Source organism: Rhineura floridana, chromosome 3 (genome assembly GCF_030035675.1).
Source record: "Rhineura floridana isolate rRhiFlo1 chromosome 3, rRhiFlo1.hap2, whole genome shotgun sequence".
Lineage (NCBI taxonomy): Eukaryota > Metazoa > Chordata > Lepidosauria > Squamata > Rhineuridae > Rhineura > Rhineura floridana.
In genome coordinates, this window is record NC_084482.1 from 5345134 (window position 1) to 5487899 (window position 142766).

A 142766-nucleotide genomic window follows, 5' to 3' on the forward strand; every position below is an offset into this window, starting at 1 on the left:
TTTTGTATTCAGTGCCTTCTTGCAATGGTCTTTGGACTAAGCAATAAACAAATAAACCATGATAGTTAACTGCTTTCCTTTTTTTTGCTTTGCTCCACCACACTGAGAAGAAATGAAGTCACACATAATCATCTATTTAAAGCCCTATGATGCCACTTTCAACAGTCATGGCTTCCCCCAAAGAATCCTGGGAATCGTAGTTTGTTAAGGTTGCTGAGAGTTATTTGGAAATGCATCACAGAGCTCCAATTCCCTGCACCCTTATCAAACTAGGATTCATCCCAGGATTATTTGGGAGGAGCTCTGACTAAGTTTTACTTGAATGTGCTTAGGGTTAGGAAGGAAAAGATCTGTCAATTTTGGTTCTCATTTTGCCAATCTTAGCTATTTGTTTAAAAAATCCTCATGAAAATTCTCCAGCATTTTAGTGCAAACTTCTCCTAATAAACACATTTTTGTAGGCAGATTTGACTAATGCACACATTTTTGCAAGCAATTTCGCCTCATATAATGCATTTTTAAATCTTATTTTCCCTCATATATTAATTTTTATGCACATTTTCCCCAAACATGTGCATTTTTGTAAATATATTGTTTGGTTGGCAAAGTGCATTGAAAAATCTGAATCAATGTGAATTCCGAAGGATGGCCCCGTTTTGGTTCTCATATTGTTTTGGAAAGTGTGGATTTGATACATTCTGCTTGGAATGTGGACTGAACTGAATTTCTCCCCCTTCCTTACTGTTCCACATTACCGTCTACTGAGCCTAGGAGGATGCTTTTTTTTATGCGTAGTTTATTGGTTTTTCAAATTTTTCTATAACAATATAAGTAACAAGCAAGAACAATAAAAAGGCAGCAAAACATAAATCCATTAAGAAAATCGGACATATGTTTTTTAAAAAGAGAGAAATTTTTTTTAAATGAATAAAAATAAATCAATTGGGAGAGAAGGGGTTGGATAGGGAAGGGAGGAAATAGGCTCTGGCAGAGCCCCATATCACAAACAGATCGTGCAAACAGCTCCACGGAGGTCCCAGATCTCAGAATATTTATATTCCTCTTGCCTCCAAGTAAAAGTAGCATATGCAGCAAGGGAAGAAAGGTTCTCAGGCCAACGAGCAACGTGCTGTAAGACTAGTTGCTTAGCTACCAACAAAGTGTGCAGGATCCAGTTACGGTGTCAAATTCCAGGACAGTGGGATACAATCAGAGCTTGGAAGATTACTTTTAAAAAGTAATAAATTACAGTTACAGTTACACGACCCAAAAAAGTAGTAATTACCGTTACAATTACAATTGCTCTGAAAGTAAGAACATAAGAAGACCCTGCTGGATCAGGCCAGTGGCCCATCTAGTCCAGCATCCTGTTCTCACAGTGGCCAACCAGGTGCCTGGGGGAAGCCCGCAAGCAGGACCCGAGTGCAAGAACACTCTCCCCTCCTGAGGCTTCCGGCAACTGGTTTTCAGAAGCATGCTGCCTCTGACTAGGGTGGCAGAGCACAGCCATCACGGCTAGTAGCCATTGATAGCCCTGTCCTCCATGAATTTGTCTAATCTTCTTTTAAAGCCATCCAAGCTGGTGGCCATTACTGCATCTTGTGGGAGCAAATTCCATAGTTTAACTATGCGCTGAGTAAAGAAGTACTTCCTTTTGTCTGTCCTGAATCTTCCAACATTCAACTTCTTTGAATGTCCACGAGTTCTAGTATGATGAGAGAGGGAGAAAAACTTTTCTCTATCCACTTTCTCAATGCCATACATAATTTTATACACTTCTATCATGTCTCCTCTGACCCGCCTTTTCTCTAAACTAAAAAGCCCCAAATGCTGCAACCTTTCCTTGTAAGGGAGTTGCTCCATCCCCTTGATCATTCTGGTTGCCCTCTTCTGAACCTTTTCCAACTCTATAATATCCTTTTTGAGATGAGGCGACCAGAACTGTACACAGTATTCCAAATGCGGCCGCACCATAGATTTATACAACGGCATTATGATATCGGCTGTTTTATTTTCAATACCTTTCCTAATTATCGCTAGCATGGAATTTGCCTTTTTCACAGCTGCCACACACTGGGTCGACATTTTCATCGTGCTGTCCACTACAACCCCGAGGTCTCTCTCCTGGCCAGTCACCGCCAGTTCAGACCCCATGAGCGTATATGTGAAATTCAGATTTTTTGCTCCAATATGCATAATTTTACACTTGTTTATATTGAATTGCATTTGCCATTTTTCCGCCCATTCACTCAGTTTGGAGAGGTCTTTTCGGAGCTCTTCGCAATCCCTTTTTGTTTTAACAACCCTGAACAATTTAGTGTCGTCAGCAAACCTGGCCACTTCACTGCTCACTCCTAATTCTAGGTCATTAATTAACAAGTTGAAAAGTACAGGTCCCAATACCGATCCTTGAGGGACTCCACTTTCTACAGCCCTCCATTGGGAGAACTGTCCGTTTATTCCTACTCTCTGCTTTCTGCTTCTCAACCAATTCCTTATCCACAAGAGGACCTCTCCTCTTATTCCATGACTGCTAAGCTTCCTCAGAAGTCTTTGGTGAGGTACCTTGTCAAACGCTTTTTGAAAGTCTAAGTACACTATGTCCACTGGATCACCTCTATCTATATGCTTGTTGACACTCTCAAAGAATTCTAATAGGTTACTGAGACAGGACTTTCCCTTGCAGAAGCCATGCTGGCTCTGCTTCAGCAAAGCTTGTTCTTCTATGTGCTTAGTTAATCTAGCTTTAATCATACTTTCTACCAGTTTTCCAGGGACAGAAGTTAAGCTAACTGGCCTGTAATTTCCGGGATCCCCTCTGGATCCCTTTTTGAATATTGGCGTTACATTTGCCACTTTCCAGTCCTCAGGCACGGAGGAGGACCCGAGGGACAAGTTACATATTTTAGTTAGCAGATCAGCAATTTCACATTTGAGTTATTTGAGAACTCTCGGGTGGATGCCATCCAGGCCCGGTGATTTGTCAGTTTTTATATTGTTCATTAAGCCTAGAACTTCCTCTCTCGTTACCACTATTTGTCTCAGTTCCTCAGAATTCCTTCCTGCAAATGTTAGTTCAGGTTCAGGGATCTGCCCTATATCTTCCACTGTGAAGACAGATGCAAAGAATTCATTTAGCTTCTCTGCAATCTCCTTATCGTTCTTTAGTACACCTTTGACTCCCTTATCATCCAAGGGTCCAATTGCCTCCCTAGATGGTCTCCTGCTTTGAATGTATTTATAGAATTTGTTGTTGTTGGTTTTTATGTTCTTAGCAATGCGCTCCTCAAATTCTTTTTTAGCATCCCTTATTGTCTTCTTGCATTTCTTTTGCCAGAGTTTGTGTTCCTTTTTATTTTCTTCATTCGGACAAGACTTCCATTTTCTGAAGGAAGACTTTTTGCCTCTAAGAGCTTCCTTGACTTTGCTCGTTAACCATGCTGGCATCTTCTTGGCCCTGGCGGTACCTTTTCTGATCTGCAGTATGCACTCCAGTTGAGCTTCTAATATAGTGTTTTTAAACAACTTCCAAGCATTTTCGAGTGATGTGACCCTCTGGACTTTGTTTTTCAGCTTTCTTTTTACCAATCCCCTCATTTTTGTGAAGTTTCCTCTTTTGAAGTCAAATGTGACCGCGTTGGATTTTCTTGGCAATTGGCCATTTACATGTATGTTTAATTTAATAGCACTGTGGTCACTGCTCCCAATCGGTTCAACAACACTTACATCTCACACCAGGTCCCGGTCCCCACTGAGGATTAAGTCCAGGGTTGCCGTCCCTCTGGTCGGTTCCATGACCAACTGGTCTAGGGAATAGTCATTTAGAATATCTAGAAACTTTGCTTCTTTGTCATGACTGGAACACATATGCGGCCCGTCTATGTCCGGGTAGTTGAAGTCACCCATTACTACCACATTTCCTAGTTTGGATGCTTCCTCAATTTCATATCTCATCTCAAGGTCTCCCTGAGCATTTTGATCAGGGGGACGATAGATCGTTCCCGGTATTAAGTCCCTCCTGGGGCATGGTATCACCACCCACAACGATTCTGTGGAGGAGTCTGCCTCTTTTGGGGTTTTGAGCTTGCTGGATTCAATGCCTTCTTTCACGTATAGAGCAACTCCGCCAGCAATACATCCTGCCCTGTCCTTCCGATATAGTTTATATCCAGGGATAACCGTATCCCACTGGTTTTCTCCATTCCACCAGGTCTCCGTTATGCTCACTATATCAATCCTCTCCTCTAAGACCAAGCACTCCAGTTCTCCCATCTTGGTTCGGAGGCTCCTAGCATTAGCGTACAGGCACTTGTAAGCAGTGTCTCTCTTCAAGTGTCTTTGGCACTTGTGGTTTGGCCTGTGGTAATTTTGCTCTTCTGAATTTATATCCTGTGCCCCTGCTCTCACAATGCCTACTGCTAGGCCTACCCCTTTTAAAATTTCATCATTTCTTTGGTTTTTATCCCAGGGGGGAGGTTTATTCCGAAACAGACCTTCCTCAGCTCCTGTCGGGTTTCCCCCCTCAGTCAGTTTAAAAGCTGCTCTGCTACCTTTTTAATTTTAAGTGCCAGCAGTCTGGTTCCATTCTGGTTCAAGTGGAGCCCGTCCCTTTTGTACAGGCCCGGCTGGTCCCAAAATGTTCCCCAGTGCCTAACAAATCCAAACCCTTCCACCCGACACCATCGTCTCATCCACGCATTGAGACTGCAAAGCTGGGCCTGTCTGGCTGGTCCTGCGCATGGAACCGGTAGCATTTCAGAGAAAGCCACCTTGGAGGTCCTGGCTTTCAGCATCCTACCTAGCAACCTAAATTTTGCTTCCAGGACCTCACGGCTGCATTTCCCCATGTCATTGATGCCAACATGCACCACGACCGCTGACTCCTCCCCAGCACTGTCTACCAAACTATCTAAACGACGGGCGATATCCGCAACCTTCGCACCAGGCAGGCAAAACACCTTGCAGTCTACACGCCCATCACACACCCCACTGTCTATGTTCCTAATGATCGAATCACCCACTACAAGGATCCCTCCACCCCCTGGAGATATATCCTTGGCACGAGAGGATAGCTGCTCATCCCCGAAGGAATGGGTCCCTTCTAAGGGATTGTTTCCCTCTTCCTCAGCTGGATGCTCTCCTTCCCCGAGACCATCGTTCTCCATGATAGCAGGAGAGCTATCATCGTTGGAGTGGGACACAGCTATAACGTCCCTGAAGGCCTCCTCCACACTTTACTTTTTCTCCAAAGTAATCAGTACAATTACATTTCAGTTGCTTTAAAAAAACGCCTACAAGGTGCTGACCTTGGCTGCTGCACATCTATGTAGCCTAAAACGACATTAAAAATAAATAAACACAGAGGAAGTAGAATAATTATTTTTATTCATAAGATAGCAATGGTGGTCTCTCCGCTGGTAAGGGTAGTGGGGAGGGAGGCTGAGGCCACTACTCAGATCTTTGCACGTCAAACCAAGTGCAACTCCCCCACTCAGCCAGCCAGCATAATCTCTCTCACTTAACCACCTTCCAGACCCTGCCCTGCCAGCAACTAAGGGACATTCACTCAAGCAAACATTTTTCCCTGAGATGCAAAAAAGTTAAAATACTGCAAATGCAGCACAGTAGCCAGAGAGGGTGGTGGCCACTTTGTGTGCCAAGTGCAAACACAGTATTCACACACACACACACATTGTCATCTTTCACCTCCACAGTTCTTTATCTGCATTCTGCTGATGCCTCCTTCTCCTCCTTTATCCATGTTCTTGGCCTCCGGATCCTTTTTCCCTCCACTCCATTCTTCACCACCACTATACATTTTTTTAAAATAATTGTTTTCTTCACTCCACCCCATCTCACTCTCCACCTCCTTCCTCGTCACTTTCTACCCATCCACAGAGCATGAGGAAAGAGCGACGCTGCACAAAAGCCCAGTTTGAGGTACATGATTTTCATCCACAGATCAGAGTAGCAGAAGACTTCCCCTGCTCCCCCCTCAAGTAATGCCCAAAAGTAATTCTGGAAACGTTACAATTACTTCACAAAAGTAGTAAAATTACTCCTAGTTCTATTACAATCAAAATGTAAAGGAATTACCCACTCGTTACTCAAAAAGTAATGAATTACAAGTAATTCGTTACTTGTAACTAGTTACTTCCAAGCTCTGGATACAATGCAGTATGACATAACAACGGAAACATTTAGAGATATTCCTAGGACCAAGTGAATGCACGTAAGGACTTCTGCCCCAAACGGGGCCACTCCAGGGCAACACCAGATCATATGTTTCCGTGCTGCCCTGGTCTCACCACAACATCAGCACACATCAGTAGATGTAATATGCTTCTGACAGAAGTGATGGGGGAAGGGGTCCATTAAGCCTGAAAAACAAGATTCTGCTGGATAAGACGTAGCCTGAGGTCCAGGGAGCAGAACCTTACAGTGGTCAATATTGAGTGCCATTGTCTCAGATGTATGGGGTGTTCCAGTTCTCTGTTCCACTCCTTCATAAGGCCACCCGAATCAAACTTCCCAGCACTCAGCAAAGTTTTATAAAAGCAAATTTGTGCGTTTTGGAAATTGCACTGAAGCTATCAAACAAATCTGGGGTTTCAGAAGCACTCAAGGCCTCTAGGCCATAAGTTGAGACCAAGAGGTGCTGCAACAGCAGATTACTGCCACTCTGCTGAAGACGGCAGCCTAAACTGATCTTTTTGGAGGGAAAAAGGCAAGAAATCCCCATCTTTGCTTATCAGCTGATGCAAGGTAGAGAGCCCTCCCAACTCTTCCACAACACCATCTTGCCCCCAATTCTAATAGAGGGGTTACATCATAAAGTAAGTTTCTCATGTGAGTAAGAGTCAAATGAGTACTTCACAGCCAACTGCCTCCAAACCTCTCTAATGCCACAATTGATGGTGGAGAGTGAACCCCCCAAATATGTTCTGAACCCAATGCACTCCAGCCAGACAATGGAGACACATAAAAGACTCCAAAAAAGCCCATGGCATAGAATGAATAGGCACATGATTCTGACAGCACAAAGTACTCACTAAAAGATAAGCAAGGCCTCCACATCAGGGAATGCAAAGCCCCCATGGTCAGTCAGCACTTGCATCTTCTTGAGGGAGAGACGCGGAGGAGAGGTGCCCCCCTAAGTTCACGGAATAAAGAATTAATTTGTGTAAAGTAGTGATGAGGAACAGAAAGTGGAATGCCTGTCAAGACATAGATATATCAGCCAACCCAATTCCAGTGAATATAATTGACAGAGAGAAAGCACACATGATTTGGTCTACCTTCATAGGCAGCAGCTTGGGAACAGCAATTGCAGCCACGCTGCCCAGTATGTGAATTCTCTTTTACCACTATTGGACAAGAAACAAACAAGGTGCATCATCAGTGGGTTTAAGAAGGTTGAACAGAGCACATGGAACCACTGTTGTTGCTTCTGTGGATGAAAGGGAGCAAGGATAAAGGTAAATGAAATGCAAATAGAAAAAGAAGAACAAAAGACAGTGATGATTTCTTAAATGTAATACTATACCAACCACAACAAGTTTTCTACAAGTAAGGCAGAAAACTAAGCATCTCCTCCAAAAATATGAAAAATGAAGAAATATTTGTATAATCATGACTATCAAATATATTTATTATTTACACAACCTGTAAAGATATTTATAGTGCAATCCTACATTTATTTACTCAGAAGCAAGTCCCAATGTATTCAGTGGGGCTTACTCAAACAGGGACAGAAATGCAACCTCAAGTGATGAGCAACTTCATTCACGCAACCCAAAATTCAGAATCATGCCACTTTAAGCTGTTTTGCAACTGTTTATACTTGTTTTTATGGTTATTGGATTTTAAAGGGATTTATTTTTTATTGTGCGCTGCCTTGGTTTCCAGACTGCAACCCTACCTCACAGGGTTATTGGAAAGATTCCCATATACACACATACACTGGAGATGTAAAAATACACACACCCCATATAATAGTTTATTGCCAAAACCAGTTGATAATTGCAGAACATTAAAAAAAATCAGTATTCGTTTCCTACATAATAAAAGCAGTGATACCCAAGTAAGCCCTGCCTAATTACTTTAAAAATAGGATTGGAGAGGGAGAGAAAGATATACAACACAAACACAATTCTTTCCTATGTTCACTCAAAAGTCCCATCAATTTACAGCACAATCCTAACCATGTCTACTCAAAAGGAAGTCCTATTGAATTCAGTGGGGTTTACTCTGGGTATGTTTACTCTGGAAAACCAAGTACTGGATTCAAGCTTCAATTTGGGAAGTTTGCAAAATACTGCCCTCTTCAAAATTTAAACATGTCTGACTCCTACACACAAGAGAGAAAAAGACTGAAAGCTTACTTATTCAATCTGTGAGATGTTCGGAAAAGCATGTTTTCTGAGCCTTGGGCCAGTCACTGCCTCTCTGCCTCAGAGGGAGGCAACGGGAAACCCCCTCTGAATACTGCTTACCCCATTGATGTTGGTCTATGACTGCAATAAACTTATTCATTCATTCATTCATTCATTCATATTGCTTACCCCTGTTCATAGGATCACTTGGAATCACTTAAAGGCAGATAATTCAATTTGACTCTACATTTTTGGCTTTATCATTCCTTGTCAATCACAACCCTGATTTCTTATTGGCTAAAAACCTGAAAGGGCAGGGATTAGAGCAGAACTTAGAGCAACTACAAAGCTGTGTAGGGGGGCGGCTGACATTTTGGTGTATATCTCTGGAACCGGAGCACCTAGAAACTTGGTTGATAGCAAGTGCATGAAGAGGGGTTCTTACCAGGTTTAGGGAGGACAGAAATATGTGCCTCACATAAAGAATGGGGCAAGGCCTCATCTTGCTGAGACACTTCATAAACAGAAAGTAAATTTGGGGCCAAAAACGCTAGACAGGTTTTGTATCATTCCACAGGAAAACCATTCAGACCTGGCGCCTTGCCATTAAGCATGTTTTTAATAGCTTTCTGCACCTCTCCTACCCTCAAAGGTTCTCAAGATAGGCAGCCTGATCAGTGATCAGCTATGGCAATCCTAGACCAGACCAAAGAAAGAGACATCTACATCTGGGGCAGTATCTTGCTGCTGGTATAGCTCCAAATAGAATTCATAAAATGGAGCATTGATGTCCCTTGAGGTATTATGTGCCTTGTTGGATCCATCCCTGATTAAAAGGGATATGATTCCGGGTCCTCATCTGGCACAAGCAGTAGGCCAGTAGCCTGCTTGGCCGTTCTCCGAGTTCCCAGTATCTCTGTTTCAGGCAGTACAGGGCAAAGTCCACTTTAGCTGCCACCAATAATTCAAGTCATACTTAGCTTTACACAATTGCCTATATAGATCTTGTGAAGGATGAGAGACTTACTGAGTAAACAAAGGTTTAACCTCTTCCTCCAGTACCACATCTTGACAGACCATTTCTTTCTATGAGCCGCATAGGCAATGATCCTGCCATAGATAAAGGGAGGGTGCTGCCTTTGAAAAGGATGCTCTCACACAACCCTATAAGGTTGGTCAGTATTACAGTATTATGCTGTACACCGTCCTGGGAGCTTATTGCTATAGGGCGGTCTAAAAATGTAATAAAATAAAATAAAATAAATAAATAAATAAATAAATACTACCCCCAGATTACCAGAGACAGACTTTCAATTTATTACAGCATAAACTTTCATGTTCTACAGTCTACCATCAGATTCTAAGTCTATGAAAGCTTATGCCATAATAAATAGGTTAGTCTTTAAAGTGCTGCAATCCTTAGTTGTTTTTGCTGCAACAGACTAACAGGGCTACCCTTTTAGCAGAACTTCAGTGGTGCTTAATTTGTAAAATGGCAGATGCTGGCGCTCAAATCAATTGGGAAGACATCACCTCTCATTCTACTTGCACAGGGACTACCTGCAGCTACCCAGTGGGGCAAACATTGCCCTTTGCAAATGTTCTTGGGCATTATCTGGGGGAAAATTGTTGAAGTATATGGGTGGAGAGTGTGAAGTGAGTGGTTCCCCTTCCTCTCATTATATTACTTTGGATCATTAAATGATTGGCAGTACATTCAGACTAACAAAAGGAGGTCAAACACCATGCAGGCTGGCAGCATTACACAAATAAAAGTGTAAAACATACTGTGCAGTACAATCCTTACATGTCTACCCAGAAGCAGAGCTTGGAAAAGTTACTTTTTTGAACTACAGCTCCCATCAGCCCCAGCCAGCATGGCCACTGGATTGGGCTGATGGGAGTTGTAGTTCAAAAAAGCAACTTTTCCAAGCTCTGCCCAGAAGTAAGTTACTCCCAGCCCACTCCCAGGTATGAATAGGGTTGCAGCCTATGGAGTTCTCCATCCCAAGTTGTGGCAATTGGCAATAGATAAGGGCTTTTAAACAGGATTCATAGAGTCCTATCTATAGGTATCAGCCATCACAGCTAAATAGAATCTTCATGTTGAAGATCAAAATCTCTCTGAATACCAGATATAACTGGGCAAAGCCATCACCTTCTTAACCTTCTTTGTGAATGTCCAAGACATGTAGCTGGACAAAGAGAAGAGAATGCTGGACTAGATGGACCTTAGCCTGATCCATTAAGGCAGTTTCTTGTTCTCCTCCCCCGCTACCCTGCAGATTTATAAACAGAATATAGAGCCAGAGTATATAAAGTGACTTAACTTTATTTCACTGGGTCTGCACTGAATATTACTTAATCAGTTATAACTCGCAGTCTCATATCATTTCAGTATGATCAGAGGCTGATTCTAATGCAAGGAAGGTGGACCCCAATTCCCATCATTGCCCTAGCCATTGATTATGTTGCCTGTGACTGATGGGACCTAAAATCCAATATCTGGAGGGCCACACATTCCCCATCCCTGAGTTTATACAGGGACAGACAGTCTTTCAAGTAACTTCATCTGAAATGATCCCCTATTCCGTGTTGAACTTGCCTGTGCTTTAAGATCACCCTGTAAGACCCTGTTCCAGATCCCCATCACCTGCTGAGATGGTAGTCTAGGTGCTGTTGCTGCAGCAGCAGCAGCATTATAAAATCGAGTCAATTTACCTACCCTAACCTCTGTTCCCACTGAGCACTTCCTTCGCGATTCCTCAAAGTTCCAGCCTGGTTAGTTTATGTAGGAGGCAGCTTTAGGCTTGACAAGGACAGAACTTGCCCCACAGAACTTCAGACAGAGAGTTCATGCACAGGGTTGTTTGCACTGCAAATGTTTCTGTGCGGGCACTGACAGCTGGGCTTAAAGAAGTGGGATGGTGGTGGTGTTGCCGATTTGGGCATGTTTCAGCAATTGAATTATAATTTATTATTCACCTTGAGTGGAGAAACAGCGAAAATGCCGCGGAATTAAACTAAACGGTCTACCCAGCTCCACCTCCTTGAATTATCCCCCCGCCTCCTCCCCTCCCCTCCCCTCCCCTCCCCTCCCCCCGCCCCCCTCCCCCCTCCCCCCTCGTGAGGTAAATGGTCTTGTCTATCCTCCACCTAACCGCTTTCTGTCTGTCTCCTTCATGGCCCCGCCCAATTTTTAGCGCCCGCTGGTTCCCCCCTCGAACAGAATGGTCTCGCCCAATTTCTTTCTTGTGCAGCGAATGATTTCTATCTCAGGGTAGGGCGGCGCCGGGTGACAGCATCAGGCGGCGCCCTGGGAGAAACCAAGTATCTGCAACCGGGAGGGGTGTGGTTAGGTTAGCAGGAGCTTCAGGTGAGAAGGAGACACACCCCCATGATGGTCTAGGAAGGGGAAGGCAGGGCAACCGGGGAAGAGGGGTTGTTGCTTCCCTTATTGATTATCGATAATTGCTGTCTCCTGTCTCCTTGCTGCTATCTGATTGCGTCCCATTTTCTTTTTGCAGATCGCCCCAGCTGTTATTAGGGAGGTGAGTAGGAATGTCCTGCAGCGTCCTCAGCCACTGTCTCTTTTTTTTTCTGGTCTGGGGTTCTGTGAAATTGACTTCTCGGGGTGGGAGCCGAAGCCTGTAACGGGATACTCAGATATGTCTGGGGGCTCTGGAGATGGGTGGGTAAGAATATTATTGTCCCTGGCACGGACGGAAGGATAGATAATGTCTTCCCCACCCCTTGTCTGGTAACGAAAGGTTGAGATATAAGACTTCTTGGGATCCCTGCTGTGTTCTTTGTTGTACCTTAATATCTCTGCAAGCCATTTCTTGCGAGATCTGGTGTTCAAATGGGTGGCTTTGGGAGAGGGGGGCGTTTATAAAGGGGCTATGAACTCCCAGCCAAGGTGGTCAGATCTTGACAGCCCAATCCTGTTCATGTCTCTGGAGTAAGTCTGCATAGGATCTGAGCCACCGTTTCTGATTAGAGAGAGGGTGAAATGAATGGATGACGAGAAGTGGGGGGCTGTAGCACACTAGCGATAGAGACGAAGGAGATAGAGACATGCTTTTGGCTTTGGGAGAAAAGATAGGTGTAAGCACTCAAGCGGAGCCTTTTGATAGTTGGAGAAAGCCTTGGCCCTACAGTCTAATTGTGTGTGTGTGTATATATATATATATATATATATATATATATATATATATATATATATATATATATATATATATATATATATATATTGACCTCTACTTGCTGCTCCTTTCCATAGAGTTGGATGCTTGGAAATTACACTCTTGTATTTTGATCAAAATGCCTAACTTTTCAAAGTGATCAGTGTTAGGTGTGGGGTACTTCTCAACCTAATTCAGTATTTTGTTTTTATTTCTCTTGTTCCAACCCCTGACTGATGTCACCTGCCTGAGCCATTAGGAAAGGACAAACTGAGCAAAATAACCTAATAGAAGATTACAGTCCTACGCATAATAAGATGTTAAATCTTGTAAGATGGCAAAATGTGTGCATAATCTAAAAGCAAAGTACACCTTTTTCTTCAAAATATCTTACAGAGCAATCCTAACTGTGTCTACTCCAAAGTAAGTCCTACTGGATTCAGTAGGGCTTACTCCCAGATAAGCAGGATTAGGAATACAGCCTTACTCTTATGCAGCTCTAGTAAAGTGATCAATAAATTCTCGTGTGATTAATTGACTAAGATTTATTTCTCGCTATAATAATAATATGTTAAATTTATTAGTCACTTGATATCTGAAGGTCTCCAAGCGACTGACAATAATCCTGAATGCTAGTTGCCTGGTCCCACATACACCTTCTCATGCCTTAAGATCTTCAGATGAGGGCCTGTATTGTGTGCCTTCATTGCCAAGAGGCTTATGTAACTTGCATTAAACAGCAGGAAGCAGGGCAAGCAACATAGTATTTGACAGAAAACTGAACAGCAGCAGAACGGAAACAGCACTGATTGTCACAAATACAGATTGAAATGGAAATTGTTCCCTTCTTACATCCCAACTCCTGACGTTGATTGTGCAGGGCATTATATGTTATGGCCTCACATCTCTGGAATTCCCTTCCAAGAGAGGTTTGCCTGGCTAACTTTCAGAAGGCTTATAATAATAATAATAAACTTTAATTTATAGGCCGCCTATCTAGCCAGTGGCCACTCTAGGCGGCGTACAATAAAACATGATAAAATACAATAAACAATATAGCCAGTACAGTACAATGTAAAAGGCCTTTAGAATGCTGGAGGTGGGATAAAGCAGGTTCTAATTTTCCGTGGCTTTCTTCAGCAGCTGGTTTTAGGTATGTGTGTATATTAGGTGGGTTTTTTAATGGTTTTTATTTGTGATCCTTGTTGTAACCTGCATTGAGAGCCCTGGTGGCATTGTGCTTTAAGCAGAGCATGCATTTTAAAATTATAATGAATTCTGAATTTAGTAACTGTGCCTCTCATGTCTTCATGACCCACTCAATTCCTGTTAATGTAATTTGTTTTAACTATTTTTAATACTGAATTTTAAATTGTTGTAACCCATCCTGGGACCTGATGGTGAAGGGCAGGTAATAAATTTAATAATAATAATAATTTAAAAATTGGTATGTGTGGGCTTTCCATCTTGCTAATTGCCTACCAACATTGTTCCTTGTTTCATTTTCTTCCCTTGAATCTCTCACTCTTAGTTAGCATCTAATTTTCTTTGTGTGTCTGTTCAATGAGTCCTATTACATTATTTCCTTTATTACTTTATGGGCGTTCTCTATTCTGACACTTATCTTAATAGGCCCTATTAAAGAGGCTCGTCTAGATAATAGGAATTGACAGGCTAATTCCTTGGCAGAAGGAGTTTTCCCTTTCCATGAGGCACTGGTTCCATGACAATCCTAAAATTAGTGGGTAGGTTATTTTGAGTAGCGTGGGAGCTCATTCAATAGGATCTGGGTACTTTCCTCAGAAGTGATGTCATTTATCAGTGAAAACAAGGAATTTTGGAGCAGTATTAAAAACTGAACACATTTATGATGGCGTACGCTTTTATGGATTACAGTCTACTTCATCAGATGCAGGAAGTGGCTAGCTGTTTTAGGGGAAATGGGTATTTGGATGTGGGGAGAAATGGGTATTTGGATGTGGCTGGAACGGTTGGGCATGTGAGGTCCAGAATCTCTTTGTAACATGTGCTTCTCTTACACAGGGCTGGAACAGGGGGCATCTTCTGCTCCCATGATGGCTTCTGATTTGAAAGATGCCAGAATATTGGAGCCTTCTTCTGTGGCCCCTTTGGAGACTCGGGCACCACCGGTAAAGTAACCTTTATTGGGGTGTGGGATATGGGAGGCAATGGGTAGTCCGTTTTGAAAGCCAGGGCTGGGTGAGAAAAGCACTGTCCTTTCTGCCCTGTCCAAGAGAGGAGAAGCTTGCTGCCTGTGTTGTGTTACTCAAGCTGACACCCTCTTTTCTTCTCCAGAGGAAGACAGACAAAAAGGGAGGGCTGCCAGAGGCCAAGCGGAAAGGGCGGGCCAAGCGGTTGAACAAGGACGTGGAGGATCTACTCTCCGGCCTGCAGCAACTGGTAGGTTAAACAAGTGGGCATCTGAGCTCTGGAGCTGGGAATGCAGCATTGGCTGTTGGAGTGGTGTGGGGGTGGGACGGGGAAGAAGGCTTGGTTTGCAAGTCAGGTTTAATAACGGTAGGAGAGGACCACTTTAAGTGGCACTTTGAAATTTTCAAAACAGTTTGGAGACTGTGTTGTCAAGAGAGGTGTATGTTTGTTTGTAAAGGGGTGCCAGAGCTCAGCTCTACACTGAATCCCTATTCTGTGTTCTGGAAAGAAGCCCTGTTTTGTTATCGTAAGACCTTGGGGGCAGAATGCTTTTGCTCCATGGTAATGAAAACGCTATCTGTACATGCACAGTGATATCTTCCTTTATTGTGTAACAAGTGGGACTTGTATCAAAACGTTACCATGTGGGGTGTTCAGGATGCTAGCCTGGCTCCTCTGCTCTTTTTCTAGGATACTCCATTCCATCCCCCCTTCCCTCCCTCCTGTTCTTCCATTTTCCCCTTCCCCTCCAATTGTTGGTCAGCATTTCATAGCCACTCAGCAAGCACAGCGCCCATTGGGCTGCTTCCTGCCCCACCCCCCATTCTTCCCCTAAATATTTTTTGTACTTCTGCAAACCTTTGAGTTTCTGCTGATATCACCACCTTGTTTGTGGATGGTACCATTTTCACTATTGAAGGACTGGCACTTGAAAGAATAAGTTGGCTATTAATATACACAATATTACTTCATTTCTGGCTTTTTAAGAGAAATGCAGGGTTCATATGGGAGGGAATGATGCTAAATGAGTGCAGTTTGAGGAAGAGGGTTGAGGGTTACAGAGCTTTCCCCCCTACTTACGTCACTGTTCTATGTCACTCCTTCTAACTAGGATCTTGCTGCAGAATGTGTAGTGCCAGTTGGAACCGGCCTGGTGTGGGATGAGCGGATGACAGAGTTTCACTGCCCATGGGATGAAAGGTACTTGGGGGGAAGGGGTGAGCGTTCAGGTGTTTGTTGTGATAGTCTGAATGTAAAACTCCCAAGTGGCTTAGCTTTCAGGACTTCCACCCTCTCTCATAACGCCAGAACCCAGGGCCATCCAATGAAGCTGAATGTTTGAAGATTCAGGATAGACCAAAGAAAAGGACTTCTTCACATAGCATATAGTTAAAATATAGAATTTGCTCCCAGCAGATGTAGTGTTGGCCACCAACGTGGATGGCTTTAAATGAAGGTTGAACAAATTCATGCAGGGTAAAGCTATCAATGGCTACGAGTATAACAACTTCATTCTACTTCCACTGTTAGAGGCAGTATGTCTCTAGCTATCAGTTGCTGGAAATTGCATGTGGGGAGAGTGCTCTTGCACTCAGGTCTGCTTGCGGGCTTCCCATGGGCATCTAGTTGGCCATGACAACAGGATGCTGGACTAGATGGGGCTTTGGTCAGATCCAACAATGCTCTTCTTAAGCATCTCTAGGGATTGCAAACAAGTGGGGATCTGGACATCTGTGAGACAACTTCAGTCCGCTTAGAGAATTATAATTCCCGTGATTCCTTGGGATCATGCCATGACTGAAAATGATTTAAAGTGTCAAGTGTAGATGTGCTCCTAGATTCCTCAGGGAGGGTGGGAGAAGAGAACATCCCTTGTCCACTCATTCTGATTGGAAGCCCTTCATCATAGTATTGTAGATTCCTAATTCAAGCCTTTGATAGTCTCCGTTTACCTCTCCTTGCTTCTTTTCTTTTTTACCATGGGTCTATTATTTTTCTTAGCAAGTCATTCATAAAATGATCTACGCCTTTTTAGTTCACACAGTGAGGGGTTTTTAAAGAGTGATGCTTACTTGAAACTGTAAGCCACTTTGAGAGGATAGGGTAAATAATCTAAGTAGCAAATGTTCCAGGGATTAAAGGTAAAGTGAACGTCTTGTATAGCAGGAGGCCAAATCAAGAATGTTTTCATGGTTTTTTGCTTGTTTTTTTGATGCTGTGACAGGTATGTTTTGGAGGCATAGGCTGCTTTTAAACAGGGATTAGACAAATTCGTGGAAAATTGGACACTGTCTGAAACTTGGTCTGATCCATCAGGGCACCATTCCATTGGGCTGAATAGAACTTATTGCTGTGTGAATCAGCATGTTTAGGATGGAGCTCATCCTGACAGTAATTTGGATATAATTTTCATAAACTTTTCTGTCTCCAGCTGCTCTTTATGGTTGTGTTGTACATATCCAAAGAGAATCATAGAATGGTAGAGTTGAAAGGGGCCTATAAGGCCATCGAGTTCTGGCTTCCTGTAACTTGAGCCCATTATTTCGTGGCCTACACTCTGGGATGATCAAGAAGAGATCTTGGAAGTTACAGCTTCTTACACCGAAGCTGTAACCTATTTCAGACATAGACCATAAGGTAATAAGTAATGAATTTGGGCACTTTTTGTGACAAAGGATTGTAAGCATTTTTTTTAAAGTAATAAAATGCACAATGGAATAAAAGGTGGGCATGAAGGGGCCAGGTGAACCGATTTAGGCAAGCTGTTCTACAGTGTAGATCAAGGTGGTGGAACCTGTGGCCCCCTAGATGTCACTGGACTCCGTCCCATCAGCCCAGCTAGCATGGCCAATGAGCAGGGGATTATGGGAGTTGTAGGCCAACAACATCTTGGGGTTCACAGGTTCCCCAGCTCTGGTCTACATGAACTGATACATCACTACTTATTATTATTATTTATTTTATTCGCAAATTTAACAAAGAAGGGAAAGAAAGAAAGAAATCACTTCCAAAATCTGATGTCACCAGCACTGAAGTATAAATTACAGGCCAAACAGTTGTCCTGGTTCTGACCACTTTCCTCAGGCCATGTCATCCTTCCTTGCATCTAACCTCAGTTTCTCTGTCCTGCTCACTAAACACTCCTAATATTATATATGGTTTATTATACAAGCATACCTAAAATAAGTTGGGATGTGTTTGTTTTTCTTCAAGGTGCATCTCGCTCCCCCTCCTCACTTCAAGTGACAGACATTCTTGCTTTCAAGTCAAACATTGACTTAGGCTGCAGTCCCATACAAGCTTACCTGGTTGTAAGCCCCACTGAAGCTGATGAGGCTTATGTCTGATTACTTATTTATTTATTATTACATTTATATCCCACCTTCCCTCCAAGGAGCTCAAGGTGGCATACATGGTTCTCCTACCTCTCCATTTTATCCTCACAACAACCCTGTGAGGTAGATTAGGCTGAGAGACTGCGCAAGGTCACCCAGTGAGCTTCATTGCTGAGTCAGGATTTGAACCTTGGTCTCCCAGGTCCTCGTCCAGCACTCTAACCACTATGCCACACTGGTGTAGACATATAGACATATCTAGGATTGTCAGTCTTCCCTTTTTTTTCCTCTCAATATAAATGGACTGTCTGCCTTTTCATTATTAAAAATGATCCTTGTGTGTTATGTGTTTGAAAGCTTATTTGGTATCTTACTTTGGGGGGGGGGGAAGAAACCAGTCTGTTTTTGTTAGTTGAGAAATTGCTCTAGAGATATGGGGGAAGGGGATTGATGATGTCCTGTGTACCAGCTAATGAGCACCTTGTACTGCTGGTTTCTGGTGCAAACTGGTGTAGCAGGTTTTTTTTCCCTTCTCTCTCCCCCCCCCCCCCCCGCCCCGGAAACTCGATCCTGGGAAGACAGTTGTATGCTGGACCAAAACAATGTGCATGAGTGCACTTCCAGAGGGTCCCCCTGGCAGTTTTTGGGTACCTTTGTATGTACTTGTAACTTAGTGTTGACCTTATTACAATTGCTTCTACTGACATTTGAATACCTTAAAAGAGAATGGGATGGGAAACTGGGAGGGGGGTGTTTCTTTGTTTGAAAGCTTATGGGTGTATGTGGATATTGTAATCCTTACATCCTGCTAGACTCCATTTCGCAATATGCACTCTGCTGTAAGCAGTTTGGGAGTCTCATGTAAGTTTCCTAATTGATTATTTTTTTCCTGGCCGGGGGAGGGGGGGAGGGAAGTATGGTATGCTTGTATAATAAAGTACCCAAAAGTATGTGGGTAAATATATCATCCTGACCTTTATGCTGCCTGTATCTCTACAGTGGTTTTCTTTATTTTATCCCACTTGGCTTGCTGTTCCAGTGTAATCTTGATACAGTCCCATCATACACTTTCCACATGTCCTTCCACTGTCCTTTCTCTCTCTTGATCCCTCTTCTTGACAGTCGTTCTCATTATCCCTGAACCTTGGCCCATGCTGGCTGGAGCTGATACAAGTTGGAGTCTAGCAATGACTGGAGAGCCACAGGTTCCTCACCTCGATGTAGAACCTGATCTTGAAGTTGAGGCTGCGTAGCTGCACCAGTCCCAGTAAGCGGCAGAGGGCGGTGGCACAGCACCATGCCACTCCTGACTTACACCCCGAGCACTTCTCCCCTGATTTCAACACATACCTTCTTCCCATGCCATTTTGGCTGTTCCATAAATTGCCACAATAGTGTGGGAGTCACTTCCATGTTCCATGTACAACAAAGCCATGTGAGGCGGGAGAGGTAATTCCGATGTGGCAAGGAACTGATTCCTTCCAATACATATTACTGGAGCAGTCTGAGATTCATCCATGCCTAAGTGGTTCCCATGCCTGTCTGGCAATGTAGGGGCCATTTTCTAGAATTAGGGAAACAAAGAGGTCATTTCCCCCTGCCCTCCCTCCCCCGAGATTGCACCACTTCAGGCTGCAGGCAAGGAGAATGCTTGTTTTTGTGTCGTGCATGTTTGAATGGTCCTCCAAGTGCACCTCCCCATGCAAGTAAACTAGCAAAGCAGGGGAAGGGGTTCAGCCACTCTCCCTGGTATGACTTTTATTTTGTACAGGAAGGTTGGGGTGTGTTTATTTTCCACGTGGGAGCATTCAAGCATGTTATCTCTGTATGTGCTCTTCTGTATTTCCTTTTAGAATTGACTCCTCCTCTCTGTCCTGAGGTAACTAATTGGGCAGGCAGCATTCGCGTGTTGCCCCTCTTTTGATGACCTCAGTGACTTTGTCATCCGTGCTTGGATGACAAGGCTAAGGGTTGTGGCCCTCCAGAGGTTGTTGAACTCCCATTGGCCCCAGCTGTCATGATCAAATGGTCAAGGATGATAAGAGATGTAGTCCAGCGACATCTGAGACGCCGCTGGTTCCTTCTCTCCAGCAAGCCTGCTTAGGGCCAGAGTGATAAACTGTACCTTTGAAATATAATAAACAAATAGAGAATTGTTTTGAGCAGCGCTGAGATTTTAGTTTCCCATATCTTCAGCAGGAACTTTTCTCAATTAGTATAAGGTCTGGAAGCGTGCCCTGTTCAGCTCAGATTTGTCTCGTGGCTTTGTGAGCTACCAGGTTCTCTGAAAATTGCCATGTTTTGTACATCTAAACTGATTTCAAAAGACCCACACCCCGGACTACTTGATTCCTGATTGTGGTCTCTTGTTCTCTTTCCCAATTCCATACATCATCTGCACCCATAACATCTCCTTTTCTTCCACTTTAATTCCAGCCACCACCACCCGCATCCCTTTCCTGTCTGCTTCTTTAATCTTGCTCCTACCTTTATGATGATGGCAGTTTTGTAAGTGTTAATAAATCAGTTTTGTGCCCTGTTAACAACATTCTCTCATGTCTTCTTACCCAACCTTGCTTGTTTTGCTGTAATTTTTAATCTGTCAGATTAAAGGGCTGGGATCTCAATAAAGAATACCATCTTGCCTCTAATCAGACATCATCAGGTTCTGCCTTGGCCCAAGAGGTATCAATTGTACCTGTGTGTATTTCATTCAGGATGGATGGTGCTGTTTTTCTCCCTTACTTCTCAGGATGGGATTTCCCTCCCTCTCCCCTCCTCAGTTTGTTTGTTTGATCCAAACCATCCTGATCTTGCAATCTTCCCCCAGGTTAATGTGTTTTTGATCTACCACATGCACTCCTTTGTTACCTCTTCTCCAGTTTCCCAGAGCATCCAGAACGTCTGGTAGCCACGCGAGACAAACTGCTGCAATGTGGACTGCTGGAGCGTTGCATCCCAGTGGCGGTGAGAGGGGTGGTGATGGGCAAGAGCAAACAAGAAATTTGGGGTGGGCAGAGGGTTCATAGCCAGGGATCTCTTTACTGGGAGTCAGTATGGTGTAGTGGTTGGGAGTGTCAGACTAGGGCTTGGGGGAGACCCAAGTTCAAATCTTCCCTCAGCCATGAAGTTCAACTGGGTGACCTTGGACCAGTCACTAATTCTTGGCCCAACCCACCTTGCAGGGTTGTTGTGAGGATAAAAGGAGGAAGGGAAAGACATATGTAAGCCACCCTGAGCTCATTGGGGGAAGGATGAGATAAAATGTAATAAATAATAGCTGGGCAATGAGAAATCCAGAATATTTTCCTCAGGTATTCAACTTTCCTCTCCCTTTACAGGCTCGAGAAACTTCTGAGGAAGAGATCCTCTTGGCTCACAGGTGAAAGCAGATGCTGGAGCTGGGGGATTGCCGGGTCATGGACTTGTAGGGGAGAGACAGAGGTTGAGTAGTGTTGGAATGCCTAACCCTGCTGACATGTTTTATATATTTAACAGTCAGGAGTACCTGGCCCTGATGAAATCAACTGAAACGATGAGCGAGGCTGAGCTGAGATCTCTATCGGACACATATGATTCTGTCTATCTGCACCCTGTGAGTATCCCCAGAGCTGTGTTTGTTCTCCATGGTATTTGGTATCTGGCCAACAATCTAGCATTCTGGGCTTCTTTAAAAACTTAAAAAACAAGATCAAATGTCTAGCCCTTGCAGTTAGACCCAGAGTAGTTGACACCTCTGCTGTGGCTCTGGAAGCTTCTGTGGGTTTTAATAATTCCCAAACAGCATCACTTTCCCCTCCCTCTTACTACAGCTATGCATTTGCCTGCTGTCCTTAGAGGCAAAACTTTGGCACAGGGGAGGAGGGTGGGTACAAATGGACTTGAGGAGCACCAGAACCAAAAGCTGTCAAAACAACAAATTTCAACCTTCTGATGAGGGACTGACCCTCTATTACATAGAATCCAGTGAGAATGTATGGGCAAATCTGGTGAAAACCTACAGAAGGCAAGAGGGCCTCTAAGCAGATCTTCCTGATGTTGCAGAAATGGCATTTGGATTCCTTTCATAGCTCATTTGTTCTCCTTTGATATATTGTTTTCGGTGCCTACTAAAAACTTTTTTGTTTAGGCAAGCCTACCCAGACGTGCAATTTGAACATGGGCGATACTCAACTACCACTTTTTGTCAGTGCAAGGATTTCCGCTTGCACAATAGGATGTTCTCCCTTCTCTCCTTTCACATGTCCCTCACTCTCACCAAATTTGGTCCGGAGGATTGGGGGGAAACCCCAGAACAGATCGGGGGGAGGGGAGGGAGAACATTCCATTGTGTGAGAAGAAAACACACATGGTAACTTTATTTTATTATGACTGTTTTTCATAACTGCTGATTTTACATAAGTTTTGGTAAATGTGTAGGTTAACTTGTTTTTAACATTCAATTGTATCAATATTTTTCATAAATATTTTATATTTATTTATTTATTTATTTTATTATTTGATTTATATCCTGCCCTTCCTCCGAGCAGGAGCCCAGGGCGACAAACAAAAGCACTAATAACACTTTAAAACATCATAAGAACAGACTTTAAAATACATTAAAACAAAACAACTTTTAAAAAATTTTTTAAAAAGCTTTGAAGACATCTTAAAAAAAGGCTAAAAAGCCTTTTAAAAAAAAAAGGTTTAAAAACATATTAAAAAGCAATTGTAACACAGACGCAGACTGGGATAAGGTCTCAACTTAAAAGGCTTGTTGAAAGAGGAAGGTCTTCAAAAGGCACCAAAAAGATAGCAGAGATGGCGCCTGCCTAATATTTAAGGGGAGGGAATTCCACAGGATAGGTGCCACCACACTAAAGGTCCGTTTCCTATGTTGTGCAGAATGGACCTCCTCGTAAGATGGTATCTGCAGGAGGCTCTCACCTGCAGAGCGTAGGGATCGACTGGGTATATAAGGGATAAGACAGTCTTTCCGGTATCCTGGTCCCAAGCTGTATAGGGCTTTGTACACCCAAACTAGAACCTTGAACTTGGCCCTGTAGCAAATGGGCAGTATTCTTTGTAAACTCTTTGGAGGTTATGGGTGATTAAGCAGTAAATCAATGCTGTTAAATAAATGAAATGTTTTCTGGGTCCCTCAAAATAAAGTCCACCTATCCCCAGTAACTGAATCTTCCCCCCTTTTTTTGTTGCTCTAGAGGACAGTCCCAAAAGCCGGATAGAGAGACCTTCAGGGCTGCATTTGGCCACAAGGCCTGAGGTTCCCCACCCCACTCTAGAAGTATTTGCAACAAAAGAGAGAGAAAATCTAAAACCCAATTGTTGGAATCATGATAAATCAGGGGAAGGGAAAAATCTTTATCTGTGATAGACTGTTGACCCATAGGAAAATCGGGGGCCAAAGCTGTCACTGAGCAGAGCCAGAACCAAACGTGGGTGGAGCAGCCACTCTCTATCTCACCAGTCCCTCTGCCAGTGGCATACTGAGAGTGGAGCACCTTGAAATGCAGCCACATGAACAGCTCATCTTCGAGGGACTAACAGTTAACTGAAAACCCTCTCTGCAACATGCCTTTTTCTTTTCTCCTTCTGCCACCCAGCTCCAGCCTCAATGGTGCACAGTTGCAGCCACCAAGAAATACAGTGAGGGCTGGAGAAGATTTAGCTGCAGACCACATGCAGCCTGCAGGCCAGAGCTTCCCCGCACCAAGTATAAATCATTCCAGATCAAGCACTCATGCCCATGTCTGATTCATATAATTTACTCTAGCAATATGATTTGTGTTGCTATGGTATAAGATTCAGGGTGTGTATTCTTGTCATTTGCAGAGTGTGCTTAGCGGTGTGGGCCTCCTTGTATTTATTTCTCTACCCCCCCCCAGCCTGCCCTGAAAAGGGGGCTAAGAACTAAGCAAGCCATCAGTCAGGCTATTAGCTGGATGTGATGGTTCCATTTCACCTTGCAGCAGAGGTGGGGAGCCTGCTTTTTGGATGGGAAGTATCACGTCTGTAACCTGATTCTCTTTCCCCACCCAAGAATTCCTACCGCTGTGCCTGCCTTGCTGCTGGTTCTGTCCTGCAACTTGTGGAGAAGGTGTTGGCTGGGGAGCTCTGTAACGGACTGGCTCTGGTCAGGTATGGCAGAAGCGAGGAATATTTGTTTGCTTTTGTGTAGGAGTTGCGCTTCGTGGTTCTAGAGTTCCTTACAGCTTCCTTCACAGGTGGCCTCACAAGTGTAGGCAGAAGCATAAATTCTCCCAATGTGTTATGCACTCACAAGGATGCATGTGCCTCCCTCGGATGATCAGCTCATCTTCTCTCCACACTCATCCCGCCCCACCAGCCAGGAGAAGGAAGGGTCTCTCTAAAAATGATTTAAACTGCAGGAAAACAGATTTAAGCTATAATCTCTCAAGCTCAGGCAAACACTAGTCCAGGGCATCCAAGGTGGTGCCCTCTATCTATATGTTGCTGGACTCCATTTCTCATGGCCATGCCGGCTGGGACTGATGGGAGTTGGAGTCCAACAACATCTGGAAGGCACCATGGTGGCTGATTTCCTAGATGTTGTGTTGCAAATGCAGGCCTCCAGTGTTTTGCTTGCTACCTAAGTGAATATGCAGGGCAAGAGAGTTGCAGAATGTGTGTGTGCTCAACCCTTACTTCAATTCCACCTCCACCGCTCCACAACCCTTTCTTCCAAGGCCATTATTTGGGGGAAAAAATTGAACCTGGCTGTGCTAAAAGCAGGGGAGACATGGTGAGGAAGGGTTAATACCACCCCCACCCCAACACACACATGTTTTTAAGTGTTGCTGTTTTTAGAATGTTTCTTTGTTATTAAATTATTTTGTTGTTTTGTTTGCCGCCCTGGGCTCCTTTGGGATGAAGGGTGAGATATATAAATTCAATAAATAATAATATCCATAATACAGCAAAAGTGAGGCCAGGTGTTTTGTGTTTGCTGTATGATATCTGTATCTGACTTTATATAGAGAATGCTTCATCAATGGAAGTTTTTTTATCATAGATTTAGGTATAATTTAGTTATTTCACTCACACACAGAACAGGGACATCCTGGATTTGGCCCACTCTGTTTCTCTAATGTCACTGCAGTGCCACCTGGTGGTGATTTGCTTCCAGCCCCTGTATGACTCTTAGCACTGTATTGAAACAGAGGGCATATTTAGCTCACAAACATAATCAGTTTTATTATGCCACTTTAATAATTTGCATGACTTTGGCAGTGATGCTGAGAATTCTCACAAAAGCTTATACTGGAATAAATGTGTTAGCCTTTAGAGTGCCACAGGACTCATAGAGATCCCTGGTCCCCTTCACATGACCAGGGATTCCCGGGGGGGGGTAACCTTTAAACCAGCACCTTCCCCAAGGGTGTCCATATACCCTTGGAATTACTTTTCCCTCAAGTTGTACCACAGTCTTTAACTGTTTGTTATGTAATGAGGTGTGCCTTTTGTGTCTCTGGCATTCTTTGAGTTGTGAGCCTTGTACCCAGCACATATGACCACCTCCTACTGTAATAACTGTTTTTTGCTCATAATTTCTGAGGTGTTATGTCACATTTTATTTCTAGGCCACTTTTCGGCCAAATAGGCCCCCAAGGCAGCTTACACATAAATAAAAATACAAAGTACAAATAAAAACAATACCATTTACACCAAAAAAAAATCAAACTAACAAAATGCTAACATTTCTAAAAAACAAGAACAGCAAACCAAAAGCATTCATCTTCCTGGTAAAAGGCAGTCCCCAGAAAATGTCACTAAGAGCAGGGGTGGTGGGCAAGGCAGGTGGAAAAGCTTGCCCCTTGATGGTCCCAGCACAGTCTCATCCCTGCAGCAGCCTCATCCCTACAGGTGGCCTTAGTTGATGTATGTGTCTGGGTTTTTTTATTTACCCCAGACTTGTGCACCACACAGCAGAGGCCCGTGGCAACGGCACTACTGCCACTGCTGCCGATGGCTTAAATAGACCTGGCCGCATCACGGATTAGCATGCTGTGCATGCATGCCTGCCATCACCTAAGAGGGCAGAGGGGCATGTTGACACCCTCACTGTCATTTTGGGTGATGGCAAGCACGCGCATGCAGTGTGCTGATGCAGCATGGCAAGAAGTTGCATAGCCAACCCATGGCGGGGGAGGGGATGTCTGGGAGGGGCCCCCTCAGTGTCAGTGCCCTTGGCCATTGCCCCACCTGGCTGCCCACCGGCACCGGGCCTGAGTGCGAGGAAAAGTTTAAAGAAGCTGCTATGAAGATGGAGGAGGAGTGGGGCAAGGCCCTATAGGAATTGTTTTACAAACTTTGCTAATTGCTAAGGAGTGTTGTGGCAGTGGAGGCTGGTCCATTAGGGCAAATGGGACCATGTACCACCAACCTCAGTCTGCCCTCAGCTCACCCTCACTTGCTTACCTTCTTACTTTTAGCCAGTTAGGGCAGGAATGGGGACCCTGTGGCCCTCCAAATGGCGCTGGACTACAACTCCCATGATCCCTGATTATTGGCCACGCTGGCTGGGGCTGATGGGATCTGGAATCCAACATCTGGAGGCCTGAGTTAGGTGGTGGCTATGCCTATCATTGGGTCTGACTCCACCTATTGCTGGTCTCCCTGTTTTCTGTCCTACCAATCCCAGTGGTCACCAGTCACCACCACTGTGTGGTGCCCACTATGTATTCCCCTGCCATCCCCAGCCCCACTGTTAGAACTCAAGCTACAGCAGGGCTGCATGTAAACTGCTAATGGTATCCTCTGTAAACACCTCTTGTGTATGTTGGGCACCACACTCCAGGGGCCCGCAGCGTGTGAATGCCCCCACTGTCATTTTGGGTGATGGTGACCATGCACAGGGAATTCCCAGTGCAGGAGTGGTGCAACCATGAATACTGGAAGCCCAATGTGAGCAAAAAACTGGGAAGAGACTGTTATCTGTGTGCAAATGGCACAGAAACTGTTACCTCTGTATAGACCACTTTTCCTTTTATGCCTGGTTCGCCACCCTGGAATCAGCCTGAGTGTGGAGGGATGGACTGGGCCATGCTGCACCAGGTAGAAGGCCACCCTTCTCTTCCTAGCAGACCTTTGCATCATCCTTTGTTTCTTCTTTGCATCATCCTTCTTGGGCTCCTGCTCTGCACGTGGGCACCTTGCAGGACCAGGCCCCAGGTGGCGTTATACGTGGGAAGAAGAACGGTCTTAGAGCTGGCGTTTGGGCGCACAGAATACGGGACTGTGTCTTCTGTGTGGGTTTGAAGTGGATGAATGGGTGTTATATGAGTGTATGTTGTGAGTGAATGTGTATTTTTATGTATATGAGTTTTTTGTATTTATAGTTTATCATGTGCCTCGGGAAGAGATTTTATCATCAAGAGGGGAGACCTGAGGGGGGCCCAATTGCCGTAGTGACGGGTAGAGGGAGGTATGGTGATATGAGAGGGACGTGCCAGGTAAGGAGAATGCGGCCCAGACATGTAGTGGCTGTGCCGCGTTCTGGTCCTTCTCATACCCGCAGGGTTGTTGGTTGTCCTATCAGCCAACTCTCAGATCTCCAGTTGCTGCTTTTTAATGCCAGATCGGTACATAATAAAACCTCCCTCGTCCATGATTTGATTGTGGACAAGGTGGCCAATCTGGCATGTATAACCGAGACCTGGGTGGGCGAACAGGGAGGAGTTAGTCTCTCCCAGCTCTGCCCACCGGGGTATCTGGTTCAGCATCATGGTGGATCTGAGGGTCGGGGAGGTGGGGTTGCTGTGGTCTATAAGAGTTCCATCTCACTCACCAAGCACCATGTCCATGCAATCACTGGTCTGGAGTGTTTGCACCTTGTGCTGGGCCAGAGGGACAGACTGGGAATCCTTTTGGTGTACCTTGCTGCCCAATGGCTTCCCTAACTGAGCTGACGGAAGTGGTCTCGGAGATACTGTTGAGATCCCCCAGACTATTAGTACTGGGAGATCTCAACATTCATGCTGAGGCTACTTTGTCTGGGGCAGCTCAGAACTTCATGGCCGCCATGACAACCATGGGGCTGTCTCAATATGTTAGTGGCCCAACACATACATCGGGGCATACTCTTGACCTGGTCTTTGCTACCGGACATGGGGATAGTGATCTGGATGTGGGGAGTTTTACATCTCTCCCGTTGTCATGGACAGATCATTGCTTGCTGAAGTTTAGACTTTCAGTAGCCTTTTCCCTCTGCAAGGGTGGGGGACCTATTAAATTGGTCCGCCCCCGGAGACTAATGAATTCTGAAGGTTTTCAAAAGGCTCTGGGGGTTTTTCCGGCTGATAAGACTGGCGCTCCTGTCGAAGCCCTGGCCGATCTGTGGAATACAGAGATGACCCGGGCTGTTGACACGATCGCTTCTGCGCGCCCTCTCCTATGTAGAGCTCATACAGCTCCTTGGTATACTCCGGAGCTGAGAGCGATGAAACAAGACAGGAGGCGGCTTGAGCGGAGATGGAGACGAACTCCCGACGAATGCAATTATGAGCTGGTTCGTGCTTCTACTAAGCTCTATGTAGGAGCGGTGAGGGCGGCAAAAAAAAACATTTCGCCGCCACTATTCAGTCATCTCTCTCACGCCCACGGGAGCTTTTTAAAGTGGTTCGTGGCCTACTTCATCCAGGCCTACAAGATACGGCAGATACATCGGTAGCTCAATGTAATAAATTTGCTGAACACTTCCAGCATAAGATCTCATGCATTCGCCGGGACTTAGACTCCTATTTAATAGCAGTTAATCCTACTGAGGTGTCCGGAGCACAGTCTTGTCATGTTTTGTTGGATGAGTTTCAGTTCGTTCAGCTCGAGGACGTGGACAAGGTGCTTGGACAGGTTCGTGCGACCACTTCGGTACTGGATCCTTGCCCCTCTTGGCTAATTAAAACTAGCAAGGAAGGAACAGTTGGCTGGGCCAAGGAAGTGATTAATGCCTCTTTACGAGAGGGAGTGGTCCCTGGCTGTCTGAAAGAGGCGGCAGTGAGACCACTCCTGAAAAAACCTTCCTTGGACCCAGAGGATTTCAGCAGCTACAGACCAGTAGCCAATGTTCCGTTCCTGGGCAAGATCCTGGAACGTGTGGCTGCTGACCAGCTCCAGGCGCTATTGGATGAAACCGATTATCTAGATCCATTTCAATCGGGGTTCAGGCCTGGTTTTGGCACTGAGACTGCCTTGGTCGCCCTGTTTGATGACCTATGTCGGGAGAGAGACAGAGGGAGTGTAACTCTGTTGATTCTCCTTGACCTCTCAGCGGCTTTTGATACCATCAACCATGGTATCCTTCTGGAGAGGCTTGCGGAATTGGGAGTTGGAGGCACTGCTTGGCAGTGGTTCCGCTCCTACTTAGCGGGTCGTCTCCAGAAGATAGTGCTTGGGGAACATTGCTCGACACTGTGGGTTCTCCAATGTGGGGTCCCGCAGGGTTCGGTTCTGTCTCCCATGCTTTTAACATTTATATGAAGCCGCTGGGGGCGGTCATCAGGTGTTTTGGAGTGCGTTGTCATCAGTATGCTGATGACACGCAGCTCTACTTCTCCTTTACATCTTCAGGTGAGGCAGTCGACGTGCTGAACCGTTGCCTGGCTGCGACAATGGACTGGATGAGAACTAACAAACTGAGACTCAATCCTGACAAGACCGAGATGCTGTTGGTGGATGGTTTCTCTGATCGGATGGTGGATATATACCCTGTCCTGGATGGGGTTACACTCCCCCTAAAGGAACAGGTGCGTAGTCTGGGAGTCATCTTAGACTCTTCCCTCACACTTGAGGCTCATGTAGCCTCGGTGGCCCGGAATGCGTTCTACCAACTTCGGTTGGTAGCCCAGCTACGTCCCTATCTGAGTAAGGAGGACCTCACATCAGTGGTACATGCTATGGTAACCTCGCGTCTGGACTACTGCAATGCGCTTTACGTAGGGCTTCCTTTGAAGACGATTCGGAAGCTACAGCTAGTGCAAAATGTGGCGGCCAGACTGCTAACAAGAACTAAGCGGTCTGAGCATATAACACCTGTGCTAGCCCGTTTGCACTGGCTTCCAATATGCTTCCGGGCCAGATTCAAAGTGTTGGTACTTACCTATAAAGCCTTATACGGCGCAGGACCACGATATCTGTCGGAACGCCTCTCCCGATATGAACCGGCCCGTACACTACGGTCTACTACGAAGGCCCTCCTCCGGGATCCGACTCATAGGGAAGCCCGGAGAGTGGTGACAAGATCTAGGGCCTTCTCAGTGGTGGCCCCCAAACTATGGAATGGTCTCCCCGAGGAGGTGCGCCTGGCGCCGACACTATCATCTTTTCGGCGCCAGGTTAAAACCTTTCTCTTCTCTGAGGCATTTTAATTCCTGTTAATTGTAAATTATTATATTTTGATTTTAGACTGTACAGTTTTGTGTACAGTTTTGTGTTATTTTTATTGTATTTTTAATGTTCACTGCCCAGAGAGCTGTTGCTAGTCGGGCGGTATATAAGCTTAAATAAATAAATAAATAAGTAAATAAATTTCTCCTCCTGTTACAATCTCTCAGATTTTCCAAGGGTGCCTTCTATGCACCAGGTTCAAACAGCAAGGTCTTAATGGAAGCTTGTCCTTATTTATTTATTTATTTACTCGATTTGTAATCTACTTGTTAAGTAGAGTCCTCAAAAGCAGTTCCCAGCATACATTAAATACAACCATGTCATTAAAAACCATACACTTGCATTTATTATTTTTTTTAAAAAACTTTTTTGTTTGTCCCAAATGAATAGAAACATAAACATAATACAAATCAAGAAAATGTATTATACAAGTGAGCCCCATGTATCAGTAGGTATTACTCATAGCTGTTTTACTTTTTCTACTTTCACAAGATCAAAAGGTCATTACACCAGTAGGTTAGCAAATCCCACACTTGAATATATCGGCAAAATCATTATTGAATAATAAGAACAGAACCATAAAATGGAAGACTTCCATCAGGTGAGATAAATATCAAGAGCTCCTCCAGGTTTGATTGTAACATGTAGAAGAGTGTTTTGTAAAAGTCTCCTGAGATGTATAGTCAATAAAACAGTGGCCCACGCTTAATTTTTAAAAAACTTTTAAAAAATTAAAACCATGTAAGAGATTTATCTATTTGGAGTAAGGTGGGGAAGATGAGAACAGGTTGACAAATAAAATTTTTAGAATACAGAGCTCAGAAACAAAACAAAATGAAAATAAAATTAAAGAGATTCCACACCTGGCAAACATTCCTCTGAACAAGGCGGGGGGGGACTACTGGGTTCTCTCTTACAGGCAGTTGGTCTTGTGTGACTGGTGTATGTGTTGTAGAGGGAGGGAATGACAGCCCAGATGATATGGGAGAAGCCATGTGATGCTGTCTCCAACAGTTTTGCAACATCTTGCCCTTGGAGACCCACCTGGAAGCTTTCCGGATTCATCAGACCTGCCTGTACTTGGCTTTTGGAGCAGAATGGAAAATTTAATTGATATCTTAATGTGACTGAATCTTTACTTGGTTTCGCTGGGGGCTTTATGTTTTGTAACCTGCCCCAAGCCTTCTGAATATGTCACACTATAAATCTAAACAGATGGATGAGAGCAGATGCTTGCACTAAGATGGCATTAATGTCTGGGTGCCCTGGCATTTTGGACTCACTTGGGCTTCCTGATGGCCTCCAAGTGATTTTCTAGTTCCTGGGTTAGCCAGTGTATCTTTTTGGTTTCAGGCCACCTGGCCACCATGCTCAGCGTGACAAGATGGATGGCTACTGCATGTTCAACAATGTGGGCATTGCAGCCCAATATGCCCGGCAGAAATTGGGAGTGGAGCGGTGAGTAGTGTGGACGTACACCAAAGATGCATAGACGGGTCTCCTAAATTAAATCTTTTGGGTTGTATTCACTGTTAGTCCTATTCAGAATGCAGATGGTACATTTATATAGGACTATGGATAGCACGACAGCTAAGAAGTCCCTGGTTCTAGTGTCATCTTGTCATCTTTGCTAGAAACTCACTAGCTGGCCTTAGACTAGCCAATATTCTTTCTACTTCAGATCTTCCATCTATACTGTGGGGATGATAATATTGGTCTGGCCTCCAGGATTGTTGATAGCATTATTAGAATAACTAGTATGTGTATGAACACTTGAAAGGTTAGATTAAACATACTCCCATCTGCTGTATTGTCTGGCAGATATAACAAAACCCCATATTCTGAGAGAATCTGCCCCTGTGCTGATGGAGAAATTGAATGAAATGAACATGTTGTTCTTCGTTGTATATTTTATCATGATATAAGATATGAATTAATTGCGCCTATTTTGTCGCCTTTTCCAGCTAAAACAGATTCTTTCTACCTAGATTATTTATTAGGTGATTATAAACCGGAGGTGACATTTGCTGTTGCCAGATTTAGTGCTGCTGCTATTAAACGTAGGAAAATAAAGGTGCAATAATTTAGTTTGAATGTTTTCTTTCTATATACTGTTTTTACTTGAGTATATATTTTTCTGCTGTTAAATCAAAATGATCCCATTTATACTTGTTTATACTGTAATATTATTTTGTATTGAAGGGTCAATTTGACTGTAAATAAACTCAACTCAACTCAACTTGAAAGGTGTTATATAAATGCTAAGAATTAGATATTTGGTCAGCCAGTCACAGTCAAGACATCTATCCACTTGTTCATCAGAGAATTCCTCTTACTATCATTTAGTATCCAGTTACAATGTGGTAAGGAAATGTGGTACTAATGGGTGACTTCAACTACCCAGACATAGACTGGCCGCATATGTGTTCCAGTCATGACAAAGAAGCAAAATTTCTAGATATTCTAAATGACTATTCCCTAGACCAGTTGATCATGGAACCGACCAGAGGGACGGCAACCCTGGACTTAATCCTCAGTGGGAACCGGGACCTGGTGCGAGATGTAAGTGTTGTCAAACCGATTGGGAGCAGTGACCATAGTGCTATTAAATTAAACATACATGTAAATGGCCAATTGCCAAGAAAATCCAACACGGTCACATTTGACTTCAAAAGAGGAAACTTCACAAAAATGAGGGGATTGGTAAAAAGAAAGCTGAAAAACAAAGTCCAGAGGGTCACATCACTCAAAAATGCTTGGAAGTTGTTTAAAAACACTATATTAGAAGCTCAACTGGAGTGCATACCGCAGATCAGAAAAGGTACCGCCAGGGCCAAGAAGATGCCAGCATGGTTAACGAGCAAAGTCAAGGAAGCTCTTAGAGGCAAAAAGTCTTCCTTCAGAAAATGGAAGTCTTGTCCGAATGAAGAAAATAAAAAGGAACACAAACTCTGGCAAAAGAAATGCAAGAAGACAATAAGGGATGCTAAAAATGAATTTGAGGAGCGCATTGCTAAGAACATAAAAACCAACAACAACAAATTCTATAAATACATTCAAAGCAGGAGACCATCTAGGGAGGCGATTGGACCCTTGGATGATAAGGGAGTCAAAGGTGTACTAAAGAACAATAAGGAGATTGCAGAGAAGCTAAATGAATTCTTTGCATCTGTCTTCACAGTGGAAGATATAGGGCAGATCCCTGAACCTGAACTAACATTTGCAGGAAGGGATTCTAAGGAACTGAGACAAATAGTGGTAACGAGAGAGGAAATTCTAGGCTTAATGGACAATATAAAAACTGACAAATCACCGGGCCTGGATGGCATCCACCCGAGAGTTCTCAAAGAACTCAAATGTGAAATTGCTGATCTGCTAACTAAAATATGTAACTTGTCCCTTGGGTCCTCCTCCGTGCCTGAGGACTGGAAAGTGGCAAATGTAACGCCAATCTTCAAAAAGGGATCCAGAGGGGATCCCGGAAATTACAGGCCACTTAGCTTAACTTCTGTCCCTGGAAAACTGGTAGAAAGTATGATTAAAGCTAGATTAACTAAGCACATAGAATAACAAGCTTTGCTGAAGCAGAGCCAGCATGGCTTCTGCAAGGGAAAGTCCTGTCTCAGTAACCTATTAGAATTCTTTGAGAGTGTCAACATGCATATAGATAGAGGTGATCCAGTGGACATAGTGTACTTAGACTTTCAAAAAGCGTTTGACAAGGTACCTCACCAAAGACTTCTGAGGAAGCTTAGCAGTCATGGAATAAGAGGAGAGGTCCTCTTGTGGATAAGGAGTTGGTTAAGAAGCAGAAAGCAGAGAGTAGGAATAAACGGACAGTTCTCCCAATGGAGGGCTGTAGAAAGTGGAGTCCCTCAAGGATCAGTATTGGGACCTGTACTTTTCAACTTGTTCATTAATGACCTAGAATTAGGAGTGAGCAGTGAAGTGGCCAAGTTTGCTGATGACACTAAATTGTTCAGGGTTGTTAAAACAAAAAGGGATTGCGAGAGCTCCGAAAAGACCTCTCCAAACTGAGAGAATGGGCGGAAAAATGGCAAATGCAATTCAATATAAACAAGTGTAAAATTATGCATATTGGAGCAAAAAATCTGAATTTCACATATACGCTCATGGGGTCTGAACTGGCGGTGACCGTCCAGGAGAGAGACCTCGGGGTTGTAGTGGACAGCACGATGAAAATGTCGACCCAGTGTGTGGCAGCTGTGAAAAAGGCAAATTCCATGCTAGCGATAATTAGGAAAGGTATTGAAAATAAAACAGCCGATATCATAATGCCGTTGTATAAATCTATGGTGCGGCCACATTTGGAATACTGTGTACAGTTCTGGTCGCCTCATCTCAAAAAGGATATTATAGAGTTGGAAAAGGTTCAGAAGAGGGCAACCAGAATGATCAAGGGGATGGAGCGACTCCCTTACAAGGAAAGGTTGCAGCATTTGGGGCTTTTTAGTTTAGAGAAAAGGCGGGTCAGAGGAGACATGATAGAAGTGTATAAAATTATGCATGGCATTGAGAAAGTGGATAGAGAAAAGTTCTTCTCCCTCTCTCATAATATTAGAACTCGTGGACATTCAAAGAAGCTGAATGTTGGAAGATTCAGGACAGACAAAAGGAAGTACTTCTTTACTCAGCGCATAGTTAAACTATGGAATTTGCTCCCACAAGATGCAGTAATGGCCACCAGCTTGGATGGCTTTAAAAGAAGATTAGACAAATTCATGGAGGACAGGGCTATCAATGGCTACTAGCCGTGATGGCTGTGCTCTGCCACCCTAGTCAGAGGCAGCATGCTTCTGAAAACCAGTTGCCGGAAGCCTCAGGAGGGGAGAGTGTTCTTGCACTCGGGTCCTGCTTGCGGGCTTCCTCCAGGCACCTGGTTGGCCACGGTGAGAACAGGATGCTGGACTAGATGGGCCACTGGCCTGATCCAGCAGGCTCTTCTTATGTTCTTATGTACAATGCATTTCAGTGTTGATTAAGGGATTGCTAATAAAGTTTTTAATTTACTGTAGCTAATGCTATGCCTAAGACAGGGGTGGGGAACTTGTGGCCCTCTGTGTGTTGTTGGACTCCATCTATTATCACCGCCAGCCAGCATACTCAGTGATCAGAGATGATGGGAGCTGTAGTCCAGCAACATCTGGAAGGCCACTGGTTTCTCATCCCTGGCCTAAGAGAACATCAACAATGCAAACTTCAACTGAAGGCCTTCTTCTACATTGTCACCAAGTGACAATATGTTGGTTAGGGGATGACCAGCAGGGTCTCCTTTGGAGATCTTAAAGATTGGCTTGGTTTGTATTGGGAGAGGTGGTCTGCTAGGTATCCTGCTGATGGGGAATTTTATATATACATACATGTATAGCTAATGGGGAATTCAATATACATAAACAATGAGCAAAATATATTCTTTTATAAAGCTATAAAGGTTCATAACATTTTAATAGTTTAGTAGGAAGCCAGGTCTTTTTCTCTTTGGAACTGACTTCCCTGACCATGCTGGTTTGTTTGGAACTATTTGTACTCAAAACAAGTGATAACATTGTGCTAAATATCTCGGTACCTCTAAGATGTAGAAAGAATTTCAGAATAGCTAAAATGCTTAGCTCAGTAGCTGGAGTGCTTAGCTCGCTGTGAAAATGTACTTTCATGTGAAGTACTGAACATTGCCAAATTCATTAGAACACCAAATTCACTAGAACAGGATGCAGAGAAGTACAGTACCTATGCAATGCCTATGCAAAATGCCTGTGTAATACTATCATGTCTATGTCATTCTGATGTGTTAAATCCTGATTGGTAGATGCTAAAGTCTTTGTCCTGAAATGTATAAAAACCCCAGGCAAACAGTGCCAAGTTGCAGTCCTCCACTCACTAGGAGGGAGACTGACCAAGTGTACACTTGTCATCCAATAAAGGCCTACCTTTTTGCTCCAAGCCCGTGTCTTCAAAATTTTTATTCAAGGACCCCCAGCAAAAGAACCCACAGGAGAAATACAAAATTCTCCAACACTGCTGCCAAGTTGTATAGGTCTTTAAATGTCAACAAATCACTGAACTTGGCTCAGTAGCTAATGGGCAGCCAGTGCAGATCGTTCAACACTACTATAATGTGCAAAGCTGGATGTCCCACTAAGCACCTTAGCAGATGCATTTTGCATTAGCTGCAACTTCCAAACCAGGTGCTAGGGTAGCGCCACATACAGAGCATTACAGTGGTCTAATAGTGAGCTTACCAATGCATTGACCACTGTGCAAGGCTATATCTGTCAAGGAACAGTCATAGTTGGCTGAAATTGGTACTGGGTACTTGTTTCAAGCCACTAAGGTCACCTGGCCCTTCTCGTGACAATGATGAATCTATGAGCACCCTTAAGCTAAGCACCTACTCCTTCAGAGGGAGTGCAACCCCATCGAGGGCAGGTACACAACCCAAATCCTGGAATTGGGAACTGCCTATCCATAGGATCTCCATTTTGTCAGGATCCAGATGCAATATATTAGCCCCCATACAGCCCATGGTTGCATCCAGGCACTGGTTTAGGATGTGCACGGCCCCTCCTGATTCATATGTTATGGAGAAATAGAGCTAGGTGTCACCAGCAAACTGGTGATGCCTCATGCCAAACTTTGCAGGACTACAATTTCCAGGGCTCCTTGAAGGGATGCCATTAGCATCAAGAGTTGATGGTAACTTGCTTTTTCAGAAAGCTGAGCTCTGTTTAGTGACCTTTTGTGTTTCCTTTCCCTTCTAGGGTGCTTATTGTTGACTGGGATGTGCATCATGGACAAGGCACCCAGTACCTCTTTGAGGACAATCCCAGGTACAGGAGAAAAGGGTAACGGGCAGGGCTGTTTTTTGGATGAATGGGAGTTGGCAAAAGAGTGGGAAGTCTACTTCTGGGTTAAATATGGGCTGAAGAATGGAAGGCTTATAGCCAACTGCGTTAGGACTATTGAAGATTGGCTGATGGACAATATTTCTCCTCACTGCTGTGTCTGTCATGATTTCTGTTCCTAGAATCCTTTATTTCTCCATCCATCGCTATGAAGGGGGCAGCTTCTGGCCCCACCTTCCAGAATCTGACAGTCATGCTGTGGGCAGAGGCCGGGGAGAGGGCTGCAACATCAATGTGCCCTGGAACCAGGTAGGAAAGCGTAATGGGTGGTGTACCCGTTCCTATTGTATTTATTGGATTGGTATACCATCTTTCCCCCTCCCCCAAGGTGTTTACAATTTTAAAACATGAAAACAAATTAGAGCGACTGAGTCCTCTGAAGCCAACTGGGAGCTGATGGCTCAAGCTCCCTGGCCTTCCTGGTCCTTGCTTCTCCCTTCCCTCAGTCCACACAGAGATCCAAGGAAGGTGAGCAAGGGGCTGCCCCAACAGCTCTCTCAGGCCATTGATGGTTCTGTCAGGAGCCCATTTAACCTAGAGAGTGATTTAGAACTCTGAGTGAAAAAAGCCAGTGTTGGATGTGGATCTGAGTTCAAATCCCAGCCCAGCCTTTTGGGAGAGGAGGGGGGATTCATTGGACAGATCCAGATCATGAGCAAGTTCCCTCCACCCCAGCCCACCACTTGCGTAGAGACTTTTCTTGTGCCATTGCCCATTCATCAAGATCCTCTTGACTGGAGCAGAATTCAAATATAGTAATACCTCAGTTAACAAAGTCTGTGCATTCTTGGACATTACTTCTCTAACAGAAACGGTGGTCCAGAGGTAAGAATAAAATGGAAAGAATAGGGATAGGTTCCTACACCACAAAAAAGAGCAGTTCAACATATTTCAGCAAACGTTTTATGCAAAACCAACAATACACATGCCTGATGTGAAACAACCAGGTCAGATAAGCCTCGCATACTTTAAATCTTCCAAAATGTATCCAGGGATGCCTGCCTTACCTTTTTTCTTTTATCTTTCATCTTGCTATTGTCAAAGAATTGTCCCCCGGGGTCCTTTGCCCTCAGCACCCCAAGGGGGTTCTTTGCTTCCGAGAACAGTCCCAACTCCTTTGGGTCTCTGCTTCCCAGGCAAAACCTTCTCCCTTTCAGACCTAAACTCCCGATAGTTTTGCCATCACCCCTCTTCCTGGTTGCTTTCTCTGAGAGAGGGGATCTCAGAGAGCTATGTGAGTTCTAAGGGTATTAACCCACATTAATCAACAGTAATCAGTAGCATCCAGAGGTCAAAGACTAGATTTAGAATCATTGGGAGAGGCGGAAGATGGCTACGGGCAAGGGAGCTATGGTCGACGGAGCTCTTCTACTGATGGCTTTTACGGAGTAATTCTCCCCCCCACTGGAAGCTGCAACGTTTGGGAGTGCATGGGAAAGATGGGGGAGTCCCCCTCCCTTCTTTCCATACTTTCTATGCTGCCTCCCTTGTTATTTGACCTGAAATGGACACTAGCTACCGGCATGTCCCAGAGACTTTACCTACATCAGGCCGCCGCTGCCTCCACCTCTCACAGTGGAGAGCGCCGAGCCGGGCTGGATGCAGAGGCAGGCGGGAGCCGGAGACTGGCGGGTCGGGTGTTGCAGCCTGACCTTGGAAGATGCCGTTGCTGTGATAATCTTTCGGCTCCTGAGGAGTGACAGGCGCCCCTGCGGTGGCTGTCGTTTTGCCATGCGGCCTCTGTTTGTTTTGCTTGTTATCAGTTGCGTTTACACCCTGGTTCCTCTGCCTTGGCTTCCTTGAGGACTGCCCTGTTGGTTTTGATTTCGAGGGGCCTGTTGCCCCGCCCCTCTCTTTCTTGGAGTTGCTGGATGTTAAGATCGGGGGGGGGGGAGGATGTTGCTTTACATCTTGCAAATGAACTATTACCACACTGGTTCTATGCTTACACCAGGAACCTCCACCTGTAGTTACACCTCTGGACTATACAGGAGAGAAGCCCTATTATTATCGGAATTTGTTGCTTTTACGTTTTTGTTAGTTTTTATTGTTAGTCTCTTAATGTTTTGATGTTTACATGTTCTGCTTTGTACATCACTTAGAGTGGCTGACAATTCAGCCAGATAAGCAACTAATAAGTCGAATAAATAAATGAATACATAAAAATTAGTTTCAAGCCAATACACACCATCTATAAAAGAGTAGTTTATTTAAAAGAAATAGAACGGTATATACAAAAGAGAGCAGCAATTGTTTCCTTAAAGCTAATCACCCTCAGCTGGGCTACACGAGGTACATTGGCATAACAAAGGTGAGAAGTTCAATACAGACAAAGAAAATAACCAAGAGCTTTCTAAGCTAAGATCCTATACTTACAGTAGAATAGCCTGGTTCCCCAACGGATTTTCTTTTCTGTAAAACTTCAAGTGAGTCAAGTAGATGGAAATAGGGAACAAAGACTGAAGGAGCATCCTTCATTTTTATGGAGTTTATCGGTCAACAAGGAGGAGGGAGGCAAATAGCCATATTCCACTCCTGCCGTGATCCACTCCTTTGAAGCCTTTGAAGATAAGGGGGCTAGACAGCCTCACCCAGGGATCCTGATCTACAACACCCCCTCTTGCTGACTTTTGATCTCAGGAAGCCGATAAGGGATACCAGCTAAGGTTCAGTTGCATCTTCTTGCAAGGTTGCAAATTGTCTGTCTGACACTGAGCCGTGGATCTCCCCCAGTAGGGTGTCCTAGGGAACCACAGGCTCCCAGAATGCTCTCTGGTTGACCCGTTTCAGCTTGACCAAAGTTAGCTATTCATGACAGCTATAGGAATCTAAAGCTGGGAGCACAGTTCTTTTCTTTGTACACTCCAGCAGGCTGGCAAGGGGCAGCCACCACCCCCTTGGCACCTCTCTCTCTCTCTCCCTCCCCCCCCAAAGGCAAGGAGTGCCATTCCCACCATGTGTGAGAGGGCTACCACAATCCAGTAGACGAGAAGCCACATTCTGACTATGTCAGAGTGTGTACACACCCCCACACACCCCACACCCAAAAAAGACTTTGTTAAAAGGAGCTTCTTTCCTGGAGGATTTGTTGTCTGATTTGTTGTAGGGCAGACTCCAGTGTGACCAAACATTTTGCAGCTCATAGAAAATGTGGTTCTCTCACCCGAGTCTGTTGCACTTGGGAGGCTTTCAGACTGACCAGTGTCCCTTGCAGTGACTGTAAGCATCAGTCAAAAATACACATATATTAAAAAAAACCTCCTGCTTTTTATGTAGAGCTCCCAGCGCTGTAACCTCAGATCCTCCCAGATCATTTCACTGACTAGTTACGGCACTTTGATATTGCCTCAAACCTGTTCTTTGGCTTGCCAGGCCTCTAACTGTGCTGTTTCTTGTCACTGCCAGCCCTACAGCTTCTCTGTTGCTTTTAGAGACGGTAGGTGGGGTAATCTTGGCCATCATGTTTCACTACGTTACTATGCAATATCTAGTATTGTAAGGAAAAGGTGATGGATCAGACTGCAATACCAGTAGGGACTAGGAGCAACAGTTGAATTGAGCAAGTAATGATTGCCAGATCAATAGATTGGATTTTGGGGAGGGGGTGTTGACATCCCTCAATAACTTAAGCAAGTGTGACAGGGTGGCCTCTTGTTATGAAGAGAGTGCTTTGCAGGTCATGTTATGGGAGCTGGTTGGGGCAGGCTGGAGGCTGGTCTGTTTGTGTGTCTGTCTGTGGTGGTGCTGATGATTACTTGCCACACTTTTATCCCGCCTTTCCTCCAGGTGTGTATGGGATGGGGCAACTTGTCCCGTCTTAGCCTCTCAACATTCCAGGGTGTTGAACCCAGATCCTTGGATCAAATTCTGTTTGGCATCCTTAAAGTCAAGCCCACGCGGGTTGAGGAATTCCTTTCTCTTTTCTGTGTTGCGTCTCTTTGCCACTCAGCCCAGATCAGCAGCAGGTCCTTTAAGCTGAGACTTCCATTTGTGTGTATGTGTATTTTAATGAGTTCTTTGTGGATTTAGGATCTCCTGCAAGAGTTTTAATGTGCTCTGTCTGTCCTTCCAGATAGGTATGCGGGATGCTGACTACCTCTCTGCCTTTTTGCATATCCTGCTGCCTGTGGCCTTGGAGGTAAAAACCAAAAAAGTTCAACAGAAATCCTTGTTGACAGGATGAGCAACCATTTTGTTGGTGTTTATTTGTTACTGGATGTCTGATTATCCAATCTAGTGGTATAAGACAAGTGCAGTCCTGTCGACTTGTCTGTGTGAGTGTAATTTGGGGTAGAGGGGGGGAGATAGTTGCCTTCCCCTATAAAGATTTGTGGGGTGGGGGGCTTGGGCAGACAACTGGCTTCATTTCCCCCATGTCCTTCTGTAGCTGAAACATAGGACTGCTGCTGATGGATAGCAGGTCTTCAGCCTTTAAAACAACCACTGGATGATATGCCAGTTAAAGCCTATTCAAGTGAACTCATTGCCTCCTGAGGTTACAGCTACGGAGCCTGTCTGGAGCTTACACGTCTCCTACTCCCACGTTGTGTCACCCTTGCTACACATAAAACAATGATGCCCAGATCAGGATACCATGTTTATTTGAATGCCTGGTCTCCCTGCTTTCAAGTGGGGTCTGCATCTGCAAGGGAAGTCCTGTGGTAACTCTGGTGGGAGTTACGTTCAGTCTGTGTGTTTCTGCAACCCTGTTAGTTATGTCCAGTCTTACAACATGCTTAGGTTTGGAGATGGTGGTGGCATTATCAGAACTTTAACCCTTTTTTAAAAAAGATGTTTTAAAAGGTTTTTTTTAATGTTAACGTTTTGTTTTATGTATTTTAAGGTCTTTTTATGATGTTTTAAAGTTTTTAGTGTTTCTGTTTGCTGCCCTGGGCTCCTGCTGGAAGGAAGGGCGGGGTATAAATAAAATAATAAATAAAATAGATAAACAAACAAGAGTGTTAAGGGCTGCCTAGAGCCTCTGCAGAGTCCCCTTCTTGTTTCATGGTGTGCGGTTTCTGTGGAACTAGCATCCCTCTCCTGACCCACTACAGACGCTTCGGACTGCTTCTTGTGTTGCAGTTTCACCTGTGCAGATACATGCTTATGCATAATATGTGTTGCAAAATTAATACACCTTCCAGTGTAAGTATGCATCTGTCTGTATGAAGCCACCAGTTACTTCCCAGATCTTCCTCTTGGACTTCTATGGAAATACACCTCAAAATGCTTTCAAATCAGTTTGCTTGGGATCTCTTTTATTTGTTCTGTTCAGTTCCTGGTTTTGCAGTAGTTCCAGTAATGTTTTTGCTGACTCAGCCAAGGCACTCCTTTTGCTGTGAGAAGCTGTTTCAGGAGATGTTAGATATTTTAATCCTTAAGGATTGGGAGGTAGAATTGGTTGGCAAATGGGATAGCAAATGAGATCTTTTGGCTAACACTTGTGCTATTGTGCGTGTCTGTTTTTTTGTAGTTCCAGCCTCAGCTGGTCCTGGTTGCTGCTGGTTTTGACTCTGTAATTGGTGACCCCAAGGTATGAAAATGTACTCTACAGAGCACCCCTCCTCAGCAGTTTTCAGACTTCTGTCTGAAAGGAACCTGTCTATGTAGATCTGTTGCAGAGGACCTACTACCCCTAACCCCAGCTCTCTGGATTTAGGGCTGTGTCCTAAATGCAGAATCTCTTAGACCTCATCTTTGCCCTGTGAGAAAGAACTCTTTGACCTAGACTGTGCCCAGCCCTGTTGCTGCATGTTGCAGAGAAAAATCAGCAATGTTGGACAAACTGTTTTCCCACTCTCCCCCTTCTCAACATAGCTGTACTATCTGGTCTGCTGCCTTGCCTTCACTAAACCTTCAAGCCTGCTGAGATTTGGCTTCTCATCTACTGTCTTGAAAACAGTGCCCTGAGGAATTTCTTGAAGGCAGCGGTGGAGGCTGCTAGCCCACCTGATACTCCTTTTTCTGTTTTGTTCTTAAATGTCTCCTGTAGAAGAATCACAAATCAGAGTAAGATATGAGAAAGTGACGCCTATTTTGCATCTTAGGGGCAGATGTCCGCCACCCCAGCATGCTTCGCTCACCTGACACATCTGTTAATGCCACTGTCTGGAGGCAAGCTGGTTCTGTCTCTGGAGGTGAGTGGTATGCATTGGGCGATGGATCACTTTTTTGGAACGGCACTTCCCCAGTGCAGATACAGCTGCTCTCTTAGTGAAAGGAACTTGCATGTCTGTCTTCTCCCTTTCTACCTCTTCCTCCTCAGGGTGGGTACAATCTCCAGTCCCTGGCGGAGGGAACCTGTGCAGTCCTCAAGGCTCTTTTAGGAGACCCCTGTCCTCTATTGGAATCGCCCCTCACCCCATCTACCAGGTGAGAGAGAATGCTTTTTGTCCCCTTCCCCCAACCGAGCATCATGCCTGAGCTTTTGCTGAGTGCCACCCTTCACCTTTTCCCTCCCAACAGTGCCCTCTGTTCTGTGTCCCAGACGCTTGCAGTTCACAGCAAGTACTGGAAGAATCTACGGCGGACCAGTGAGTGCCTGAGCAAAGCTCTGCTTCTCCCCTTTCTCAGGCCATAATAAGGAAACCTAGTATCTCTGATCCGGCCCCTTTCCTACCAGGGGTAGCCCTATCATTAGGCAGAGTGAGGTGACTGTCTCAGGCAGCTTGATTTAGGGATGTCATGAAAGGGCGGCAGATGATTAACTGTTTAATTGATTATTTTTATTGCCCGGAAGGGGGCATAACACTTGTGGGAATTTCTGCCGACGATGGCTTTCCGTACTATGTCTCTTGACTTGCAAGGGGTGGTGGGAGCTGGAATGCCATTTGCTGCTCTGCCTCAATCAACACAATCTCTTGGACTGGCCTTGCTTCTGAGCCCAACAGGTTGCAGGTCCTTCTAGGAAGCCGAGGAACCCTAAAACGTCTAATCTTTCCTCCTCACCCCCCATATGACTCAGGTGCTGATGTGCCTCAGGAGAATGGAGGAGGGATGAGCGTAGATTTGCCGCTAGGCAACCCTCTGCCAGCAGCTGAGATCTTAGCCAAGTCGGCGGCTGAATTGATGCAACCCCGACCCCCTTCCTGCACTGGTCTGGTCTACGATGAGAAGATGACAGAGCATTATAATATGTGGGATAGGTAAGGATTCACTTTAAATGCAAGGGTGGGGAACCACAGAGCCATGGGCCAAATGTGGCCCGCGGGGGCCTTCCACCCCACTCCCCTGTGCTATAATTAGGGTTGGGAAAAACCCTTCCATTGGAGCCAATAGGGAGCTTTTTCCAAGAAGAAATGCAGCTGGTGGCGGTGGCGGTAGGGGGTGTTGGAGCTGGGGAGGGTTAACCCTCCTTGTCCGAGATGCAGCCCATTTCCACTGCAATCAGGATTGAGAGAAAGAAATAATGAACAGTTGTGTGTTGCACAAACGAATGAAAGGGACTCTGGGGGGCTGTCGGGAAGCTTCCTTGCTTCGGCTTCACCCAGTTTTGGCAGGCGCCCTCAGAGGGTTTTCTATAATGGCATGCAGTCCCTGGGCTGAAAAAGGGTTCCCACCCATGGATTGTACACCGCCCAGGGAGCCTTAGGCTAAGGGCGGTTTATAAATAAAATAAAATAAAATAAATAAATAAATTATGGTGAGTATAATGGGATGTTTACATCCTTTGCACTTCTTTATATGTGTGTGCACTATTGTTGATTTTGACTTGGCTAGTGTAGCGTAATTGCGACAAGAAACAGCTGTGAGCCAGGATGTCTCCCATTTCTCCTTGGCCATGAACTTGTTGCGTGGCCTTAAGTAAGTCACTATCCCCCCCCCTTCTATGTCTGCAATGTAAGAGAATGACAATACATGGCTATCTTACAGGGAAGTTGTTCAGGGGCCGACTTCACCAGCTGTTTGTATATGAAAAATGCTCTTCATGGAGCGAATGGGAGTTTGTCTCCCACCATGCAGCTGGTGGGCATGGGAGTGGGTGCTGGTCCAGATCAGGAACCCAAGAAGGGGTGTGTGAATAGAGGCTCAATTTGTATTCCGCCCCCGCTAACGATATGGCATAGTTTGCCCCTAAAAAGTGGACTAGTGAAGTCCTGCCACTCCTGTGAAAGGGTGGGGACACTTACTACAGCCTTGTGAATTTCACTTTCATCTGGAGTCCCAGCTCCCTGCCTCTCTTAGGGTTCCCTCTCTTCTACAGTCAGCATCCGGAGCTGCCTCAGAGAGTATCCCGGATCTTCCAGCGCCACGGGGAGCTGCGCCTGACAGAACGGTGTTGCCGGCTCCCAGCCCGGCTTGCCTCTGAAGAGGAACTGCGAATGTGCCACAGGTTCCTAGTTTGTCAGGGCCTTTGCCATGCCTGGGAGGGGGGCAAAGTGGGGGTTCCAGAAGTGGCGAGTCAGTAACTTCTGAGGCTGTGTATCTTCTCCCCGTGGGAGGAGGGGCCAAACCCACATTGCCTCTCCTCTCTCCAGTCTGGCTTATGTAGAGACGGTGAAGTCGACAGCCACCATGAAGCCCCGTGACCTGCACCGCCAGGGCGACCAGTACAATTCCATCTATATCTGTGCCAGCTCCTACGAGTGTGCTCGGCTGGCAGCTGGCTCTGCATTCAGTGCGGTAGAGGCCGTGCTCTCTGGGCAGGTGAGCGCCAGGAGCTTTGGAGGGCAGGGAGGAACAAGTCACCTTGCTGACAGTGCAGACCATCCTGGGGACATGAAAGCAGGACTGGGGATATCTCTCTTTCCAATTTTAGAAGTTGTGTGATCCACGCATTTGACTGGTCTTTTAAAAAATTATGCTTTATTTAATTCAATTTTATGAATCGCTTCCTATGAAACATCTCTAAGCAATTAACTATCATAACATCAACAGCTAAAACAATTTCACATATAAAAAACATTTCAAATCCAATGCAGATACCAGCTGAGGTTAAAAAAACCACACGCTTAAAAAGGCCTGTTGAAAAATGAAGGTGGCATGTCCTGTCCTTAGGGTGGACCTGTAGGATGTTGAGGAGGGCCCACCCCGTTTGCTGCCTGAAAGCTGCAGTGAACTCTGAGATCTGAGATGGGCTCCTGCTGGGAGGAAGGGCGGGATATAAATCAATAATAAATAAATAAAATCACTTTGGGGACCAACTCTGTAGTGATGACACTGTTGCCAAGTTGTTGGGGCCATAAAGGCCTCTCTCTGGGCAGGCCTAGCAGCCTTTTTTCTGCAGATCCCTATGTGTTTGGATATGGATTCCCAGCTCAAGTTTCAGTGCTATACCAAACCTCTCTATCCCAGTGATCCAAGTATCTTTCCCCCCCCCCTTTTTGGGGGGCATCAGGTCCAAAATGCTGTGGCCATTGTCCGGCCACCTGGGCACCATGCTGAACCAGACACTGCCTGTGGCTTCTGCTTCTTCAACTCCGTGGCTTTGGCAGCACGATACGCACAGCGCCTGGCTGGACGACCTATGAGGTACAGTGACAGTAATACCCAAGATTCCACAGAACACCAGGAGTGGCTCGCCTGGTGCGGGGGAGTCACAAGAGTAACCTCCTGGCAGCAGTGTTGCTGCTATAGACGAGGAAGGGATGGGACGAGACAGCTGTGAGGTTGGGACTGCGTAGAGCACTAGCAAGAGTGCCGGATTGGCTCCACCAGTGGATCTGCAGAACCCAATCATGCCACCACCTCCTCCTCCCAGTTCTTGCCAGCAATGAAGGTATTGTTGCAGCTGTCCCCATCAGATGGGCCACTCCTGCAGAGTACGTCTTGTTCTACAAATGTGTGCAGGTTTAGCTGTTGTGATTTGTTTCCCAGCAGGTCGTGGGAATTGTACTATTGGTGGCTTGTCAAACAGCGACTCCTAAAAGGGATGCCATGACAGTTTAAGCTTAGTTACAACTGAATTTCTGGTTTAGGTATAGTTGCCAGTCCAATTTTGGTTTTATTGCTCAGGGTGATGATACTAGACTGGGACGTTCACCATGGCAATGGGACACAGCATATGTTTGAAGATGATCCCAGGTAACATACTTGGTCTTTTTTTTCTGTTTGAAGAAACGCTAGCACTAAATCTCTTCTGGAGTTAGGGGAGCGGGTGTGGTGATTTCCCCCCTGCTCAACCAGGGACTAGCTTGAGTCTTGAGTTGGGTAGGTTTAATTACTTTCCAGAAATCCTTAATATTCTGCATCCAGATTAACCCAGGGACCCTCCTCTTATGAAACTGGAACAGGCCATGTAGATCACAGAACCATTTATCTATTTATGAAAATGCTTTGAATTCTGTCCATTTAAAAAAAATGCTCAAGGCAGCTTACAAAATAGAGACATCAAATAATGTCAGAAATACAAATGTAAAACAAACAATAAAAGGTAAAAGCAGCAGACAAGCATGCCAGTTATGTCAGCATTAATTTTGCCATTTTTTCTCAGTACAGACTCTTTTTTTAAAAAAGCTAGGGACTTTGTCCCTGCGCACTTTGCTCGCCAACCCCAACCCCCAGGAAGCCCCACCAAGGCCCTCACAAGATCCCCAGGCATGCAGGCATTGGTGCACATTGACTGCCAAGGGCCCTCTCGCCTCACCTTGTCCTGCACTGCAGCAGGCCCGGCTGCTCCCCATGCAGTCCCCCGTCAAACTCTGCCTCTGTACAGCATGCCTAGACTGCCATTGCAGTGCCTGGGCTACTTACTGCCCTCCTCATCAAATGCTGTTGTCCACAGTCAAACCCCACCTTCATGCAGTGTGCCTAGGCTGCTGCTGCACTATCTGGGCCACTTATTGACCTCCCTCTCGCCAGCCGGGGTGCCTAGGCTGCTGCTGCTGTTGCCCCACTTAGGCCGCTCACCAGCCTCCTGCCTAGGAAGCCACCTTGGCTTCTTACCGGCTCTCCTGTCTACCACCTGCAGTACCTTCCTTTCTCTCCCCTGCCCGGCCTTGAGCCCAATGTTGCTCAGTCTAGCAGTTCACAGCATCACCTGTCTGTGGCCAAGTGTACTGCAGCATGATGAGTTAGGGGCTTACAAAAATATAATATATAGAGAAAAACTTTTTTAAAAATGTTAGTTAAAAGTCAAGAGACCAGAATGGCAAGGGAAAGGGGATCTGTACGAGGTGACAGAGGCCATGAGAAGAGAGACGGGAGGTGTGCAAGCCCCAGCTGCATAAGCCTTTAGAGAGAACCTGTGTAGTGGGATCAGGAGTAACTTGCAAATCATATTCTGCACTTGATAGTACAACTGTGGTCATGCAATTTCTAGACATGTTGATTGGAAATTGGAAGGTGAGCAGGGGCAGGCAAGGCAGTGACATCCCGCTTCTCTGCTTTTTTCCCCCTTCTTCTAATCTAGCGTCCTATATATCTCCCTCCATCGCTACGACAATGGAACTTTTTTCCCCACCTCTGAGGATGCAGACTATAATCGGGTGGGCTTGGGGCCTGGGAAGGGCTTCACCCTTAATGTGCCTTGGAACTGTCCCCGTATGGGGGACCCTGAGTACCTGGCTGCCTTTCACCAGATTGTCATGCCTGTCAGCTATGAGGTAGGCAATGCGGCTGAAAATGGGAAAATGTAGGGGGTGGGATAGTACCATGCCCCACTTTCCCCAGGCATGCTCTTGGACCCTATCTGGCTACCAACCAGATATGTTGCCCTCATACAGGTTTAACAGCCATGGCTTCTTCCAAAGAATCAGTACCTGCCACCATCCTTTTCATTGAATGGTAGTTCCTGGAAACAAAAAGTTATTGGTAAACTAGTGCGGGTGTGCCCTCAAACTTATAAGAAGTTCAATAAATGCCAGACAGCCGTATCGGAAAATGGGGTGGGCGCTTAAATCCAGCAGATAGTTGTGCTCTACTGGACATAGTGCTGACCATTGCCCATGCTGGCTGGGGCTGATGGGAATTGGAGTCCAGCAACATTTGGAGGGCCACAGGATTCCCCACCCCTGATCTAGATAGACAGACATGGCTAACAGATGGGAGGAATTTGAAAGGGATGGGCTGTGGGAGCAGCAGCTTTCTACACTGAATCTCCAGCCAGGAAGGAAAGGCAGCTGAGGTGCGTGCTCACTTCCATCTCTTCCACTTGTAGTTCAATCCAGAGCTGGTCCTGGTTTCGGCTGGCTTCGATGCTGCTCGGGGGGACCCACTGGGTGGATGCCTTGTGACTCCAGAATGCTATGCGCACATGACCCATCTGCTGCTGGGCCTGGCAGGAGGCAAGGTGGCAGTTGTGTTGGAGGTATGCCTGAATGTCTCCTCTGATATCTTGGGGAGCACTGCTTGTGAGGTAGCCCTGGGGCAGGGACACGTCTGGTTATTCAGAAAAGGTTGCAGCAGTGTGGGAAGGGGAATAGGGGGTTGGCTTCCACAGTAAATAGTGTGAATGGTGAAAATAAACTCTGGGGCTAAAAGAAGCTTTGCAGACCGGGGGGGGGGGGGCTGTTTCAGGAAGAGACATGCTGGTAGGGAAAGGGTTAAGTGTTTCTCCACTTCAAGGCTTGGACATTTTGCAAAGGTGAAAAGGCTGCTAGGACAGTTACTGCAGTGTAATGTCTGTAGCTTGCCATTTGTTCCTATTGGAGGAAAATAAAACTACACTTGGAGACCTGTACTGCGGAGTAAAACTTTGATCTCTATCCTGTTTGCTGTCTGGCCCTTGCTGATGGAGAGTCCATGGCAGGGAGGAGGGTGACAGCAGCGATGCAAACCTTAATGTCACCCTTCAGGGGTCCTGGTAAGACACTAGCACTGGGCATTTTAATAATAGTAATAATAATTCTCCCTCTACTAAAGACTGCTGGTGTAGCCTTGTGATAAAGAGGGTGAATTACAAATCAGGAAGTCTGTGATTTGAGATCTCACCCCTGCCATGAACTCTCTAGGTGGTTATGGGCAAGCTGGTCCCTCTCAGCCTTACCTCATTTACAACATGAATATAATAATTTTAGCCTGCCTTTAAATATTGTTGTAAGGATTACAAGAAGATAATGTAGGTGTGAAGTATTGGAACACTCAAGCATTACGTAAATTGTTAAGTATTTCTTCCATCTCTTAGCAAGGTCTTCTTCTTTTCATTTTTGCTTCTTTACACTTTCCCATCCATCTGGCACACAGCCGCCATTCATCCTTCATTACATCCCCTCCTCAGCAGGAGTTGGTTTTGATCTACAGCCCCAGTGACTGCGGATGATGCCCTGTGTTCCTTGGAGCAGCTGGGCTTGACTTGGTGCCCAGTAGCATGGGCCATGAGGACTAGAAGGTTCCTTTTTTGTTTTTGGAGTGACAGCGGAGGTTCTTCAGGGTAGCAAATTCCACACCTGCATAGTGAACAAGCAGAGCTTGCACAGCAGGCCTGTACATGGACTGGAACATACTTGGTGCATCTGGAGCACAATCTTTCTGATCGTTCCCTTCCCCTTTTTCAGGGTGGCTACAACCTAGAATCGATTTCAGAATCCATGGCCATGTGTACACGCAGCCTCCTGGGGGATCGTCTGCCCCCACTTGGACGCCTCAAGGCCCCCCACCCCAGCGCCCTGCAGTCTTTGGCCCATGTTGCTGCTGTGCATCGCAAGTATTGGGCAAGCCTCCGACTAGAAGGTGAACAATCTCCCCTGTCCAACAGCATCTCTGTCCCATGGTGGCTGATACCCTCTCTAAGAACTATTACAATGTAAAGGCCAAGGATGTGAGCTGTGGGCTTCTTACTTTACCCCCAATTTACCTCTTGCCTCTGTTATGAATTCATTGGTGGCCTTAGGCAAACCTCTGTTTCTCAGTCCCCCCTCCTCTCACATGGCAGGAGCAGTCATGCCTGCTGCAGGGGTGGTGAACCTGTGGCCCTCCACATGTTGCTGATGGGGAAGGGCCACAGGTCCCCCACCCCCAGATCACTGTGTATGTGAAATGAGCATTTGGGAGGGGGAAACCACCATGTAAACAACAATCTTCTTCCACAATGTCCAAAATGTGCCTCCCTTAATCCTTGGAACTCCTTCACCAGTAGCATGTTCAGAACAGTGTCGGGTGATTAGCGATGTCAGTCAAAAGGTCCCTGGTTCTCCAGGGGAAGAGTCAATGTGGTGTAGTGGTTAGAGTATTAGACTAGGGCCATTGAGACACACATTCAAATCTCCACAGAATCAGCCATAACGCTCACTGGGTTACTTTGGACCAGTCATTATCTCTCTCAGCCTAACCTACCTCACAGGGTGGCTGTGAAACTAAAACGCTGTTCTGGGCAACTTTGAACAATTTGCAACTTTGAACACATATGCAACTTTGAACAATTTAGAAAGGGGAATATAAATGGTGTAAAAAATGAAGAGCTCCCAAAGTGCCACTACCACCTAGGAACCCCAGTAGTAACAAACAAGCTCTCAAGGAAGAGGGAAAGACAATTGTGTTATTGCCAGCCAGTAGACTAATTCTTTGTCCTCTGTCTCCATTGTGTGTCAAAAGTTGCAAGTTCCAACCTGCAAAGTTGGGTGTCTGTCTGCTGACAGATGAAATGTAACAGAGTACATCTCAGCTTGTTAAACAACTTTAAAAGTCCTGGGGGTAAAGCCCAGGAAAGTGCCAAACCTAGAGAGAGACTGGGGGCAGGACAAAATGGCTCAGAAAAGAAGTTTGGGTGGTCACTCCCACCCCACAGGCACAGCCCATTCTCTGTATCAGTCATGTTTCAATGCCCATTTCAAATGAAAGCAGACAGAGAGGCTGCAGCTGAGTAAGACTAGAGGGAGTCTGGAAGAAGAGACCTGAAGTAAAGGGGCAAAGGTAAGGCAGTGATCAGGTGTGAGACTCTAAAAAGATGGCGGGTGAAGATGAATTTGCATCCTATGTGTGGTGGAAGTGGAACTCGCACCCAGTGAGTTCCATGGCTGTTCTAAAAATCAGTGCCTTGGGATGCTTGTTGAAACCATTTCCTCTATGCCTTGCCATCTCACACATTGAGGAGAAGCAAGCTCCACACTTCCTTTTCTCACCACCTACTAAGCCACAGATGGAAGGAAACTGAGGCTGGCACTCACCCACCTACTCAACTATAGTTTCTCTTAATAGCCATCTTTCCCTTTACATTTTCCCTACAATGGGCAGGAGAGGCATCATATTGAAGCTGGGTGTACATGTTAGGCAACCTACTGGTGAAGGCTGGTCCATGAGGGTGAATGGCACTGCTCCTCTAACCTTAGTCTGCCCTCAGCCAGCCTCCACCTGCTCCCCTTCTTACTTAACGGCCAGTCCAGGGAGTGTCTCTGCCTGTCATTGGCTCTGGCGCCACCTACTGTTGGTCTCCCTGCCTTCAGCCCTACCAGTCCCAACGGGCACCAGCCATCACTGCAAGCTACAACCTTTCATCTGGGGGGTAATATCTGGCGATATCTCCCTCCTTTGCAAAAGCTACATGGGGAAGTTGGCCAGCTTATTTCTCTGCTTTTGTGGTGGTGGTGGATATTTCAGGGTGATTGTGATGTCAGCAGCCATTGCACCAATCCCCCAACATTCAAGTTGGTTGTTCTTGCTCACCTAGCAACCAGCATATCTCAGGAGAAGGGCCAATGTCTCCTTCTGAGATGGCAGTAAGGATTGATAGAATTAGTGCTGATGTCACAAAAGCCCCTTCTCTACATAACAGTGTTGCGCGGGTGGGCTAAAGCAGAATAGGACAGGAGAGAGGTGGGGAAGGAGGCAGGGGCCTGAAGTCAGAGTGCAGAGGGGGGGAAGGGCAGGATAGAAAGAGGCACAAAAGAGGTGCCAAAGGGAAGAAAGATGAGGCACTATCCTGCCCTTTCTGACCCTATTTGCATACAGATTCCCACCATTTGGTGGGCATCTCTGTGGGGGCGGGAAGAGGAGTCATAACTATATCTTTTCTCCCCAGTGCCTGCTCTTCTGTGGGAGAAGCCCAGGACTCGGGCTGGGAAAGGAACTCCCATTCCAGATGAAACCACTTTAGAGGCCCCTCAGGAGCTGCTTCAGAGCCCCAGAGCTCAACCCGTGGAGGCTGTGGATGATGCTATAATGGCTTTGGGCTCCCTCCATCTTGAAGACAATCTCGTGGAGGAGGGGGAGACGGTTTCAAGTTCTCTGTCTCCTGATTCCAGTCCAGTGGGAGAGCAGGCTAGGCAAAAGGTTGGGGGCTCCCCTGAAGAAGCTGAGCCAGCGGAAGATACCCAGAGAGAAGGCACATCAACAGGGAGTTCGTCTGGAGGAGTGGAGTCCCCTAACGAAGAGGTGGAGGTCGGTGCCATACATCTGCTCATTGGCCAATCTAGCTCAGCAGATGGCAGTAGCTGTCCAGGGGTTCAGGCCAGGGGTTTCTCCCAGCTCCACCTGGAGATGCCAGGGCCCTTCTGCATGCAGAAGAAATGCTGGCCCATTTAGCTACTGCACTTCACTTCTCTCCCCCTCCCCCTTAGGCCCTTGATGCTCCATTGGGCTGACAAGATGCAGAAACGGGATTTGAGGAGAGGCTGGTGGGCTGGATGAGGAGGGCTGGCTGGCTGCCTTCAGCCCATGAACCAGAGGCTCCCCATCCCTACTCTAGATCAAACTTTGCTGCAAGTTTGCAATGTCAGGCCAGAGTTCCTGCCACAGTAAACCTACTCAAGAACCCCTTTCCCTTCACAGTCTTCTCAGTCTTACTGCCCAGTGTCTGCCACTTTTAACTGCCATTTCCCCAACATTCTACTCTCCTTCGCAACGGTTGTCTGACCTGATGTGTTCTATCTTGACCACACACACACATTTTTTCCTTCACTGTGTCCGCTTGAATCTTGGTCCATCTGCCACACACTCCTCTCTAGATCAGTGGCTTTTTCAGACTTCCTGCCTTTTTTTTTAAAAAGGGAATAATTTCCACATCAACTAGTTTTCACTGTGCGGGAGACTCACTGCAAAGAATTCTAGAGCATGTTTGGGCTGGTTACTCAGTCCATGCAAGGCACTGGCCAGGTCTGTTGGGCCTTGTCATCAGCCCTACACAAACAGAGAATGTACTTAGAAATTGCCCAGTACTTCCCTATGGCTTCACAATGTGGAGAGATCAGTGGCGGGCAAGCTGTCTATCCTGGGAACTAGTCCTTTGTGATCTTCTATTAAGATTACGAGGATCCCTGTTTTGAAAAAAATCACTGCTCTAAATCTTAATTATCTTTGGGACCCAGGACCCCAACATGTGGCATGGGGCCCACTTCCAACCTTTAACCATATCTGTCCATCTTCCTTCTATCTCTCCAACAGTGATTCTTTTCTTTAAAAAAAAAGGAAAGGAGGGGTGTCACTTAGGTTGGGATGCTCAACTGAAAGAAGATTGCCATCCAACCACTAAGCCTACTCGAGATTTTTTTCCCTTCCAAAAAGGGAGCAGGGAGCTAGTTGTGCTTTTATCTTTCCCCCTCCCTAGTCCACTGCTCATGTTGCTACATATGGAGGCCTGCTATATTTTGGGAACTGTAGAGTTGCCTGCAGTGTATCTGGTATCTAAAATGGCAGGAGTTCACATAGCTCTGATATCTCTAAATCTCTTCTCTCTTTCCTCCCTTGCACCATCTTCAACCAGGTGAGGCCACCTAACGCCACCTCCATGGCAGTGGAGATCATTCTGCTTGACGAAGCCAAAGGCTGTTCTTCCTCCGGTGAGCTGCTTGGAGAAGATCTGGCAGACGAAGTGAGTGTCTGAAGGGACTGTGTGTACCTCCAGGTTGTTTTGGATTACCAGAGATGAGATGCAGACAAAAGATTTGCTTACAAAGAGTTAAAATTTATTGAGTAACTTACAAGCATACAGCCAAGTAGCCCAATAAAAGTGGAACAGCCACACAGCTCTGCAGTAGCTGGTGTCAGACTGAACACCCCATTGGGGCACACGCAACACTTTTATAGTATTGAAACTAGCACGTGGTATTGGCATGATTACATACAATATTGGCAGAGTTACATACACAAATAATATTTTTCATGCATTAAACGTTACAGCATAACACCGATAATTGGGGTGTTGACCTTCTCACAAAACATCTTCAAAAGCCAACTAATTGCTAAAAACTATATGGAAACTCCCTGGCACTTCTTTGGCAAGCTATATGTTGGCCATATATCTCTGCTAACAAGGAACTCCCATCATTGACCGTCCTTTGACTCGTCCACTTGGCTGTACTAACAAGCACCTGCTCATTAACTGTCGTCTTTGGGAGTCCTTGGGAGTATAACCTAGACTTAAATCATCTATGCAACACCTTACTGATAACATATTCTTGGATATATGCCTAATTGGGCTTCTTTGATGCCTCTCTAACAAGGTACTGGGCAGGTCATCATGTCCTTGACTATCTTAGGCTTTCAGGTGCTTCTGAAATGCAGGGGCCTGAAAAGGGAAATACAAACCTTCAGGCTCACTAACAAATACATTCTGAATCTATGCTTAACATAAGGCTATAATATCTTGCTATAGGCCTCTACTTACTTTAGGCCTCTACTTGCTTGTTGGAAATAACAAATTGGTACAGGGTATACATTCCACCCCTGGATGATCAAAGGACATGTCAATTCTCTACGCGTCACAGAGGTCTTCTTACCCCCAGAAGGGGCCGGTTCTTCGTTGCCCTAGCCGTTTGATCACCCGGGGTCTTATACATATCTACCGATTGAAACTATGCCAGCAAGACAAACATATGCATATTAAAATAACACCACAAATAAGAGTGATCCCAATAGAAAACAATTGCTTCCACCAGCCTCCTATTCCCTGGAACCACTCAAAAATAGGATTTAAGAAAGAATCTTCTTCCAAATGCTTTATTTTGCTACTTTGTCTATATAAAGCAGCTACGCTATGATTTACTACACTTTGTTTATCTGGGATATACACACAACATTCCTGTTGTAACATGGCGCATGTTCCCCCCATGCTTGAAGTTAACATGTCCAGGGCTAGTCTGTTTTGGAGAACTGCTCCTCTCATGCTTGTCATTTCTATCCCTATTGCTTCTAGGGCCAGAGCTGTGGCATTTAAAGCTGTTTCCATTGCTCTTCCAAAGATGTTTACTTTATACATGATGTTAGCCACCCCTCCACTGGGAAACAGGGCCCAAGCATACTCAGCTGAGCTGAAAATGTCTCTTTGCCGTCTGACTTTCCAAGCTCTGTAATTTCCTACAAAAGGGCTTTCCAGGGTTTTTTTCAAATCTATGGGGTCCCCATAACAATCCCAGAGAACATCTTCCAATCCATCCTGGGGGCAACCACGGCCAAGCTTTCACCCCACAAATCCAATAACTACCATTGGGGGCTGCCCAATTAATGCCAGGTCGTAGGGTCCAACTAGTACATACCCAGCCCTGCTCACTATCACTAGGATTGGGACATTTGTGCACTGTCTGACATCCCCTATTGAAGCCCACTCGCCTCTGGAACCTAGCTTCTGTTCTGTTATGCTTTACTTGTTCCCAACAGACTTCAGGCTGTGGTGGGCCATTTACTCTCAAGGGGGTGACCCATCCTAACCCATCATGTAACTGCTCAAATCCCCCTTTAATCCGAACAGTGATGTTGGACTTTTGGGTATCTATCCTGAATGCTCTGGCATAGGTGGCCTTCTCATCAAACCATTTGGGTCCTCTTTCAGTATCTTGTGGGGTGACTACTGACTGTAGAGATTTCTGCACTTGCTTAGTTTCATTTAAAAAATCATAAAACGCACACAACAAGCTTTTATTAAAATCCACAACCATTAAAGGAAAACCAGCAGAATGATGAGGCATGAGTGAGCAGATCCAGCAGTCATATTGATTTTCCAGCTGGGCCAGGCTATAACTAAGTTGTACATAAGTATTCACTTCAGACATTGTCCAGACCAATGTAATGCAGCACAATATCCACAAGCATGCAGTGAACATTATCTTGACTGAAATAGGAAAACAACAAGCTTAGCAATGTGGGCAGATATACTGTGACAAAACCCCTTCTATCTGGCGAAACTCACGGGCCACATAATCCCATAACTCTAGAACCAGGGGATCGGTCAAATCAATGTGTTCCTCCTCCCCTTCTCCCGTGGTTGGGCAAGCTGGGCCTACCCATACTCCTTCAAACTGAGACCAAGTGCGCAGTTTGATATGCACTACACAGGGGGGTGAATAATTTTCGGCTGCATCTGAGGTGATCATTACTGTTCCCAATGAGCATCTATACCAAAGGTGCTTTACTACCATATGGCGACAATATCTCTGGTGCATTGGGGCTCGCTTTTGCCAATGTGTAAATATTTCCATGTGGGCTACCCATGCCCAAGTAGGGGCATGAAGGGGAAGCTGTTGCCCTTCCATATATTTTCTTTAAAAATGATGGAAAGGGAAACATTCAGGGCAGATTAGGTGCTCTGTTTCTCTGTACACATTCCTTCCTCCGAGTAAAGCTCCCCTTAGCACAGAACGGAACCCATACTCTGCACTTAGCACCCATATACCATTTACTGCACTGGGTACGGTCCTTTGAATATTAAAAACTTCTCTCAAAGTTTCTTGCCCATTGGCTGGAGTGGCTGTACAAACAATGAATTCAACCACAGCATTAGGGAAGAAGTCTCTGGTGTAAATGAACATCCAATGCGGACAAAATTCTCCTGATACTTCTTGATGTTCTACATGGCCATAGCTATGCTCATGCAGGGGTACCAGAAACATTAATATTCCCTGTAACCCTGGGAAATCATCCCTATCACTATAATCTGAAAACTGATCTCGAACACGATATTCTAGGGGGTTAGCCATTTACTGTTCAAAATACCAGTACAGGAAAGATAAGGCCAAAACTACCAGCATGCCTGCTATGGCTACAGCATCCTCCTTATCCCTCTCATCCCAGGCCATTATCTACCATACAAACAGTGGGCAGGAAGCATACGTGGTGAGTCTTCTCCCTTCAACAGCACAGCATAGGTGTTTCTGGAACCAGCGTACTTCTCCTTCTGTTGGATCGGCCACGCCTGGTAACTGCACCCACACACGTCCTCCTGTGGATCCAAAGCCTCCAGCTCCTCTTGTTGTTTGGTCAGCAGGTTGAGCAATTTCGATGACTTGCGGGACTAGGAGTGCTTTTTCTAGCACTAATTGCGCTAGTCTTTCTCCCTGTTCAAAAAGGCGAGAACTTTGAGACAAGTTATGCAGAATCACTTTCAGCTCCCCCCGGAAGTCTGGATCAATTACTCCTCCCAGTACTGTTATGCCTTTGGATCTAGCTGCTAGGCGTCCATATACCCCAGGAGGGGTTTGGAGCCCTATTCCCACAGGTATAGTAGCAGTCTCACCTTCCCTCAATCTGAATTCTCTGGGAGTGCGTATATCCAAACCCACTGCCCCAGGGGTTCCCTGGACTGGGATGCAGGCTTCAGGCACCAACTTCCAGACTCTGAGCCCTCCTGCACTTGGCAGTGGAGGTGGATTTACTAGCCGCTCCATAGGTGAGCCTCCCCCCGGGAGCCCTCTCTGATTGAGTAATCGGATTGCCTCCTCCAGATTTCTTCGCCACCTCTTCAGGTCAGATCTTCCTGTCAGAAGTTTGATTTGCTGCTTCAACATACCGTTAACTTTTTCGATCAGGCCAGCTGCTTGGGGATGGTATGGAATGTGGTAGATCCAGGCTACCCCCTTCTCTTCAGCCCACTGCGTGATTTCTTTACCTTTAAAGTGGGTGCCATTGTCACTTTGAATTTGCTGTGGAGTTCCATACATGCGTTCCAGATGATTCAAGCCTTTGATGGTATTCTGCTGCGTTGCCCGGGCATAGGGGAAAGCCTGGGTCACTCCACTGAAGGTGTCTACACATACCAAAGCATACCGCGCCCCTTGATCCTTCGGCATGGGTCCAATATAGTCAATTTGCCATTTTTGTCCTGGCTTGGCTCCACGAGCTATATGTCCCCAATTCTTTTGTCCTGAAACCTTGTGGTGCTTAACTTTGCTGCACACGGGGCAGTTCTGTATGAAGTCTCCTATATCTTTCTTGGAAATAGGCAAGCCTCGTTGTTTAGCCCATTCCCATGTGGAATCCACCCCTCTATGTCCACATCGAGTATGTGCCCAGTCTGCTAGAGCTATTTCTATTCCCCGGAGCCGGGCCAGACTGTCTGCTTCCATATTTCCTGGCGGGGTGGTAGGAGCATGAGCGTCCACATGCCCCACATAGATTCCCCCTTGGCAAGCTATAGTATATATGTCTTGCCACATATCTGCTCCCCATACTGATTGCCCATGGGGGGGCCAATCTCTGGCATGCCAGTTGGCGATCCACAGAGTTGCTCCTTTGAACACTGCCCAGTAGTCGGTGTAGATGTACAAGGGTCTTCGCTTTCCCCCCGTTATGACCATCCATACAGCTCGTAACTCAGCCCATTGGCTGGACTGTCTCAGACCCTCATCCCAATAAAGAGTTTGATCTTCTGGCTGGTAGGCAATCGCTATCCAATGGCGTGTTCCTGCAGATCCCGTGGCTAATCCATCAGTAAACCAAGCATGTTGCTGCTCATCTGGTGGGAGTTGGGCCAAGGGGACTGCCTCTTGTATGGGAGACTTAGCACTGATCAGGTCTACTTCATGTTCAGCATTTTCCTTGGCTTCCCAGGTGACAGTTCCTAAATAGGTTGCCATTTGGTTACTGATTGGAGATGCCACTACCTGACTTCGTTGCTGCAAGTAAATGCGCCATTTCACCATTGTTCCAGTTCGCTCCAGCCGTGTGTCTGTCACCCAGTTAGCTATGGGATATTGTGTCTTCACTTGGATCTGCTGAGGCCCCGTCATCCATTCTGTTTCTATCAGCGCCTGATACGCTGCACAAATCTGCTTCTCTAAGGGGCTGTAATTCTTCTGTGCTCCTTTCCACCCATTGGACCAAAATCCCATGGGTCTGCGCTTCTGCTGGTCGCTTCTCTGCCATAAGCCCCATGCCATTCCATCATCAGTGGTTATGACATCTAGTTCAAAGGGTCTATTTAGATCTACAGGATCCAGAACAGCGTATTCTCGCACCAATTGCTTGGCGGCTCTGAAGGCAGCTTCTTGCTTCTCTCCCCAGTCCCAGATCACCTTCTTTTTGCACAAGTTGTGCAAGGGATGAATAGTTTGAGCCAGCATAGGCACGAAGGGACGCCAAAACCCCAGCAATCCCAGGAATGACTGTAGCTGCTTTTTGCTAATAGGTGGCGCAGCCTTCTCAATTTTGTTGAGTGCTTTCTCTGGAATGACTCTCTGTCGTCCATCCCAATAAATGCCTAGGAATTTCACACTATCAGCTGGCCCTTGCACTTTGCTGGGATTGATGGCCCACCCCCTACTCTGGAGATGTTTCATGACTGTCTTCAGGGCAATTTCCACGTCGGCTTGATCCGTTCCTGTTAGCATGACATCATCAATGTAATGATATAGGCGCACTGCCTGTGACAAAGGGACCTCTGCCAGATTGCGTGCCACCATACCGTGACAAATTGTGGGGCTATGGAGGTACCCCTGTGGTAACACACAGAAAGTGTACTGCCTCCCACCCCAGGTAAAGGCAAACTGATCTTGGCTCTCTGGGGCTATCAGGATTGAAAAGGAGGCGTTTGCCAAATCAATGACAGCATGAATGGTTCCTGCATTCTTTGCCAAGTCTTCAATAATTGTCACCATATCTGGAACTGCTGCATGAAGAGGAGGAGCACATTTGTTTAGCTCACGAAAATCTGTCGTCAACCTCCATTCTCCTGTGGGCTTCTGGACTGGCCAAATAGGACTATTGAATGGGGAAGCTGCAGGTCTAATAATTCCCACTCTCAATAGTTCCTGTATGGTTTGGCTGATTTCTTCGGCTCCTCCTGGAATTCTGTACTGCTTCACATGTACAGGCTCCTTCGGTGGTGGTAAAACTACTGGCTGCCACTTTACGTGGCCCCTTAACACTTGCTTCACACTGCAGACATGAGGTGAACGGCCGAACTGAAAGACTCCTGTTTCAGTCTCCACAGTGCGCCCCTGCAATAGGTCTATGCCTATGATGTACTCTGGCTCGGGTAATAACTACCCACACGTCACATGGGGGATTATTACCAATTCCCATCTTGACTCATGTCCATACCCCTTGGATAGTCTTTCCTCCATACCCATCAATACAGATGGTCTCTCCTGGATGTCGCTTTGGATCGCCATGGATTAAAGTCACTTCTGCTCCTGTGTCCAATAACGCCATCACATGCTGGGTGTTTTTCTGACTCCAATGGATTCGCAAAGGCACATGGGGCCGTCGGTCCCCCACCCCCGCTACTCTTCTAACTTGGGCTGTGGCGGGGAACCGGCCTTCCCGTCATTGGGGACTCGGTGGTGTCCAGCAGGGTAGGTCTGACAGGTCAGGGTAAATCTTTTTCCCTTTCTTCTGGGCTTCCTTCCCTTTGCTTGTACACACTTTCTCTTCCTCTTCCTCTTGCGGAGGGGCAGTAGGTATACATGGCTCAGAATTTTGTGTGAACTGCTTACTTTTTGGCAGTGTCTTCCATTTATCCAACAAGACAGCGTTGGGCTGCTTGTCTATCTCCTCCCTAGGCACCCCTGCATTCAACAGGTCTTTCCACATCTGTCGCCTTGTCACCCTTAGGGGCCCTAGTGTCTTGTTCGCAGCATCCTTCTGTCCTCCTACTGCACGAACCCGTTTACCATGATCCCGATCCTTTTGATCCATTGAACTGTCTAGATGATCTAATTGACTGAGCATGACTCCCACATTCCAGACTGTTTGTCCTATTGCAGCCCCCAACATCCCTAGCAAGACTCCCTTATACATTGGTGGGGCATTGCGAAGCAATTTCATACGCATACCGGCCGTGAATGCTTCATTATCTGGTCCATGGAAGGCATTGCCATAACAAGCTGCCAGCATTCCTAGCTCTCGTAGTTGGGCTTGTGCTTCTAGCAGCGTTCTCCAAGGTTGTGCTACTGCTTCAACTTCAGTAGAATCTGGCCATGCCTGCCTCATAGCAATGAGACTGTGTATACCTTGCACGGTTGTAGCTGCTCTGAGGATTTCAACATCTCAGCTCCATTCAATTGAACAGAGTCACTCCCTGTGTCCCACAACCGAACCATCCAAGCCAAAAGGCTCTCACCCCTCTTTTGCTGATATTGCTGCTGCAACGCAATTAATTCTTGACTGGTGTAGTCTTTCACAACTCGCATAGTGTCTGTTATGGGAGCAGCATTGGGCTGATTGGGTGGGGTTTTCTGACGTATTTTATTCTCAACCAGCGGTCTTACTTGCGCTAGCGGTCTTACTTGCGCTGCAAACCCCATGGGTTCTTCTTCTTCACTCCAATCTTCTCCTGGATCTTCCCCTTCTGAATCTTCGATGCCCCAGGGATCCCATTTTTCTGGATCCCATCCGGGCGAAGTGATGATATTTCGCACCCTGGCACGCTTGGGACACTTCTTCTTGGTACGGCGGATGAGTCTTACTGCTAGCTCTTCAGCTTTGCGCTCCCATGCTTCATTGGTGGCAAGACTGTCCTGCAACGTTTCCCTAGTCAGGATTTTGATGTCCCTTTCTTTCTCTAGCTCATCCTCAAGCATCCCTGCCTTTATCTGCCATTCCAGCTCCTTTTGCCCAACAGCTCGCACAGCTGTCAGCAAAAGCCAAGCTAGCGCTCCTGCACGCTGTTTCTCCCTAGCTGACCACTTTTCCAGCTTCAAGGACTCAACAGCTGTTACCAGACCAGCTGGTGTGCAGTCCTTCTCTATTTCTGGCCAAGCAACCAGTCCTGTTAGGACTGATAACTTCTTAGCCACTGGCCCCCACATCTCATGTTGCGGCCAGCCTGGAAGACGATTTTGCACCTCGACCTCCATCACCTCCTCTTTCCCCCTGAGTCTAAACATACTCACGTCTGATAATCCTGCCGACTACGCCAATTGTGTACCTCCAGGTTGTTTTGGATTACCAGAGATGAGATGCAGACAAGAGATTTGCTTACAAAGAGTTAAAATTTATTGAGTAACTTACAAGCATACAGCCAAGTAGCCCAATAAAAGTGGAACAGCCACACAGCTCTGCAGTAGCTTGTGTCAGACTGAACACCCCATTGGGGCACACACAACACTTTTATAGTATTGAAACTAGCACGTGGTATTGGCATGATTACATACAATATTGGTAGAGTTACATACACAAATAATATTTTTCATGCATTAAACGTTACAGCATAACACCGATAATTGGGGTGTTGACCTTCTCACAAAACATCTTCAAAAGCCAACTAATTGCTAAAAACTATATGGAAACTCCCTGGCACTTCTTTGGCAAGCTATATGTTGGCCATATATCTCTGCTAACAAGGAACCCCCATCATTGACCATCCTTTGACTCGTCCACTTGGCTGTACTAACAAGCACCTGCTCATTAACTGTCGTCTTTGGGAGTCCTTGGGAGTATAACCTAGACTTAAATCATCTATGCAACACCTTACTGATAACATATTCTTGGATATATGCCTAATTGGGCTTCTTTGATGCCTCTCTAACAAGGTACTGGGCAGGTCATCATGTCCTTGACTATCTTAGGCTTTCAGGTGCTTCTGAAATGCAGGGGCCTGAAAAGGGAAATACAAACCTTCAGGCTCGCTAACAAATACATTCTGAATCTATGCTTAACATAAGGCTATAATATCTTAAGGCTATAATATCTTAACATAAGGCTATAATAATAGGCCTCTACTTACTTTAGGCCTCTACTTGCTTGCTGGAAATAACAAATTGGTACAGGGTATACAGACTGGAAGAGAAAGCCTTGAGCCAGGACTTCTGGAGTAGGATTTCCTGGGCTCAGAGAAGGTTGGAGTTGGGCTGGGTACCACAGTACAGGAACTAATACTGTCTGTCTTTCCAGGGGCTATTTTATGCTGTGACTCCCTTGCCATGGTGTCCCCACCTTGACTCAGTCCTCCCTGTACCTCCCGCTGGCTTCAATGTGCTAGAGGCCTGCGCAGAATGTGGCAGCACAGCTGAGAATTGGGTCTGTCTGAGTTGCTATAAGGTAAGGCGGCCAGTGTGGTCGGCCAGGGGACAGAGCATGCATCACCAGGCAGACTTGGGCTGGGACCCCTTGTTCCACCATAGGTGAGCTTGGTGGGCCTGAGGCAAATTGAGAGTTGGAGCGACTTCACCATCAGTAATCTGTAATTAAGATTGTCTGGTTTTAAGGGGATTTTTGAGGGAAATATAAGGATTGTGGTTTTATTAGCTATAAAACAACTGGTAGGCCATCTGTAAATCTAAGTACCTACTCTTCTGGGGCATCAGTGATGGGGGGCCTCAAATGATGGCAGGCTGTGAAGGGATTGGGGTAAGCTTTATTTCTTGGTATATTACATTTTATGCTCCATCTTTCCCCAAAGGAGTTGAAGGCAGGTAATATTTTAAGTACTCCTCCCCCGTTTTGTTCTTGCAGCAACCCCGAGTTAGGTTTTGCTGAGATACAGTGATTGACTCAAGATCATCCAGTGAGCTTCCTGAGTGAGTGGGGATTTGAATCTACTTCTCCCCAGTCCTAGCCCAGCACTTTAATCACTATACTACACTTTCTCTTTGTACCTTAGTTACATTTCCTTTAGGAGAAACTGACGGCTTTTTCTCCTTCTTGTGGGGATCACTGTGTTTGTGGCTGGCAAGGCAGGGAGATCTCTCCAGGTTGTATTGTCCTGTGACACTTCAGAGGGGCTATGTGGACCACCTTGTGTACCCTTCTGACTGGCTTGCTTGATCTCTCTGAAGCTACCCACTCCAGAGTATTTGTTTTCCCTCCTCCTCCTCTGTTGACACATACAGGTGGAATACTGGTATGTGGACAGTCTTATCTAGGGGCAGAGGCGTTGAGCTTGAGATGACTTTTCTGGGTATACACATTTTTTTACTGTTTCAGATGAGTTGTCTTGGTCCATTTCCACGGTTAGTTTCCTTATCTGGAGCTACTTTCCATCATTATCTATGCCTGACCTGTTCCACCCTATTCAGATTTGCTGTGGCCGCTACATTAAGCAACACATGGTAGCTCACAACTCAGAATCGGGGCACCCGCTGGTACTCGGCTCTGTGGACCTCTCTGTCTGGTGCTATGGATGCCAAGCCTATGTCCACCACCCGGTGAGTTGTGTTTGTTTGGTCCTTTATCTAGCCAGTTATTTCTCAGAGATATGCCTTTTTGCATGGAAATACCAAAGCAGCAGGATGAGATGCACAATAAGCCCTTTTAGAAGTTCGCAGAAGAAGGGACACCCCCCATCCCCTTCCTCACTGGCCTTTAGTCCTGTCAGTCAACACAAATGATATATAGCCATCTGAGCTGCATTGCTTGTAGGAACATCAGTTAGCATTGCAGATCATGACTTGGGGCTTGGGAGGCAGTGCAAAGAGCTTATATCTTTCTAAGAAAGCCTCAAAATGTTTTGATGACTGTCACTTTTAAGGGGTTCCAGTCCCACTGCACTTTGATTAGCGTATCTGGTTTGTCACTGATTTGATCCCTTTGGGTAGTGAATTCACTAGGTGAACTAACCTTTACCCCACTGACATACAAAGGTAGAGTGACTCCTCCATCCCTTGTCTTCATAACAGGCCTGCCACCCACGTGGCAGCTTTTAAACAGGGACAGGAAATGAGGGCTGTCTTTCACTCACTCTAGCCCCCCTTTAAAAAAAAGTGATCAACATTAGCATTAAAGAAGAGTGTGGGTGGAATATTCCATTAGTATTGACAGGAGATCATTCTCTGATAGGGGCAACTTTTTCCATTAACATAGAGCCTAGAGGGATTTCTTTCCCAGCTAGGGATGTTCTGTTCCATTATGCCAGTGGCAGAGCAAATTCTTTCCTTGTGAAGAGGATTCTGTGAACTGCTGCATGGAATGCATTTCTGCTGGCAATGCCAAGTTCATTTCTTGTAGTAAAACATACCACTATGTGTAGGAAAAAAGACAGTGAGTACAAGGTACCACATAGTGAGAAGCTATGCTTTTTTCAAAGGAATTCCTCTTTTCCCATATGGAAAAGAGAAATTAAATGGGAGCTCTACTTTCTTTGGGAAAACAGTGTGGTAGAAAGTAGTATTTTGAACGTCCCCTGAATAATCCTGTATTTCTGGTTTCTGGTATGGAAGAGCGGCAGTTGCTGCCTCCAAAAAGTGGGGGGTGCTACATGCCCCTCCCACTATATCTACTCTATTTTCAGTGGCAGTCTGTCCTTTGAATACCAGATGCTGGGAACAAAGTAACAAGGGAACACTGTTGCCCTCAGGCCTTTTTGTAAGCATGCCAGAGGCATTTTGGCTGGAATTCTGGGGCATCACTTTGAAACAAGGCTGCCAAGACCAGATGGAGACTTGGCTTCTGACACCACAGGTTGAAGAAGTGAAGTCTTTAGGCCCACCTTGGCAAATCCCCCAAATAATTTTCCCCTTCCAAAAGCTACCTCTCCTTTTGACCTTTCTGAAATGTATCCCATGCTCTAAATAGGTCCTCTCTTTTCATCTACCCTTCCATCTTTGTCCCTCCATATATAATTAACATATGGAGTTCACAGCCACAATTTTTGGTGACAGCCACTTCCCTAGACTGACTTTAAAAGAGGGTGAGATGTATTTAGAACCATCTTGACCTGAAGGGAAAAAAGTCCTGGCTTTCAAAAGCCCCCTGCCCCGCCAGCTTGTCTCTGCTGTTTTATTATATGCTTTTATATTGAGGGTTACTGTTTTTGTGAAAACCACTTTGTGAAAAGTGAAATAGAAATATCTGACAGTTAATAATAAATAATCAATTTATGGCAGATAAGATTGCTTCCCTGCTTGCCATTTTCTCCTAAAATGAATCCATTCATTTGTTTGGTAACTTTGGAGAATCCAGAGGACATTTGTTGCCCAGTGCTTGCGTTCCTGTGTTTCTTCTGTTCTCAGAACTGAGTTATGGTGGTGATTGACTATAAGTGCAATTGCAGCACCTACCTCTCCAGCAAAGAGCTATTAATGTACTTGGCAGGAGCAGTGATCTGTGGGGCAGTTGGCAACATGGACTATTCCTTGTTCTGCTATCACATGTCCTGTGCCATGGTCCTTTTTTCCACTCTCCTTTGTTTTTCAGCAGGTGGCTTTGCTATTTTCAGATTGTTTTTCTATTTCATATTTTTCAGTATAGACTATCTATACTGCAAGCAGACTCTGCCTGAAACTAGGGATGGAAAGATCTGCCAGTTTCATTTCTCTCAGTTTCTCATTTTTCCAATCTTCAATTCAGTTCTCCACATTTCTGAAGCAATTTAAGATTTTTTTTAAAATACTCATGAACATTCTCCAGCATTTTAGTGCAACTTTCTCCTAATAAACACATTTTTGCAGGTGGTTTTGACTAATGTACACACTTTTGCAAGCGATTTCTAATCATATAATGCATTTTTGTATATTTTCACTCGTATATTCATTTTATGTACACTTTCCCTTCACATAGGCATTTTTATAAACATTGATTGGTTGGTGAATTGCATTGCAAACCTCGAATAAGTGCAAATTTCGAAGGATGGTCCTGTTTTGGTTCTCGTTTTGTTTTGGAAAGTGTGAATTTGATAAATTAGGTTTGAAATGTGAACTGAATCACAATTCTTGCCCATCCTTACCTGAAATCAAAAAGTGTCTTCATAAGTTTCTTAACTAAAAAACCAGGACATGTGCTTAAAATGCAGGTCTTGTAAAACACCAGTAACTCTGAGTGGGATGGGGGATGAGTCAGGATTAAGGTAAAAAAATCTCCCTCACCCAGAAGCCTGCCAGGAAAAGCCAGCATTTGCAAACTGCTTCAGCCACAACAGAAGGTTGTCCTGGGCTCTGGAAAACCCAAGCCCTGAAGGGCAGTAAGGGATGCAGTGTCCATCCTGTTTGGAGGTGGTTTCTCTTCTTGGTTTCTCTGGCTTTCTCCTTAACCCAATTAGTGAAATGGATTAGCTGAGTTAAACAGAAATCTAGCCTTAAGCCAAGTAGCTAATCATTTCCCCTTCAACAGATCCAATCCCTCAAGCAATGCTAAGATGCCAGCTGCCTTGTAAGTTGGGCAGCAGCCAAAGGCTTAAAAAGTACAGTACTGTACCAATATTTATTTTTATTTTCATTTCCAACAAGTGTACCTCATTTTTTTATTACTGTGTTTTGGGTGGAATTGGTATAGATGTATAGAGGAAATGTAAGGGCCAATTTCAGTACTGCCAGTGGCTGGGAAAATGTTCTCCAAAGTGCACTTTCTAGGGCAGAAATGGGGGACCTGTGGCCCTCTAGATGTTGTTGAACTCCAACTCCTATCAACCCAGCCATTATGGCCAATGGTCAGGGATGATGGCAGTGGGATTCCAGAAACATCTGGAGGGCCACAGGTTCCCCATTCTTTGAGTACAGCAAGGATAGCTGTATCCTTGGGGTGTCCTCCACTTATTTTGAACTTCATCTCTTATCATCCCTGACCACTGACCATACTGGCTGGGGCTGATGGGAGTTGTAGTACACAACATCTGGAGCAGCCTTTCCCAACCAGTGTGCCTCCAGATGTTGTTGGACCACAACTCCCATCAGCCTCAGCCATTGGCAATGCTGGTTGAGGCTGATGGGAGTTGTGGTTCAACAACATCTGGAGGCACACTGGTTGGGAAAGGCTGATCTGGAGGGTAGCCTGGATTAGGGAGTGTGTTCCGCTGCTCCTAATAGGACTATTTTCTGAGTAAACATACTTGAACTTAAATCCAACCAAGTCATTGTGTGAGAAGAACTACTTTGGCTTGTGCAGTGGAGCTTCCCTTCCTCTCCTCCACCCCTTTACCCTCCAAAATCGGCTCCAGGTGGATGGGAGAATTCCCAGAGTAATTGGAAGTGGGCAGGAAGCATGGGGAAAGAAAGTGAAGGGGGAGCTCCATTGCGCGAGCAGAAGCTGTTCCCCTTGAACAATAACTATGAGGGATGCAGGATGTGCTTCCCACTTTGTGTTTGCTGTGAGCATTGATATTAGGGGATTATCATGGGAAATGATTTGCCTGTGAGCTTCCAGAGGCATCTGGCCAGCCACTGTGGGAAACAGAATGCTGGACCAGATGGAGCTTTGGGTTGGAACCTCCAGGGATGATCTTGTACAAAGACCAACCCAATTACCATCCCTCTGTCCCACATGTGCTACAAATACATTTTTCTCTTTATGGATTCATTTATTTCCTTTCCAGGTTTCTCCCTTCCAAACATCACTCACTCACTCACTCACTCACTCACTCACTCACTCACTCACTCACTCACTCACTCACTCACTCACTCACTCACTCACTCACTCACTCACTCACTCACTCACTCACTCACTCACTCACTCACTCACTCACTCACTCACTCACTCACTCACTCACTCACTCACTCACTCACTCACTCACTCACTCACTCACTCACTCACTCACTCACTCACTCACTCACTCACTCACTCACTCACTCACTCACTCACTCACTCACTCACTCACTCACTCACTCACACACACACACACACACACACACACACACACACGAAACAGAGAGAGAGGCTCACACACGGTTGTCTCCTTTGTTTTCCCCCCTTTGGGGAAAAAAGAAAGTTTTTCCATTTTCACATTCAAGCTAGCTCTGTGCCCCCTTCATCAGCCTGCTCCTGATGCCTCTGATCTCCCAGCTACGGTACAAAATAAGTGGGCAAAAATGAGCACCTGTGCAGTAGCCGTCTGCTGCCCCCTGGCCCATCTACTACAGAGGAACCCTCACCACCAGCAATGCTTTTTGTGGCTGAGATGTTCTTGCAGTCTGATTTAGCATTCAAACCAATGCACAACCATGCTTCTCAACTTTCATTTTGCTCATGGTGTTGCTGCTTCTGCAAAACAGAAAATGCCTAGTTTGGCAGCTAGGGGGTTGCTGTGTGTGTGTATGCATGCACGTGTGTGTGAATTTTGTGTTTTATTTTCTTCCTTCATTCTTTTTTTCAGATTCTCTTTGAAGCCAAGAGCAAGGCTCACAAGCTGAAATTTGGTGTGGACATGACAATACCTTACTAAAGTGACTCCCTTTGTAAGGAGGGGCTAATGCCGAATGCAGCACAATCTACCATCATTTGACCTCACTGAATTGAACCTGATGCTTAAAGGGCTCTTGATGTGCCAAAAATAATCAACAATCATCAATGCAATACCACCAGCAGCCATGAAACAAACACCTGCAACCTCATTGCTTCCACTAGGACAAAGAATATTCTTTTCTGGTGCATTCCATGATTGGGTCCATTTTTATTCAGAAACATTAGGGATATCTTTACTTCCAGGGAGAGGTGATTTACTTTTCCTGATGGTGAAGAAGCACCAGGGCAATATTTTTCTTGGAGAGGCAGGGCTGAATGTTTCTCTGCCGACACATGCAGTGGCTGACTGCATAGCACATCATTGCTGCCCTGCCACAAATTGCTATGTATTTTACCCAATCACCCCCTTCTCCATATTAAAGTTGTGTTATGCTAAGCTGGGGGGAAACATGCTGAATCACATGGAGGAGGAATATATTCTCTCTTGCTCTCCCCCCACCCCAAATTAATCAAGAATGTTCTGTGCTGGTTGATACAAAAGCATGTTTTCTGCAGGTGGATTCCCTTGGCTACATGAGGTTCACATCCAGAAGGTTTGAAATATAAACTGATGGAGTTCAAGCGCCTCTGAACTGGGGAACATGATGGATTACATACATATATATTAGATAGGAGTCTTTGGTTTCCTTGTTCAAAGGCCCTGCAGTATTTGGCCCTGCATGTAGCAGGGAATGTGTAAGATGCTTGAGAGAATGAGCTAAGGGGTCTTTCCCTCTACATTATAGAGACAGGTATGGGATCTGAAAGGCTCCCTCCAATCTTGTAAAGGGCATAAATTACTATTCTAAGGCCAGATTCTTACCTTTCTACTCTACTACTGTATTATGGACTCAGAACCTCCTGTGAGGGTGGGGGCTGTATGCAAAGCCATTTTCTTTCAGGCAATAGCAGTGATGTGAAATGGGACTATTGAAAACCCTGTTCTAAGCATGCAGTAGCTGCCTTATGCAAACACCATTTTCTCCGATAAATCTGGGCCGCCTGGAGTTTGGCAGGATGGCAGCAGCCCCTGCTGCAAAAGGAGCATGTGAGAATTGGGCCTCAGTTGCTATGTCTGAGGGAAATGTTTGCCACAGTGTAGTTAAGCAAGGAGCAAAGTTTCCCCTCCTAAAGGGCAAGTGGGAGGTTTTTCCTGGGCAATGATTCGGGGGGGGGGTGCATGTTGATGGTCAGCTACTGAGTGTTCCCACAGCATCCCCTGGCCAGTTATTGTATTAACTCTAAAAGCAGACAAGGGGTATTGGGTGTAGAAGAGTGGGAGAGTCTTGGAGTTCCTAGGCAACCCTGTCTGGCACAAAGTGGTTGGGAGGAGTACCCTCCTAGCTGCCTTCGAGGCAGCTACAGATTCCTTCTTTACCTGCCTGTCACTACCAATAAAAACAACTGAATGGGGGCAGACACACTGCCCTCTCTCTGAAAGACCGGCTTGGGAAAGAGTGGGTTGAGAGGGTGACAGGGGGAGTAGCAGGGTCAAATTAGTGCCTGGCAAGGGTGCATCAGTTTTGCCAGGGCCGGCCTGGGTAGAGTTGGGGGGTTGTTACAGGGCAGGAAAGGGGAACCTGTGACCCTCTATATATGTTGTTGGACTACAATTCCATCATCCCTAACCACACTGGCCAGGTTTGCTGGGATTGATGGGAGTTCAAAAACATCTGGAGGGCCACAGAGTTTCCCATCTCTGCTATAGGGGCTGATCTCACACTGTGATATAAAGGGGGGGAATCACTGAACCTTTAGAAGGGGGGAGTTAGTTACAATATAGCCTCAAAAAAATCCTCTGCATATAATTTCTTTGCAATTGTTTTTCTGCTTGATTTTATAATCTTTCTAATTATTCAAATAAAATGTTTATGTGAGTGGAGTCACTGTGTGTGTGTGTGTGAGAGTGAGTGAGTGAGTGAGTGAGTGAGTGAGTGAGTGAGTGAGTGAGTGAGTGAGTGAGTGAGTGAGTGAGTGAGTGAGTGAGTGAGTGAGTGAGTGAGTGAGTGAGTGAGTGAGTGAGTGAGTGAGTGAGTGAGTGAGTGAGTGAGTGAGTGAGTGAGTGAGTGAGTGAGTGAGTGAGTGAGTGAGTGAGTGAGTGAGTGAGTGAGTGAGTGAGTGAGTGAGTGAGTGAGTGAGTGAGTGAGTGAGTGAGTGAGTGAGTGAGTGAGTGAGTGAGTGAGTGAGTGAGTGAGTGAGTGAGTGAGTGAGTGAGTGAGTGAGTGAGTGAGTGAGTGAGTGAGTGAGTGAGTGAGTGAGTGAGTGAGTGAGTGAGTGAGTGAGTGAGTGAGTGAGTGAGTGAGTGAGTGAGTGAGTGAGTGAGTGAGTGAGTGAGTGAGTGAGTGAGTGAGTGAGTGAGTGAGTGAGTGAGTGAGTGAGTGAGTGAGTGAGTGAGTGAGTGAGTGAGTGAGTGAGTGAGTGAGTGAGTGAGTGAGTGAGTGAGTGAGTGAGTGAGTGAGTGAGTGAGTGAGTGAGTGAGTGAGTGAGTGAGTGAGTGAGTGAGTGAGTGAGTGAGTGAGTGAGTGAGTGAGTGAGTGAGTGAGTGAGTGAGTGAGTGAGTGAGTGAGTGAGTGAGTGAGTGAGTGAGTGAGTGAGTGAGTGAGTGAGTGAGTGAGTGAGTGAGTGAGTGAGTGAGTGAGTGAGTGAGTGAGTGAGTGAGTGAGTGAGTGAGTGAGTGAGTGAGTGAGTGAGTGAGTGAGTGAGTGAGTGAGTGAGTGAGTGAGTGAGTGAGTGAGTGAGTGAGTGAGTGAGTGAGTGAGTGAGTGAGTGAGTGAGTGAGTGAGTGAGTGAGTGAGTGAGTGAGTGAGTGAGTGAGTGAGTGAGTGAGTGAGTGAGTGAGTGAGTGAGTGAGTGAGTGAGTGAGTGAGTGAGTGAGTGAGTGAGTGAGTGAGTGAGTGAGTGAGTGAGTGAGTGAGTGAGTGAGTGAGTGAGTGAGTGAGTGAGTGAGTGAGTGAGTGAGTGAGTGAGTGAGTGAGTGAGTGAGTGAGTGAGTGAGACTGACTGACTTTGGGGACTGAAAGGGGGGAGAACTCTGATCTCTTGGTGTTATATTAAACCATTTAAATTGTGGTGGGTAAGTCCCCATGACTTTGCTATCTGTGTATGTTGACGCCTATGCTGCACTCACTGATTGCCAGCACTCTCTCTGCTTCCTCTTGACTGCTTATTTATTTATTTTATTTATTTTATTAAATTTATATACCGCCCCATAGCCGAAGCTCCCTGGGCGGTTCACAACAATCAATATCAAAATACAATAAAACACATTTTAGAACAAATTCAAACAACAGTAAAAATGGGCTTCCTTAAAAATTATTAAATTTAAAACGTTTATAACATATTAAACACATATTAAAACACATATTAAAATGCCTGGGAGAAGAGGAAGGTTTTAACCTGGCGCCGAAAAGATAGTAATGTTGGCGCCAGGCGTACCTCATCAGGAAGACTATTCCACAATTCGGGGGCCACCACTGAGAAGGCCCTTTTTCTTGTTGCCACCCTCCGAGCTTCCCTATGAGTAGGCACCCGGAGGAGGGTCTTCGATGTTGAGCGTAGTGTACGGGTCGGTTCATATTGGGAGATGTGTTCCACCAGATATTGTGGTCCCACGCCGTGTAAGGCTTTATAGGTTAGAACCAGCACCTTGAACCAGGCCCAGAAACATATAGGCAGCCAATGCAAGCGGGCCAGAATCGGTGTTATATGTTCGGACCGCCTGGTCCCCGTTATCAGTCAGGCCGCTGCATTTTGCACGAGCTGCAGTTTCCGAACCGTCTTCAAAGGCAGCCACACATAGAGCGCATTGCAGTAATCTAATTTAGAGGTTACCAGAGCATGGATAACTGACGTGAGGTTCTCCCTATCCAGATAGGGGCATAGTTGGGCCACCAAACGAAGTTGGTAAAAGGCACTCCGTGCCACCGAGGCTACCTGAGCCTCAAGTGACAGGGATGGTTCTAAAAGAACTCCCAAACTACTTATGTGTGTATACTCTTGGGGAGGCTTTGCATACCTGATGATGTGCCATGGGTCACCTCAGGAAGACCAAAGCCTCTGTGTGTATTAGAAACATCTATTTCTGACACATGGCCCTTGGCCATCCACTGGAACTGTGTGCAGGATGCATCTGTTGGGGGGGGGGAATTAGCAGATCTGTGTGTGGTTTTATGGTTCTGCTTCTATATATTTATCCCAGTCAATTCCACAGATTCAGGCCAGCAACCGTGTTTCCTCCACCTCCTTACCCCATTCCAGCAGATGCCAGTTCACTGAAAACAGCCTTTGGGTAACCAAAGACAGGTTGCAAAACATTCTTGGTTTCATGCATGTTAAGAACATTGTGCTTCCAAATGATTTACAGTAAGAATGTAAGAAAAGCTCTGCTGGATCAGGCTAATGACCTGTCTAGTCTAGCATCCTGTTCTTGCAGTGGCCACCCAGGTGCCTATGGGAACCATGAAGGCAGAACCTGAGCACAAGAGCCCCCCCCCCCTTGTAAGCTTGCCGTGCTGCCTTGCAATGCTTCCAGTCCAGGCCCTTAATTACCTTCCTTGTATTTATCCACTCATGATCCACTCTACCATGCCAGTCTGCTAGAGTTGTTCCAGACCCATATGCCTTTCCTCTTTGGATGATTTGATACCTCAGTCTGTGGAACTTTTGTTCCACTGAAGGAAAGTTTTTAGAATTTGAACTGGACACCACTCACTTTCAGGTATTATTATTTCATTAGATTTATGAGTTTCGTGTTTAACCGAATGTCTCCCAGCAACTTACATTATTAAAAACAAGGTATGGTTAGATGGTCTTCCTGCTCTCCAAAGCCCTTCATAGTTGTGTGACAGGTAGTCATTTAGCAAATCATGGAACTGCAGCTAAGTACAATGGAGGGGCTGCATCTTCTCCCTGTGATGGTCTCAGCAATGGCAAAATAGATAGTCCTTTTGGCATCTTTTAAGAACAAATTTGTTGGTGAAACCTTTTGTGGGTCCTAGGACTGCAGCTTAAGACATTAGGGCTCAACAAGTCAATGTGCGTGTTTAAAATAAAAATAAACTCTGGACACATCCAACTTCAGGAAGCTGATGCTTTATTTAGATAATATCACAGATGGGCATCATTACGGGCCAGAACAAGTGCTGTAACAACTATCAGTGTTCTTCAGTCCATCCAGCCTGAGTTATCTCAAGCCTATCTCTTATTCTGTCATTGATGCTAACTTCTTTTAACCACCTCAGACACAGTCTCAGATAACACATGCACACCAGAATGCACTGCAACATTTTGTTACAGGGCCCTCCTTATTTTTGGATTAGAGGGTCCATTAATATGTTATGCACACAGCAACCTTGTGAAAGTAGATCAGGCTGAGAAATGGTGACTGATCCAGCATCACTGATGAGCTTCATGGGGGGGAGTGGGAGAGGGAACTCAGTCTCGGTTCTCCCTGGTCCAGTCACATCCACACCATCCATGTAAAACACATTCATACCACTATAATAGTCATGGCTTCCTCCAAAGAATTCTGCAAATGGTAGTTTTCCCCCTCACAGAGCTACTGTTCTCAGCACCCTTAACAAACTACAGGTCCTAGTTCTTTGGGAATGCCATGTGCTTTATATGTAGGGTGTGGATGCTGGCTACTCCACTACTACCCACACTGACTCTTCTGTATTTATACCACCCTCTCACAAAACATCAACATAAAAAAAACACCTTTAAAAGCCCCCACTGTCAAAGAGCTAAGATTCTCAGGATGCTATACTCTGTGCCCAATATTTCTGGAATGCGATTCCGGACATTGTCAACGATTGTCAGGACTTGGGCTGCTGCACTCTCTTTCCCTGTCTTGACCCTTTCCAGTAGCCAAATATTCTGAGCTATTTCTCACAAGACAGCTGCCATTTGAAACTCTCCAGGTAGCACCTGCCTGATGCTGTGAGCTGTCAGAAGCTGCAGCAGACCATTAGCCCATCCAATCTGCTCTGATTGGCAGTAGCTTTCCAAGGTTGCTTCCCCAGCCCTGCTCACTGAGATCCTTTTTAACTGGAAATAGCAGCAGTAGTGTAGTGGCAAGTTCAGAAGTACAGAGTGTTTTCGTGTTAGTCACAGCCACCTCTCCCCCTTTTTTACTGCTGAGCTGAGAATAAGATCCTTGTTAATACCTTCTCCCACAACGAAGACATCCCTAGGAGCCAATAAGCATGAAAGATGAGAGGGTTAGCTACTGAGAAGAGTCTTCTCAGTGGCTGACTTACCTCCTTTCACTCTGATTGGCTACAATCCACAAGAAAGGACAAAGAAGCATGTTAGAAAACTTTCTCAGTGGCTAACACTCCTTTTATGCTGATTGGCTTGCAGGATACAGGAGACATAGGGACCCAGCTGGGACCCTGCTCCCAAAAAACTAAGGGGCCTAAGACCCCCTGGATGACTACACCCCTGAATAGCAGGTGTGAAACCTAGACGTTTTTGCATGCGCTGCACCCCCAACCACTAATTATGGCTCCTCCGTGTTCAGTGTGCTGCTGGCTCTCATCGCTGTTCTGTCCGTCACCATGTGGCTTGCCTTTATTGCCTACCCCAACTATTCCCTAACCACTTGAGAGCAACCATCCCAATGTAGCCTGAGTCAGCGATGCATAACTCAGACCACTCCGAGGGCTGCTTTTTAATCAGCATTGCTATTTTAACCGTAGAAAGCACTGTTGTCACATTTTCTTAGCCTATTTTCAGCTTAATGCCCCTTCTGCATTCTATAGCAAACACACACTTTTCATATATGTTATTCTAATATCCTGCTTTTAATGGAGGGCTCCCACTGGACTCCCATTCAAGGAACTGATCAGATCCATACCTACTTAGCTTTACTAATGCTGCAGCCTCAGGGTCTCCCTGAACACTTTCCTCTGTTCCTCTCCTGCTCTTCCCCCCTCCCTATCTTCATTGCCCCTTTTCTGTTTTCCCACCCATGCATCCCTGCTTTTGTCTCCTTGCCCACCCACAAATCTTTACGCCCCCACTTCAGCCTGTCTCTATTTATTTATTTATTTATTTATTTATTGTCACCCTACCCTACTCACTGTGTTCACTGGAAAGAACACATACTGTTCTTGGTCTCCCAGCAATTCACACAGTGACGGATGCAGGAGGGCTACATAGCATGCCTTCCTGGTTCTGTAACAGCCTGGGCAAAACTAGTGCCAGCTTTGCCACCTACTCCTGAATCCAGAAAGAGCAATGCAGGCATAGGCTGGCTGTGTATATACCCAATACATTTAAAGCACATGGCTTTCCCCCCAAAAGAATCTTGGGAACTGTAGTTTACCCCTCACAAAGCTACTATTCCCAGCACCCTTAAATTACAGTTCCCAAGATTATTTGGAGGAAGTCATGTGCTTTAATTGTATGGTGTGTACATAGCCTAAGTCAGGATGTTTATTTTCTCCTATAGCCACTTTTTGATGGGCCTTGGAGGGCCTTAGAAGTTCCCACATTTCTTTTCCAACTGACAGTCAACGTTCTGTGGCTAATGAGCATGCTCTTTCCTCATTAGGTTATGGGAGGGCACATTTGCGCCCCTTTTAAAATATTTTGCATACTTCTGCAGAAGGTAGGGTTGCCCTAAGCATGGTCATATCTCCTGCTTGTCTTGCCAGTGGCCCTGGTTTGGCTCCAGTTTGGTTGGCTTTTACCACAGGAGTTTGCTATTAGAAGGAGCGATAACAACGTTTATAACATAGAGTTTTAGAGTGATCAAAGTACTTCTCAGTAATCTTTATACACTAATCCTGTAAGGTAGTGTTATTAACATCATCATCCCCCATATTGCAGATGAGAGAGAGGCTTGCCTAGCTCTGACACCACCAACTGAATACTTAGCAGTGGTGAGATTTGAATGGCGAACATAAAGCTCAAGTCATTCTGCCCTAGTTCACTCACACAGAGGTGGCCTCTGACAGCTGAATGCTCATCCAAAAATGGGGGGAAATTGCCCATAAATAGCTTGCGTGTCAAGGAGAAGCTCCATCTTCTACAACAACCTTCTCCCTGACATTTTTTGAATGGAGGAGCCTCCAGTCATGTGAATCCTGTCTTGCAGTCTGAACTGGTACAGCCCAGACACAGGTCTACCACCTCTGTGAACCAGAGCTTGGAAAAGTTACTTTTTTGAACTACAATTCCCATCAGCCCCAGCCAGCATGGCCACTGGATTGGGCTGATGGGAGTTGTAGTTCAAAAAAGTAACTTTTCCAAGCTCTGCTGTGAACCAGCACAGCATACAGTTGTTCTTATAAGATCTATAAACACAGATGAACAAACATAGAAGAACAAGCTCTGCTGAAGCAGAGCCAGCATGGCTTCTGCAAGGGAAAGTCCTGTCTCAGTAACCTATTAGAATTCTTTGAGAGCGTCAACAAGCATATAGATAGAGGTGATCCAGTGGACAGAGTGTACTTAGACTTTCAAAAAGCATTTGACAAGGTACCTCACCAAAGACTTCTGAGGAAGCTTAGCAGTCATGGAATAAGAGGAGAGGTCCTCTTGTGGATAAGGAATTGGTTAAGAAGCAGAAAGCAGAGAGTAGGAATAAACGGACAGTTCTCCCAATGGAGGGCTGTAGAAAGTGGAGTCCCTCCAGGATCGGTATTGGGACCTGTACTTTTCAACTTGTTAATTAATGACCTAGAATTAGGAGTGAGCAGTGAAGTGGCCAAGTTTGCTGATGACACTAAATTGTTCAGGGTTGTTAAAACAAAAAGGGATTGCGAAGAGCTCCAAAAAGACCTCTCCAGACTGAGTGAATGGGCGGAAAAATGGCAAATGCAATTCAATATAAACAAGTGTAAAATTATGCTTATTGGAGCAAAAAATCTTAATTTCACATATACGCTCATGGGGTCTGAACTGGCGGTGACCGACCAGGAAAGAGACCTCGGGGTTGTAGTGGACAGCACGATGAAAATGTCGACCCAGTGTGTGGCAGCTGTGAAAAAGGCAAATTCCATGCTAGGGATAATTAGGAAAGGTACTGAAAATAAAACAGCCGATATCATAATGCCGTTGTATAAATCTATGGTGCGGCCGCATTTGGAATACTGTGTACAGTTCTGGTCGCCTCATCTCAAAAAGGATATTCTAGAGTTGGAAAAGGTTCAGAAGAGGGCAACCAGAATGATCAAGGGGATGGAGCGTCTCCCTTACGAGGAAAGGTTGCAGCATTTGGGGCTTTTTAGTTTAGAGAAAAGGCGGGTCAGAGGAGACATGATAGAAGTGTATAAAATTATGTATGGCATTGAGAAAGTGGATAGAGAAAAGTTCTTCTCCCTCTCTCATAATACTAGAACTCGTGGACATTCAAAGAAGCTGAATGTTGGAAGATTCAGGACAGGCAAAAGGAAGTACTTCTTTACTCAGCGCATAGTTAAACTATGGAATTTGCTCCCACAAGATGCAGTAATGGCCACCAGCTTGGATGGCTTTAAAAGAAGATAGACAAATTCATGGAGGACAGGGCTATCAATGGCTACTAGCCATGATGGCTGTGCTCTGCCACCCTAGTCAGAGGCAGCATGCTTCTGAAAACCAGTTGCCGGAAGCCTCAGGAGGGGAGAGTGTTCTTGCACTCGGGTCCTGCTTGCGGGCTTCCCCCAGGCACCTGGTTGGCCACTGTGAGAACAGGATGCTGGACTAGATGGGCCACTGGCCTGATCCAGCAGGCTCTTCTTATGTTCTTATGTTCTTATAAACTGCAAGCTCTTAGTTGTCCCCTGTCTTGCAGAGGCTGGACTGGCCTTAACCAGAAGTTGGGCATTTAGTGTTGCATGTCCCATGCTGTTGAACACTCTTCCAGCAGAGATTTAGCAGGCAGCCTCGGTTTTGACTTTCGGGTGTCTCTCGAAGACTGTTTTATATCGAAAGGTGTATGCAGTTAAATGTTTTCTTGAGTAGCCAATGATTTTAATGATTGCTATTAAATATTTGTGTCTGTGTTTGTGTGTGTGTTGCTGATGTTTTGTGAGATGGTGGTATATAAATACATTTATAAATAAATAAAATTAAAATAAGTCAATAATACACGTGCTTTTTTAAAAAAATGAAAATATTCTGTTGTGCTACCCTATGCTGGAACCTCTAATCCCTCCTCTGCAGAAGACAGCAGGGTTTTGTATTCCTGAATCTTGCAGTTGATGTGAATTTTGGAGATGAACACTTTCAGTGTCTCTCCCCCCATGCCCTCCTTCCTTTCCTAAGCCAGAGAATGACTTAGCACGTGTGTGTGTGTGTGTGTGTGTGTGTGAGTGAGTGAGAGAGAGAGAGAGAGAGAGAGAGCATCTGCCTCATCCCTGTGTGAGAGATTGCAAAGGGCAGGTGGACTGAGCCACTGCACCCTTGCTAAGCGACAGAGCAAGACAAGAGAACAAGGCGGGCAAAGCTAGCTGGGCATTTGGCCAACTGGCTGCTTAGGTCTCCTCTGCTTGAGGAAATAAAGTCAGTCTAGGGAATGAGGATGGCGGGGAGCAGTACTTCCCTCCTTCCCTCCCTCCCTCCCTCTTTCCCTCTCTCAGAGTCAGCACCCAACAAAGGAAAGCAGCCAATCTCGGTGAACGAGGGAATGTAGCAGCCCCCAGCAGAGGAGTGCAGAGACTGCGGAGGAAGAGAGCTTAGCAACCGGCACCCCAAGAGGGTGCCTGGAACCAGCGATTGTGCAAACTCCCAGTGGAGGAGAATCATAAGCTGCTGGAGTAGAGGAATGCAGAAATTTTCCCAGAGGAAGAGGAGGAGTGCATTTAGCTAGAGAAGGAGTGCAGCTGGAGTCTGGAGTGAAGGGATATTGCAGCAATCCACGCTTCCCCTCTTTTAGTGGAGGGTGTTCATAGTGAAAGAGGGCAGCAGGCCCCTTGGAAGAGGAGTGGGCCATGCTGGCAGCCCGAGAAGCAGCAGCGCTCTACCAGACGGATTTTGTGCGCAATGCCAGGGCGGTGGGTGCGCTCTGGGCCGGCTGTACCCTTTGTTTTGGCATCCTAGAAGTCGTGGTGCTGATCCAGCCGGCATGGGTGCAGACAGCACAGCTCACCTACCAGCTCCCCCCCTCAGGGGTCCTTTCTGACCCCAGTGTGAGTGCCGTAGGATCCTTTGGGCTCTACCAAGTCTGCACGGAGCGTGAGGGTGCCCTCCAGTGTGAGGGGTCGCTGGTCACCCTGACACCCATCCCATCCTTCAAGGCAGCGGCAGTTTTTGTCCTGATGGCCCTGGTTCTGGTGATGGGCAGTGTGGCTTCCTTGGGCCTCTTCTGGGTCTGCAGCCCTGGGACCGTCTACAAGGTGTGTGCCTGGCAGCAGCTTTCGGCAGGTGAGAGAGAAGGTGCACCTTTGGAGTGGGAGTGAATGGCATGTATTATGGGATATGCCTGGGTGCAGCTGAGAGGGGGCAGGTCTGGGCCATCTTCTTTAAAAACAAAAAACTGCGGAGGTTACACATACACAAAAAATAGTCACCAGAGCTCAAATCTTGTAAAAGCCACTCATGTGGTTGCTTGGTAATATGTTTAAAAAGCAGACTACAACATGTGTCATGTCCTGGTGTGACCAAGAGATGCAATCCAAGGACGCAGGCAGGCTTCATTCGCAATAGGTAGGATTGCCCGGGAATGAGAATTTGGTTTCATCCCATTTACTCACGGGTGAGAGCAAACCATGCCCTCTGCTCTTGACTGCGGGTTGCCTGGCCTTTACCATCAAGGTTCTTGAATTGTGGGAAATGAAGTCTTTCCTTTTGTCTGTCCTGAATGTCCCACAGTGCAGAATTACTGGATGACCTCCTCGGGTCCCAGTATTTTCTCCCTCTTTCGTTAAGCCTAGAACTCAGGGCCATCCAATTATGCTGAATGCTGGGGGATTCAGGACAGACAAAACAAAGTATTTCTTCATACAGCACATTGTTAAACTATCGAATTTGCCCCCACAAGATGTAGAGATGGCCACCAACCCACAGGGCTTTAACGGAGAATGACAAACTTGTCGAGTATTAAATCTGTTGATGGCCTCTGAACACTAGCTGCTGGGGATCACAAGCAGGGGAGGGCTGTTCTTCTCATGCCTTGCTTGTGGACTCCCCATCCTCACCTGCTTGGAAAATAGAGTGCTGGCCTTGATGAGCCTTTGGACTGAGCCAGCAAGGAGGTAAAACCAACACATGAGTTGAAGTGAGACAGATAAACAGCATGCCCCAGAACCCCCTTTCTGGCTTTACAGCCTAGCCTTGCAAATGAGTCTACAAGAAGTTACTGTCCCTCACAAAGGTGTACTTCTCTGCCCGCTGAATCGATCTCTTTTAACTGTTTATGGCAGGGGAGACCCTGTAGCCCTCTAGATATTATTAGCCTTCCAACTCCTATCAGCCCTGGGCAGCATGGCCAATGGTCAGGGAGGAGGGCTAGTAGTTGTGATGGCTGTATGCTATATGCCACCTCCAAGATCAAAGGGAGCATGCCTCCCAATACCAGCTATAGAAGGTACAACAATGGGAGAGGGTAGTGTGCCCTTATGTCCTGCTTTGGGCTTCCTAGAGGCATCTGGTTGGCCCCTGTGGGAAGCAGGATGGTGGACTAAAATGGCCCGTGGTCTGATCCGGCGGGGCTTCTCTGTGGTGGATTGCAAGCAATTCCCTCCCTAGAGGTTCTTGCAATACACAAGCTCTCCTTCCACTCACGTCCCGCCCGTCATCATGATGGATACTCTTAGTAACATTTCATACTTTCCATTTTATATAGTGCCTTAGAATGTTCTCAGATCAGATCACATACAAGAGCCAAGCAATCTTTACACCAGCCTTGTAAAAGAGGCCAGTATCATGATTTGCACACTGCAGATGAAAGGTTAAAGCTGAGAGAAGAGACACTTGCTGAAAGCTGCCTGTGAGCACAGAGGTTAAGTGAGATTTAAACAAGGTGCTTCCTGGCTCACAGCCACTCCATCACACTGGCTCATTTTCAGGTTGCTACTGAAGCAGTGCGCAGTCCAAGAGGTATGGCCCCAATAGCCATTAAGCTGCTGCAAGGGATGCTAGGAGAGAACTCTTTTGGGGGCTGCAAAAGACCTTGGCACTGCTCAAGCCTGTCTGGCGCTCATGCTGTGTGACTTGGAGAAAACACTTCGATACGCAAGTGCTAGTTATTGTTACTCAGAGAGAAGAGCACTCTCCTGCATCTGCTTAGAGACATTATCTTATATCCTACACTGAGTCATAGCAGGAACTCAAACGCTGCTGGGTCCTTGTCCAAACTAACCCCTAGATATTGGAACATGCCAATGGAGCTGGAATACCCCACAGACTGGCACATGGTCTGCTGAAGGGGTAGCCCTACTAGGATCCAAGGTGGCTCTGGAACCAATAAGAGTGACAGAGAACGGGAGACATTCACAAATAAGACCCATGGGCAGGACTTGGGTGTACTAATCTGGGCAAGCAAAAATAAACATGTTGCATCCATGTAATCCAAACTCCATGCAAACAAAAGCTGCTTTTTTTCAGCTGGTATGAACTATGCAAATTGAGCAATTTTGCATTATTTCTAATAATTTTGCATAATTTATTATGGGCGATATTAAAGTAGTGTGTTCTGTTAGCGCAAGGATTTCTGCTTGCACAATGGACATCCCCCCTCTTCTCAACCTGCACATGCCTTGTGCCCCCACCAGATCTGGTCCAGAGGGCTGGGAGAACCCTAGAACATATTTTTGGGGTGAGGGTAGGGAGGGGGGGAGCATTCTGTTGTGCTGATGAGTACTACACTGAATGCAACGCTATGTAACTATCACTGTTTTGTGTCATTCATTCTGGTTTGGCTAGTCATGGAGAAGGGCAAGGAGGTGTGCAGGACTCCAAATGTCATTTAGTCATTCATCTTCTGAGATTTCAGCCAATGTTATCTACATATTTTGTTGCATATCTCTTGCTCCCATGAAGGCTAGAAACTTGCTTTAAAAAATGAAAGCTAAGTGTCTTAGGTAGCTGACTCCACAATCCATGCTTTTTTTGTGTTCCTGCTCAGTTGTGGCATATACACAACCTCACCCGTAGGGGACAATTCACCTAGATTGCTCTTGTGACAGGTATCATTCAATGAGGCTTGTGCAAGAGAACTCCCAGGTGGATTGTGCCCCCTTTTTAAAGTAGTAGGAGAACGGCATCAGCAACAGCACCAGAAAAATAATTTGGCGAGGGGGCACAGGGCAAAGTATATTTCTAGGTGGGTGAAATATACTGTGGGTAAGCTCCTTGTTGGGGGGGTCCTTGCCACCATGCCACCCCTTTGGTGCCACCCCTGGACAACATCATTTGGCTTTCCACCTTAAGAACCAAAATGTTTGGGGCTACAATGGGTCTGCTCAGAGAACAAAGGACAGAGCCTTCCCCCTTCCCTTTAGGATTGGAGTAGGGGGCAACAGCAGTGCTGGCTACAGGATTTTGAAGGCCCTCAGGTACAGCACCCACAATGAGCCCCCCCCAACCTGGAATAAGGACATGCAAATTGAGAGTTCTTAGGCTATATCTGATCTTCTTGAATACTCTGAGCAAAGTAGGAATTATAGGATTATTAGGGCAGCGGACCCTCTGCTGTTCTTGGGGCCCTGGCAAATGTCTAACCTTTCCAACCTCTGGGTTCAGTCAGTCCTAGGAAGGTAGATCCCAAGGATATGTGTTGAGCATCAAGATGGAGAAAATCAGCAGTAGATTAGCATCCTATGGTGGTGGTGGGTATCTGTGTAAGGACCACAACTTTTTTAACACTTTCTCTCTCACACACAGCAACTTGTCAGGCCCTTGGCTGCTTGGTTTTCCCAGATGGATGGGGAGCACCTGAGGTGAGGGCTCTTTGTGGGCCTCGAGCTAGGAGCTACACCCTGGGCACCTGCACAATACACTGGGCCTTTACCCTCGCCTTGCTGGGCATAGCTGATGCTCTGGTACTGGCTACCCTTGCTTTTGTCTTGGGAAACCGGCAGGATGCTCTGTTACCTGCAGGCTATGCACCACCCTCAGGGGGAAGAGGTAAGCAATTCCATATCCCCCTCCCCATTATTCTGGGCAAGGATGGGAGCCAACACATGCTGCAGCTAGGGCCAGCTGGGTTAGATGCAGAGCTGACATCAACGTTAGCTGTTGCCTAGCAATAACCAACGAGACACAAGGATAAATCTGTAATAGGGAAAAGGTGGAGGAGGCTTGCGCAGCTGAGACAGAAGCAAAGAAGCACATTCTTCCTTGAACCACCAGAGCCCCTCCCCCCCTCCAAACCATACAAATAAAATGGGTAGTGATGCTTCTGCTAAAGTACCTATGTCCTGCAGTCTCTCCCTAGGCTGGAATTAATGAGCTGGAATGAAAACCTCCAGGTTTTTGCACCATTCTCTCCCCAGTTTCTCAAAGCATTATTCAGGTCTATGTGTAAAGAACACCAAGTCTGTGCCCAACTGCCCCTCAAAGAGCTGGATTCTGTGAGTTGCAGATATTTGCCTGTATTGCTTGTTTCTGAAAAAAATTAGCTAGTCATAGGGGAAAGTATGGAGTTTTGCAGAACTCATGCCTCATGCCAGAGGCCGATGCCTTTGGGCACAATGGATATGAGGCCCACTTGCAGGAAATGCCGCCATCTTGGTTCTCACTTGATGTCTGGCCTCATCCGAGAAGGTGTGTATTTTCTCTGACCCAGCCAAGCCCCATGTGAGGTATGTCTCACAATCACACGCCTGGCACCAGCCTGGGATACTTTGTGGGGTCCTCAGCACCAGATGGCATTCACCACTAACACCTGCTCTGGGCCCCTTTCTTAAAAAAATTCAGCAGCCTTATCTGCATTAGTTGTTGAGCACCACCATATTAATCCCCCACAATGCCTTGGAAAAGCCTTCCCCAACCTAGTGCCCTCCAGATGTTGCTGGACTACAACTCCCATCATCCCCTACTGTTGGCCATGCTGGCTGGCGGCTGTTGAGTCCAACAACATCTGGAGGGCACCAGGTTGAGGGAGGGCTGCCCTCGAGTGATACTACATCAGGGGGATTGTGGGAAATTAAATCTTGCCACCTGGTGCTGATTCAAAAGGTTGCACTTGCTGCTGCTGGCAACAGGGCCCACCGACATAGGAGGGAGCCCATCAGAGGGCAATGTGCTGAAAGTGCCTCCTCAAACGCAGAGGCTGGCTATTTTCACAGATTCTTCTCTAGGAAGGTCACTTAGTTCATAAAAGCAGCTGAAATGTTTCAAAGCAGAGACACTTGCATGATTACTTGAATTCAAATTTTATCTGTGACTACAGCAGCTATGTGAAGTAAGACAGGCAAAGATTTAATTTTTTAATGTTTCATTTTGTCCTCAGTGGCGATGGGGGAAGAAAGAGAAGAAAAACAGGGGGAAGGCCCAGCTTATTTTGGTTCCTGAGGCAGAAAATCCATAAGCCACCTCCCCTTGATGCTAAAATGCATCAAGTAACTGACACTTTGTCTGAAGTCAAGGCCAGCCTGAGAGTTACATAGACAGGCAGAAAACATAATTCAGGGAGGAAATGAGGGAACCATTTATGCCTTGCTGGTCAACTGCTCACACCTCCTCCCTCACACTTATAATCCTGACCTGCAATGGGGGATACACTTTTAAATTAATTATTTTGTTTTACTGGACATAGGAACTTTCTCCTAAAAAACATAATAAAATTCATGGTGCTGGCCCCATTTTATATTTATTTCTTAAAACATTTTCATACCACCTTCCACACCAGTCTGGAGGCAGTGTACCACAACCTAAAAAGCAAGTACAATAATGAAAAACTAATACACAATAAAATAGATGCAGCTGAAATTAGGCATTCTGGCATCAGACACCAACCAAAGCCTCAGTACCCAAATAAGTTTTCAAGAGGCGTCAAAATATCATCAATATGCTGCCTGTGTCAGTTCAGAGGCAAGATGGTTGTAGACAGGATGTACATTTAAAGCACATGCTGTCCCCCAAAGAATCCTGGGAACTGCAATTTGTTAAGAGTGCTGGGAATTGTAGTTTTGTGAGGGGTAAACTACAGTTTCCAGGATTCTTTGGAGCAGTCATGTGCATGAAATGTACAGTGTGTACAGAGCCTATGTCTGTATTACCACACAGCAGGATGAAGCAACCTGCTCCAAGGAGTACCATAAGGGGTGCAGGGTAGATGAGGGCATGAACCTTGGTGAGGTGGGGGAATTTGGACCTTGCTTCAGACAGCAACATGTCTTGGTTGTGGGACAAACCAAATAAAGATCAGTATCTCTGTAAGTCTTGTCTTACTATTCCTTTATCCCATCACCTTCCATGTATGCACACAGGTGTTACCTCAGCCCTGACTCCAGATTGAGTCCTTTCCCTGCTCATCTCCCCTCCCAGTGGACATCCTTCAGAGTTGGACACTCACTTACCAATGGAACCATTTTCTTGCTGTGCCTGGCTGCTGCAATAAAGTTTTTTTTTCTAAATATGGTGCTTCTTATTACTAACTTCTGTAGCTGTTTTATCATGCTTTCAAACTCATGTATCTTATTCATCCTCACTGGAACCCTCCAAGGCAGGTCATTATGATTCCTGTTTTACAGATGGGAAACTTAGGGTGGGAATTATTCTTAATTTGATTTATTACCTGCCCTTCACCCCAAGGCCTTAGGGGGCTCACAACAATTTAAAGTACAACTTTAAAAACAGTTTGAAACAAGCCGCAACCATAAAAACAGGGTGGGTCCCAAAAATATACATCTCGGGACAAAGGTGAGGGCAAAGAGGTGTCTATTGTGTAAAGTTCACAGTGGCAGTGACTTGTTGCAGAGCCACACAATACGTTTAAAGCTCATCCAACTCACATTTAAAGCGCATGCCTTCCCCCCAAAGAATACTGAGAACTAACTGTAGCTTCCCCCTCACAGTTATAGTTCCCACTATCCTTAACAAGCTACAGTTCCCATGATTCTGTGGTGGGATTCATCTGCTTCACATGTGTGTTGAATGTGCTTTAAATGTATGGTGTGGATCTGCCCTTGGGTCTCCTCTCTTCATAGTTCAACTTTCTGTCTGGAAAAACAAAATGGCTTTTGGCATTGTCTTTACACTCAGAATGAGGAGTAAGTGGGTTGGTCATAGGTTCTGTAACTTCCCATTCCAGAGCCTCCCATTTCTTTTTTTAAAGAACTGGAACTTACAAGAAGGAACACCAGTATAATATTTAAACAAGATATGAAAAGATGACACCAACGAGGTCGCAGCTACATTAAAATACCTGATGGACTTTTTATTAATTCATCAACACCAAAAACTCTGGCCACAAGCATTATCAAACATGGCAACAAATCAGCAGGGGGTGCATACGGAGTTTGGGTAAACACAAGGGGCCTTACAAACCAGACAGAAACAAGCCAGTGGAAACCAGAGGGTGGGGAAGAAGGGATGAGTAATGGGACTATTAAGGCAGAAGGAAAATGTGGGGGCTGGGCGTTTATTTGAGCCACATTAAAAGTCAAAAAAGAAAAAGCCAAGATGGCATCCAGCTCTGGGTTTGGCACAGGAGGAGTGATCACCATTAAAATGCATCGGCTTAGCTGAACTGGAGCTTTCGAGCAGAACACCCAGAAGGTTAGTGTGGAACAGAGTCCCTCCCTGTCTATAATAACAATAACACAGCTGGGATTGGGGGGGCCTAGCCCAAGGCTATCCCCCTTCCTCCTCAGTATTTTGGGGTCACAAGGCAGAAAAGAGGCAGGAAAAACATTAGGTGTCACTCACAGTCCACTGACATTCAGAGACTGGAAGAGGGGGGTTAGGGTGCCCCCAATCTTTTACACAGAGGCCGATTCCTGCTATTCAGGAAGATACCGAAGCCTTGGCATCCCCCCAGAGACACCCCTCCTCCCCCCAGCGACTTCCCCTTCTGTCCGCTTGACTCGTTGCAGCTGGGGCTCCCCCCCAGCCTCCCCACCTAGTCGCTTGACCCGCAGAAGATTGGGGGGCTCAGGTAGGTCTCCATCAAAGATAGCACGCCGCAGGCGCCTTGGGGACATTGGGAGACGCTGGGGATTCAGATTACTTGTTCCCGATAGGATTCTGCCAACCAGGTACCTGCACAAGACAATAAGAGAAAGAGGTGGGTAGCACTAAGGAACCTGTCCATCAACTGAAGCATCTTGGACAGCTCCTTGAAAGTTCAGACTAAAACCAGGAGCAGATACCACTGCCCCACTGACATGGAGCCACCAGCCACCATTGTTTCACTGATTCACTAGTTGGGCAACAGCATGGAAGGTGATCTGGGGAGCTGTAGGTGAATGGGGGAATTAATTAAAATTGTCTCCCTCCCCCTTCCATTCATGGAAGGTGTCTCCAATGGGATCAGATAGCCTTCCACGAATGGAAGGGGAGCACTGGACGCAACCCAGGCAGTCTATAATATTCTATATCATTCTTTTATATATTACTAATATTATTACATGCCAAGCAGCTACCAAAGAGAAGCAGGTTTAGTCCTTACTAAGAAATTGGTGGCTCCACAATGCCCTAATTAAAAGGTTGTATTTTTCTTTCTTCCCAAAATGTCAAGTGCAAATTTGTGGACATATCTGGAATATTCCTGAGAAAGCCTGCGCCCAGCAGCATCTCCTAGGATAATCACTATTGGGCCTTCCCCAACCTGGACTATTTCATTGTTTTGGACTACAGCTCCCATCAGCCCTAGCCAGCATAGCCAATGGTCAGGAATGATGTGAGTTGTAATCCAACATCATCTAGAGAGCATAAAACCATGCCTCTCCATTATCTTGTTGAGTTTGATCAATTTTTTAAAATTCATTTTTACAGTTGGAAAAGCCAGTTCATACATTCTGCAAAATCGAGTGATGAAAAGTCATATTTGGATTGCACCATTTCAAGTGAGGGTTTGCATTCCTGAATGAGTTTGTCATGCAGAGCAAACACCCTGCATATAGAAAAAGAGCATGTTGGGGAGAAGGTGAACCCTTCTCCAGGACATGCTCCTTTTCTATATGCGTGTTTTTTAAGTGTGGAGGGGAATATTCAAGCATACAAAGCCCCACATCTGCAGCCTGAAGTAAAACCTTTACTACTTGATTCTGGTGAAAATATAAACTGCCACTTGTATTTCTTAAGTACCGTTTCCTGTTTCATTAACTGTTCTCTAGAATGTACTATGTAATGCCTATTTTGGCCTCTGCTCAAAGACACTTTCTTCTTTATTACTTCCTGTACTCCACAGCTGAGAATGACATACAAAATAGGTTTGGGGGCTAATCCCTAGTTCAAAGAAGGCCCTGTTGTTTCCTTTCTAGGGAACCCATTCCAGCTACCTCAGCGTTTCAGGGTCCATCTCTCCAGTGGGTTCTTCCTCCCCTCCCAGCTCTTCTTGGGCTTCAAACCCTCCTTCCGGGACCCAGTAACGATTTGGTAGCAATCTAGGTGGGGAGGAGCCACCTGCTAAGCCAGTCTCATCATACTCAGGGTACAACGGAGCACCCTTGGCTTCTTCCCAAAGCTTTAGCAAGTTTGCCAGATAGACAGATTCCTGGTCCCGGCGATGCCCATCCTGAAGGAGACGCTGCAAAGTGAGAGCCAGGCGCTCATCTGGCTGGAACTGATTACTAGGTGGTGCCACTGCTCTCTCAAGTGCCTGGGCCAAGCGGTCGTCTTGCAGTTGGTTACCAGAGGAGGTGGCCATGGCTCTTTCTAATGCCTGGGCGAGGTGCTCTTCCTGCAGCTGACCACCAGGGGATGACATGGCTCTCTCCAGCGCTGCCAGCCGGACAAGTTCCGGGTAATACACTTCATTGGCCAATGCAGTCTCCACAGCCTCATAGGGCACTCCCTGCAGCTCACGTCGAACCTTCCGGGCACTCCCAGGCAAGTTGTGCCCTCCACGAAAACTGCCTGTGGTAGGGAGAGGCTGGAAGAAACAGGGAAGATGATTGGAAGGGAGGGAATAAAAAAAGGTCAGAAATCAGGCTGGTAACAAAAGTGGGAAGGGGGGCATTATACCTTCTCTATCCCACAGCAGGCTAGGAGGTAGGCATTTTGTGGTGTGGGCCATCATAGGTCAATATGAAACAGCCCAAACCAAAACCCAAGTAGTTTAATACTGTATGTTTAAAATAACTTTGGAACTAAAGTAAGAATGAACAATTTAAAGGGCATAATCCAGCCAAAGGTTAAAGTGAAGCACTTTGATTTCAGCAGAGAAGACTGCTGAACATTTGAACTCAGGTGTGGGGAACCTTTGGCCCTCCGAGGTTGCTGAACTACAACTCCCATCTGCCCCAGCAAGCATGGCCAATGGTGACAGATGATGGGAGTTGTAGTTCAGCAGCCTCTAGAGGGCCAAAGGTTCCTCACACCTGTTCTAACTGAAATCAACAGGGCATTATTTATTTATTTCATTTTTATCCTATCCTTCCTCTGTGGAGCTCAGGGTGGCATAACATTATCCCCTCTATTCACTTTATCCTTTCAACAATCTGTGAAATAGGTTAGGCCCAGGGCTAGCCCTACCAGTATAGAGTGAGATGGCTGCCTCAGGCAGTTCATTCTGAAAGGGCAGCAAATGATTAGTTATTTAATTTATTATTGTTGTATTGCTTTACTCCCAGGGAGAGGCACTTGTGGGATTTTCTGCCTCTGGTGCCAAAATAACTCAGCCAGCCTTAGTCACTGCACATCTTGACTTATGTCTGTTCTGGGGGGAGGGGTGCCATTTGCTGTCCACCTCTAGCAGCAAAATACCTTGGATCAGCCCTGGTTAGGCCAAGAGATGCTGACCTGCTCAACATCACCCAGTGAGATTCATGGCTGGCAGAGAAGTGGGGGTGGGATTTGAACATGAGGAAGTAGAATCAGTTTATATGTTTTGTGAGTAACTGAGTACAAAACTGCCTGTACATTTCCCACTGTTATCTGTATCAGTACATAAGCTAGTGATGCGCTTTTTAAAAATAATAATTAAAAAACCAAGCATGATAAGTGGAATATCCCTGAGCCCTCTCCCTTCCACTCCCCCAGCTGCCAAAGGGCTTTTCCTTGACCCCCAAAATAAGATTCTTTTCAGATTTTTCTCAGTTTCCACCAGGATTTTTATCAGATAAGAGAGAACTGTGACAGTCATAGCAAAAGAACAGAAAATGCAATGGTATCTTGGAGATTATTGTACTGTTCATAGCAGAAGTTCATAGGACCATTTGCAGGAAACAAAAGCTTACGTCACAATAATCTAATATGCCTCTTAAGTGTCATCACCCCCCCCCCGTAGATGTGGGTGTTTATATTTCTGCACCTCCAGGTGATATTATTGGTAAGTTATATACACTGATTTTTCTTAATTTTTTAAAAAAGGCTTTGATGAAGGCTGACTGACAAAGGCTGAATTTTCATGTGTGTGTCTATATACATCACATATATATACACATCATCTTTGTCTGCTAGTATACACACACACAACACACACAGATAGAAGACCGTTTCCAAGTTCTGGCCTACCAGCACAGTACACACAAATATTATATACACTGGCCACCCTCTTTCTCCTGATCAGCTCTTGAATATTACAAATCACTGCATGTCCCTCATACAAGCCATATGTAACCAGCAGTCAAATTTCTGGGCATTATTAATTATTAGTAATCATTAATTTTGTTAGATTTCCCAAAAATATTAGCATATTAACTGTACTATATCCCCATCCTTCATCTGGGAACCAAAGTTACCTTCATTAACACTTGCCTCAAGAGAGACATTTAACTGAGCCATAGCATGTTTCAGAACTAGAAAGAGATCCTCTGGAAAGGGGGTCAGGGGAGATCTGTAAAGTAGCAAGACTCAGGCTGGGCATCTCTGCAGAGATGTACAGAGAAGCCTGTAAGGATGCTAAAGCGGCTTCTCCGCAGTCTTCCTGCAGAGTTAGTCACAGCTACTGGGAGGAGGGACATTGGCAGGCTTTGGTTTGGGTACATGGAGAAGTTACTTTGATGGAGCAGGGCTTTCCTGAGCTTTAGGGGGCTCTCTTCAGCCTTCCCCACCTGGCTCACATTCTACAGATATGCAAAAGCCCCAATCGGCTTCTGGCTTTGTTTTAGCTACCCCCAAATTAATCAGGATTCCTGAAGCTCAGGGGAGTGGCAAGAGAGAGCAGACAGACCACTTACATAAACGCCCATCATGGCATATATTTCAGTACCCGCCACCTCGCACCTCCCTTTTACACACACACTCCATCTTGCACACTCCTTTCACGATAACTGGTATCACACTGTACTCCTTTTGTGGGGACACCTACCCACCCAGACATTATACCCCCAATGGACGAAGCACATTCCCCTCACATTTTTCAATGTGTCCTAAGCAGCCACCTGTCACACCCCTTCCACAAAAGTTCCACACCCCTATCTTGCCCTTAATCACATGTGCCCACCTTGTGCACACAGCAATGCCCCAAAACATGCTTGCCCCTTTGCACACATGCACACACTTCTCTTGCTGTGCACAATCCTTTTCCACACACTATGGAGTTTAGTACCAGCATATACACAATTTGTAACACATCAGTACCCTTCCACCCACAAGCACCCCATACACAAAGCCTGTAACACACATACACAGTTGCTCAGTAGGCACATGGGTGAGTCACAAGCACACACAGGATGGAGACTTTTTTGGATCAGTGGGTGAAAAAGGTGCACACATGACTCACTGCTCTATGCTTTCCCACAACATACACACCACTCATAGATTGCCAGATGCCCTTTACTCTTTAGAAAGTGTCCAGATCATCAGTCTAGTTAGTGTAAATGGATGATCTCTTCATCCATTCCTGGAAGGATCAAGAATCCTCCTCACCACCACCACCATCACAGCCCCAAAGTGCTCTATTAGTTTGGGCGTTTTGTTGACCAGCTGAGATCGGAGTCGGAAAGGACTAAAGGGCCCTCTAATTTGCCTCCTTGATCCTTCTGCTGTCAACCAAGCCTGTTCCTCTACCGCCAGGCTGAGTCTACACAGATCAAATCTTACGCAATCCAGATCGAGGCTTGCTACCCACAGAGGCAGGAAAACAGGTGCGCCACAAAAAGATGCCGGCAAAGCAAATCCTTCCAGACGACTTGAGCAAAGAAGCCAAACCACAAGCTCAGGTGCTCACTGCGAGTCCTATGAGTCTGGGTCGAGGGAGGGGGCCAGCAGAAGAGAGGTCACCAGATATCCGGGCTTCCCTACATACGCGCATATATAGAGACGCGGACAGATAATCCATCACCCACCCAGTGGCTACATTCCTGGCAGAGTCACACACGCGCACATCCCCAAAGTCGGAAGCGTTCACACGATCAGCCTGCACACTAGGCGTGGACTCCAGTTATGGGTTCGAATCTCCTACCTTGGCGGCTCCGAGGCCCGAGAGCAGCGCGAGCAGCAGCGCTGGGCCCATCGCTCCCTTTGTGGCGGACGGGAGGCAGAGGCTGCCCAGACGGCGGCGGCGGCGACAGCAAGCGAGCAACGGAGCCGAGCCTGGACTGCACCAAAGGAGACAACGGCGCCAGACAACACCGGGAGCTCCGCCCAGCCCAGCCCAGCCCAGCCGCTTTAGCTCCGCCTCTGCCTATCGCCCAGCTCTCCAGCATCCTCGTGTCAAGGACAGGCAGAAAGTGTCGGGGTGGGTGGGAGATGGAGCAGAGCTTCGTTGGTGCCTTAGCCCCGGAATCCAATTTCAGCATCTGTCGGACTAGGACCTGGGAGACCAGGGTTCGAAGCCCCTCAGCCATGAAGGTCACTGCCTCTTAGCCTAACCTACCTCACAGGGTTGTTATGGGGATTAAATGGGGAAGGGGAGAACCATGTATGCCACCTTGGGATATAAATGCAACAAACAAACAACGGACAAAAAAGCGGTGCCTCCGAGCACGTGCAAAGTGCATTCCTTTCACCGCTCAGCATTTTGCACAGCAACTGCGGTTGTGTAGTCGGGCAATTGATCACTGAAGGGAGGGGATCTGCTTTTATATTATGAATATTTATTAATCTCGCCCCCCACCTCTGTCCCTCTCCTTTTTCCTCCAAAGGGCTTAATTTCAGCAGGAACTCACAAACTGTTTACAATGAAAGGGCTCGTTTCCCTGACATATAAAGTAATATAGACGTGTTTCTGAGCATGTGTAGAGTGTACTTATCTTATGACTGAACAGATAACTAAAATTAAGGGAAAGGCTTCCCGTTCACACGTTTATGGCTTTGAGGATGGTTTGGGAACATCAGCTCAGATATTTTGTTTTCACCTCCAGCCTCCAACCCTCCTTCCAGCACTTATATTCCCATCTCATGTTGTGTTAGTCCTTCCAGGGTTTCATTTAGCCCACCTTGTTTTAAAATGTTTTATCAAATTCATATCCTCTCCAGTCTCAGGATAGTGTTGGTGGGAATGGGATGATCCCATTTTATCTTCACAGCAACCCCATGAGTAAGATTAGCTGAAGTACCTACCTAAAAGAAGTACCTTTCCCATTATCAACCATTTTGGACCATCCGACTGGCTGGCGAGGCCTTGGTGGTGCCCTCACTGCAGGCTGCCCAGTTACCATTGACTGGGCCTTTTCAGGGGTGGTTCCTCATTTATAGAATGCTTCCCCCTGGTGAGGTGTATCTGCTATTATTGATTTTCATTACTGATTTCAGGAGAAATTTAAAAACATTCCTGTCTACTCAAGCATTTGATGGCTGGAAAACACCGTTCATGGCAACCCTGAGATCACTGGTTTGTAATAATTTTTAGAATATTTTAAAATGTTTTTAGACTGCTGCTTTAAAAAAAAGTTTTATCATTTATGTGTTTGCTGCTCTGGGCTCCTTCAGGAGGAAAGATGGGATATACACTGAATAAATAATACAATTGATGCTGATGATGCTGATGACGATGATGATGAGAGTTACCAGTTGTCCCAAGGACTTCCTAGTGAGTTTCGTGGTTAGGTGGTTTCTCAAGTCCAATACGCTATTCCCCACATCACCATTAACCTGCTAGTCATCTCCAAAAGTCCATATTTTTGTTTACTCCTTGGGCGCCTCCAGGCGATCTATTTATTCAACATTCATCCTGATTTGCTTGGCCAAAGCTTACATGGAGGTTAGATTACATCTGGCCTTTAGTAAGTGTTCGTCTTGCATTCATTCTGATCTGCTTTGGAGGGTGTTCATACATTTTCATATTAGTCATTTGTTCATCCAACTTTAAAAAAACCCAAACCCTTTTATTTGAAAAATTAGAACAGTGCAACATACATATTATTATGGGAAACATCACAAAGCAAATGAGCTGTCGGGCTGGAAGAGACTCCCTCTCTGAAACCCTGGAGAGCCACTGCCAGTCAGAGTAGACAGTACTGAGCTAGAGGGACCAATGGCTTTGACTCAGTGTAAGGCAGCTTCCTATGTTCCTATGAGAACAATAAAACAGAACAATAAAGTCTACTCTTCCATGTCGTTGTGAGCTGAGGGGGTATATGGTGTGGGCCGACCAGATTCAAAGGAGAGATGAACATGAAATAACCAAATAAAATACAGCCATATAATGGCTTCAAACTAAACAAACTTCAAACAGCCATATAATATTCAGTCAAATAAACAAAAGAGCATGGAAAATTATAGGTTTCTTCAAATGAACTCATACTTTGGTGGCGACCAAAATGTCTGTCTATTCGTACATAATGTACTTCTGCTACACTGGTGCGAAATCTTCCAGATCTGCTAGCTTATTTTGTTTGCTACTTAAATTTAAATCCCATCCTTTCAAAGGGAGCCTGCTTGTCCCCTTAGGAAATGTAAATCATCTATAGTTTTTCAGAAACGTCTATCAAAAGAGTCTTCTTTTATTGGCCCTCTAAAGTAATTGAAGAAGCATCTTTCTATCTCTGGGATATAACTAGGCAAGCTGCCATAATCAAGCAGGTAGCCAAAGGTTTCAACATAATATCGACATTTTCCCCTATGAACATGGACAGCAACCTTAAGCTGGGATCTAATGTTGCTCTGTCCTCAGTAATAGTACTAATCTCTGTAATCGCATTTTCCTGTGACAGCTTTGCTGTACAGTGAGTCCACCAGAGGTGTTAACAGGTTCCTCTCTCAATGCATTTCTTCCAGCATAGAATGTAACCGTTATCCTGTATATGGGCTATATGGACAAGCATGTAAAACTACCACACACTTTCTAGTGCATTTTCCCATAATATTCTAAACCACAAAAGTCAAATGCTTTTTTAAAGTGGATTTGTTGTACTAGGGCAACAGAGCCCTTTAAACCACTTTAACCTAAAGTCTTGTTATGCGCTTGAATCCCTCCTGCAAAATAGGGACAGTCTGGGGGTACCCCTTCCATCAATCCATCTGTTTTGATCTCTTTCTTTATCCTTCTGTATGCCCCCCATTGCTCCATCTACCTGAGCCCTCCCTGGCATCCCCAGCTACTGCACTGTGGCAGCCTTGCTTGGCACTCCCTTGCAAAAACTGTGCTGCCTCCCACCTGCAAACTGGATCCTCAAGCACCCCACCCATCCTTCTTGGACCCTGCTGTGGCTTATAATGGTAAAACAGCCCTCAGGCCTGTCCTCAGGATCAGATCCTCCATTCTTCTTTTGCCCCCTGCTGATCCTGAAGAGCAGAAAGACATGTCCACTTTGGAGTGTATGACTGCAAAAGGACTGTCTTATCAGAGGTCAATGTTGCAATATCCCCTTCGCTCACCTGGAAGATCCAATAATACCCTGCAATTTGGTCTGTGATTATACTTTTGTTTTTTATCCTGTTAAGCTAGTATAGCACAGTGGGAAGGATAGCCTGTCTGGGAATCCAGAGTCTGTGAGTTCATATCCCTGCTCATGTCTCCTGGGTGTAAAGGGCCAGCTAAAGATCACCCCACAGCGAGTGGCTCAGGGGTTACATGCCCTGCCACCTGTGCAGCCGTGGGCAAGCTGCAGAGTCCCAAGGAGCCCAGTTGCCCCCCAGCTGGCAGTTGCGGACAAGGAAGGGGCTGGCTTGTGCAGCTGTGGCAAGCTGAGCAGGCCCTAGTCAGCTGGGGAGGACTAGCCTCAGAGGGAGGCAATGGGAAACCCCCTCTGAATACCGCTTACTATGAAAACCCTACTTATAGGGTAGCCATAAATCGGGATCGACTTGAAGGCAGTCCATTTCCATTTTCAAGCTTTGAAATTTTTAATAAAGAATTAATTAAAAGAAAAAGAAAAAAAGATGTCCACCAAGGGCAGGGTGGGATGGAAAGGCAGGAAGAGAGAAGTAAAAAGGTGTGTGCCCAGGAGCAATATAGCACAAAGATTTAAAAAATTATTCTGTGCAGTTCTAGATTAGAGTTTTTCATAAGCTCACAAGGGATTCCTCAGTGAGATCAGCAAAGACAGAAAGAACAAAGAGTTGCTTGGCACCTTGAAGACTTTATTACTGGATACACTTTCTTGGACTACAGACGACTTCATCAGTTGCATGAAGTGGTATCCTGAGTTGCTAGTATGTATATAATACACACACACAGTTGAGGGGGGATTGGGAACAGTAAGGTAGGAAGGAAATGAAATGCAGGAAAGTACAGGCCATGATCATTACATTTTTAACAGAGGACACACACACACACACATGTTGGGAACAGGGCTACCCCTCTGGAAAATGTTTGTAACGGCAAAGAAGTTCTCCTGACTGACAGCTTGTTCACCTCTATTCATTATATTTATCTCACCTTTTCTCCAAGGCTGTGTGTTTCTCCTCCACCCCAGTTTATCCACACAACAAACCTGTATAGTAGGCTAGATTGAGAGAAAGTAAGTGGCCCAAGGTTACCCAGTGAGCATCATGGCTGAGCAAGGATTTGAAGCTTGGTCTCCCCAGCCCTAGTCCAACTGATGACTCAGGGCCAGCATTTTCAAGGGCCAGTGTTTTTAAGAAAAAAGAAACTAAGTTTAGGAGGCCTAGAGGAGTTACATGTCTTGCTGAAGCTTATCAGTAAAATACGTGCTGGGAAGCTGTTGTGTGATGGCTAGCTTGGAATGCAGATATGGGTGGAGAAATTAATGTGCCGGGTGCATAAGAAATGATGGGCATGCATAAGTTAGGAGATGGACCAATGGAAAGGTGGCAGGATGGCATTAGGGGGCCAATTAGAATGTGCCATGAATTTTTGCTTGCAATGTATAAAAGTGTAGCACCCCCATAAGGGGTGTGCTTGTTTTGCGAATTATCGCTTTGCACCTCTTCTGGCCAGAATGAAATAAAGTTTGTTGGACCCTTCAACCTGGGTGTGGTCATTTGGCTGTACTGCGCACCGGGCAACGAACCCATTTGAGAGACAACACAACCACCAGCACATTGGTGGTTGCTGCCAATGAGAGTGCAGGCTGTGTTCTAGAGTGATCTCTCAGTTCACATGAGGTATGAGTGAAGCCCAATAGTCCTGGGTAGTACTCTGAGTTAATTAACCATTCAACCCTTAAACATGCCCCAGAATCTTTTGCAACATGCACGGTTTCCTTGGCAGAGAAGCCATTGTGGAAAAGGCCCCTTCAAAGGTAGAAAGTTAACTGAAATAGTAGCAACAGTGGCTTTGCTCCCATACCTGTAACCCACTCCATCCACTCATCTCCCTGCTCTTTTCCTCATAGGGTAAAAACCAGCCTTGCTGGGCTCTGTTTCCATTCGGGGGCCCCCCCTGAAAAATCTATATTATCCTTTTAAAAAAATTATAGATTGAGAGAAATGAATGGCAAGAAACAAGGGCCCCCTTCAAATTTCCTTTTTGTTATGCATTCATGATGCTACCAGGGCGGTTGCATGCAATCCTGCTTTCAATACCAGTTGCACCTGCAAATGTTTTGGGGTGTTCATACTGCTTCATTTCCAATCAGTGCAAGTCCTGTAACATCCTGTTGAAATCCTATAACTTTTCAAATCAGAAATGTTGTTGGATTATTATTATTTTTTGGTCTTGCTTTTGTCGTGGTGCAGGGGTGTAATTACCGGGGTACGGGGGGGGGTGCGGATCGCACCCGGGTGACACCATGAGGGGGGGTGACACCCAGAGCCACCCCGCCCCGCACCGTTGCCCGGCAAAGGAGCCGAGAAGCGCTCCGGGTCGGTCGGAGCAGCCAACTCCTCCTCGGAGGCACACAGGTGGGCGGGCGAGACCGGGAGCAGTGTCGGCGGGGCAAGGGAGGCGCGCCGGCATTCCCAGGCCTGCTTCTCCGGCTGGGTGCCCCTCTGGCACATGCCCTCCCAGGGGCATGGACGGGGGTGGCTAGCCTCGCGCACATGCGCGCGCTCAGCACGAGACTTTGGGGCTCGCCAAGGGCCCCCTGGCACCGAAAGCAGGTGCCCGCTCGCTGGCGGTGAAGCCTGGACGGGCCTTCCACCGTCAGCCTGGAGCGTGTGGTGAGTGCGTGCACGCACACGCACACGCAAGACCAACCACCCCTGTCCATGCCCCTGGGAGGGTGCGAGCCGGAGGTCCGCACCCCCCCCGCACTCCCGCTAGTGACGCCGCTATCGTGGTGTAGTGGTTAGAGTGTCGGACTGGGACCTAGGAGACCAGCATTCGAATCTCCACTCAGTCATGAAGCTCACGGGGTGATCTTGGGCCAGTCACCACCATCTCTCACCTACCGCACAGGGTTGTTGTGAGGATAAAATTGGGAGGGGGGAATCATATTTGTACGCCACCTTGAGCTGCTTGGAGGAAATGTGGGAAATAAAGATAATAAATAAATAAATCGGGGTGGGGGAGATTAAGACCATTTTAAATAATACACATCACTATCTAAAGAGGGTGGGCTTTATCTAGAATTGCTGAACTGTATCACCTGTTGGAAGTGGGGCAAGAGCAACTCCTGTTTTGTTCTTTTGTTTATGTTGCAGGAGGGAGAGAGAGTGAGGGTCCTCCAGATGGATAGGCTTGATCACCTTTTCCTGTGATGCTCTGACTGACTTCCTTCCGTTGTTAGACTGATATGTTTTAAGGAAGCTTATCTGCCCCTTTCCTCACTTCTCTTCTTCGACTGTCCGGGAGAGAGGAGACACCTTTTGTCTCTGCTCTCTCTCTCCTAAGCCATGAGGGCAACTCCCAAGCCTGGGTGTTGCGCCTCCAACTTAGTTAGTTAGTTAGAACTAGGTATGCCTTTTGTTCTACTATGTATTTCTATAAATAAAGTAGCTTTTCTTATTTTACTAAGTCTTAAGAAGTTCACGGACCAAGCCCATAGACGTGAAGCACCATTTCATTAGAGATACCTACCGCAGAGGACTACTCAAGATGGAGTATTGTCCAACAGGACTGCAGATGCTCTCAGGAAGGCGTTGGGCAAAGTCAGACATTGCAAGCTGTGAGACAAGATGAACCGTGTGGGCTGAACCAAACACTTGTTGAGAAGGGGTGTTGGATGTGGGGCAAGAGCAACTCCTGTTTGGTTCTTTTCAACAACACCAAACCATTCTGAAGGTCCACTCTCTTGCCTTTGTCATAGAGCTGCTTTAGATAACTCCCACTGAGCAACACTGTTCTCCTCACTGGAAAAACTTAAAAGCACATCCCCACTCGCCTCTTCATAGCATATATTTCCCAGCCTCAATGTATCCATTCTCATCACCCTTTCCTGTGTACATCCTCAACCGCAAGGCCTCAGGCCAGTGAGAAAATGGCTTTCAGCTCAGATTGTTGGTGGTGTTAGGATTGAACTTAAACCCCAGTGCCAGTAAAATCTATAAGTTCACTTGTCTTACCTAAACCAGCTTGAGCATCATGGGAAGTAGAACCAAAGTAGCCTTTATTTGACTTTTGATATAAAATGTCGGTTTATTTCCTGGTGACCTGACCCTTACCTACATTCCAGTGGCTCGAATAATAAAAGCCGGTTTGAGCTGGAAACTTCCCTACTATGCATTTCTGTATCACATCTATGCCTATAACCTTGCTTATTGTTATAAATGTGCCTTGCATAGAAATGTTAAAAGCTGTTCCGATGCCCCACAAACCTTGACTTGTAAAACCCTTTGATATGTAAGCAAAGTAATATCATGCCTGTCTCCAGTTTAGGGGGCGCCCGGTTGCAGCTGGGCCTCCCCTCAATAGTTGCCTTTGTCTGCTCCTGCATAATGCTTATCTCAAGGACATGCGAAGTATGCAGACATAGAGTCTGAGAGATAGTCTTAATGTTTCCACTTTTGTCCTTCCTCCTGTACCCCTTCACCTCCTCACATATGCCCCAAAGCTATAACATTTAGCAATTGCTTCTTTTGTATTTTATGACGTAAACCCGATATTGTAAACTTCGGGGTGAGCCTATATAAACCTTAAAACACCAATAAACGAGGTTCCCATGCTGGCCTGCTTCGGCTTGTAAGTATTGGGTCCCCTTTGCAAAGGTTTTTGTCTCGTGTTACTTGATCTCTGATAGTGGGTTCATTTGCACTCAACTCCGCACTCTTCCCGGGTGTAATAAGCGAGTTGGGGTTGACAGGGCGACTTGCGTGTTGGGTTTGGACCTAACAGTGGTAACCTGTGTTTAATCTACACAGGATAGGGCCAGATTTCATTCCTTCTCTCTCTCTCTGTTTAATTGTGGGTGGATCTTGTATTTACATTTGGAAAACCGAGATCCACCCACCTGAGAGAGAGAGAGATTGCCCTGTCATCCTGTGTTCAATTTCTGAACATTCTAAACACAGATTGCAATGGATTTTTTTTAAAATTCCCATGACATGCCACTCATTTTTATCAGATGCATCAGCACTGAAAAGAGTAATTCTCTTCCAATTGCTTCTGCAACCTCTTGTTACTCCTATTGGGGACTCACATTTGTTATAGTTTCTAACTTTTATGGTGGTAGTGGGGCTTTCCACGCAAGGTGTAAGTTAGCCACCTCTCAATAAATGTTAAAAGAGGGGATATAAATTAATCTCAGACAATTCTGAAAGCTAAAAAGTTTGGTAGATTCCTGTTTTCAGAATTAAAGAACACTTAAGATGCTAACAAATCAAAAGCCCCTTCCTCAGGATGGATCTAAACATCAAGCTTTTTTAGGCAATTTTGTTCTTTACATCTAGTCCCAAGGCTCTTCCAGACATACAACCTGTTTATTGGGCATTCATCCTGATTTGTTTGCCAGGAGATTAGACAATGTTAGTTATTTAATGAACATTCATTCTGATTTGTTTGCAGGAAAGTTAGACTATATTGTGGAAAGCAAATGTTATCCCACACTTTCCAGTGCATTTTCCCATCACTTCCCTTAGCGCAAAAGGTCTCATCTTTTGGGGAAACAAATTTGTTGCGCAAGACCTCCCAATCAATTGTAATTGCACAACTTGAATTTGTTGGTATGTGATTGAATCCCACCTAAAAATAGGGATAGTCTGCAAGCATCCCCAGTATCAGCACGTGGCACAGCCCAAAGGTGCTTGGAGGGCTTGCTGAGCTGAGTTCCAAAGCCCATGTCAGATCCGAGCCAAGGAAGGCCCCATCAGAGGAAGACCAGGAGGCTGGTAGAGCTCATTGGAAAGGGTAGAGCTTATTAATGTATTTTGTATGTTATTTTCATTAATATATTCATTTTATGCACAGATTCACCTAATATATACATTTTTGTAAACAGTGGTTGGTTGGAGAAAAGCATCACAAAATTTGGGTGTGCAAATTTCAAAGGATGGCTGTGTTTTGCTTCTCATATTGTTTCAGAAAGTGTGAATTCAGCAGATTCTCCTTTAAATGTGAACTGAATCAAATTTCTTCTCCATCCCTAGTGTCAAGATACTGTTTTCATTTCCCACAATGCCCTGGAACAGAGTTACATCAGGAACAGTGTGGGGAATTTAAATGACCTGCGGCATTGCCTGGTGGCAATTGAAGTCTTACTGCTGTTGCTGCCCCCTTTCACACACTCACTCTCTCTTTCACTCACTCACTCACTCACTCACTCAGGGCTCATCCAGACGGAGTGGGATAATCCAGGTTTTCCATACCCGCTCTGTCAGCCGAGAGTCCTCACTTGCCCCTTTTCCCGCTCCTTTCCCACTCTTTCCCAATCTGAAAAACACACTTTTTCCCCGGCCATACACACAGCCAGAAGATGCGGCATTCTTCTCGCTTTTTTCCTATCTCCACCCCTGACACATCCCACTATGTTCCGATTCGTTGGAGAAAATATGATGTCTGCTCCTCTGTCCCCTATCACCTCAATCAGTTCTGCGCATGCGCGCTTGGACGCAGAAGCGTGAAAGTTTGAATTTCCTGATACTTTTTAGTTGTGGGCACAATCGAGTCAGCGGCGTTTTTGCCTTGTGCAGGTGAGGGATGTTTCCCTTCAGTTCGTACTGGCGGAGCAAGAAAGGGAGGCGAAGGGGGATGAGCTGCTTCAGATTATATGGAAGAAAAGCCGCAAGCAACTGCATGACCGCAACAAATGTAGGGGCTCCCGTTTGCATAACTTGGCGGTGCGGTCATGGCTGAAACCGAATTTGGAGGGGGGGGTGTCTGCGAGCGCTCCCGTAGCCTTTGGGGGCCCAGGGGCAAAAGCATAGTTGGCTGATGAGCGGGCTGATGAGGGGATTCAAACCTCCCGCCCAAATACCTCACACAAACCCACTGCAGGAAGAGCACCTCGCCCAAGCATTAGAAAGAGCCATGGCCACCTCCTCTGGTAACACACACACACACACACACACACACAGAAACTGCTAGGAGGCCCACTGGGCACTTTACGGAGGGTTCTCCCAACTCTGGACCAAGCCCTAGAGCTGATTCATGTATTCAGCAGTAAGTCTTTCAGTGTTGAGTAATCAAGTGATAGCCAGCAGGCACGTGTGAACCATGTGGATGCAGAGAATCTGCTACGATTCCTAATGTAGCTCTGGGGAACCTTTTTCAGCCTGTAGGCTACATTCCTTTGTGGGCAACCTAACAGAGGGAGCCAGAAGCAAAAGGTGGGTGGCGCCATGCATGCAACTCTTACCTTCCTACATCCCAACCACACAAAAGCCAAAGGTTTGTATATACCCCCTCCATATATCTCCATCCTATCCAGACAACCAAGGAGCTGAGTATGGGTTACTAATGGAAAGGGCAGCATACAAATAAAAAATGATGGTTATCACAGTACAAGGACAAATTCAAGCCAGGCAAAAGCACTCGAGGATGATGTCCAGCAGGGCAGTGAGGAGCATAACTTTGGGGGAGAAAGTGTGGCCTGGCGAGAAGGGGCATGACTTGAGGAGAGTCCTAGGTCTTAGGTGATGCATTTTGGATGCAGATTCCCCACCTGTTCCTAGTAGACCAGGAGTGGGGAACCTTTTTCAGTCCAAGGGCCACATTCCGTTCTGGACAACCTTCCTGGGCCACATGCCAGTGGTGATTGGGGAAAGAAGCAAAAGTGGGCAGATCAACAAATGTTAATTTTACCTTGTACAGTAAGCTAATTTCTACACACCCATCTGTATCCTCCAGGAAGCGTTATCAGAGTTCAAGGACGCTTTCCAGCTTGGCAAAAACACTAAAGGGGAGGGGGGTGGCCTGGGGAGAGTCCCAAAGACCAGAAAGAGAGGCCAGGAAGGCCACATTTGGCCCCCCAGGCCTGAGGTTCCCCACCCCTGTAGTAGATTGACCTCGTTTGAACCTCCCAATTCCCACCTCATCTGGTCAGTCAGTCACCTGATCCCTTTTCAGATGCTGTAAATGGTTGCTGCCATAAAGGTCATAGAGAATAAGAAAGAACATATTTTGTTCCTGCCTTCTCATTCTGCCTGATTTACCCAACATCTGAAATATGAAAGTAGGCACATCCTGTTGCAAACAGGAGTTGGATGAGAAAGCACTGGAGACTTGTGGTCTCTTTGTAAAATTTGCTTCATTTACAAATATACAAGCAGAGCATAAGCAGAGGCAAAACAGTCGGCACTCCTACATGGCAGCAGATCTGCTACTCCTTCCACCAGATCCCAAAAGAGAGACCCTGCCCCTTCAGCCAACTCTCTTGGTCCGTTTCCCTCTACCCAATTCCATTAATAATAAATAAATAACAAAATAGATGCAGCCTCCCAAGCACTCATCTGGTGATTGTTGCTCCGTGAGGGGAATAGAGCCTCAACTAATAACTCTCAGCACTCTTCACAAACTACACTTCCCAGGATTCTTTGGAGGAAACCATGATTATTTAAAGTGGAATACGTGTCTAGTGTGGATGTGGCCTCATCAGTTTAACCTAGGGTTGGCATATTGCCTGGTTAGCCGGGTTTTACCCGGATTGTTTGCATGCCACCTGGCGCCCGTTTACCCCTTAGGTGGCCCGGATTCTCAGCTTTAATTTAAAAAAAAATTGAGTTTCTAGGTGGTCCGGTTCTCGAGATATACATAAAAACATCAGCTGCCCCCCCCCGACTGTTAAATCTTTCTTTAAACAGTACTGTATAGCACTTCGTAGCTTTAACCCCGCCCGTTCAGAATTGCAGCCAATCAGTGAAGCCAGGATTGCATTTGGTTGACCTGAGGCAGTGTCACTCTAGAAAACCTCATTGCAATGCCAGAAAATGGTGGTTTCCCCCCCTGTTTATCTGAAAATCTCATAAATTGGGTAAGTATATACATTTCAGTTTTTTTCCTCTTGTGTGCAGGAGTCAGATCTTGGGCAGTGTTTTGAAAACCTTCCCAATACTTGCTTTTGTAAAAGCAATGCTAATCCCATATGCCCAGAGTAAATCCCATTGAATTCAATAGGACTTGCTTTTGAGTAGACATGGTTATGAATGTGCTGAAAATCAATGGGACTTTGGAGTGAATGTAAAAAAGAATTGTGTTTGTGTCGCCCTCTCCAGTCCTATTTTAAAGCAAGTAGGCAGGGCTTACTTAGGTATTACAGGTTTTATTCTGTAGGAAACTAATACTGATTTTTTAAAAACTAATACTGAATTTTCTGCAATGACCAACTGGTTTGACAATAAACTGTTATATGGGCTGTATGTATTTATACATCTGCAGTGTGTGCATGTGAGTGTATGGAGTCTTATGATTCGGAATTTTGGGTTGTGTGAATGAAGTTGTTAATCACTTGAGGTTGCATTTCTGTCCCTGTTTGAGTAAGCCCCACTGAATACACTGGGACTTGCTTCTGAATAAATAAACCTAGGATTGCACTATAAATATCTTTACAGTTTGTGTAAATAATAAATATATTTGATAGTCATGCTTATATAAATATTTCTTCATTTATCATATTTTTGGTTTTTGGTTAGGAATCCTAACTGGTTGTGAGATGCTTAGTTTTCTGCCTTACTCCTAGGAATCTTGTTGTGGTTGGTATGGTGTTGCATTTAAGAAATCATGGTACGAAATGGCCTGAATCAGTATAAGGCAGATTCCTTGGTTCCTAAAAGTGGGAAGAGGCTCAAGGGCCACAGTGACTCCAACATTTATTTATGTATTTTTATTTACAACATTTATATACCGCTTTATTGTAAAAAATCTCAAAGTGGTTTACAGAAAGAATTAAAACAATAAAATTATTGGCAAAAGCATTAAGGACAGACACTTCCAGGCGCAGTTTCATTTTGAGTATGGAGGTGGAACCTATGTAGATGTGGTTGATCAAAGGGAGAAGAAATTTTAAGCAAAGCTCTGCTTTTTTAAAACATAAGAAGCATACTTTGAATGTCTGAGTGCCTGCACCAGTGGAATACTGGAGGAACTTGTAAAACTTGCTGCAACAGTATTTAGCATTGAGCATGTGGTGTGAAAGACTCCTTTTCCTAACATTTTGGCTTCTTGTTTTTCTCCACCCACCACATCTCTGAAATATATCGTATATGTATGACTCACTCTCCTAAGAAAGTACAGAGATTGCAGAAAGTGCAGGAAACAGATTGTGTAAGAGAGGACTGTGCAAGACTTGATTGGTCTCTGGACACTAAGGGCCACCTGATTGAGAAGAACAACAATAGGGAGAATAATAATAACAACCTTGCACCAGAGTTTGCCCTGATAGAGAATTCAATACATCTTCGACTCCCCTCCCCTTCTACCCTAGACTCTTCTACTACTCTGGATGATGAGTTACTGCTGAACCAAGTGGCACTCTCACATAACAGCAAAGTAAATTCTCAGAGTCTCTCAGTGCCAACAGGCTCATTGCAAGTAGAGGAGCTTCCTGTAGAAGGATGGCTCCTCTTAATATTGCAAGACATCGATCGCATCAAATCTTTCCTGGATCAAAGTAATCGCCTTTTAACTACCCTTACTGAATTTGTAATGGCTGGTAAATTGAACCAACCGATAGTTGAGTTGGACAGATAGCTGAGTGCCGGTAAACTTTCTAAAAATAAACAGAAAGTAGAACGCTGTAAGGGTTCTATTAAATCTACCAGGAAGAAGAGGCTGACCTCTCAAAAAAAAAGCCAAAATATCAAAAATCCTATATTCCCAACTTACAAAAAAATGGAATTTGGGAAGCTTTTTAGGCACTTAGAACCTGATTCCACTTCCAGAACTATGCTTTCGGACCTCAGAACTGCTAGTAACAAAATAGAGCCTACGGATAAGATAGAGCCTAAGGCCACCTCATGTCCCTCAGCTGATGTGGATAGACATAGACTTGTGGCTTCCGCTGGTGAATGTCCTACTCGGGGAATGAGTCCACAGAAACGGCCCAGAAATAATTCATCGGATATTAACATACTATCACCAGAAAATAATTTGGATAAAAACTGGAATTTAACTCTTAATAGAAGAAAATTGATGTTATCCAACTTCCAGAGACCTAGGGGTTTTCTCCTCCAGCTGCTGAGGAAAATACATCTCATGAACATCTTTCAAGAAATTCTTCCGGGTAAATTTTCTTATTGTGATATTGCTCGAGTGGATTATCTTCCTTCCTCTATATTTAAGACCCGTGCTATGATTACTTTTAATGACCCGAATCGGGCTCCCTTATTACTTGCTTACAGAAAGGAACTATGTAGACATGATGTTTTTGTGCAAAGAGTTTTCGAAAACGTAGCGCCCCCAGTACCCCTGCTAGCTACTCAGCGAAATCTCATGGCCAGTAGCATGGGGAATGAATCTTGTAGGGGTTTGAACCATCTAATTTTTAATAGTGCCAAAAAACCCTTACGACAGCACAAGGTGCAAGGTGCTTCTTCACATCAGAAGATGGTCGATAAGGGAGATGTATCACATGCTCATTCCCTCCCTAATGAAACAACCACCTTTGATAGTGAAGAGCGTTGGCTGATTCAATTATTCGGGGAGCTGTCATCTGAGGCACAGGAGGATATAATAATAAAGTTGGAGACCCTGAAAGATCACTTATTAACCCTACATCGAGGAAGTGACAGGCACCAGAAGGAGATATCAATTGCTTACTCAGAAAGCCTCCCTTCATCCTCCAAGGCCCTTCCTCTGAAGGCTCCGATGTCTGAGATCTCCTCGCTTCTAGTGGAAATTAATCCTGTCGCAGATACCCGGAGGGGTATTTACCCTTTGAGTCCCCGGACACTTCCCCCTGACAACAATAACCCCCTTATAAGTAAACCTTCACTGTCTTGGGTAGAGATGAGAAAACTAGAGACAAAGGAACATGGGACGTGTGATGCTTGTTTTACAACGAAGGAATCCCTAAATAAAGCTCCTGAATGGATCTCTTCTAATGTGAGCAGATGGAGTCCAAGCATGGAAGTGATCGAGCTAATAGAGGAAGATATTATGTCTCTTGAAGCTCGCAATAACCCCAATAGTCAATATGTCCCCCAATGCGGAGGGAATTATGAGCATTCTGTAGGAGAGCTCTGTGACTCAAATGCTCTCTCTTATGAGAGGGCAAATTCGGAAAGTACAAGTCCAGCTAGCTCCCCCTCCTATTCTTTTTGACTGAATTTTCTCAGGAGGCCTGATCAAACAACTGTGCAGTCTGGAAATGCTGCCTGCTGGGAAAACAAAATTTCTGACCTTGACCCTGCCCTTAGAAAGGTTCAAGATAGTACCCCTTTTCCAGAGCCTTGGTCCAAAGATGACCGATTTCAAGGCTTTCGGTTTTCTTATAACGGCAGGATGTGCTCCCCTCATAGTAGGTCATGGAGGGGGATCCAGGTGGCTCCCATTAGTACCATAGAGGGCAGAGGGAGATACTGTGTGGGGGGACAGCGATGTTATCGGGTGAGAGGGATATGCAACAGGACGTTGGCTGCCCCTAAGCTGTCTCCCCACTCAAATAACCTGGATAGCCACGGTGTCAGTCCCCCTGGGTTGAAATTGCTGCTCATGAATGCCAGGTCGGTGAATGGTAAAACAACGGCCATTCAGGACTTGATCCTGGATGAGCATGCCGACCTGGCCTGTATTACTGAGACCTGGTTGGATGAAGCTGGGGGGGTTAATCTCTCTCAGCTCTGCCCATCAGGTTTCTCGGTGCAGCAGCAGGAGAGGCGTGGGGGGCGGGGAGGAGGAGTCGCAGTGATCTACCGAGATACCATCTCCCTGACCAGGTGCCCTGTCCCGCAGTGTTCTGGATTCGAGTGTGTGTATTTGAAGCTGAGCGGCTGGGACAGAATAGGGATTCTGTTGGTGTACCGCTCACCCTGATGCTCAACAGTCTCCCTTCCTGAGCTAACCGGGGTGGTCTCGGGGTTGTTGTTGGAGTCCCTGCGGCTTGTGGTACTGGGGGACTTCAACATCCATGCCGAGGTCTCCCTGTCAGGAGTGGCTCAGGACTTCATGGCCTCCATGACAACCATGGGTCTGTCCCAAGTAGTAACTGGCCCCACTCATGCTGCTGGTCACACTGTGGATCTTGTTTTCTGTGTGGAGAAGAATGATGGTGATCTTGGTGTGGAGGATCTTTTTTTGGCTCCTTTGTCATGGACAGATCACTACCTGGTTGGGTTTAGACTCACTGGGACTCAGAACCTCTGCAAGGGTGGGGGACCAATTAGGATGGTCCACCGCAGGAGCCTGATGGACCCAGATAGGTTCCTGAGGACGCTTGGGGATTTTCCTGCCACCTTGGCAGGCGATCCTGTCGAAGCCCTGGTTGACCTCTGGAATGAGGAAATGGCCAGGGCGGTGGACACGATCGCTCCTGAGTGTCTTCTCTCACGTAGTGGAGTCAAACCTGCCCCTTGGTTCACCAAGGAGCTGGCGGTGATGAAGCAAATAAGACGGGGACTAGAGTGACGCTGGTGGAAGACTCGGAGCGAGTATGACCGAACACGGGCTAGAGTCTATTTGAAGGCCTACTCCGTGGCAGTACGGACAGCAAAGAAATCTTTTTTCTCTGCTGCCATTGCATCTGCGGGGAGTCGTTCAGCGGAGCTGTTTCAAGTGATTAGGGGTCTTTTACATTTGGACCACCGAGAGGATAATATACACCACTCAACAACCCGCTGTCAAGAGTTTGCATTACATTTTGCGGGTAAAGTCGCTCAGATTTGCTCCGACTTGGACGCTAGGATTGATACAGTCTCAGGGGATGTAACTTTGGCGCCTTCCTGTCCAATATTGATGGACTCTTTTCAATTTGTGCAGCCTGAGGATGTGGACAGGATCCTTGGAGAGGTGAGAGCCACCACATGTCTGCTGGACCCTTGCCCTTCCTGGCTTATTAAAAAGGCCAGAGAGGGACTGGCTGAGTGGGTGAAAGGAGTGGTCAATGCCTCCTTACAACAAGGCAGAATTCCAAGGTGCCTAAAGGAGGCAGTTGTGAGACCTTTATTGAAAAAACCCTCCCTGGACCCCTTAAACATGGATAACTACCGGCCAGTGTCAAATATTCCATTTTTGGGTAAGGTAATAGAGCGTGTGGTGGCCTCCCAGCTCCAGAGATTCCTGGATGAAATGGAGTATCTAGATCCATTTCAATCTGGTTTCAGGCCTGGCTATGGGACGGAGACGGCTTTGGTCGCCTTGGTGGATGACCTATGCAGAGAACTGGACAGGGAGAGTGTGTCCCTGTTGGTTCTGCTGGACCTCTCAGCGGCTTTCAATACCATCGACCATGGTATCCTCCTGGACCGCCTAGCTGGGATGGGACTTGGGGGCACTGTTTTGCAGTGGCTCCAGTCATTCCTGGAGGGGCGAACCCAGAAGGTGGTATTGGGGAACTCCTGTTCGACTCCTTGGCCGTTGGCCTGTGGAGTCCCTCAGGGTTCAGTTTTGTCCCCTATGTTATTTAACATCTACATGAAACCGCTGGGAGAGTTTGTTTGGGCATTTGGAGTTCGGTGCCACCAGTATGCTGATGACACCCAACTCTATTTCTCCTTTCCACCTTCTTCCAAGGAAGCTGTCTTGGTGTCTGACGTCAGTGGTAGATTGGATGGGGGTGAACAAATTGAGGCTTAATCCAGACAAGACAGAGGTGCTCCTGGTCAGTCGTAAGGCAGATCAGGGAATAGGGATACAGCCTGTGCTGGATGGGGTTATACTCCCCCTGAAGACACAGGTTCGCAGTTTGGGTATCCTCCTGGACTCAGCTTTAAATTTGGATTCCCAGGTTTCTGCAGTGGCCAGGAGGGCTTTTGCACATTTGAGATTAGTGCACCAACTGCGCCCGTTCCTTGACCCGTCCGATCTGGCCACAGTGACACATGTCTTAGTCACATCCCGTTTAGAGTACTGTAACATGCTCTACGTGGGGCTGCCTCTGAAGACTGCTTGGAAACTTCAGCTGGTACAACGTGTTGCAGCCAGAACGTTAACTGGGGCTGATTACAGGGACCATACAACTCCCCTGTTAAAAAAGGTCCACTGGCTGCCAGTTTGTTTCCAGACACAATTCAAAGTGCTGGTGCTGACCTATAAAGCCCTACACGGCTTGGGTCCAGGCTATTTGTCAGACCGCATCGCCCTCTATGTGCCTGCCCAGGCTCTGAGATCCTCAGGAGAGGCCCTTCTTTCAATACCTTCATCCGCACAAGTACAACTAGTGAGGATACGAGATAGGGCCTTCTTGGTGGCTGCCCCTAGGCTTTGGAATTCCCTCCCTAAGGAGATAAGAATGGCCTCTTCCCTGCAGTCCTTTCGTCGACAGGTAAAAGCTTTCTTATTTCAGCAAGCCTTTGATTCCAAAGGCGGCTAAGGATAGGCCCAAAAGGAGGTTATATTGTTCTTGCTTGTTTATTTTTTAATTATTCTGATTTTATGAGTATAGTTTTTAATTATCAGAAACAGTTTAATGCTATTTTAAATTAGAGTTCATTTTTTAATTATATCTGTCTATATTTATTTATTTATGTATTATATGCTTTTAACTTTGCTAGGTTTTAATTGTAACTGTTTTTTATCTGGAAGTCGCCGTGAGTTCCAGTTTGGAAAAACGGCGGGGTATAAATAAAGTTAATAATAATGATAATATGTAATAGTTAACCATACTAAAAAATGTAAATCAGTTTATTTCGCTCAATGACCAGCAAAGGTTAACCGTGCTGCTGCCCTGACTTACTTTATGTTTGTTGCTATTTTGTGTTTTTATTATGTTTTTATATTGATTGTGTATTTTTATTGTTTTTATTATATTTGTAAGCTGTGCTGAGCTCTGTTTTTAACAGCAGAAGGGCAGGATATAAATCCTCTTAATCAATCAATAAATATTCCATAGTGTTGGAAACTAGAGTCTAGGCATTTAAGGCTGAAAATGTTGCTTTTTAAAAAAAGATTTCTCACATCTTTCCCCAGTTTTTGGTGGTAATTCCTAGGCACAAAAACAAAACAACTGGACAATCCAAATATTAATATGCAAATTATTTCCAAATAATTTGCATAATATGCAAATTAGCCTGCCCGGATTTGTGGAACTAGAATATGGCAACCCTAGTTTAACCAAAACTACAGAGACTGATTACTATGAATGAGTCCAACAGCAAATTTGCAGCAGTACATCTAATTTTATCAAGAATTTTCTTCTGGAATGTAACAATAGATATTTGTTGTATTGATACTTCTAAATATCATCATCATCATCATCATTCTTTTAGGAAGAGCCTTCTCTCCAATATTTAACCTGGTTAACTTTTATAAATCTTGTTGCTTTACAAGGGGTTGACAATAACAACAGCCTACTTCATAGCGATTCTCAAATTTATACAGAGAGACGTTGCTAGCCCTTCTGCAAAAAACACAAACTCAAGTAGATTTTGGAATATTGTGCCTTGTCATTTCATACTTACACCCATACTACACAACTATACTATACTCTCTGTCCTTCTCCCAAACAGTTATTATAATTTTGCTTTCTGCAGCATCCGTCACCATGGAGATATAATGACTCATTTAGGAATTAAGGCGGGGGGTGGCAGGAGACTGGTGTGGTGCATGATGGGATTGGCCTGGACTCATCCTGCAATAAACACAGAGGTTTTCTTCCTTCTGGTGATGCTCTTGGGATCAAACGAGACACAGCATTTCTGGATACCACTTGCAGCACCTCTGTCATCCCAGCCCCAGCCCAAGCCCCTCCGTGGCAGCCCACACAAACACACATGTACCTGCCTCCCCAGCTATCCTTGCTAAGCTGCAGCTATGATTCTCTGTTCCAGCCTCCAGCAATCAAGTGAGTGAGTGGATGCTGAGCTTTCCTGGCCTGTTTCCCATTCCACCTCAAGTTAATGGCTCTTTAGAAATCTGTAAGTAATCCTAGCCTGGCCTGGGGCTCTGGGAGGTATAACCCACCCCTTGGAGACCAGCTCTCACACTCTCCTAAGTGGGATGAATTACTTATGGTCGAATCCATTACCTCTTATGCTGTGCTTATGTCTTTTGGTCTCCCACACAGCTCTCTTTGAATCTCCCAACTTCCCACCAACCTAATCCTCAGATGCAGTTGCCTCTGGTGTGCAACCTGCACTTTATATGTTCACTGGGTGATGCAGCTGCCTGTGAGATGAGGGTGGGGGAACTGTTATACTGTCCAGTGCTGTCATGCTTTTGGGCTGCTGCTTTCTTTAGAGCGCAGGGTTGCCAACTTCTTTTTTAAAACCAGTGTCTGCTCCTGCATCTTCAACAGCTGTTTTATCTGCAAAGATTAGGAACATAGCAAGTTGCCTTATAGACCAGCCTTTCCTAGCCTTTGGGTCACCAGATGTTGTGGTGGTACAACTCCCATCAGCCCCAGTCAGCATGGCTAATGGTCAGGAATAATGGGGATTGTAGTCCAGCAACATCTGGGGATGCAAAGGATGGTAAAGGCTGTGACCATTGCTTAGTGTTGCCTACACCAGCCTTTCCCAACCTGGTGCTCTCCAGATGTTTTGGACTACATCTTCAATCATCCCTGACAGCTAGCCAATGGCTGGGGATTATGGGAGTTATAGTAAAACATCTGTAGGGCACCAAGTTGGGGAAGGCTGGCCTACACTGAGTGGCAGAGGCTCTCCAGGGCTTCAAACAGGGGTCTCTCCTACCATTACCTGGAGATGCTGAGAACTGAATCTGGGACATTTTATTGGCAAAGCAGATGCTCTCTCACAACTTCAGCTCTTTCCCTAATGCACATTAGCAGACGATAATATATCTGCAGAAGGCCCTCACCCGCAGAGCACAGTGATTGGCTGGGTATATAAGGGGTAAGACGGTCTTTCAGGTATCCTGGTCCCAAACTATGTAGGGCTTTGTACACCAAAACTAGAACCTTGAACTTGGCCTGGTAGGAAATGGGCAGCCAGTGCAATTCTTTCAGCAGCAGGGTGACATGGTGGCGATACCCTGTCCCAGTGAGCAGTCTTGCCACCGCATTTTGCACCAGCTGCAGCTTCAGGACCAACCTCAAGGGCATGGCATTCATTGCATCTTAACTACCCCTCAAAGTTCAAACATTTCTTTTCTTGATTCCTTCTCCTTGCCCTCGCAATCTATTGATTTGCTTACCTGTCAAAAAAATGTTGTTGCTGTTGTCCACATGTAAGGTGAAGGGCACATCCTTCCCGGAGAGCTCAGCACTTATGATCAGCTTTGTCTCAGGTAAGAGTCATTTAGTGGCATGGGATGCCCAGAAGCAGATAATACTTTAGGATGTAGTAATGTAGGGCTGGGGAATCGTTTGCAGCGTGAGGGCCACCTTCCCTTCGGGGCACCCTTCCAGGGACCTCATGCCAGCGCTGGGTGGGGCCAGAGGCAAAAGTGGGCAGAGGAACAAATGCAATGTTACCTTGGAACAGTAGGCTAGTTTCTACCCACTCATACACCCCTCTCTATCCTCCATAGGCAAGCAAGAGGCATTAGCAGAGGGCACATGCCAGCCAGGCAAAAAACACCCCAGGGGGGTGCAAACCAAGGGCAAAATGGTTTGGCCTGGGAAGAGAGGTGGGGCTGGGGAGAGAGGCCCTTGGGCTTGAGGCTTCCCACCCCTATAACAATACACACAGGATTTCTCAAAGGTAGGAGCCAGAAGGTCACAGAGAGCTGTGGGGATGAGTCAGTATTTTATCAGAAGATCCCCTGATTTACAATTGCTTTGTATAGGTTTAGGTCCTGTAGGAAAATAGTAATGGTTATAATATGAATGCAATGCAATATGCAGAAATCCCTTGTCCAGTGTGAGATATAGCTGACTATGGAGGGGGGGGGAGCAGCTCTTTGTACCAGCCCTCGTCAACCTGGTGCCCTCCAGATGTTTTAGACTGTAACTTCTATCAGGCCCAGCCAGCAGTTGAAGGGCACCAGGTTGGCGAGGGCCTGCTTGATACAAAGGACAGTTGTCCAATATGAGCCAGCTAATTTGGGAGAGAGGGTAATACTGACCATTTATATATTGCACTTTCCACTAAGTGTTCAAAGTACTTCACATCACAATAATCGTTACAACAGTCCTTTAAGGTAGGCAGGTATTATTATCCCCATGCTGCTAAGTATGGGAAACAATTCCTTGCCTGGGGCTACCTAGTGAAATCAAGGTGTGGTTAGATTTGAACGGTAAGGTTTTCCCAGTGGTGCTCTGAACCACTGCTATATCAGGGCAGGCAAATTCCAAAAAACAGTAAAGGCCCCTGCCTGGGAAATCTAGAATCCCAGTGATTCTAAGCTAATTGAGACAATTATCTTGGGAGAACACAATCTCTCCTCCCCCCCCCCCCTTAGGACAACATAGTGCAGGCAACTGTGTTAGCCTGTTTTCCACTTCCTCTCATTCAGTACAAGTGAACGTATCAAATTCATTTTAATAAACTGGAAAGATCTCTTCCTTTTTCTATATGATATAGTGGTCAGAGCACCAGACAAAGACTGGGGAGACTCATTTTCAAATCTACACTGAGCTTCACCCTCTCTTGATGTAATCTACCTTGCAGGGTTGTGAGGATAAAATGGGGTGGGGGAGAAAAATCATGATAGCTGCTCTGCATTCCTCGGAGTAAGGGAGAGACAAAAATGTAACAAAACAATAAATGATATGGGTTTTGTATTGTCATTGTTTTTTCTGGTTTTAAGTTGTTTTTATATATCATATTTTATTTTGTCAAGTCGCTTTGAGTTTTTTTATTGTATAAAAGTGACTGATAGATAGTAATAAAAATAGTAACAGCATGAAACATACAAAAAGGGTCTGCAGTTTGGGAAAAACCTTGGAAAGGAAATATACACACGCACACACACCCCAATCACAGCAAGATACAGCTGCACACTTTAAATTGCTGAGGGCAACAAAATGGCTTGAGATGAATCTGCTCTATTCCAGGAGACCAGTGTTGAGGCGCAGCTGCTCATTCTGTAGTTGGGAGGTGGGGGGTAGCAGCATTTTATTATGCCAGGCACTGAGATTCAGTGGCATCTTGGGTGGAGCAAGGCTTCTAGTCTGATGGAATTTCGTGTCGAGATAAAACGTCTCTCTCTCAAACTGAACCTCACCCTCCTGCTCTCTGGACCCCAGCCCAGCACCAAAGCAGGGGGATGGGAGTGGCTACTTTATGTGATATGATATTGGTTTCCCTCCGCAGCTATCAGGCTGAGCTACAATCAGGATGTTATGACGACATATTAGTTTGGAGCATCAGCCAGTCCGGAATGGACCGAGTGTGAAAGACAAACTGAGAGGAGCCTGTGCCAAACGGCGAGGGGTGCATGGCTTGCATGCAGAGAGCGTGGCAAAGGGCCGCAGAGGACTGAAAAGGAAACCTGTCTATTCCTGTGGCCTGAGCCTCTTGCAGGTAAATCAGGGTTTCATTGGAACACAGATTCTCTAGCAGTTGTTGCTTTCTTAACACCCAATCCTTTATCCTTCATCCTGACATTTGCCTGTGTTACTGTGAACCTAGCAGTTATTTCTAAAAACCTTCCATGCGTGCTTACCTTTTGACAGGAGTCTGGAAGTTTGCGTGTTGCTATGGGACCTCCTTTTGCATGCATCTATGCATTTCCATTTAGCAGGTTTGTAGAGAAGTTTGCAGCTAATTTTTCTTGTACAGACTTATTATTTTTATTATTATTATGTCAGCCAAGTGTATATTGTGCAATATACTTGTGGTCTCTAGTCTGTGCACAGTCTGCCACCCTGAATGGCACTTAGAATTTGCCAGCTCAAGCAGTTTGGTTTAAAATAGCCCTTTCTCTTAGCTCTGGGTAAAGCCATCTTTGCTTATACCATTGCTTGAAGCAGGGGAAGGGGCATAGCTCAGTGATAGTGCATCCGCTTTGTAGGCAGGAGGTCCCAGGTTCAATCCCTGGCATCTCCAAGTCGATTTGAGAAAGAATCCTGAAATACTGAAGAGCTGATGCCAGTCAGAGTAGACATTGTTGAGCTACATGGACCAGTGATCTAGCTTGGTATAAGGTAGCTTTGTATGTTTCTATGAACTGGTTGTTGTTACCATGGGCTTGTCTCTGTTGATGTGGTCTGTTGTGGTGGGGACCCAACTTCAAATACTGAAAGGGCACATTACAAAATAGCCATTAGGATTCAACCGAAATTCTGTTGCTGCAAAGAATTTGGGCAAAATGTATCTCTATGAAGAGTGAGAAAAGTTAAAGGATTCAAGGTGTGCAAACATGGACTAGAAGAGAGGCCTCCAAGCCCGCACCCCAAGTTTATTGGGGTCTTGGATGTATTGGGAACCCTACCTTTTTAAAAAAGAGAGTCCTGCATTTGGTCTCTCAGAGGTCTAGCCTCAAATAGCCTCAACACTACCTTAAGACGGTGGCTCACAAGTAGGAATGGGCACATCTATCCCTTTTGGTTTCTCTCAGTTTCTCATCTTTCCAGTCTTCAGACAGTTCCACATCAGTTTGCAATTTTTTTAAAAAAGTCCTTATGAAAATTCATCAGCCTTTTAGTGTGAATTACTCCTAATATACACACTTTCGCATGCATTCTTCCCTAATATACACATTTTGCAGAATAATTTCCTCTAATATAATGCATTTTTCTATGTTTTTTCATCAATATATGCATTTATATGCATACTTTACACTAGCATATGAATTTTTGTATGGATTACTTGGCTGGAGAATTCCATTGCAAAATTCAGAGAAGTGCAAATTTTGAAGAATGCTTGTGTTATGGTTTGCAGCTTGTTTCAGAATGTGCAAATTAGGTAATTTCTCCTACATCCCTACTTACAAGTAGCAAATAAATGAGAATCTGTGCATAGAAACAGGCAGCAATTACCATGGGTTACATATTACAGATGTGATATTAGCAAAAGCACATGCATGTGCTTTGTTGTACTACCCAGTCTCTGGAGGGTCAGTAAGGAGGTGGATAGATTAGCAATGCTATAACACAACAAGTGCCAGGGCATCTTTCAGATTAAGTGGTTGACTGTGGCACAAATGTTCAGCTACAGCCAACTTAATTGTAACTGTTACTCCATATCCCTTACCCAGGAGGACAGTGGCTACCTCACTGCTATAAGATGAGCCAATTTAAAGCCGATTTAAACAAAAATCAAAAAGCAGAGTCTACAGAGGGAAATACAGGAACATGGAGGACAGACCAGACCTGAAAATGCTGGGCACAATCCACTCAGAGTGGAGCACTTTTAAGTCTCATTGATTTCAATGAGAGAGTGCTGCTCAGTAGGGTACAGGTTAGGCGAACCAGACTTTTGTATTCCCCCATGAGCTTGTATGCTTTTAAAATAGACTCAAGAAACCAAAATTTACCAGGTGATCCTGTTCTTCATCTGTGTCTTTGTAACTGGGAAAAGATTCTGCTATTGAATTTCTGCCGGTCATTCATCTATTAAAGGCACAGAACCCCCACCAGGAAAAAAAAGTTTCTCAGACTCCTATCCTCCACTCCAGCCCACTAAAACTATGCTGCCCTCCCTGCTCAAAAACCCTGGAGTTGGTCCCCTCCCAGCCTCTACGCTTTTATTCCTGCTGTTTTGCCTTCCCCTGTTATTCTAGCCCCAGTGGGGTGGGAGGTTAATGGGCCTGTTGTTTCCTGTTTCCCCCTCCCAGGGCTTTGAACTGATTGGATTGGTTGGGAGGATGGGGAGAGCTCAGGAAACCACAACCCAGCAGCAGCCTCACCTCTGAGCCCCTTGCGCCTTTCATCTCTGCATCAGCCTCAGCTCCCTGCTGCACATGTACAACCTGATCCTATAACCCAGTTAAATGGATATACACACAATACTCATTTGAAGTTGACTTCGAAAGGGCCCATCGTGGTAGGCTTAAATCCAAAATGCTTTGCCTTAATTGCAGCTGGCTGTTAGTGCTAATGCCATCTCTTTTTCCGGTTTCAGATCAGTGGTGGTATTTAGCCAGGCTGATCCATCTATCCCAGAAAAAAAGTGAGAGCCCAGTTTCCTTCCCTCCAGTCTTTCAGGGGCAGCCGGCCTACCCCTTCAACAGAGTAGACTGTTGGAGAGTCCAGATTTATGTCGTGGCCCATCCCCACTGTATCAGCCAAGCTGAAATTTACCGCAATGAGCCCCTTTTCTTGACTCTCTCTTTTCTCCCAAGATTAGGCAGGGTTCTTTGGCAGGGCTAGGCCAAGACATTTTGGCAGCATACGCACACCACAAATTTAAAGCACATGACTTCCCGCAATGAATCCTGGGAACAGTAGTGATGCTGGGAATTGTAGCTCAGTGGGGAATAAACGACAGTTCCTAGAATTCTTTGGGGGAGCAGTGTGCTTTATATATGGTCCGTACACAGCCTTTGATGCCTGACGTAGAAGAGCCAATGGTATCCCCACCTCACCCTATCAAGGTGCATAGTATCCAAGAAAATCCCACAAGCACCTTTTCCTAGGAGTAAAAAATGCAACTAAAAATAAACTAAATGAAAATGCCCTTTCATGATGACACCCAAAGTCAGCAACCTGAGGTGGCTATGCCTCACTCTACCTAATGGTAGGGCTGGCCCTATGGCTTTGATTGTTTTAAGACATCTGGTGCACTAGCTCACTTCTGACAGTTGGAGAATGCCTAGTGCTGGGATGGAGAACCACAGGTTCCTGTGGCCCTCCAGACACTGGGATTCCCAACTCCCATCAGCCTCAGTCAGCATGGCCAATGGTCAAGGATGATGGGAGCTGTAGTCCAACACCCTCTGGAGGGTCACAGGTTTTTCACCCCTGCCTAGTGGAAGACCCTTTTATTCCTCAGTAGGTAACCCATGAGCTATAAAAGGCCCTTTCCAGGCTGCCCATGGAGCCTTTGACTCCAATACTGTACTACCTGGTGTAAGTCTCCTTGAATTCAATGAGACTTGTGGAAGTGGAAGTGGATTGTCTTCACATCAATACCAATTTATGGTGACCCTATGAATAGGGTTTTCATGGTAAGCGGTATTCAGAGGGGGTTTACCATTGCCTTCCTCTGAGGCTGAGAGGCAGTGACTGGCCCAAGGTCACCCAGTGAGCTTCAGGGCTGTGTGGGGATTCAAACCCTGATCTCCCAGGTCATAGTCCAACACTCTAACCACTATACCACACTGGCTCTCTCAATGAGACTTACACCCAGGTAAGTATAGGATTGTAGACAGGCATAGGATTATGCTGTCAGCCTCTTCCACTCCGTTTCCATTAAAGGTAAAGGTGTCCCCACACTTATAGTGTGAGTCGTTTCTGACTCTTAGGGTGTCGTCTTGAGATGTTTACTAGGCAGACCGTATATATGGGGTGGGATTGCCAGTTCCTTCCCCGGCCTTTCTTTACCCCCCAGCATATGCCGGGTACTCATTTTACCGACCACAGATGGATGGAAGTCTGAGTGGACCTCGACCCCTTTTACTGGAGATTCGACTTCCTCCTTCCGTTGGAATCGAACTCCGGCCGTGAGCAGAGCTTTGGCTGCGTTACTGCCGCTTACCACTCTGTGCCATGGAGGATCTTCCATTTCCATTACTATATAGCAAATGCCAGTAGTTTAAAAAAATACATTTGGGGATCAGTTCTGGTAAAAAGTGAGCCTCACTCACCTGGAAACCTTCGTTCCCTATGTTACAATGTGTGTGAGCTTTGATAAGAGAAAAGCCCTCTGCACATAGGGTTATTCTACTTAGTATTATTTCACATGCTCAGTGGTATACATAGGCCTTTGAAACAGCTTCCAAGACTATGGTTGTAATCTTATGCACTCCAATCCACTGTTGGAGGCAGCATGCCTCTGAATACCAGTTGGTAGGAATGGTAAGCGGGGAGAGGGACTGTTGCACTCACATCTTGCTTGTGGGCTTCCCATAGGTATGTGCTTGGTTACTGTGAGTACAGGATGCCAGACTAGATGGGCCTTTGGTTTGATCCAGCAGGGTAGTTCTTATGCTGTTACACATTTACATGACAGTAAATCCCATTGAACACAATGGGACTTCTAAGTAAACATGCATAGGATTATCCTGTGTGTCTTGCTAAATCCTGGCTCACATGAAGTCGCAGTTCCGCTCCTTCCATGCTCTGATGTCCTTAGTCCACTAAAATATCCTTGCCTACTTTTTTTTGTTTTACTATCCTGCTAGTCCCAACACATACCTATGACAGCCAAAGGCATCACCAATGGTGGCATATTGCAACTGTACTATATTGATGGTCTGAAAAAGGTGGGTTGGAGAGAAAGAATACCTGTTTCAAATTACAAACTTTCCCCTGCCTGGTAGCCTGCAGGTAATGCAGGTAATTCAGGGGAATTGCTCTTTACAAGTGTGATCATAATATAGGGAAGTACAGATGTGTAAGGCCATGGCATGAAGAACTATGACATTTCTATAGCACATGTCAAGGGTTCCACAAAACACTTCACATACATTATTTGAGTAATACTTCTGATTTCCCAGTAAAAGAGATTGATAGTGTTATTGCCTCCCATTTGCTTCTTTAGTCTCTCTGTCTTTTTAGGGAGGGAAGCAGCTGTCTTGGTGTGCAGAGCCTAAAACAGTCGTTCAGGTCAGCTGCCTGCATTGCAACAGTCAAAACTGGTAAGATTGTACAATGAAAATGGAGTCTTGAGAACTATATGCTATAGGATACCTATAGCGTAGGCATCACTAAAAGGGAAGAAATGCATCAGCATAGAGTAGGGGAAATGGGGCAGATTTGCACATGTACATATAGATCCAAAATTGGAAACATTTACAAATTGGAAACACATCTTGCTATAGTAGAGGAGGCTGCGACTAGGTGACCTGTGTGCCTGTTCAGTCTTCTGTCCAGGTACTAATAATTGATGGGCAGCTTCAAGACCCCCCTCCCTGCTCTCCCTTCTTAGAGTTCTTTATCTTGAAACCAGACTTGGACTAGGCAGTCCTCCAAATAGAGGACTGGCTTCTGTAAAGTCGGCCACCCTAGTGACTATAAATGTTGTAAGTAAATAAATATAAATGAATGATGGTGAGAGATGGGGGTAGAGACTGTTTGGCACTGAACATAATTCAATGTGAGAAAAGACTTATTTGATTTTCTCTCTCTCCAATCCATATTTTTAGTTCCCAGATGTCAGCTATCAACTCAGGTGTCCCTAGCAGGCCTGATGGAACAAAGACAGAATCTAGAAGGGACACAGTGGAGACTACAAACATCACTCCAGGTTCAGGTAAGAAACTTGACCATTTAATTTAGTCTATTCTTCTGGATTACAGGTAAACCTCATGGATTATTCAGGCACTGCAATTCTCTCCATGATCACCCTCCTTACACATGTAACACCCTCCTTAGGTAAATAGTTATTGCTCGCCATAGCAAAGGATGAACATGAGCAATGGAAAGGAGGTGCAATGAGACTTGTCACAGAAGGACTTAATAATAATAATAATAAAATTTTATTTGTTAGTCGCCCATCTGTCTGAATTAACGGACACTCTGGGCGACGTACAACAATACAAAATACAATATAAAACAATATACTTGGCCTAGCGCAAGACAGTCTGCCAACCCAGTCAGTGTTGCCAAACAGTGGGGACTGGGCCTCATCTGCCTGCCCTCTTACTTACAGCCTATCAACGGCTCTGACTCCACCTAGGATTGGTCTCCTTGCCTCCCACCCTGCCAGTCTTAATGGGCTCCAGCGTCCACTGCAACCAGAAAAACATTTTAAGCCACTTTTTTTGTGTGTATTTTATCTTTGGCCAGTTTTGGGAAAAGCAAGAAGCAAAGCCAGTTCCTCCATCCCCCAACAAATCATGTTGGTTCATAACCACCGCCACCCAATACATTATACAGTTGGGCTGGTTGTAGGTGCAACCAGTGTTAACTGGTAGAGACTTGCTGGGCTGCCCCTGCTGTGAAGCAGAGTGAATCAGGTGGAATCAGAGTGAATCTGGAGGGTGGGGTGGTGGTGGTGGTAGCTGTCATTCTGCTAGACTTTCCCCTTGAGCTGTTGCCATTTTCCTGAGCTGGGACACTGAGTTGTGCCTGAATATGAATGTAAGGAATGCAAAAGGGACTGGGCTACAACTTTGAAGGTGTGTGTTCAGAATGATTACAGGTTGGGCAGTACACACCCTGCGCTATACCACAAGCCTCCCATGCTGGTTGTTGATTAGTGGTTCGGAGGTGTTGTTTGGATTTTCTAGCTCAAGCATCAAAAATGCATTGGGCAAGTGGCATCTCTATCGCAAGTTATTGTGGGAGAGCTGTGCATGCACAGACCAAAATTGCTATTTTCCCAGCAAGTGCATTTAGTGCTCTCAGTGCTGGGAAGGAGTATTCTGCCGGAGACTTGAGGGCTGCACAGTTCCCCCTACTCACCTCCTGGGGAAAAGCCACAGAATCTATATTGTATAGCTACTTTGTAACTGCACATTCCTCCAGCTACTTAGGGGTAGTACTTTTGAAGCTAATGAGACTAATCTCTAGTAAGCAATTTGAGGATTTAAAGCTATGATCTGTTGTTTGATGAGACTTGCATACAGCTACAGCTCTGTAGTCTGAAATCATAATTACAGTTAATTCAAAAGGGCAATTACGCTTCCATTAAGTTCCTTTTAATTCAATTTTTTAAATATGGCTTTTATTATGCTGTATGTGAGGGGTGATTAATCAGATCATTGAATTATTAATTTAAAATTATGAAAGCTATTTTTAATTTTCACATGCTCTCAATAGGACACAATGTCATAAATAGATGGCATGCAGCTACAGTCAGCTCTCAAGGAAAGATGCTAGACAGAGGGTTGAGTCTAGCAAGGTTGGTCATAATTGCCCTACAATGGGCTATCATCAACAGTTCCAAATATATTTTGCTAATTGCCCTGTGTGAAATGGCAAAGTGTGCAATGCATGGTGTTAATGCTACAGACAAAATGCATGTTTCCCACTCTGAGATCTAGAGTCTCTCAGAGATTTAGGGCACTTCCAGACTGTCGTTATTTTTGGGTGGGATTCAATCACATACTGGCAAATTCAGATGGTACAACTGAAGTTGATTTGGTGCTGTTGCACAACAAACCCACTTCCCCAAAAGGTTGGACTTTTGCAATAAGGAAAGTGATGGGGAAATGTACAGGAAAATATGGGATAACTTTTAGGGCCCCTCCAGACTGGTGCTTTTTTTGCAGGTCTGTTCTGCAATACATTATTGACATTGATGCAATAAGAGTGCGTTAATGATGGATTTATAATGGACTCTCCTCACGTCATTTTGCTTTTTTAGTTGTTCTGTGATGCTTCCCCAATGTAACTGCATTATTGCTGTCTGGAGTGCAACAAAAGTGGGACCCAACCCCCCCCCCCCGAACATTTGTGGTATAAAGAGTTACAGGATGTCAGCAAGAAGTTACAGGACGTGTATTGATTAGAAACAAAGCAAAGTGTTCCCAATCTGCTACCTCTGCTAATATATTTGGAAATAAACAGATATTGCCTCCCCCAAAAAACACACAGCATATTCTGTCTTTACAAGGAAATGGCCCCTGTAAAAAGGCCAGCTGGAGAACTTCTCTAACTTGAGGAAAGGGGGGAAAGCCCCAGCTTTTTGTAACAGAATCTTCACCTACAAGTTTCAAAACAAAGATTTTCTGATCAAATGTGACCCATACCAGAAATGCAAATCTTCATTATACCCCAAAAGCTGACCTTTAACTCTGTGTGTGTGTGTGTGTGTGTGTGTGTGTGTGTGTGAGTGTGTGTGTGTGAGAGAGAGAGAGAGAGAGAGGATGCAATGAGCTACTAAGTGATGGGGAGAATATTTGGTGAGTATGGACAGAGGAATGAGGCTTGGCATGAGCCATTACACCTTTCTAAGGCCATCAGAAGGGCAAAGCCATCTTCTTCTTTGATTTTTGTTCCTAGTAGTGCTATTTCAGGCTTGGGGGCGGGCATGAGAGAGAGTGAACAAAAACATTTTGGTAGAGGAGTGACAAGAGTCACAGTGATGCTCAAAAGTCCTTGTTTGTATTTATTCAGGAAGGGTGAATTGCAAAAATTGCAGTATATTCCCAGAGCATTTTTTGTGGTTGCTTTAATAAAAGGTAAAGTTGTCCCGGCACTTATAGTGCGAGTCGTTTCCAACTCTTAAGGTGACGTCTTTTGACGTTTACAAGGCAGACCGTATATATGGGGTGGGATTGCCAGTTCCTTCCCCGGCCTTTCTTTACCCCCCAGCATATACCAGGTACTCATTTTACCGACCACAGATGGATGGAAGGCTGAGTGGACCTCGACCCCTTTTACCGGAGATTCGACTTCCTCCTTTTGTTGGAATCGAACTCCAGCCGTGAGCAGAGCTTTGGCTGTGTTACCGCCGCTTACCAGCAATCTAAGTGATCCTGAAGAATAATCATGTAGTCTAAAACATGGGGGAGGGGTAGAGTACTTCCTCTGCCCACCCTTCCCTAAATTATACTTCCTTTCCCTCCCACTCTTTCCTAAATTGTGCATGTTCCAGGGCTGTAAAAACAAGATTAGGTGGCATGCAGTGCAATCCTAGGCATGTGTGCTCAGAGAGTCCTACTGTAAATCCTACTGCATTCAATGGGACTTTCTCCCAGGTAATGTGCAATATTGCAGTCTAAGCTCAACAGCCTCTGGCTCAAATTAAGTCACACATCTGTAAGAAATGAGAGGCAAGTGTCAGTCTGAGGGCACATCCAGACTGTCAGTATTTTGCAAAAAGGGTATAAGCACACACCAGAATTGTACATTTGCGTAGCTAAAGTGGATTAAAGTGCTCTGTTGCTCTAGCACAACAGATAAACTTTAAAAAGAAACTGCCTTTTTACCTTCAGGAAAGTGATGGGGAAATGCATCAAAAAGTGTGGGATGAATGAATGATTAATGGGAAGGCAAGTAAATGTCCTACAAGCAAATCGGGATGAATACAGGATGGATGCTCATTGTCATATAACCTGCAAACAAATCAGAACGAATGTTCAATAAATAGTTTGTCTGAAGGAGCCCTGAGTATACTTCCTTCTTTCCATTGCCAGAGCATGAGGAATCCTTTGGAAACATCCCTTTTCCTGAAAACCAGAGATACTTGCCAGGGGAGTTTAATTCCAGTGAAGAGATCTCCCTTATTCCTTCTGCCCAGGTAGCAGGGAAAGCTGAAACTGGTAAGATAAAAAGTGGGAAGGGGGGAGAAGAAAGAGTGCATAAGCAGCCTCAGCTAATAAACAAGATCCTAAATAGAGATCTTAGTTTTATCAGGTTACTGTAATGGTCTGTAATCCCCTGCTGGTCAATTATTTATTTACTAGAGCCCTCTACATATTGATCAACGCTTGTGCAGAGAGTCTCTGCACATAGAAGCTGTAGGCTTGCCGGCTTTGTACTTTGGATCTGTACCCAAGGGACAGTGATCCCAGCTTGCCCTGCCACTCCACAAATTGACAGTCTGCTTTACAAATGTCTGCTTAAGGCTGAAGGCTTGTGACATCAGGTTGCTGTTAATTGTGTGAAAACAATTATGTGTGGCTTTTAAAATGCAAATAGCCAATAGGATTATTGTTGGTAGGGTGAGGGTCACACTGCACCTATTAGAAGAGGGCAAAAGACTTTTTTAACTTTCCTCTTATATTGTCTTTTTTTAAATGTTATCATCATCATCATGATCATCATTATTAATTTTATCACTATTTAGAGAAACAAAAGTTTCTCTAGCTTCATTTTTCTTCTTTTGCCTTTTTTAAATTTGCTTTTAATAGCACAAGCCTAACTATGACTATTCAAAAGTAAGTCCTATTGAATTCAGTGGGGCTTACTCCCAGGTAGACAGGGTTAGGATTACAGCCTCAGGCTGCAGTCCAATACACACCTGGGAGTAAGTCCCATTGAACCCAGTGGTGCTTACTTCTAAGTAGACATGTATTGGATTGCAGCTTTAGTTGCTTTAAATGTGGTTGGGGAAGTAACAGAGGGCAAATGGGGAAATAACATTGGGGAAAGTTTGTATTAAGAAAAAATGTAGACATCTTGACATTAACTATTAACTTTAAAAGATGGCTTTGAAAAAAGTATAGTCACCACGGCATGGGGAAGTGAACAGGATTGGGACCACAGTGCACAGGGAGGGTTTTTTTAACTCTGACCCTCCACCAGTGGTCTGGAAAAAAATGCCCCCCTCCTAAAACTGCTCTTAGCTCCAGGAGGGAACCTTCCATTGGTATTGTTATTGTGGCATATACCTTTGCGGACTAGAGCCCCCTTCATCCAGTGCCAACCTTGCATCTCCAGGCTTCAGATGCTTTCTCATTGCTTCGCAGAGCTCCCTCAGTCTATCATCACTGGCATCACCAACTCCTCTTTCCAGCCAGGGAAGGTACCCCTCTGTCACACCTACTATACTAATGGCTGTGGGGTTCCCCAGGCTTCTGTGAGGCAGCAGCCACAAGTCTCAAAGAAACAGCGCGTTGGCTCCACCACCTCTGTCTGCACCAACAGCAGTAAGAAGAGCTGCAAATCTACAGCTTCCCAGATCCAAGAGGTGGCTGGGGATGGTGAGTCCATGTGGGGCCGAGAGAGCTTGGGAACCACAGGAAAGTGGGTGGGGCTCCACAGGAGAATTAATGTTAGTGGCAATTTGGGGAGTAACAGGCTCAAAAAGTGACATTGGAGCTCATTTGAGAAGGACTGTTGCTCGGTAGCAGAGCATATGCTTTCTCTGCAAAAAGTCCCAGGTCCAGTCCCCAGCATCTCCTGGCAGAGACCCCTGTCTGAACCCGTGCAGAGCTGCTGCCAGTCAGGATAGACCAAGGCTGGGGAGCCGATGACTCACCAGACTTTGCTGGGCTTCCATCAGCTCCAGCCAGCACAGTCGGTCATCACAGACAAGGGCCGCAGGTTCACCACCTGTTTTAAGTGGGAATGTTTCGGATTGAACCTAAGGGAAGGGCTGTAGCTGAGGGGTAGAAAGAGCTTTCCCTGCAAAAGGTTCCGGGTTCAGGCCCTGGCATCGCCAGCTAGGGCAGGGAAAGACTCCTGCATGAAGCCCCAGAGAGCTGATGCCTGTCCATCTGACTTGCCCCAATACAGCTTTTGCAGGTCAAGAATGGGGAATCAAACCCACAGACTCTGAAAGAAGGTGGGAGCAAGGACTTGGGGTAAGGTTAAGCAACTGGTTACCCCCAGCTGGTTCCATTTAGCCCTCTCTATAGCCTCTGATCTGAAGGACTATCCCGCCCCCCCCCATCATCCCAATTAACCAGCTCACCTACTTTCTCCCACCCAAGCTGATGTTCTAGCACAGGCTTTTAAATCTGCTCTCCCCAACTTGGACAGCAACAGTGGCTTTGGGCACAGCCCTCCCTTTATTATGGAGATCAGCTGCTCATTTGAAACACAGGCAAAAGGCTCTTAAGCCCCATCCAACTGGTGTGAACTGCAACAAAGTTTACCAGCGTTCCCTCTGTACCTTGTCAAAAAAACCACACAGCTAAATGTGCATTTTATCATTAATTTTAATAAGTTTTTTTTAACATGGCAAGGGCTAAAGGGCCAGATTTTGTTCCACCCACTATCTCACACCAGCATTGATACTGGCAGTGGGCTCTTTAACCCCTTCCTCACCATTGTAAATAGTAATATGAATGATGATAGTGGGAGAGGGCTGTTGGCTTCATGCCTTCTTGTGGGCTTCCCAAGGTCATCTGGTTGGTCATTGAGGGAAATGGGATGCTGGACCAGCTCAGTGTTTAGTCAGATCCAGCAGGGCTCTTCCTATCTTCTTACATTCTACCTGCCCTGCCCCTCCTTTCTGTGAGGTTAGGGCAGTTTAACCAGTGACTACCAGAGACTTTATCACCTTTGCAAAATTCCATCACATAATACCTTTTAGTATTTTTTGGCTATATTCTAAGCTTGGTTTGTTTGTTTACTTTGATTTTTAACAAGAATAATAACATGTGATACTGTTTAATCATCACACATAAGCAATAGCACATCACAATATTGATTTATTTGCAACAGTAGGACTTCTTATGTTCTTAGGAGACCTCCCATATGTTGTGTACTCTGAGGCAGGCAAGAGAGTCTTTGATCATTAGCCAACTCACGCTGGGAAGCAGAGAGGCTAAAGAACAGGGTACTATTGACACAAGGGAGCATTTAAATATGCAATCCCCCACTGCGGCCTTAAGTGATATCTTTCCAACAGAGTTGTACCATGTGACCGTTCTGATTACATAAGCTGGCTCTCTGCTAGCTGTTGCTTAGTGCTTAATGAACTTAAAGTGGCTCAAGCCAGACATTCCCAATTGTCTTCACCCAGAGAGGAGGAAATGAAGATAGCCTTAATACAAAAAAAGGGCCCGGAGTGGGTTCCTCAGCTGTAATGAGCCTGGCTTTCAGCTTCTTGGATGAAATAACATACGTACATATCAGCAAATGTTAATGGTGATTCTGCCACTGGTTTTTCCTCTCCTATGCTTGAAGTAGGTTCTCCAGCTTTTTTGCTCATTCACTGACTGGTGCCAGCCAATCACCATGATAATCCATAGCTGGCTTCTGGTAGAGATGTGCATAGCTGGTACTTTCAGAGTTTGACCTGGAGAGGAAAGATACATGAGAATTATATGTTGCAAGGATGTTTCCAAACTGGCTCTGCTGTCTATCCTCACCATCTCGTTCCTTTCCACAGAGCTGTGTGCCACCCTCCTCTTAGCCTGTCTCTTCTGCCGCTTTTCGGACATCTTGCCTCTTCTATCTGGGCCTTTCTGCTCTTGCTTCCCTGTGTCAGCCTGCAGTCCAAGGTTTCTGGGGTTTTGCTCTGACCCTCTCAGCTGTTGCTGCTGTTGCTATTGTCGGTCTGAGGGGCCAGCCCTGGAGTTATGCTACCAGACTGGCGACTGTCTAGAACTTGCATTAGAAGTGTCTGAACTGTGCTATCATTGACTAACCCTGTCTCCCAAAGATGCTTCTTACTAACCTTATCATCTTCTGGGATCCTTAGAGCAGGTAAGCACCATTTGATCTGAATTTTTTAAAGCCAAAGTCTTTTTGTGCACAATTGTCTTTGCAAGCTTGAATTATTTGCATTTCCTGGGATAGTTCTCCAGACCCTCCCGTAAGATGTGCTCAGGGTGTTTTAACTGAATTCTAGAGGGGATAAGGGCCTGTGAGTTCAAATACCCACATAGCCATGAAGCTCACTGGTTGACTTTGGGCCAGTCACAGTCTCTCAACCTAACCCACCACACAAGGTTGTTGTGAGGATATAATGGGGAAAGGAAGAATAATGTATGCCACCTTGAGCTCCTTAGAGGACGAGTGGGATATTGTAAAAATAGATAAATTAGAGACAACTGTAATTAAGCATATGTAAGTTGTTGAAATAAATAAAAAACTTGTTTAAAACTGCCTTTTGTAAATATTTTTTTCCAGAGAGCTACGTTACAGAGTATAGTTGTTATATTGATCTCTCTTTGTTAATTTAATTCACCTCTTTAATCACTATGTTGCTGACTTGGTCAGTTTTGACTCTTTTTAACTTGTGTTTATGATATTGTGAGCCACCCTGGTGGCATATGAATCATCACTAGTGATACAATGTCTAGATTGACACTGATCCAGCCTGGTTGACACAGATCCTGCTACAGAGGCTGGCGAGGCTAAGCATTTGCTGGGGTCTCAAGGCCACCAAAGGGCCCACTGCCCTAAAGTCCCTGTCACTCTCACTTTGCATGGAGCACCTCAGAAGTTCAGAGACAGTGTGAGAGAATTATCACTACGCGTGCCCTGAGGGCAGCTTTTCCAAAATCAGAGAAGCAGCATTATTACTTTACATTGGCAGCTCTGTCTTTGGGAAGCAAATCCCAGCTGATCTATGGGTTAGGAAATAAATTGTGGGGAGGGAAACAAGCTGTTTCTGTTTTTCCTCCAGTCATTTTATCGCAGAATGAAATAATCCAGCATGCCCTCCCTTTCAGTTCCAATCCATGCCCCTGACTATGAAGGGAGAAAGCTTTCTAAGAGCTAGTCTCCTTGCAAAACTTTAGCCGCACTCTGATGTCAAGATATGCAAGCAAAAGCCTTGCAAGATGTCTCTCTGGATGTGGGAGGCCCTTGAGAAAAACCACTGGTAAATTTAGTAAAATTGTCCCTGGCTTCAGAATGCAAGTGTGTGTATGTTTGTGGGGAATTGAATCTCCTAATATGTATCTCTTTGCACACAGAAAACTAGCATGTCAGGGAGAAGGCTGGACTGGAACTTTACTCCCTACCATGTTAGCTTTCTACACATAGAACTTCTTCCCTACCCCAGTCCATGCAATCCCTCACCAAGCTTGGAGCTGCACAGTCCAAGAGCAGTTTGCCCCTATGAAGAGCTGTTTATCTAGGGAATGTTTCTGAGTTAGGATTAGAATTTTAAAAGAGCACTGGGGACAGAGGGGAAGAGTAGCAATTTGGGAAAGTACAGGAAATGGTGTGGTGCTGAAATTGATTGCCTTCCCTATGTCTCTAATCTTTCCCCCTCTTTCTCTTTCCCCCTCCAGACTGCTGCGCACACTGTGCCCTCGCCTGCCTCTTCTGTGAGTTTATGTCCCTGTGCTCACTTGCCCTGGACTGTGGGGGCTGTCTGGAGGCATGCTGCAGTGGGGAAGGAGGGGAATCTCTTGCTGAGACCTGCTGTGGGGAAGCAGGTGGGGGGAATTGCCCCTGTGGGTTAGGCTGTGGGATGCTGCAGGATTGCTGTGGGTCCTCTGACTGTCTCGAAATCTGCCTTGAGTGTTGTTCTATCTGCTTCCCAGCCTGAATTCATCCTCCATGGTTCCAGACTGCATTGGGATGTGTGTATGTCCCTTTAAGAAACCCCTCCCAAGTGATAAAGCATGGCAGTGGATTATTCTGGGCCTCTCTTCTTACCATGGCCCTAAATACTGTGACATCATCAGGCAATTTGCTTCCTTTTCTATTAATATCCCCATAACAGCCAAAATACATTGTTTGTACACACACAGCTGGGCGCTGTTGGTTGTATTTGATGGGGTTAGGCCTGTTTAGTACTCCTTCAACTGTGTGATGTCACACCCAGGCAGGGTGATGATGTCATCAAAAAGGCTAGCTGCATTCACAATGAAGACGTATTAAATTTCAATCACATCATGAAGTCTTGACAGATCAGGCCTTTTCTGCTGCTCTATATAATGTCAGAGAAAGATCTGTGCTGTGCGTTTTTGACAGATATTCCTATACAGCTACAGATGGAACCTTTCTTCTTTTTTTTAACTGTGATGAAAGAACCAGAGATGCTGTGATGTCTCTGGATGGGCTGAAGCTGAAGAGCCAACTCTATATCCTATTATGTGACTTAGGGTGCTTCCAGAAAACCCGTTTATTGAGGATTCATTCTGATTTGTTTGCAGGGAAGTTAGATGATGGTGCATCAAACCAAGTGTTATTCCACACTTTCCAGTGTATTTCCCATCACTTTCTTTATTGCAAAAAGTCTGATATTTAGGGGTAGCGGGTTTGTTGCGTGAGACCCCCCCCCCTCCATCAACTATAACTGCACAGCCTGAATTTGCATCCCACCTGAAAATAATAAGAGTCTGGAAGTGCTGGTGTGTCTTTGATTTAGACTTTAAGCGGACTCCAGTTGTTAATCCCGTAGACTCCAGGATGGTATTTCTTTGTGCCTGGAAATATATTATTGCATTGATTAGAATGACTGACTGCAAAATAAATTTAATTAAATGAAACCAACTTCTTCTATTTCTGTACCACCGTTGTTGTCCCTCTCCTTGTTCCCCTTGTTCAGAATACTTACATCCCATTTTATAGCCCCAAGAGGTTCTCAGGGCAGCTTACTAAAGGTTCTTGCAATAAAAATCACATGTAAAGGTTGCATCCAATGAAATCATTCTGTTAGCACAAGGACTTCTGCCTATGCAAAGGGATTTCTTCTCCTTTCACTATACTATACATCCTCCAAGATATGTTCTGGGGTTTACCACAAGTCTTCAGAGAAGATTTGAGGGGGTGCAAGAGGAAAGTCCCGATGCAAAGGCAGAAGTCCTTGCGTTAACAGGACATCTTGGTTGGATACAACCTTAAATCTGTTCCCAGGAACAGAAACATCCCTATGATCGCAGGATTATTCAGCTGGCATCTTTGGGCTTTCTTGGCCTCTGCCTACTAGGCAGCAGAGCCTACAGAGATCCTTTGAGGCAAGGGAGCAGGGCTGAGCAGCAGAAATTTACTCAGACCATGATGGAGGCAAGTCATCCCTCACTGGCAGTTGGTAGACGCCAGGCAACAGTGCCCACTGAGGGCCTCTGAAGCAAGGAAGTGGGGCTGAGCTGCTGCAAGTGGCTTAGCCTGTGATGAGAGGCAGCAGAGGGTTTCATCCTTTTATTATATTCTCTTTCTTTGTTAAGGAGGGGAAAAAAACTTTGCTGCCTCTTGAAACAGCAGTGGAGATGTAAGCATGGTCGAACTGTGGAATACTGAAATGACCCGGGCAGCTGACATGATCGCTCCTGTGCGCCCTCTCCTATGTAGAGCTCATACAGCTCCATGGTATATCCCAGAGCTGAGAGCGATGAAACAGTCTAGGAGACGGCTTGAGTGCAGATAGAGGCGGACTCCTGATGAATGCAACTGTGCTCTGGTAAGTGCCTATACCAAGTTGTATTTTGGAGCAGTGCAGGCAAGAAAAAAACAATATTTTGTTGCCACTATTAAATCTTCTATCTGCTGTCCGGCGGAGCTATTTCAAATTGTCAGAGGGCTATTACATTCTAGCCCTAGGGACATGATAGAATCATCCGAAGCACGCTGTAACGAATTTGCTGGGCACTTCCAGGATAAAGTCTCTTGCATCCGTCAGGACTTGGATTCCAATGTTTTAGCAGTTGAATCAAATGAGGTATCCAGAGCACAGCCTGGTCGTGATTTTTTGGATAAGTTTCAATTGGTGCAGCTTGAGGATGTTGACAAGGCGCTTGGACGGGTGCGAGCAACCACTTCTGTGTTGGATCCTTGCCCCTCTTGGCTAATAAAAGCCAGCAGGGATAGCACCGCCAGTTGGGCCAGGGAAGTGATTAATGCCTCACTGCATGAGGGAGTGGTCCCTGGCTGCCTGAAGGCGGCAGTAGTGAGACCACTTTTGAAGAAATCTTCCCTGGACCCAGAAAACCTTAACAATTACAGGCCAGTAGCAAACGTTCCATTCTTGGGCAAGGTCCTCAAAAGAATGGTTGCGGACCAGCTCCAGACACTCTTGGATGAAACCAATTATCTGGATCCATTTCAATCGGGTTTCAGGCCCGGTTTTGGCATGAAGACGGCCTTGGTCGCCCTGTATGATGACCTTTGTCGGGAGAAAGACAGGGGGAGTGTAACTCTGTTGGTTCTCCTTGACCTCTCAGCGGCTTTCGATACCATCAACCATGGTATTCTTCTGGGGAGACTTGCGGATTTGGGAGTTGGAGGTACTGCTTGGCAGTGGTTCTGCTCCTACCTGGCGGGTCGTCTCCAGAAGGTAGTGCTTGGGGAGCATCGCTCGGCACCCTGGGCTCTCCAATATGGAGTTCCGCAGGGGTCAGTTCTGTCCCCCATGCTCTTTAACATCTATATGGAGCCGCTGGGTGCCGTCATCAGGAGTTTTGGAGTGCATTGCCACCAGTATGCTGATGACACGCAGCTCTACTTCTCCTTTTCATCTTGTTCAGGTGAGGCTATCAAGGTGCTGAACCGATGTCTGGCTGCGATAATGGACTGGATGAGAGTGAATAAATTGAAGCTCAATCCAGATAAGACTGAGACGCTGTTAATAGCTGGTTCTTCTGACCAGATGGTGGATGTTCAACCTGTTCTGGATGGGGTTGCACTCCCCCTGAAGGAGCAGGTTCGTAGCTTGGGAGTTCTTCCCTGTCACCGGAGGCCCAGGTAGCCTCGGTGGCACGGAGTGCTTTCTACCAACTTCGGCTGGTGGCCCAGCTACGCCCCTATCTGGAAAGGGAAAACCTTGCTTCAGTTGTTCATGCTCTGGTAACCTGTAAATTAGACTACTGCAATGCTCTCTACGTGGGGCTGCCCTTGAAGACGGTTCAGAAACTACAGCTTGTGCAGAATGCAGTGGCCAGACTGATAACTGGGACCAGACGGTCCGAACATATAACACCGATTTTGGCCCGCTTGCACTGGTTGCCTGTAAGTTTCTGGGCTCGATTCAAGGTGCTGGTTTTAACCTATAAAGCCTTGCACGGCATGGGGCCACAATACCTGATGGAACGTCTCTCCCGATACGAACCTACCCATACACTCCGCTCAACATCGAAGGCCCTCCTCCGAGTGCCTACTCAGAGAGAAGCCCGGAAGGTGACAACAAGAAAAAGGGCCTTCTCAGTGGTGGCCCCCGAACTATGGAATATTCTTCCTGATGAGGTACGCCTGGCGCCAACATTACTATCTTTTCAGCGCCAGGTAAAAACCTTCCTCTTCTCCCAGGCATTTTAGTTTTAGTTTTTTAGCTTTTAGCATTTTAGTATTTTAGTATTTCAGCTTTTAATATTTAATATGCATTTGTATGTGTATACATATGCTTTAATTTTTGATATCATTAATGTATGTTTAAATTGCTTGATATGTGGTTTTAATTGTATATCAGATGTTTCACTTGTTGTGAACCGCCCAGAGAGCTTCGGCTATGGGGCAGTACATAAATTGAATTAATAAATAAAATAAATAAAAGAATGGCCCAAGGGGAAGGGCACTACGTAGAATTATTCCCATTGGGCCATTCTGAAACAAATTGGAACACTACTGGGATTGACTGTAGTTCTGGTGCCATGTGAAGGGGTGGCAAACCTATTTTTGCTTATCAAATAAAAAATTTTAAAAGAACAAAATCCTCTCTCTCCTCTTAGAGACCATGAAGAGACCAAACAGTAAGCTAGTCTATGAGTTTCAGAAACTCTGTATTTTCAGTAGAGCTATGGTCCCTTTTGAATTGAATCTAAGGCTGTGAATGCACTAGTCACCAGATCAAAGCATTTCCATTAGCCACACCTGGAGGGAGAATGGTTGATCAGTTGCAAAATCTCTTTGAAGCTGATTTAAAAAAAAACACTCAAGATGCTCCCACCAGGTTTTACAGGAAGAAGGGGTGCAGTTTGATTAGGCCCCCGTTTTCAGAAAAGGGAGGTGGAGATGCACTGGAACCAGCAGAACAGTGAGTGCATTTCTACCCTATTATTGGGCCATCTTGACACCCTTCTCACCTTAAAACCCTTTCTGGGGTTTCTGCCATTGCCAAGCAGTGTAGACCTGGAGTCTCAAATGTAATACTTGTGAACACAGCACCACCTCCGTTGGTGCCTGACAAGGCCCCCTGCCTCCCCTAATTGTATTTTTAATAAGGGTTTTTTCATTGGTGGGGGTGGCCTGCTTTTTTTGTCTGTGTTTTTGGAGTATGTGTTAGAGCAGTTGTTCAGGAGGGCATCACCATCCCCCCTCCCATGAAATGGGTCTTTGATGGTGTTCATGGCAGTTTCTTAGATTTCTAAATATGTTCCTGGACCCAAAGGGCTGGGGAGCCCTGATGACTGTAGGCAATTCTGAGCAAGATGGACCAATTGTATGACTTGATATAAGGAAGCTTCCAACGTTCCTATGGAGAAGGCAAGACCAGAGCACTGAATTGTGCAGAAATCCTTTCCCCTAATGAGCGAGTACTCACAGGAATCTTTCATTATTGCATTAAATTAAATCTCTTATGGCACATTAACCATTCTCATGGAACGCAGTTCCTTTGGTCTATGATAATACTATAGAGTGCCCACAGGTCTAATTGCATAGGCACATGTATGGAGTGACTTCTATGCTTATCTCTTCATTCCCTTCAGTTGGCAGATGCGGCCTTAGTCCGTGTTCTCGTGTTATTCATTTTGTTTGCTGCCTGATCAAAAACATTTTTTTCTAAAAGGAAGGCCTTCTTAAAAAACAAAATGCTACAGTCTGACATCTTAAATGAAATTTTTACAGCTGCTGTTTTCCTGTTTGCTTGTTTCTTTTTCCTTTCTAAAAATGTAGTTTAATCTCACATACCTTTACAAATTGTACATTGCTGAAGCATCCTTTTTAATCCAAGAAATTGCTTCTACAATGTATAAATAAATTCTTGAAGAAAAGGCAGGAGGGCCAAATGGAGGGCTGACACTGTAAAATAATGTATGATATGGGGGTAGTCCAAAGCTTATTTTGAGGTGCAGGGGCATCTAAACTTCAGCTTCTTGTTCAGGCTGCTCATGTAGCTATGTGTTGAAAAAGGACCTGGGAAATTGTCATCAGAAGGAACAGGTCTGTAGTACACAAAAGCCTATGCCAGAATAAAACTTGTTAGTATTTATGCTACCATAAGAGTCATTAGGTTCCTTCAGTCCAGAGGTAACCAACATGGCGCCCTCCAGCTTTTGCTGGACTACAACTCCCATAATCTCTGACCATTGGCCGTGCTGGCTGGGGCTGATGAGAGCTGGAGCCCAACAATATCTGGAGGACACCACATGAGCTACTCCTGCTCAGGACTGTCACTTTACTCAGAGTAGACCCACCAAGATTAATGGACCTAAGTGAGTAATGTCTGTTAATTTGTGTTTTTGTATTTTTATTTCTCATGTTCAAATCAGTAGTGTACAATAATACAGTGCTAATTTTAAGAGAAAAACAAAACACAGAGTAAACAAACCTTCCCCCCCGTCCCATGCAATCCAAGTATGTTGACCAGTAAAGCCAGGTATGTATGTCGAATACAGATAATAATCTGAGTCTTTAGTGTTCTTGAATGAATCTTTGCCATTTTATCTTTTCCTCTCATAACCAGAGGGTGGATTCCTTGGTGTTCAGCTGTTCCTAATTTATTGAATAAAAATATGCCATGTGTTCTCGAAGTCATCTTTGCCCATTGTTCCATACTGAGCTTTCAATTCTCTGGTCGATTTCTCAATACAGTAAGAGCTATCTGCCTTGCTCCGTGTTTCTATCCTGAATATGACTAACATTGAATGCAACCCCAAGATACTTTGTTTCCTGAGTGAGGCAGAACAACAAAAAGTTCCCCCTCCCTCCAGCCAGAGTGCATAGTATCCAAAAGGCATTCAAGTTATTTTGGCTCCAGGGGTAGAAAACCCCACCACTGCCTCCCTCCCTCCCTGGCAGGGAAAAAAAAGCAACAATAATAAATCACATCAGTTTCCTGTCCCTTTATGACAATCCAAATAAGCTGCCTTATTTTTCCTAATGGTAGAGCCAGAAAGGCAAGGTAGGGACAGTGCGTTTTTTGGTAAAAAAAAAAAAAATGAGGTGCCAGCACTCTGACCCATATATTGATAAAAGTGCTGTGGGTGCCAGCACAAAATGATTGTTACGGGCAGCAAAAAAATACAAAGGTAACAGTATTCTGTACTGGTGAATACTGTCTCAAGAAAAGCCCTGCATAGGAAGTACCCAACAAGTTGATAACATGGGGGAAAGAAACAAGTGAGCTGCAAATAAATAATGGTAAGCCCTGTGACTAAATAAAGAAATAAATAAAATACTGATTTCCACCCACTCCTTGAACCAATAAAAACTCTGGGCTGAATACTTTGGCCCAGCTTTATTCTAAAGCTCCTGCATCCATGTATGTGTTAACTCTTAGCTCAGCCCTTCCTTCCACAGCAAAGTCGCAGCAAGGAAAAGGGTGCAGTTGGTTGCTGGTCCCTAGAACAGAGGCTGCACCTCTCCCTTTTTTCAATTGGCTCTTGACTACATTAGCAATTTGAGTTATTCCTATAGAAACCTTAAGAAAAACGAGCATATTGACTAAGGGTGATATGGCCACCTTGACTCTCTTCAAAATATCTTCCTTAAAACAGTCCCTGCTTTGGCTTACAATTACATTAAACAATTACTCCTCTTCCTTTGTCTGTGTCGTCAGTCTCAGGTGAGATACAGAGTTTTGCTGCCTCTTGCTGGGGAAATGAGGGCATGACATTCTGAGGAGGCAAAGGCCTACCTACACAGAGCTCACTTAATACTGAACTGTGTCATTTCATTGGCGATCGCTCGTGGCCGAGTAAGATTGTCTTTCAAGCTTTGGTTGGAAGATGCCTGTGTGTGAATTTGTTTTACGTGGGGAGATCGGCACACCACAATCAACACACAATCTTGACAGAAAAAGGCTTTCATCCAATGTCATGGATACCATGATGATTGGAAGTCTTTTATCTGTTGCAGCCTTCATCCGCCTTCACAGCCATTGTAACATATACATTGTTATCCTCCGCCTGTTCTGCCATTGAGGACATTATTGGATCATTCTTTGCCTGGTTTCTCTCCCTTGACCTTACCACCGTGGGTGACCCTGCTGCGAGTACCGTACATGACTCCCGACGGCATCGCTCACAGGGTTCACTGGAACACACAAGCCCACTCACGACTACAAGGTGATGATCCAGCAATCCATACATTCAAAGCACATTTAAGGCCAATTTGCCCCCTCCAAAATCCTGGGAACTGTCATTTGGTAAGGATGCTAGGAATTGTAACTCTGTGAGAGGTAAACTACAGTTCCCAGGATTCTCTTTTGGGGTGGATGTGTTTTAAATGTACATGCCAAGAGCGCATGTACTCCAGAGGGGGAGAGGGGATGCAGCCCTATAGCCAGCATTCTTTGTTAGGTGAGGAAGCCACATTTTTATGTGGGGCATTTTGGGGGAAAGCTCATAGCTCCAGTCATTCACTGGTGGAGAGGATGTGAGGGCCAGGCCAGGGGAAGGGAAAGGCAGTGACCTTCTCACTCACTCACTCCTCCTCCATGCAGAGAGTGTATTAACTTACATAATGGCTATGTAAGGTCAAGTTAACAGAAAATTTACTATGAACACCAGGAATTAAACGACTGGCATATTTCTTGTTTCATTTTAAAAAATATGTTAAAGATACAGTGAACACGGGGATACCAAACTTAGTTTATAGCATAAACTAAGAAGTTAAAAACTAGTATGGAACTTGTTTTCTCAAAATTCAGTTTTAATCTTGTGTCACAACAACACAATACAAAAAAGCAGGTTTAGAAACAGAGTAAGAGCATGTTACAATTAAAGCTTGGAAGATTACTTTTAAAAAGTAATAAATTACAGTTAAAATTATATGGCCCCCAAAAAGTAGTAATCACCGTTATAATTACAATTGCTCTGAAAGTAACTGATTGCTTTACTTTTTCTCAAAAGTAATCACTACAATTACATTTCAGTTACTTTTAAAAAAAGCCTACAAGATGCTATCTTGGCTGCTGCACATCTAAGTCACCTAAAACAACAACAAAAAT

At 45.5% G+C, this 142766-nt stretch overlaps 4 protein-coding genes across 10 annotated transcripts; 3 read left to right on the forward strand and 1 right to left on the reverse strand.

Annotated features, from left to right (window-relative positions):
* Positions 1-11128: 11128 nt before the first annotated feature.
* HDAC6 (histone deacetylase 6) lies at positions 11129-72513 on the forward strand. Of its 6 annotated transcripts, none has more exons than XM_061614070.1 (30): positions 11129-11156; positions 11903-11926; positions 14603-14709; positions 14876-14980; positions 15843-15931; positions 20949-21033; positions 21408-21448; positions 21565-21661; positions 24107-24204; positions 31822-31926; positions 37248-37316; positions 37514-37640; positions 41464-41529; positions 42865-42924; positions 43439-43528; positions 43657-43763; positions 43857-43924; positions 44356-44536; positions 45595-45723; positions 45869-46037; positions 46729-46862; positions 47346-47414; positions 48742-48934; positions 49489-49638; positions 50825-50999; positions 53284-53642; positions 54964-55071; positions 64305-64451; positions 65429-65557; positions 70432-72513. In XM_061614070.1, the coding sequence occupies exons 3-30, from the start codon at positions 14632-14634 to the stop codon at positions 70498-70500; spliced, it is 3297 nt and encodes a 1098-aa protein (XP_061470054.1). In that variant the 5' UTR covers positions 11129-11156; positions 11903-11926; positions 14603-14631; the 3' UTR covers positions 70501-72513. The 6 variants fall into 6 exon arrangements, with proteins under 6 accessions (XP_061470054.1, XP_061470053.1, XP_061470052.1 ...); XM_061614069.1 differs by lacking the exon at positions 11129-11156 and adding an exon at positions 11646-11751; XM_061614068.1 differs by lacking the exon at positions 11129-11156 and having other exon boundaries at positions 11763-11926.
* An 8901-nt stretch (positions 72514-81414) lies between these two features.
* Positions 81415-88037, forward strand: LOC133382010 (LHFPL tetraspan subfamily member 5 protein-like). The gene is made up of 3 exons (XM_061621655.1): positions 81415-81914; positions 85374-85616; positions 87923-88037. Exons 1-3 carry the CDS (start codon positions 81482-81484, stop codon positions 87949-87951), a joined length of 705 nt encoding a protein of 234 aa, XP_061477639.1. The 5' UTR covers positions 81415-81481; the 3' UTR covers positions 87952-88037.
* An 810-nt stretch (positions 88038-88847) lies between these two features.
* Positions 88848-95179, reverse strand: LOC133382009 (uncharacterized). The gene is made up of 3 exons (XM_061621654.1): positions 95005-95179; positions 90938-91530; positions 88848-89696 (listed from the first exon to the last, which is right to left on the reverse strand). The coding sequence occupies exons 1-3, from the start codon at positions 95053-95055 to the stop codon at positions 89438-89440; spliced, it is 903 nt and encodes a 300-aa protein (XP_061477638.1). The 5' UTR covers positions 95056-95179; the 3' UTR covers positions 88848-89437.
* A 23439-nt stretch (positions 95180-118618) lies between these two features.
* On the forward strand, positions 118619-135140 carry LOC133382011 (myoD family inhibitor domain-containing protein-like). Of its 2 annotated transcripts, XM_061621657.1 has the most exons (6): positions 118619-118781; positions 123920-123999; positions 124507-124613; positions 128446-128571; positions 129721-129954; positions 133948-135140. In XM_061621657.1, the coding sequence occupies exons 3-6, from the start codon at positions 124514-124516 to the stop codon at positions 134205-134207; spliced, it is 720 nt and encodes a 239-aa protein (XP_061477641.1). In that variant the 5' UTR covers positions 118619-118781; positions 123920-123999; positions 124507-124513; the 3' UTR covers positions 134208-135140. The 2 variants fall into 2 exon arrangements, with proteins under 2 accessions (XP_061477641.1, XP_061477642.1); XM_061621658.1 differs by lacking the exon at positions 123920-123999.
* Positions 135141-142766: the final 7626 nt, after the last annotated feature.

What these genes read in the sequence shown, in the direction of transcription:
- LOC133382009 (XM_061621654.1), bottom strand. Translation starts at nt 95,055, where the DNA reads ATGGGCCCAGCGCTGCTGCTCGCGCTGCTCTCGGGCCTCGGAGCCGCC. An exon ending in CGGGCCTCGGAGCCGCCAAG is followed by an intron (nt 91,531 to 95,004) that starts GTAGGAGATTCG and finishes TGTTTCTTCCAG; the next exon opens with CCTCTCCCTACCACAGGCAG. An exon ending in ATGGACCCTGAAACGCTGAG is followed by an intron (nt 89,697 to 90,937) that starts GTAGCTGGAATG and finishes TGTCTTGTGCAG; the next exon opens with GTACCTGGTTGGCAGAATCC.
- LOC133382011 (XM_061621657.1), top strand. Translation starts at nt 124,514, where the DNA reads ATGTCAGCTATCAACTCAGGTGTCCCTAGCAGGCCTGATGGAACAAAG. An exon ending in AAACATCACTCCAGGTTCAG is followed by an intron (nt 124,614 to 128,445) that starts GTAAGAAACTTG and finishes TTCCATTGCCAG; the next exon opens with AGCATGAGGAATCCTTTGGA. An exon ending in CCAAGAGGTGGCTGGGGATG is followed by an intron (nt 129,955 to 133,947) that starts GTGAGTCCATGT and finishes TTCCCCCTCCAG; the next exon opens with ACTGCTGCGCACACTGTGCC.
- LOC133382010 (XM_061621655.1), top strand. Translation starts at nt 81,482, where the DNA reads ATGCTGGCAGCCCGAGAAGCAGCAGCGCTCTACCAGACGGATTTTGTG. An exon ending in CTGGCAGCAGCTTTCGGCAG is followed by an intron (nt 81,915 to 85,373) that starts GTGAGAGAGAAG and finishes TCTCACACACAG; the next exon opens with CAACTTGTCAGGCCCTTGGC. An exon ending in ACCACCCTCAGGGGGAAGAG is followed by an intron (nt 85,617 to 87,922) that starts GTAAGCAATTCC and finishes GTATGCACACAG; the next exon opens with GTGTTACCTCAGCCCTGACT.
- HDAC6 (XM_061614067.1), top strand. An exon ending in ATTCTGTCTATCTGCACCCT is followed by an intron (nt 21,662 to 24,106) that starts GTGAGTATCCCC and finishes TCCCCACCCAAG; the next exon opens with AATTCCTACCGCTGTGCCTG. An exon ending in CTGGCTGGACGACCTATGAG is followed by an intron (nt 46,863 to 47,345) that starts GTACAGTGACAG and finishes TTTATTGCTCAG; the next exon opens with GGTGATGATACTAGACTGGG.